This window comes from Xenopus laevis, chromosome 2L (assembly GCF_017654675.1).
Source record: "Xenopus laevis strain J_2021 chromosome 2L, Xenopus_laevis_v10.1, whole genome shotgun sequence".
NCBI lineage: Eukaryota > Metazoa > Chordata > Amphibia > Anura > Pipidae > Xenopus > Xenopus laevis.
The window spans coordinates 61,392,760-61,520,145 of NC_054373.1; the positions used below are offsets into that span (position 1 = coordinate 61,392,760).

Genomic DNA, 127,386 nt, shown 5'->3' on the forward strand with positions numbered 1-127,386 from the left:
TTTTTTTGGGGGTACCCTCCTTCCCCCCTACATTTCCTAACATATGGCACCTAAACTATACAGTGGGCTCATGTGTAGGGCAATATAACAACTCTATTTAATCTTATGAAGCTTTCCCAAGCTTGTGTAGTGTAATGTATTTGTTGCTACATATACGTCCATTGTACTTTAACTTGGCGCCGTATGCAAATCAGGCATCGCTAGCGTAACTTCGCTTTCCTTGACGAATTAACGCTAGCGCAACTTCGCTACTGTTCGCCTCCCTGAGCACAACTTCGGATTGTAGTGAATTAGCGGCTCCCTGACGAGTGCAGCGAAGACTGGGCTAGCGCAACTCCGCAGGTTAGTGAATTTGCCCCTAAATGTGGTAGGAACCAATCATCTTTAAAAATAACCACTATTGGCCTTTATATTGTCTGGAGGGGAAAGAAAACCATGTCCCTTTCATATAATACTGTAACTACCTGCATGTTTAACACTAATCTAGAGGGCGGAGGCACCACTTGTTTGTAACTCAGAATTGAAATCCTCAGTGTCGGTTGTGTGCAGGGAGCAGAATCCTAGCACAGGACAATAAGACAGAACAAATATTCATAGCTCTGCAAATATATGACTTCTTATACAAATACTGATTGGCTAGTATTGTGCTCTGTACAATAAAACAGCTCTTTATACATAAATCCCAAGTTTAGTGCAAGGAAGTCATACTGTTATACCTGTATATACAATATGCTCTGCATACCCTTAAATCTGCTCCCGCCCTTAATGGGTGTCCTTCAATCAGCTCTATTTCCACACCTGTGTACAAACTGCTGGCGTCCCATATGACAATCAGAGCCTTGGGGAGACAGTTGAGCGTCTGCATCCTGCTGCTTTTCTTCCCCTCCTCCTGCCTCAGGCTTCACAACCCTTCCCTCCCATACCCCTCCTCTCCATCCTCCACCTGCATTAAGTGAAAAAACTGTGCTTCCTATGGTCCACTAGTTACTTTCTCTGTGTTGGCAAGTCTAGCAATGTCTTCTGGGTTGTCCCAACTGTCAGAGTCCACCCTGGCTTCTCCCACCATCAAAAAGAAAGGTATAAAGAAGAGGCTGGTTAAACTGTTCTCCAGGAGTGAGGGGAACTTAAAGGAGAAATATCATACAGCCAGTGATGGAGATAATTGCTTCACAGAAGATGTTTCAATGTCTACAGTGGAAGAAGGACATTTGGTCAAAAAAGGCAGGAGCAGCTGGAGTGAGAAAAGGGGGAAGAAGGAACGGTAAGAAGTTGATATAACACAAAAGGGGGAATGCACTAATATTCAATACCAAAAACATTTCCTGAAAGTAATATTTAAGCAGAGTTATACACCTGCAATATTATTTGTTTGTTTGATGTCAGTTGTGTAACAATAGAGGAAGTAGACCCCACAGTTGCGGGGGGACAGGGGGGCAGACCGCGGGGTCTGAAGATTCTTTTGGGACCCAGTATGCACTTGTTACAGTGCTGTTTGATGTACTTACTCCTAAGCACAGTTTTTCAAATGCATTGCAATAATAGATCTCCTATTACACATGCATACGTATAGGTAATGCAATTATTTATCTAAATACAGCCAATGGTATTACCTAAAACCTGACATATAACAAAAACTGAAAACAGCTCAGGTGAAATAGTTACTAATAGCCCACTCAAGAGCGAACATTGTTTTAGTATTCATCACTTCCAGCCATGTTTGATAAGCATCCATGCAAGAAGCTGTTGGCTGTCAGAAGTAGTAACATACTCCTGATACAAATTGTATAGGATAGGATCACAAGATCTTGTTGCAGGTGTGTGTGATCTTTTTGCTATATTCTTGTTTTGCAAGGTTGTCAAACTAGCATCTTGGCCATACCTGGCCTGAGGCAATCCTTGACTAATATGATATTCCAGTCAGCCCCAGATAGCTCTGGCCAAGCAATGTCCAGAAATATACTCTTATTTTAACCCTATACATGAGGCAATAAGCTGTCAACCTGGTCGGACTGAGTAGACAGTCAATGTTGGCCTGTGTTTGCCATAGTATTATTGATATGCCAACACAGGCATAGTAGCAATACAATCATTTATTCTGGGCTTTTCTTAGTGTTCGTTGTGTCATACAACATTTTAAATTTCTGAAACGTCATGTTCAGTTTTGGAACAATACTCTGGTTTATGTGCGTGCATAATTCTAGGTATATATAACAATAAGTGAATTTGTTGTATCATTGTGTACTGTATATGGCTATGAGAGAAATTAAATGTTTGCTTTATTCTCTAGATCTGCTCACATGCTACACTGTGTAAACAGAAAAAGGGTCAGTGAATGTCATTATACACACCTTTATGTATACTGTATTTTTTATGGTAATTATTACTGACATTCCAACTGAACTTACAAATAAGAGGTCAACTTATACTGCAGTGCCTACTAGCTTTTCTTCATATTACTGTGCCAGATTATATTATAATGACCAGAATGTTTGCAGAACCAAAGAACAGACAGGGGGCCTTATAAATCCATTGTAAACAGGGGTGCTTCACCAATGAGGCGAGTTGAGGCTGTCGCCTCAGGCGGCAGCACCCCACTAGGTACCAGGGGCAGCAAAAATGCTGCTCCTGGTACTTTAAGAGTGAATTTCCGGGGGAGGGGGGGCAGCAGCAACTGCTGCTGCCTCAGGCGGCAGAGGGGCCAGGATCGCCCTTGATTGTAAAGACCACATTTGGTATGTGGGCCCCAGCTGGACATGTGCAATAAATGCTAAAAAGATTTACAATATTTTTCTTAAATCTGATGAAAACAGCACCAAAATGCTGAATGCTTATGGAATTGAATACCTTGGAGGGAATGTAAAATAATGGGGCTCACACTTCATGAGTGGCAAATATTTTCTGCACAGTGTGGGAAAGTACAGTTTAAGCACAGGTGAAGTTAGCCACATTCGTTCATTTTTTTAATGTTTTAAATATATCTATATATATCTATATATATCTATATATATATATATATATATATATATATATATATATATAGATAGATAGATATTATATATATATATATATATATATATATATATATATATATATATATATATATATATTTAAAACATTAAAAAAATGAACGAATGTGGCTAACTTCACCTGTGCTTAAACTTTAATATATAAATATATTATTAATATATAATTTATAATTATTATAAATTTAATATAAATATATATTATTTATTTTAATTTTTTTACTGGGGATGCACTGAATCCACTATTTTGGAATGCGATCGAATACCGAATCTTTCATAAAATATTTGGCAAAATCCCAAACACAATCTGAATCCTAATTTGCATAAGCATATTAAAATAAGCAAATTAGCTCTAGATAGTAACAAAGAGAACCATCAACTGTGCTTGCCACGTGCTGTTAATAAAAAATTCAATTCCTTGTTTGTATGACAAAAAGTCATGTGATTTTAAGAATTCAGATTCTGGCTTTGGCCAGAACTAAAACCTGCTGAAAAATGCAGAAGCCTGGTTGAATCTCAGCTAAATCCCAAACATCCTCGATTCAGTGAATTCCTAATTTTTACACAGACATCCATGATTCCTTAAGATGGTCATATATGCGTTTATAAAAGCTGCCTTTTCAATCCTTCTGGACCAAGCTGGCAGCTTTAGTTTATTGGCCAGTGTATGGGTCTACCTGACCGTTATATGTCTGAAAATCAACCAGATATTAATTAAACTTACGGCTGCACACATGCCAACACTGTGCCTGTCAGTGAGACTACACAAAGGAGCAGATGGGAGTGGATCATCCACCTTTAATTTAATTTATTGTGCAATTGTGTTGGCTCTAAGCATTTCAGACGAGTGAACCACCTTTGTTTTAAGAAATGCCATACAGAAGATGTATTGTATGTTCATTTCATGAACAATATTGCATTAACGTTGTTCTTACATAAGTAGTATGCTGAAAATCCTGGGCTGTATTGTCAATGAATCATAATCTTTTAGATGTTTAGAGACCATCAATATCCTTCAGACTGGGAACATGCAATGGATAGCTTGTTGCAGGCCAGCAAATGTTAAAGACACCCAAAAAATAGTACAAGATAGCCTATGGACTTCAGCTAATTTAAACTACAGCTCCCACTAGTTTCATAGCCTTAGATTGTAGGAGGGCAGTCTTGTCAATTATCATTCATTTAGCAAGATTTTCAAGCATTCTGGGCTGTCCTGCTTAACCAGGAAACGCAAGATGTCATGCAGTCTTCTTGCAACCTAACTGTTGTAGCAGAGACAAATTGCATAAGTATTGCTTCAAGTTCATTTAAACAGCATAACTAAGAGGAACAGTCAGTGGAGGGCATTGGAAAGTATAAAGAAAGTGTCATTTCAATTTTTTCAGGAGAGCCGTGTATTTTCTGTGACCACCGTCATAACTGGGACTATTGTGGCTCATCCACAGCTGAAGGGCCAAAAGTGTTGCTGCCACCGGCTAACCTCATTATATATACATATCACACAGGCTATTACCAGGGTGCAGATTATCAAACAAATCTCAGCATGTGTGGATAAAGAAATGTATACAATCTGGCCAGGCTATCTTTATTAAGCAGGAAGCCAATGTCTTTGAGCAATTTAGATGGATCAGGCCCATTTTAAAGTATTTTTCTACTCATCTGCTAAGCTGGAAATCACTAAACAGACTGCAGGGTTGTTATTCTTTACCATGCAATTATTTTGTTTTGTTTTCCTTTGTCTAGCATGGCCACCTTTACATAATGCAGCTATTGATTATGCAGCGATTGTTGCTATTCATACTTAGACACAAAGATAGGTATTGTCATTACTTATGTGTAAATAGAAATTCTATTGGGAGTCCTTTCACTTGTTTGTGCTGAAATTGCAGTGATTGTATTGACCTGTCAAGTGTATTGGTTTGGGTGATGGTAATACATGCTCACTGGGTAGTACTTTTGCCTTGCAATGTTGGTGACATGAGTTCAGTTTTGGCCCAGGGAACAATCTGTAAGTAGTTCTCCCCATGTCCGCATGGGTTTCCACCGGGTACTCTGGTTTCCTCAAATACTCCAAAAACATACAAGCATTGACTCCTGCTCCTTGTATTCCGTGTCGGACTGGCTCACAGGGATACCAGGAAAACTCCCGGTGGGCCCATGTGTCAGTGGGTCCTCATGCTGCTAAACATTTGGCCTATTTCATGGTCATTCCTCTATGAGAACAAAGAGACTAAATAGATGGAATAATAGATTATAATATGTAAAGAAAAGAGACTAGGAGAATAGAGGTTGAGTGAGGAGAGGAAGAAAATAGTACTGAGAGTGGACCCCGAGTCTGAAGTTTTATGGTGGGCCCTTGGTCTAAGGTTTTTTGGTGGGCCCCTGGTGTCCCAGTCCGACACTGCTTGTATTAAATATTGTCTTTGTCTTGCCATTTTTTAAAAGGACAAGGATCATAGCTTGCAGATATGAATCGATCGTATAGTTGATTCCTATGGACAGCCATAGCCAGAACATTTATGATTTACTACTGCATTTTCCACTGTTATAAAAGAAGATATTATATGAATAAAACACTTTGAAGGGAAAACATGGTATAATGAATAACTGCATGTATAGTCCTATAGGTAATATAACTGAAGATGTAGGGCTGCAGGGAACACTGTGCCTTTATTCAGGCTAAAACTTCTAATGGGGTTTGTCCCATAAGAGTCTGCTGGTCTGAAATGTCCCAGACTTAACCATTTGACTTCTTTTCCATTTTTAACATACTGTAATGAATAAACATTTTTTTAATAGTGGTATTCTCACTATGAAATAATGCATAATTATTATATCATCATCATAACAGCTTCAAGGGATAACATCATTAACAGCTTAAAGGGATACTGACACCAGAAATTAAACTCTTTTTTACATCTATTATAATATTGCCTTTGAAAGCTACTTATAACTTTGCCATAAAGTATTTGCACAATGCTTTTACATTACCTGTCTGATGCCCCATGTTCCTGTATGAGTGGGCTGCTATATTTGTGCAGCAGGAGTCTGCTTATCTGACAGTGAAACAGTTGTCAAATGATGCTTCATTTTGTGATTTATGTGGTTTTTATTTTTCACATCCACTTAACATTACTCTTTCTGACATTTATAAGTATCGCTAAGGGACCTGGCCCAATTATCATTATTTAGATGCACTGCAGGACTTTTTAGGTATTGGGCACAATTGATTTGCATCATCTTACTTGGCACATCTGACTAATGGGTTGGATGTTTAAAATATACATTTTTATATTAACCTTAGTATAATGTGCCAAGTGTATATGTGTATTTGTATATATCCTGGAGTACTGAGTCAGAAAACTGTACTGGCAGGTAGTTAGAATAGAAAATTAGCCTGTCTTATCCTGTCAATATTACACTTCAAAAGAACTGTATATTGCCTGTGGGTATAATAAATGCCAGTCTCCTTGGAACATTCTTGAAATGTTGTCATAAAAAAAAGGATTTTCCCAGACTTTTACATGTGCCTATTGAAAGCAGAGCTAGCATGGACAGTATTCATTGTATTGCAATACAATCCATTTCTTAATCCTAATGAATAATGAATTGTTGGTTGACTGTGACATTGGCATACAGTAGATATTCAGCCTTAGTGAATGCTGGCAATACTGTATGTGCACCTATAATGACCTTGCCCGGGTTTTGGGTATAATGTATGTAGAATGAAATAAAAACATTTTTTTACTTTCTTATAGAATTGCCCTGCCTTTGTACACATTGCCCATTTCAGTCCACCACAAGATGCCTCCACTTTCTGACTACCAGTTCTTTTATGTCCCTTTTATGTCTGTTGGTTGCCTGCAGGTTGGCATTTCTCCATGATATTCTCTAGGTATATCTCCAGCTCAGTAAATTGTTATGTCTTGTGTTTGTATCCCCTTTTTAGGAAATCAGTACAGGAGACTATAGGGCAATACAAATAATAATAATTATAAATAATAATAATAATAATAATAATAAATGGCACACTTAGGTTTGTTGCTTCTTTTCTTCCTGCTCCACAGGCTTCTCTGGCCTCCTGAATCACTCAGCATGGCAATGACTGTCTGACACCACAAGGGTACCATATGACTGTTGAGGGGGGTTGCACACACCGCATAAAATGTATATACATGTGTTCTGTTTAAGGAATAATTCACAGTTAAACTTACTTTTAGTATGCTGTAGATAACAGTATTCTAATGGATAAATGCAGGCAGAGAATCAGCCCCTATGCTCAACTCAGTTCTCTTCTGTGCCAACACCCGGAACCACTGCGTTGGCCTGGGTGCAGGCACACAGTTAGAATTTTGGCGCTAAAACATGAGAATATGTATTTCAACACCAAAATCTGCAGTGGTTCAGCCCAGCGTGCCCTTGGCCTTAGACTTGGAATTTCAAATGCTATCTGATTGCTAAGACTTAATTACACAGCAACGTGACAGAAAAGAAAGTCAGAATTAATAAAAGCCTCAAAAGAAAGATTTAAAAAAATTAGAATAACAGCAAAACCCAAAAATCTGTTCTTGGTTGCTGGGGTTAGTGACCCCAGCAAAAACTTAAAAAAATATTCATAGATATAATGGGGGGAATGTAATAAAAGTCATTAAAGAGAAAATAGATTCATATTGCAAAAATTTGCACCTTTGTGCGAACAAATTTTTCTCTGGATAAATGTAATATAACTTTCGCAAACCCAGAAACTGTTTAACGATCGCTTCCGACAGTGGAAGAAAGATTGAGAATTTTATGGTTTGAACCAATGCGTAGTGTATGTAATACAACTTCTTACTGAGAAAGTTTGGTCCCTAAGATTACACCACCTTCAAGTATGCCTTAAGAAATGCAACAACAGGCTAATGAAGAATATTACTTATTACATTGTCCCCAGATATATTTGGAAAGATAAAACAAAGATGATGTTCACACACTTACTTTATTATGCGATGGTGCAAGATCACAATTATGTATATTACTATAGAAAGGACCTAACCTACCTAACTCACCTAACCTTTATGAAAATGAGCAATTATGTTGTTATATACAAGCCACTTTTAATTCTGCTTTACATTATATTGAGTTATACAGTTCTCTCTTTTACTGCTAGCTTATATATATTTGTGGCTCCATACCTATTTATTAAGCTGGTGTGTGTCTACTGTATATGTAAACCATAATACCCAGGGTAAGGAAATCCAAATCTATGCATTTATTTCTAGCTACCTCTTGTACATACCTTGCTAAAAGTGTTATCTTCTATCTTTCCTTAATCTTTAATATATGCATTTATTTCTAGCTATCTCTTGTACATACTTGCTAAAAGCATTATCTTCTATCTTTCCGTAATCTTTAATCTTTCTCTTTTAATGATTTAAAAAAATGAGTCTGTTATCTTTTACTATATAATTCTCATGCTTTATTGCTCCTAAAATGCTTGACCTGTCATTTATGTTAAACCCTGTGCTATTTAACCTTCCAATTCTCATATTTGTCTAATCCCTATGTACAAATGAACCATCATTCTCTTAGTTATCTCACAGAATCTTTTTTGCCATCGGCACATTCTAAGATCAGCCTTTGAGTGTAATAATAAATGACAAGGCAACTCCCTGTTTGTTTAAAGGGACACCACTGACTGAAAAAACAATTGAGTAGAACATAAAGGTATATTTAAGCAGTCCATGGCGTGGTAGAAGACAATCCAGGTAAACAAACTTGAAGAAGCTTGGTTTCAGCTTCAGGCTATGCTCACAAGGACAATTGTAGCTGCATGGCTCCTCAGAAACCAGACAGTTAGCATCCCAGATCATGTAAAATCAATTTATAAGGGCTGCACTGATTGCATATAATGTCAATGCAATCCGGTTCCATTCTGTGTAGGACAGTTGACTTTGTAAGACATTCCATTGATTTTTCTAGTGTAGTGCTATCCAACTTCTGTGGTACGCAGGGCCAATAATAGAAGTCAGTGTTGACCATTCCCTGTTTTTAAACAACATCGACTTTAAACCACACCCATGTTACCACAAGATCATGTCCACATTAATAGTGGTAGCACACCAAAAAACCAAATGGTTGGTGCTCACTGCAGGGATATCACTCATATGTGAACAAAGTTGTCATATTAAGACCTACCCTAAAATCCAGATGCCTCCTCTTCCCCTTGGATAAACGAGCACCCCAACACATGATTAAACACCTTAGGGCCCCCTAACAATAATTTATTTTCAAATACTAACAAACCCCCAGAACAAATACCAGGCTTATGTTCCACAGGCAGAGCAGGACACACAAAGGCAGAGTATGGTATCAACACCAAAGAAATGGACGGCACTCCGATCAAAGGAATACAGGTTTATTGCATACTCCTGCAGGGATCCTACGCCCTACGCGTATCGGGAATCACTCCCTTAATCATAGGCATACATCCTGAACCATACAGACAGGTTATATACAAAATGTAGATAGCGACCCCTACTGGGCTCAACATTATAATACATTTAAAATTCACAATAAGAACTTGGCTGTATAAAAAGGGGGGGTGGAAGAGAGAGGAGAGTGGAGGGGGGGCGGTCCCCGCCCCGGGCCTATTGGCCCGTTGGTCCTTATATAGATAAGATAAATCATGTCTGGTGTTCAATCCATTAGGTATCCTAGTCTCCAATTTTAGGATCCAGAATGCTTCTCTCAAATTTAGTGAACGCACCAGATCTCCCCACATAAGAGGTAACCTCACTTGTTCAATGACTTTGACTAACAGATCCTGGATTCCTCTTTTGGAGCATAGTGCAAAATGTTTACCTACGGGAGTCCCTTCATCCTTATTCTCGATCGATCTTATGTGTTCCCGTATCCTATCTTTTAAACAACGGGTAGTCCGACCCACATATTGTTTGTTACAACTTTTGCATTCCAGCAGATACACCACACCCTTGGTATTGCAGTTATAAAAAACGTTATTCTGGTATAACCTTCCTGTAACGCTGGATCTGAAACTTGGCCCAGTGGAGATGACTTTGCAAGTTTTGCATATGGTCGCTCCACATCTATAGCTCCCCTTGGTGGACAGCCAGTTATCCCTATAGCTCTCCCTTCCCGTTACAACTAGACTTGGTGCCAGCATCTTCCCTAAAGTGGGAGCTCTCCTTGAAACACATTTTACATCAGTTACTGACAGGACGTCTGCTAGCCTTGCGTCATTATATAGCACTGGAAGATGTTTTCTTATAACATTACAAATTCTTCCAAACTCTTCACTATACTCCGTAATGAAAAAGATTTCCTCCCTCTCCTTAGCACACACAGACAGAGCAGGGCACACACAAGCAGAGCATGGCACCCACAGGCAGAGTATGGCACCCACAGGCAGAGCAGGGCACACACAGGCAGAGCAGGGCACACACAGACAGAGCAGGGCACACACACAGACAGAGTAGGGCACACACAGGGAGCATATGGAAGGCAGAACAGAGCAAGAGACAGGGAAACCTATCAGGGCCACTCTAAGATGTACTACATACAGTGCCACAGTGCTGTATGTAGTACAGCACTGTGGCACTGTATGTAGTACATACATACAGTGCTACAGTGCTGGTGCCCCATTAGCCTTTTGTATAAAGTGTGAACAGGTTAACAAAGTGGGCATTTTCAGTGTGTGTAAACAACAGAGGTGAAACAAGTGTGAACAATGCAGGGGGATCACAGGTGTGAACAATACAGGGGATAAATCTGAATTTGAGGTTTAAACAATGCAGGGGCCTGTAGTGATACCATTTAAAGATAACACATGGTAAGCAAACACAGCAGGTAGGTGGGAGGCCAAACAAGGGAGGTTGCAGGCCGCCAGTTGGGCAGCCCTGTCTAGTGATATTGAAATCTTATATGAGGGGCGATATTGGCACAAAGAACTAGATCTTTCCTAATAGAAAAAAAATCTCAGTGTAAAGAGGCCAATGTGCAATCCCATATATGGGTCACGGCTTCTATGCCCAATTCACAAAGGAGAACTGAAATCATTGGGAGGGTGGGGGGTCCAGCTGGCCACATATATACTATATTATTTGATGACCTGGTTACTCATGGAATAATGTAACCTTCATTCTTTGTAGCCTTACTAGCGGGTACAAGGTTTCTGTGGCATCAATATTACAGCTCTCCAAATGTGTTCCTGGTACTTGGCTGGTTCTCTGTATCTCAGATCCTTTTTTTTTTTTTTGCTGATACCACAATTCACATTTCTAAATTAAAAACTACACTGAACTAGCAGGAACAGGATATGTGCTAGGCAGCTAATCATACTGAAAAAAACACTGGTATAGGTCATGTACGGTAGTAAATAAGCTTTTATGCAGGCTGTCATTTATGTACAGAGAGTACATTATTCATTATAATATATATGTTTCAGTGACATGTGACACAAATGACATAATTCAGTACTGATTATAGGGGTCATTCTTGACCCCCCCCCAGGAGGCACAAGAGTGATGCAGGTTGCCTTTCCTGCCTCTCCTTACCTTACTTGTCTGGATGAGAAGCAAGGTAGGGGGTGGGTAGGGGCAGGCCAGGGTCCAACGAGGGGAAGTCTGTGTTCATCCCCCCACGTACCACCCATGGATCCTGCGCTGACTAACACAGTCAGCACTTTTGCAATTTATATATATGTTTTTTTCTATTTTAAAGGTTCATGAGACATTTGCATTTTTAGACTGTAATTAACACACTCCAAAATGACTTAAATAAAGAGAAAATTCACTGATTACAGCACCCCCTAAGGTGGGGGTTTGACACCAGATGCCATTTAGGACCACTTCCCAGATGGAATGTAAGGCTTCTGATGTCCATACTTATAGATGTTATTTTCTACAATTCCTTCTGCCTAATTCACCCTTGACAAAGACAACTTTAGGGGGTAGAAAGCATTGGACTTCTGTATTTGGGTAATGCCTGAATTTTCTCTTTAATGCAATAATTTTGGATTGTGCAAATTCAGCTTTTTTCAGATTTTGCTGGTATTAGCAGTCTTAAAATGCAAACCACTAAAAACAATATATATCCATATATAATATATAATATAAGTCCCCCTGACCCAGTAGCTGCCTGTACCTGATTGCAGTACCTTGCAGATAGGTGAGGTTTTGTGCTGCTTATACAACTATGCATTACAGACTCTAATGGGCACATTCCTCCTCTTTAACAGCTTACTGTACTGGTTATACAGTGCTGTAAATTGTACATTTCTAGTTTCTTCTTGTGTTGTATTCTGCAAACATGTCTGCACTGAGATTCAAAATAGGCTTTGGCATTTCAAGTTCACTGAGGCCTAAACAGACCCCATATGCCAATAAATAGTGACTTTCTATGGCTTCTTACAGCAGACCCTATCTACCAATTGCCAGACTGGGCCTGGCCACAATGGAAAAAGGATAAAGTTTGGTTAACAAGAAACTATTAGCAGTTCCTCTCTCCAGTGCAATATTACTAAAAAAACTTAAAAAAATAAAAATTCTAAGCACTTTTTGCCATTTACATTAATTATTTTTGAAAAATAGCTAATGGTCAGTACCTAGAGATGATATCATTGATCATGCTACAGAACAAAAAAAGAGAACTGTTCTGACATTGCTCTGTCATGATGGAACGGTAAGTTTCAGCATAGAAAGGGTTCCGCTTAATAATTTTTCCCAATTCAATAAGCCTTCTAGAATCCACATTCTGAGGAAACCTCACAGTAGGGGGTAATTCACAAATGACATAAGGACAGACTGTCTGGCTAGGGGACTAAAAACACAATTATCATATCTATGCTACAGTGGAGTGATCTGTCTCAAGGTCTCTTAAGGTAATATTGTTTTATGCTCATAATTTAAATAACCTCTAATACAGATAAAAAATAATTGCACCCATTCATTAACTTATAGCTAGGACTTCTCAAGGAGTCCAAACATTCTCTGTAGAAAGAGAATTCCATTTCTTACCTAATACTCATAGTTTCATAATTTTGCTATACACCCACAAATAGTTTAGTTTAGTCCAGAACAGCCTGTTGTTAATTGATGACCCGCCCTTCAATCATGACATGCTCTGTTTAGGAAAGAAATCAGAAACCTCAGATGACTTATCTTATCCCATTTTCTTTTTTTTTTTTTTTCTGACATGTTCTCCCGACTAAAGAACTGATCAGCAGGTGGCGATGTTGTTACAAAATTCATTATATAAACAAATTCATGTAAATTGCAAAAATGCTTAGAACAACAATTGTACATTCGTTTTAAAGATTTACTTGTTGGATCCAGGTGGACTCTTTGATCCTTTTAAATGGCAGTAGCTTTTATTCTTCCATAGTAACATGTGAGTCTAGTAGATATTTTATTGTACATATTAGATATTTGCATTCCAGTTTCTGGTCATTGCTTTTGATAGTTTGCTAATGGCATTGCTTGATGTGTATCTACATAAAGCCTAGATACAAGTAACACACAGATGCATGTTAAAACCCTCTCAGGGTTTAGGGCCCAATGGAAGTCCATTATTTACAGTTTAGTCTTTAAAATCGTATGCATTAATTGCCCAGCATATTTTCCCATACAGTACATTTTATTTTGCCATAGAATTCTAGTGGGGAAAAATTGCTAAAACATTTAGACCATAAAGATAACTGATGATAACTGGCTGCTCCCTGCTGCCTAAGGCAAGCTTCTCACCTTGTCGAATGGCAGGATTGGCCCTGTATTTATAATGACAGTTTGCCAGTCTGAACTTTACTTTCTAATTTCTATTGTGACGGTTTTTCTAACATTGATAGGGATGGTTCACCTTTAAGTTAAGTAATAGAATGGCTAATTCTAAGCAATTTTTCAATTGGCTTTCATTATTTATTTTCTATAGTTTTTGAATTATTTGCCTTCTTCTTCTGCTCTGTAAGGTTACAAATTGATTGTTATTGCTACTTTTTATTAATCATATTTCTATTCAAGCCTCTCCTATTCATATTCCCATCTCTTATTCAAATCAGTGTGTGGTTGCTATGGTTATTTGGACCCTAGCAAACACATCGCTGAAATAGCAAACTGGATAGTTGCTGAATAAAAAACGAAATAACTCAAAAACCATAAATAATACATTTGAGCGTCAAATCAAAAGAATTTGTACGATTCGAGTTTTCACTCCCAAAATGACTTTTTTGAGTTATTTTATTGATAAATAAGATAAAATCATGGATGGGAGTTTGGACGAGCGTGGTTTAATAAAAAGATTAGATACATTCTACATACATTATTTTAATAAATAACCCCCTAAATTTCAAATGGGAAAAAGGGCTTTATGGGAATATATACCCATTATATATACAGGAAAAGCAAAGAGTGAACTCAGCTTCAGACTAAAGAAATATGAAGCTGTATCAAGACAAGTTCATTATATGGAGGCCTGATTTACATAGTGATAATCCTGTGGCATTTTTTATTAATTTTTTTTTTACATTTCTTGCATTGCAGTTCTTCTTCTGAAGAAAGAAGCCTATAGAACCCTTTATTTAATGAGTATGCACCGCCCACTGAGACAAATTAAAGAAAGAATGATAGAGAGAATCGAGGCAGGGAAAAAAGCAGGAGGAAATGATGGATTTAAAAACTAAAAAAACAGAGGATGAGATAAGACATTAAAAGTGTGTGAGAAAATAGATATTAGACAGCTAAAATACAGAGAAAGAGGATAAGAAGGAGGGTTAAATAACGGAATGATGATGAGAAAAGGAAAGAAGCTGAACAAAGAAAAGAGAAGAAAAAAATATACAAATGACTAGTGTCACAAGTGTCACAATTGTCAGCTTCCTGGTTGGCCTTAGCCTTACTAATGAAATCTGCCATATATAGCGCATACTAGAACATTAAAAATAATTGTTGTGTATTATTTGGTTACTAAAACACCTTTTCATTGTAGATGTTATGTTCCCCATGTTAGGATGTCAATTTGACCGCTCCCACACATATTATAAACACTTATTATTATAATTAACACATATTTATAAAGCACCAGCATATTTCTCAGCATCGTAAAGTAGAAGGGTGTATCCATCACAAATACAGCACACACATAAGGACCGATAGATAAGGCAGAGTGTTAGTTAATCCTTCCTGTGAATCAAAAACTATATTGCTAAACCATTTCTAAATCAGCCAGGGATTCACTAAGACACAAACAAGAAATATCTGGGCAGGACTAAATATCTGGGCAGAACTATCTAAATATATCTAAATATCTGGCACTATCTCAGGTTATAAGAAATCCTAATGGAGTTTTTTTTCAAGTATTTAAATTTCAGTATTAACATGTTGTATTTCTTCTTCTGCAGCATAAACCTACATGGCAAATGGCTCCATTTTTTTGCACTTTGCACCCGGCATTTCACTTTGTAAATAAGTCCTGGGGTTTTTGAAAGGGTGCATCTTGGATGCAGTTGTTACCGATATTGCAAATTACAAGAGAAAAATATGTAATTGTAACCCCAAATATGTTTCTGTTTCCGCTCAATAACTATTATTCAGAGCAGTTATATAAAATAATATGCACAGTCACAGTTATGTGTTTGATTCATAGATAGGTAATATACAGTGAGAATTTATATACAAAACAAAAGGATTATAGAAAGGTGTAATTTGCCAAGTTGTTGTTTTTTTGTGTGCCAGGGAAATATTTACTTTCATCTATTAGGGTGAAAGGATTGGTTTAGGACTAGATTAGAAAAGATTGTACTGGAGGGCTGCAGAATGGATTTCTATTATATATTAGCCAGTTCTGGACTGGGATTCAAAATGGGCCCTGGAATTTCAAGTACACAGAGGTCCAAACAGTCCACTAGATAGTGACTGTCTATATGGCATCTTACAACAGAGCCTCTGGTATTTGCCAGAACTCAATGATTGCAAGGCTGGGCCTGATATTAAAGGAAAACTATACCCCCCAAACAATGTAGGTCTCTATAAAAAGATATTGCATAAAACAGCTCATAAGTAAAATCCTGCTTCATGTAAATAAACCATTTTCATAATAATATACTTTTCTAGTAGTATGTGCCATTGGGTAATCATAAATAGAAAATTGCCATTTTAAAAAATAAGGGCCGCCCCCTGGGATCGTAGGATTCACTGTACTCACAAACATACCAACAAACCATACATGTTAGGTCACATGAGCCAATTAACAGACAGAGTTGTGTCTTTTGCTTCCACACTTCTTCCTGTTACAGTTAGAGTTGTAGTATTTCTGGTCAGGTGATCTCAGAGGCAGCACACAGACCATCACAAAATGGTGGCTCAAGGCAAGAGATGTAAAAGGGCAATATTTACTTAAATATATATTCCAGTTTGGGAAGATTCTTTAATATGCCACTTAATATGATATAAACTATCTGTTGCTTAAGTGTTCATTTTGGGAGTATAGTTTTCCTTTAACATATATTTAGGCATCTGAATGAATGAATTGATCTGTGATATGCCAAGTAGTGCACTGTTTAGCTCAAGGCAAAGAAAACTGGTGGGACAACAAACTTGTAGCAGTACTGCCCTAACCTGCGTACAGTGAAGTACACAAAAACTGATACTGGGAAAGCAGAGAAAAGTAGGAAGTACAGATACTATTGCAAAACAATGTAGTTATACAAGGAACACTGATTCTATTAAATGAATTAATGTGCCATAATACATTTTTATCATAATACATAGCAATCTGAAAATGACTGTTGGACAGAGCTTTCCAGAAGTACAAGATCACTGATAAGGGGAGTAAATACTGGAGTGATTTAATGTAATGCATTTTTTTCCATGAAATTGTGTTAATTGTACGCCTCCCTAGCCAATAACAATGGGTATTCTTCAGTTCTGGACCCTGGACATATAATATATGTCACTGCAAAAATCTTTTCATGTTGTTCTTCTCTTTACTCAGTGGTATCTGCAACTACTTGCTTACATTTATGTCAAGTTTTATTCTAAAAGTGCACAAAGGATTGAAAAGGTGGTAGCGTTTACATTTACTTAGAATGCAAAGGTTATATTTTACTTTAGTTGGAAATTGAATATTAATATTTTGGCAGTTATAATGAACTTGATTACAAAACTGTGGGCCAAACCACAGCCAATGATCCACACAAACCCCCACCCAACACCAAGATTTTGTGATCCATATATTGCTCTTCTTCATCTCTAGGCCCCTCTCTGTCACATGGTCCATGACTGCAAGATCACCTGTTCTTAGAATGAGTGGACAGTTTGTGTTTGGGTTTCTAAATAAACACAGTTGAAAAAGCATATAAAATTGCTATATATATATTATAATATGTATACAGTACTAATGGAAGTGAGGCGGAGGTCACATGGAAAAAACACAATGTAAAAGCTATATTGTCAAAATAACCTGATGTCTCTTTTGTACAGGAGTGATGCAGAAAACGAGAGGCAAGGATGGGGCCATAGTCTTCCACGCCTCAGATACCACAGAGCTGAAGATTCCATGTCGAGAAGTTCCAAAAGAGCATCAAAGGTCAGAGGAAGGAGTTTAGTTGCATAGTTTATATATTTCACAATTTTGCATTCTTGATGGAGTGTTGAAAGAGTGGCTGTTTCCTAATGCTTTGCGCTAAAGCACAGGGTTTCCCTGTTTGTTTTTTTTAGTGTATTACTGCATCAGTGCAACTACTAGTTTAACTAGGGTTTAGCTAACTTGCCTCAGTTTATATATAAGTGTCACTTTGCACTGTGTGCTTGTGAATGGCTCATTTATCAGCACTGGGCAAATTTGCAGTAACCCATTACAAACAGTCAAATGATGCATTTCATTGTTCTACTTGCAGTTGGCTGAAAAAAAATACTAATCACATATAGGTTGCTACGGGTTACTGCCCAGGTGCAAATTTGTCTGGTGTGGGTAAACGAGAACAGTTACATGTATGGCTTTTACAGACGAGCGTTTTTACCTGCGTTCCCCTGCGTTCCGTTTTTCTGCGTTCAGCCGCAGGGGAGCGCAGGGATAGACGCATTACATTTTTTCCAATGGGGCTGTGCTCACACAGGCGAGTGTAGGCGCCGAACGCAGGTTGAGACGCAACATGCTGCATTTTTCCTGCGTTCGGCGCCTACACGTGCCTGTGTGAGTACAGCCCCATTGGAAAAAATGTAATGCGTCTATCCCTGCGCTCCCCTGCGGCTGAACGCAGAAAAACGGAACGCAGGGGAGCACAGGTAAAAACGCTCGTCTGTAAGAGCCCTAACAGTCGTACATGGCTTCGGGATGCATGCTTAGTGCAGCTACAGTATTTAGTATGGTTTAAAAGTCATTATAAAGGGCATCAGGGCTGTTTATATTTAACATGTCCCAATAAACTGTCATTCCTTACCACTGAGTCACTGCAGGTTTCTGCCTTTCACAATACCTATTTCCAGAACCTATTGTTCTGCCTCATATGGGAGGTATGAATTAAAACCTAATACACAGCTTTAGCTACAACTCAATTAGCAAACAACAGGCTTGACTGAATTAAAGGTGGCAGAGTTAAGTTAAGTTAAAACCTTAAGTTAAGCACATCTAATTTTTCCAGGGAAAGTTTCTGTTACTAAATATAAATCAGTTATTATACAATATCATTATCTCAAGCTGTTATGTATTTTGTCTAACAGTAGTATAACCCCTAGAGGAGCAGCAAGCTAGTCCCCATCCAGTAGGGCCCGCCAGAGTCATTAGATGGCCATACATGGGCAGATTTAAGCTGCCGATGTGGGCCCTCAAGACTTAGGGGTCTATTTATCGTGCTGTGTAAAAAGTGGAGTGAAACATTACCGGTGATATTGCTCATTGCAACCAATCAGATCTTTGCTTTTGTTTTCTGACAAAATCTAATTGCTGATTGGATGATCTGGGCAACATCACCATGTAATGCTTCACTCCACTTTATATACAGCATGATAAATAGACCCCTAAATCTTGAAGGTCCACATTAGCAGCTTAAATCTGTTCATGTATGGCCATCTTAACTCTCACAAAGCAGCATTTTAGGCATTCTTTATGGCTTTATGGATATAAAGTCAAAGATTTTAGACTACAAAGTCAAAGATTTTTTAACATTAAATTTAAGTCTGCTTGTGAATGGGCCCTCTGACAGGCCTGCCCAACCAATATCTGCCCTCAGAACAGGCAAATATATATGGCCTGCATTCCCTTCACTGTGATCCAATCATTTGTCTCATATACCCTAAGGTGGGCATATCTGGGAAATATACGCTTGTTTAGCAATCTCGGATCTTGCAGTGCATGGCCAACTTTAGCACAAAAGCAAAAAATTTAGGTAAACTTTTTTCAAAAAATGTGTTGACTAAACACTACATGTTGTTTACAGTTACCCATAGAAAGCTTTTTTTGAAAACAATACAGAAGAAACAAGGATAACAACATGATGTCATCAGAACACGAATCATCTACTGTTAAAAAATGTTAAATTTCAAGAGATAAATTATTGCATGATTCTATCTTTTTTGTACATCCCAGTTTGCTGCAATATTTCCTGGAACATATTTCTAGGGGATATAACCAGTATCCTACAAAAGGAGACAGCCTACCTAGAGAGTTAATACGGAACTGAAGAGGCATAGCAGGGCAATGTTTATTCATTGTCTATGAGTAGGGTGCACTCTACTGTGATTTTTGGGAACTGCATGAGAAATAACCTTTCTGAAGTATACTGTAGGTTATTTGTTAAAGTCTGCATGGTGCTGAACCAGAGAAAAATAAAGGGTCAAAAGAAAATGTATACAGACTAATAATACCTTTAAAGAAACCATTGGTATGGTTTCTGGATAAATTATGCCATTTTACATTAATGTGCCCAGTGTTTGCACCTTGATGACTTTAGTAAATTACCACAACCTTTTTACAACTGTCATTCTGAGTAATCCAATACTGTAGTCCCTATTTTCTCCATTACCTTACTTTTTAACTATTATACTATTACATTCTGCAGCTAATGTACTAACAAAAGTGTTAAATCACCAGTGCAGTTGCCCATAGCAACTAGCAGCAATTACAGAAGTACAGTCTAGTACAAGTTTAAAATAAAGGCAATTACTTGGTTGCTTTGGTTAACTGCAATTTAACACTGATCTGCATTAGTATATTACTTGAGTTTCCCTTTAACTTTCATAAATGTTTAAAATTTAAATTCTTTATTTCTTCTAGTCCTTTCCTCACCTCTTCCCTATCTAGCTCTTTCCCTCTCTTTTTTCTTTCCTTTTCCTGTAATTTCTCTCACTTTTCTATCCTCTAGACCCGATCACTTAGTTCCTCCGAGATGAATTTGCCAGCCCCAGGCTTTCTGCAGCGGTTTGGGAGTCTGACCTGGCGCAAGAAGAAGCCCAGTGTCTTAGATGGCAGTGGTTTGGCTTCCCCTGAGTCCACCCTAGTGGACACTCATTGGTCCTTGGGTCAGCTGAACAGACCTGTGGATAGCGTGAGTGACCTGAAGGATGAGCGTCCAAAATCCTGCTATGTGGAAGCTTTGTTTACTGAGTCAGCATTGGAAAGCTCAGATTTTTGTCCCAAGGACAATCAGAATATCCAAAAAAACCTAGAAATATCAGCAACCTTTGATTGCCTGGCTGATAGTACTGTAAGTTATTGCTCCAGTGAAGAGGATGCTGGAGATAAAATTACTCAGCTGCAGTCCTTTATGTCTTCTAATGAAAAGGAGGAGAATGAGCAGGTAGTTCTCCCCTTTTGGGCACAGAGCATACTCAAAGAGTACATGCCAGAATACCATAAGCCGCAGCCATCACCAGTTTTGAAAAAACAAGAAGAAGGTGAAGAAGATAAATGTCTTCATGGTGAATTGACTTACAACACATCACAAGTTACAATGACTGAAGAGCAGATCAATTCAGCCCCTCATTCTCCCTCTCAGAGTGAAAAATCCCTAGAACCATATCAGTACTCTCAAACACATCCGAAGTGCCCAAGTTCCGAAAATGAAGAGCAAGATACACCTCAGCTAAACCCACCGTATCCAGCTGTCCAAGAAGAAGCACTGGCGCAGAATGTGACTGAATCCCAGGCAACTCCAGGTCCACACAAAGTCCGTTATGAAATCATCATAACCATGAAAAAAGAAGGACAGATGGATGAAACAGATGTGCCTGAGTTGGGAGGGGCCATGTCAATAGGGGAGGAACTTGTAGGACCAGATCTAAACCTGTCACCTTCATTGGAATGTCAGGCATGTGGCCATCATAGGGCGGGTACTACAGCACTGACAGCTCATGCTCACACAGAGCAGCCAAAGAACTATACAAACCTGGAGGATGAGAAGATCTCTGAGCTGAGGGGAGGAGAAACCTGCGTGAGGGCACATCTGGACAGGTAAGAAAAGGACATTAATGGGAAGGAGGACTAAATCACCTGTAGTAATCTAGGAATAATAAATCTATCTGGGGAACATATATTTACAGGTGAGAGGAAATTAAAAATAAATGGATTTATGGAATAGAGAATGTAAGGCATAGACAATCTGTTTACAGAGCGCTGTGTAGGTTATTTTTGCTTGACTTCAAACAACATTTCTTTACCAGTCCAGCTGTAGTATGATTCAATTAGATACATATTCATGTTGATTAATAGAATAGAGTATACCTGTGTAGAATTAGAAAGATACAGGAGAAAAACGTTCTCTTTTTCCTTTCCACTCCATATAATTTTGAATATAGATGAGTGCTAGTGTTTGTCAGTGCTTGGGGACGATTGATGGATGTTATATGCTATACCTGACCACTTCAAAAAGAAATATATTCCTAGAAATAATGCAAACGCCCTTTCGTGCTTTTATATATAAGAGTAGTTTATCCTGCTTACATTGTTTCCAGAGCTTGGCTGTTGCTCAAGGTTTGGACTCTGTATTCTGCAGGTGTGTTGCAAACCACTGACAGAGATACAAAGTCCAGTGGTTGGGGAAGTCGCAGTGTTATAGGATAAAAGAAAATGGGAAGGGCTTGGATTTCCCCTCGCTCACTATACAACTAGGTGCTTATATAACAATGTTGGAAATGCTGAACAGGCAGATAGCTTATTATCTGTTAAATACCCTGTTGAGAAAATTAAATACACTGCACAAAGACTATAACGGATGAAAGAGAAGACAAACACTACCAAATGGTGTATTTTTGATAAATATGTTAAACTAAAATATTGTTTTGGTATTCTGTATTACTGACATCAGTTGAAGCTAAAGTATGTGAGTGGATGAGCAGTGGAGGGTTAGGTGGGATCTCTCTGCTGGAGTTTGGGCACAACCAATATGAGAGTCATAGTAACGAGAATATGAAACTGCCTGTAGATATATAAATGCTCAGTCCCAAGGACTCCAGAAGTATGTATTTATCTTTGTTACTTGTTAACAGTTTTATGAGCGACAGTCCGTGAACTTTTTTACTGTTGTGTTCTGCTGTTGTCTGATAGGTGCTGTAGTGATTAATGTTACATTCACAACTACATATTTCCATAATTTCATGCTGTATGTAAATACACAGGGACGGCAATAATATTTGTTTCCCCCCAGCCCACCCAATATATCAGGGAAGGAATAGCACTCTGTGACTCTCTGAAAAACTGGCAGAGCTGCCACTGTAGATGTTGTTGGGGAAGTAAATCTGAGGTGCAGCTGAACTACCTCTGTGTTTCATCTTTTAAGTTTCAAGTGCAATGTGCACTAGGGTAGTCTCTGGTATGATCACTCTCAGCTATCTGTTGCTGCACAGTCTGGACGTCATTATGTAGTATGTTATGAATACATTTACATTTGTTGTTAGCTTGGCAGCTAGAAAAAAATCTTTATGCGCAATGTCTTACCTTGCTAAAAAGGAAAAGATTATTACAGTGAACTTTTTCTATTAATGCAGAACTGCACTTTGGGTTCCACCTTTAGAAAAATTTGACAGACTGGTTCATGATGATGAATATAAGTCATAAAAGTGATTCTTCTAAAATGACTGCGAAGCATAATGAGAAACTGACTCACACATTACCTAGGTCACTTACCAATACACTCCCACCGTTCAACAAATCACAGCTTGCCTGAACATTGCTACATTATATTTAGTTATCAACTATCCCTAGGCATAGTTCCTAATTTTGCTTACCTGAACCACATCATTTTCCCCCTTAAACTTTTATGGATTTTTAATGTCTACCAATATCCTAGAACTGTGCTGTCCAACTTCTGCTGGAATCTTTCTATCCTACATGGTGGAGGGCCGATAATGGAAGCCAGTGTTAAACCACACATGCTTTAAACCATACCCATGTTACTACACGGGCAGGCAGACTATGGCACATACAGGTAGCACAGGGCAGGCAGAGTATGACACAAACAGGAAGCATTGGGCAGGCAGAGTATGTCAAACACAGGGAGCATAGGGCAGGCAGAGTATGGCACAGACAGGGAGCATAGGGCAGGCAGACTATGGCACATACAGGTAGCATAGGGCAGACAGAGTATGACACACACAGGAAGCATAGGGCAGGCAGAGTATGACACACACAAGCAGTACAGGACAGGCAGAGTATGGCACACACGGTGCGTAGGGAAGGCAAAGTATAGCACACACAAGCAGCACAGGACAGGCAGAGTTTGGCACACACAAGAAGCATAGGGCAGCCAAAGTATTGCACACACAGACCATAGGGCAGGTAGAATAGAGCAGGAGACAGGGAAACTCTAAGATGAACACTTCATATTGTGCTACAAACAGTGACACAGTGCTGATGCCCATCCAATAGTTTGCCTGAGATGTCAACAGGTAAACAATGTGGGTACTTTTCAGTCCTAGAACAATTTCAGTGCTTCTCTGGCCAAAAATGATTTTTGGGGCAAAACATCTGGAATATACCAAAATATGTGACGTGGGCTACTAGTGACCCTAGTAGTTATTATTACTGAGTATAAAAAGTTGTACGGGCTGTTCTACATGTCTGACGAAGGGGTACGCCCCGAAACGTTACATCACTGACGCAAATAAAGATGTAGGGGTTAACCCCGCTACAGTAGCCATCGTGTGTTTGGTATCAATTCCTTCTTTTTTATAAACCATGCACCTTTTCACAGACTTGCACTATTGAGGTACACAACATAAAAACACTTTCATTTTTTGCTGTGACAAACCCAAACAGGTTCCTGTTTATTGACTTGCCCTGACCTGTGCATTCTGATAAGCAGCCACTCCCTCCCAGATTTGTCAACTGCACAAACTTTATACACGATATCTTATCCTATTCCCAACCACAAAAAACAGATCTACTTGTGTACTTACCAGCAGTTACTGATAGTTTGTTCTGGCAAAGTATAACGGGGTTTATGCTAAATTGATTCTCTGTCAAAAGAACATACACGGATTAGTGGTAGTTCTTTAGTATTTCCCAGCAGTTTGGGATGCACAGCAGTTCGATCTATTTTATGATGTATCTAAACTAACCAGCCAGGAATGTTTTTATGACAGTTAGAAAAATACAAACTGATATCAGAGTCAATTTATCACAATGCGTTTGACTGCTGAATCGTTAGATAGACGTAGAATTCTATTTTCTACCTGTTTTTCTGATGACTCAGCTCTTAACGTTTGTAATGAAAAATAACTACTTTTCCTGCGACCAATGGTTGCAGGAAAGATCATAATTTTTATGTGGATGGCCACCTTTACTCTTCAATGAAAATGACATATGGGTTGAAAGGAGTTGGACAATTATTTTCCACACTAAAATTAATGATTCAATAGCGGAAAATATATTGTTAAATACTAAAGAGTTGGCATTGGTTTACCAAGTAGTATCTATAATTACTGCTAGGTAGAATTGACAGACATGTGATAAATCAACAATAAAGTCTCTTAAAAATATTATACATGTAAAGGATCCGTTACCCGGAAATCCAAAAGCTCCAAATTACAGAAAGGCCTTCTCCTTTAGACTTTTTATACAAATAATTAAAATTTTTAAGAATTATTTCCTTTTTCTCTGTAGTAATAAAACAGTACCTTGTATATGATCCAAACTAAGATATATTAATCCTTATTGGAAGCAAAACCTGACTACTGGGTGTATTTAATGTTTACATGATTATTAAGTAGACTTAAGGTATGAAGATCCAAATTATCCATTATCCGAGAAGCCCTAGGTCCTGAGCATTCTAGATAACAGGTCCCATATCTATACTGCACAGTTGTAATTTAAAAAGAAAATATTTTGTCCTTGATTAATTTTGTTTTCTCTTTTCTGCAGGGATATCAGTTTGGCAGGGGATGAACAGCAGGACCTTCTGGTCTGTGAGCAGACACCTGAACATTATAGATCCCAGTCTCCCAATATGGAAAAGAAGTGCAGTCTCGATAACGAACATAGCCACAGCCCAGGGAGGGCTCAGCCTTCCAGAATGGTATTAAGTAATAATGAGGTATCAAGAGTACCAACCAATAGGGATAGAAACTCCTATGTGGGACATGTTATGGATATGAGGAAAGTGTTTGAAAGTAATGGCTCAAAAGAAGATTTTATCCATAATTTGAAAAGTGTGAAACCAAATTCATACAGTTCTGTAAGAGAAAAATATACTGTAACTCAAAATGAGCTTGGTGATCTTCACAAACCAATTTACTCTCAAGTTTTCAAGCCCCCTAAACCATCTTTGGACAGAAAAGGTTGTAATGAGTTATTCCCTCATTTGGCCAGGAAAGATTCTGTCAATGCAGCACAGGCTTGGGAAAGCAGTAAGGAAATGAACAGTAGATCAGTTCTGGAAAAGGATATGATCCATTTACGTGACAGGGATGTAAAGGTTAAAGAGACCAAACATAAACATACAATATTACCTCTCAAAGATCTCCATGTTCATCCCAGGACACCTACACCTCCACCAGATAAGTCAAGGACTATGTCAGTGTTTCTCACATCGCCAAAAGGTTGGAGAAAGGAGAGCCTCAGATCTCTGTCACCTAGACTACTTCATGAGCAGACAGATGGAAATATGGATTGTGCTAAACCTGTATTAAACAAGAGCCCAGATAAATTTACATTCACATATAATAAAGATGGCTACCAAAACTATGGTACAGATTCATTTTCAGCAAAACCAGTAGAAAAAGCAAGTATAAAAGTGTATAAAGGTACAGCAAAAGAAATAAATAATAATGTCCTAATCACTAACCCACTTATAACTAGTAAAGAGCAATCTGAGAATTCTTATAAGATGACTATTCTTCAGGATGAAAGCGATTTAAATAATATTGGGGAAAGTTCAACTGATCGGAACTTGACCCTGGAGTCAAATACATTAACAGCTATTTACAAACTTTCAGAAAGACAGCTGAGAGACACAGGTACTAGAGAAGAAGTTATGCTACAATTAGCAGAACAAGAAAGGCCGATGCAGGACCCTGCAATTATATCCTGGGAGCAGACAGAGTCTCCTGATGACCAAAGTGTATTCACAAAGAGCAATACAATTATCAGAGGAGAATCAGATGACTACTATGAACAAAGTAATTTCTTTGGCACAGTTGAAAGTCATATAACAGAAAATTATAAAGTAATGGATAACCCTGTGACATCAGATAATATGATTAATATGAACTATTTAACATCAGAGCAACCTATATTTTTAGATTATACTATTCCATTTGTAACTACAAATGTATACAAGGGTGCAACACAAGATGCAAGCCAGCATTGCCATATTGCTGAATCAAACACAGAATCAGTTACACGCAGAAATTATATTAATCCACCCGGAGAAATAATAACTGGGACAGCAGTCTCTGGAAACACTTTTGGAAAAACACAAACAAGATCATTTATATGGGATTTTCCAGAATATAGTGGTCAATGGCCTACATCCATGGTACTTGAGAATATTCACACTGATTATATGAATGATAACTCTTATAATGGGTGGCACAAAGCTAAAGCTCAGATGGTTTATACATCTACAGAAGATGAGTCAGAGCAAAAGGAACAAGACAAGCCAATATCAGAAGTCTTGACCAAAGCTGGAAATATAATCATTTCTCATCCAGAAGTAAAAGGTTACAGAACTGTAAATAAGACTGAACAGAGCAGTGAATCTGGAGAAAACAGAAATCAGGCTAATGATGGGATAGCTGCTGATAAAATCGGTTTGGATCTTGGGTCTACAAATCAGCAAAAAGCAGACAATGAAAGTACAAAGCAGGAGCATACAAAACAAAGTTATGATTCAGGAATCCATGAAGGAGACTTACAGGTAGTTGTGCAGCACTCTGTAGGTCTAAGTGAGGACAAAGCCAGGATTTCAAATGCTAGCCAAAATGTAGACAAGACTTTTTCTGTAGTCACAAATGACAAACCCGTTTGTACAATTTTGCCAGTTGGAAATGACATAGAAAACGTGCCATGTTTAACTCAAAATGCACTAGTGCCATCAAAAGAAACATCTCAAAAACAATCTACAATACAACAAAAAGAGCTTACCCACATACATCAGGATGGTATAATAGACATCAATCCAGTAAATAAAGAAATTTACAATCACATGAAGGATGAAGAAAAAACACACCAAGCTAGGGAAATGTTATTTCATATCTTGTCAAAGGAGATATCAGTGGAGCATGTATATGATTTCAGGGAGAAAGATTTGGAAAAATGTATGGCAAATGATAATATAGATATCATTGATCTTGCGCCTTCAATGGAGGATCAAGCAGATAATATGAGTGACCTGTTAGATGTACACCAGGCAGGTGATATGTTAGTCTACTTAGACACAAAGGAGGCATTGGTGGAACAGGATAATGACCAGGCAGATTTTTTACAGAAACCCGAAGAACTAGTAGGCCAGACTTACGATGCAATAGATATTGTGACATGTGTAACTCAAGATTCACTAGTGTTTGCACCATCCATTGAAGAATGTCTACAGCAAGCTACAAGTCAACCAAGTAAAAAGTTTATCCACATGCATACAATTGTTGAAAAAGATATTATGTCTGAAAAAGAAGATCAAGCAGACAGCAACATCAACATGAACGATGAAGATAAAACACACCGAGTTTCGGAATTGTTATTTCACATTCCTTCAAAGGAGATATCAGTGGAACATGCATATTATCAAGGGGAGAGAAATTTGGAAAAAATAGAGGTGGCAAATGACAATATAGATATTGTTTATATTACTCCTTCAGTGGAGAATGAAACAGAAAATATGAGTGGCTCATTAGCTGTAGGTGAGGCAGGTGATGTGTTAGGTTACACATACACAAAGGAGGCATCAGTGGAACAGGATAATCACCAGGCAATTACAGATAGGTTACAGAAATTCGAACAACTAGTAGATCAGACTGACAATGCAACAGATATTTTAACCTTAGAAAAGGAAACAGATGAAAATATCAGTAAAGGGGAAGGTGATGATAAGACAGACCAGATGTTTGATTACATATGTTCAGCTGGTGTATCAGAAGAACATGCCTTCATTCAGTCTAAAGATTATTTGATACGGAAGCCTAAGGATGTGATAGACCCACCTGTAATTGTGATAGATGAGAGTTTGGAGGAGAACCAAGTAGAAAATATGCGTGGCTCATTAGCCGTAGACGTGGCTGGAGATGTGTTAGTTTACATATCCACAAAAGAAGCATCAGTGGAGCAGTATAATCACAAGGCAATTACAGATAGGTTACAGAAACTGGAACAGCTAGTAGACCAGACTGACAATGCAACAGATATTCTGACTTTGACGAAGGAAACAGATGAAAATATCAGATGGGAAGTTGATGATAACAAAGACCAGATGTTTGATTACATATGTTCAGTGAATGTATCAGAAGAACATGGCTTCATTCAGTCTAAAGAATATTTGATACAGAAGCCTATGGATGTGATAGACCCAAATGTAAATGTGATAGATGAGTGCTTGGAGGAGAACCCAGAAGAAAATGATAGTGGCTTAGAAGATGAAGACACAGTAGACATTCAAAGTTACAGACTGATGACGGGCAAATCAGTAGAAAATACGAATGAAAAACCAAGCAGTGAAAAACCTGTAGTTCAGGAAAACCATTATGCCAGTCTCACAGATTCATCTTCAAAGGACATCCAAGCTGAGCATATAATCAACCTTACTGCTGAAGATATAAAAGGTCATTCAAACAATTCTCAAAATGTTATCTTTTTTGCATCCTTCAATGAAGCATCTGTAGAACACAACAAATATAAACCAGTTGCCATAAACCAAGGAGAAAATGTACTAAATCAATCTAATGGTATAATCAGTATTCTGCCTACTGATGAGCTGCATAAACAAGTCGAATTTATAACTATGGACCCCAAAGTGGAACGCCATAGTGAAAACTCTTTATTAGCAAATAAAAATGATATTCAAGCGATTGTTGATAAATACAGAAGTGACTATGTTACTGACGACAGAAACTTGCTAATACAGGAAGCACAAAAAGTTGAAAATAGAAACCCTACTTCATCCACTGGTTTTCATTCTCATTCTGGACAGATCTCTTCAGAGATAAGTTCAAAAGTGTGTCAGGAAAGTGTGCAGGATGCAGACACACAAGCCTCAGGTCACTCAATTATAGAGGACAAAGGGTGTCCTGATGTCCTTGAACCTTCAATGCAAAAAGTGCTGACAAACCTATCAGAGCAATCAGTCCAACTTGTACAAGGCTCTCATGTTTCCAATACGGTTAATGTAAGGAATGACATTACAACAGAGTATACAGGGGATCGGTACAATTTGCAGATTGAAGAAGAATCTTCTAAAGATATGGAGATGTGGATTAACACACTTCGACACCTAGAGTCTCATTCTGGGCAGATCTCTACAGAGATAAATTCAAAAGTGTGTCAGGAAAGCATGCCGGATGCAGACACACAAACCACAGGTCAGTCAAATATAGAGGACAAAGGGTCTCCTGATGTCCTTGAACCTTCAGTGCAAAAAGTGCTGACAAACCTATCAGAGCAATCAGTCCAACTTGAACAAGGCTCTCAAACTTACAATACGGTTCATGTTAGCAATGACATTACAACAGAGTATACAGGGGATCGGTACAATTTGCAGATTCAAGAAGAATCTTCTAAAGATATGGAGATGTGGATTAACACACTTCGATACCTAGAGTCTCATTCTGGGAAGATCTCTTCAGAGATAAATTCAAAAGTGTGTCAGGAAAGCGTGCCGGATGCAGACACACAAACCACAGGTCAGTCAAATACAGAGGACAAAGGGTCTCCTGATGTCCTTGAACCTTCAGTGCAAAAATTGCTTACAAACCTATCAGAGCAATCAGTCCAACTTGAACAAGGCTCTCAAACTTACAATACGGTTCATGTTAGCAATGACATTACAACAGAGTATACAGGGGATCGGTACAATTTGCAGATTGAAGAAGAATCTTCTAAAGATATGGAGATGTGGATTAACACACTTCGACACCTAGAGTCTCATTCTGGGCAGATCTCTTCAGAGATAAGTTCAAAAGTGTGTCAGGAAAGTGTGCAGGATGCAGACACACAAACCACAGATCAGTCAAATATAGAGGACAAAGGGTCTCCTGATGTTCTTGAACCTTCAGTGCAAAAAGTGCTGACAAACCTATCAGAGCAATCAGTCCAACTTGAACAAGGCTCTCAAATTTACAATACGGTTCATGTTAGCAATGACATTACATCAGAGTATACAGGGGATCGGTACAATTTGCAGATTGAAGAAGAATCTTCTAAAGATATGGAGATGTGGATTAACACACTTCGACACCTAGAGTCTCATTCTGGGCAGATCTCTTCAGAGATAACTTCAAAAGTGTGTCAGGAAAGTGTGCAGGATGCAGACACACAAACCACAGGTCAGTCAAATACAGAGGACAAAGGGTCTACTGATGTCCTTGAACCTTCAGTGCAAAAATTGCTTACAAACCTATCAGAGCAATCAGTTCAATTTGTACAAGGCTCTCAAGCTTACAATATGGTTCATGTTAGGAATGACATTACAAAAGAGTATACAGGAGATCAGTACAATTTGCAGAGTGAAGAAGAATCTTCTAAAGATATGGCGATGTGGATTAATACACTTCGACACCTGGAGATTCCTGAATTTATGAAATATCAGAGAGTCCCAAGACAGCCACGGCATTCTGCATTATCTATGTATGCCACTCTTCCCCCTATCAAAGAGGATGTGTGTTCCCCAAATAGCGATCACATTGATAGTGATAGTCTCCCACAAGAGAAAAATGATGATCTGGAGATAAGTCAAGACACAAAACCAATACTGAATTTGGAGCATAATGAAAAAAAGTACTCCTGGGAGAAGGACTTTGAGAAGCCAATACAGATCTCCCCACTTGAAATGATGAGGAAACATTCTGGAGAAGAAGTTGAAAGGACGACATCCCATAAATCTTCGCTTACACAAAACCTCAGTCAAAGGCAAGAATCAATCATTGGATCCCTGTTGTTGTCTGAAAGACAAGAGAGAAAAAATGAGCAGAATGAGGGAAAGTCATTCTCTAGGCTGAAAAGTAGTTTACTTTTAAGCAGTTATATCAAACCCAAAAAAGAGCCTTTAAGTGTAAATGGAGAAGAGGAAGAAATTTTGTCAGATTCGGTGCATACCGAAGCTGGAAGCACACAGCCGAATGTGGTTGTTCCTAGAATACCAGAAAGTCCAAAACATCCAGTCACTGGAACTGATACCCCTCCAAAGCATACTGTGGATTCTGTTCCCCCTCTGGTCTCTAAAGAACTCCCATGCAAGTCAAACCTAAGGATTGTCTCTCAATTTAAAGCTTCCACTGACATCTGGGTAAAATTCATTCTTGCACTTTCTTTCTGATTTATGTTGTTTCTTTCTATCAGGAATAAACATCTGTTGGTATAACCGTAGTTTGTAAGATTTGCACTCTTAATATTGGTGGATTTTTACTAGTATGTATTGTTAACTGGAGGTAAAGTATAATAATCTCTGAACAAATAATTTGCCATGAGTGCTAATCTAGTCTAATTCTCCTTAATTAACTCTGTTCTAGCTGTAGTGATTGAGCTGATGCCAACTCAGACCTAAAGTCTTCTGACCTTAGTGCAACACCCTACCCAGTTTCTGATTTAATTTCTAAGACATTATTTTTCTTGTTGAAAAAAACCCATTTTAGTTGAAGAAACATCCTGTCCTGTTTGGTGTAAATACATTAAATAAATATACATACGACTGTTCACTATTAACTTACTTAGCCTCTTTGCGGTCCTACCACTAGTACAAAATAGCCACTATAGTGTAATTATCCATACTAACCAATAAAATGTAACATGTAGTAGCCAAAACCAAACAAATCACTGATTGTTGACTGCACTGGTGTGAATAAGTACCTTGGTTAGTATTTAGTATGGTATTTACACAGCATAGTGTAGTATACCCCTTTATAAAGTACCAGTGTGCATTTGTACTAAACTGCAAAATGGTACTTTACTAATTTATTCTTTATTCTGTTTGTTATGCACTGTATTTTGTATTTACTACTGTGGCCTGTGTGCTCCTTGTTACTTTGCAAGTATTTCTCAAAGCCTGTGTTTCTTTTATATAGAATTTATTAGTATAGAAATTATATTTAGATGGGTTCAAAATTATGTGCAACCAATTAAGGCTTAAATATCATGGGCTGTAGAATTTCAATGATATTTATAAATACATCTTATAAAGAATAAGAATTCACATAGCATTTTAGCCATGGAACTGACCTGACATAATATATAGGTATATTTGGAATAGATATTTGGCTGCACATGCCAAAGTATTGATCTTCAATTAATTATAACAGTTGTCGCAATCTAGTAGTAGTAGTAATAGTATCAATTATGTATTAAAAGTTGGTACAGCTAACAGTCTTTATTTCTCTGTCCACTCTTTTAGCACCATACCAAAAAAGAACATGGCAAAGTGAACCCCAGACCAGGGAAGGTAATGTGATATATATTTCCCGTTTGTGGCTCATCATCTGGATTGCCATGACCTTTAATAAGTTTTAAGTGAGGGTATGGGAGATATACAGTAGATGGCTGGCTGGAACAGATGGGCCACTGCCCTTCCAACCAGCAATTTAATGAGAAACGGAGCTGAACTGTGTTGGTCATTTGGAGCTGAGAGTTTGTCTTTGATGCTCAGTCCCTCACAGGGTCCATGGTAAAACAAACTACATAATCTCAGTTTTGAGACCTCAACCACTGGCCGTACAAAACAGCTTGCTTACCTGCCTTATGTTTTCATGCTACAGGTTCTACTGTTTTCAGATCTGGGGTTCAATGGGAAGTGCTATGAAATTAATGGAAATGTGAGTGACACAAGTGAATGGGAACTTCAGGAAACCATATCGATACGGGTTATCCGAGGGGGGTAAGTGTGATGTTAAAGGAACAGTTACACAAAAATTTTTTTAAATAACTGTTCTCTGCACTGTTAACTGGTCTGTTTGCTTCAGAAATGCTACTATAGATTATATAGATAAGCTGCTATTAGGGTTGCCACCTTTTCTGGAAAAAAAATACCGGCCTTCTTATATATTTATATTTTTTCCCTATTAATAACATTGGGATCAACCATCATTGTTACTGGCCAGGCCAGGTGGCAACCCTAGCTGCTATGTAGCCATGAGGGAGGGGGGTAGCTCGTGTCAGCACTGCAAACAACAATGGGGTTAGATTCCTTTGTAAGAAGTAAGCTCATTTATTATACATAAGTTATCTGTTATCTGTGATTTAGACAGTTTCTGTGTGGCAACCCTCATTGGCAATAACGATTTTTTTTTCTTAAAGGGATACTGTCATGGAAATTTTTTTTTCCAAAATGCATCCGTTAATAGTGCTGCTCCAGCAGAATTCTGCACTGAAATCTGTTTCTCAAAAGAGCAAACCTATTTTTTATATTTAATTTTGAAATCCGGCATGGGGCTAGACATATTGTCAGTTTCCCAGCTGCCCCCAGTCATGTGAATTGCGCACTGATAAACTTCAATCACTCTTTACTGCCGTACTGCAAGTTGGAGTGATATTACCCCCCCCCAGCAGCCTAACAACAGAACAATGGGAAGGTAACCAGATAGCAGCTCCCTAACACAAGATAGCAGCTGCCTGGTAGATCAAAGAACAGCACTCAATAATAAAATCCAGGTCCCACTGTGACACATTCAGTTATATTGAGTAGGAGAAAAAACAGCCTGCCAGAAAGCAGTTCCACCTTAAAGTGCTGCCTCTTTCTGAAAACACATGACCAGGCAAAAAGACCTGAGATGGCTGTGTGATTTAAAAATATAAACTACATCATAAAAATTATGACAGAATCCCTTTAAGATGATCATACACCAGTTGACCTTAAAGATATCTAACCAATAACCACGCATGCAAAACAGATAGATGTTATATGATATGGCCATATTGGAAGGGAAGGGCCAAAAATCACCCTGAATGGGCAGTTATGACTCAAAAACCCATTCTGCAACATTTTTGACTGCTCAATTGCCAGTGGCGGGGAGGCAAGATTATGACTGGCAGTCAAAATCACGGGAGACCACTGCTGTATTAATATACAGTGCTGCTCCAGTCACCAAACCTTCACCCTTCCCTGATTGGTGCATATGCAGGTCAGTCTTTCTGTAGGTGCCAATTGTGAAAGACCCCATCCTTCAGCTCTGCCAACTAATTTAGCCATAAGCATCCACTGGTGGCTAGGGTGACTAGGCACATCAGAAAGCTGATCAGAACTTGGGGCGTATTCTCAGTCTGCAGAGAAATGCAGGCCGAGCTGCAGTAGCCTAAAAACAGCAGACAGTGCAGATCAACATACTGTCATAAGTGCACACCACTGCAATGATAAACCATATAATGCCACATATCAATTTACTAATGAGTACTTTACAGAGAAAGGAACAAGGTAGAAGAGATTTATTTATTTCCTGCACCAACAAGTCCATACAACAATTGTACATTTTTTTGGCTATCCAATGTCATCTATTGCATAAACATGAGGAAAGTGGTATTGTCATACCATTATGTTTACTGCTGATTGCTAAACACTGAGAAATATTTCACTACTGTGCAAGTTATGAATCATAGCAATAAATGTCCACATCTAGATGGATCCTGTATGAAGAGCCACGGTTCCATGGCAGGCGTGTTATGCTTTTAGAAGGTGATGCAGAACTGAAGTGTCCATGGCTGGAACACACTGACTCAAACAGAGAGCCACAAACAACATCAGCATTTTGGGTTGGATCCCTGCGCCATGTTGTTAGAGTGAGTTAAAAAAAAAATAAAAGCACATTAAATATTCGAGCTTTATTTGTGCATGTTAACACATTCCCTATTTCCCACAATTTTCAGGATTTTCGGGTCCCCAAAATCAGTCTGTTCTTGCAGCCAAATGGAGAAGGAGAAAAAGTACAAATTGAAGGAGCTGCACCTGATATGAGCGAATATGGTGGGACAATCAAAACAGAGTCCATCATTGTGCACTGTGGCATGTAAGAAAAAAAATATCTGGGGGACTGCACTGACAAATTATTGAATTAAAAGTATAAATGAAAAACAGATAGTAAAATGAGTGAAAGGAATTGATTTGATGCTACTACAAATATGTTTAAATAAAGACTAATACGTAAAAGCAATGGCTATTGCGTTATGAGACATGTTATTACATACCACTACTTTCTATTCTTACCAGGTGGCTTGTATTTAGTAAGCCATTATATCAAGGTGACCCCTACATTCTGGAACCTGGTGGTTATCCCAACAGGAGATCTTGGGGGGCAGAGGATCCTCAAGTATGCTCCCTTGAAGCTGCAAGAATTGTAAGTTTGCTTGTCCCACCAACCACTCCATGTAAAGAGGCTTATGCATTCACATATATGTACAGTATACTGTATGTCAACATTTAACTAATATAGAAGCAATTATAAAGAGGCAACAATCACTGGAACAACTGCAAAAAAACATGGTTTTAGGCCACAAGCAGAATTTACTTATTTAGTTTACAAGAAGTTTTACTTTTGGGGGAGTTATGTGGTTTCTGGAGTCCTAAGTGAATGACTATTGCTAAACACTCAGTAGGAGAGGCCCAAGGCAGTGATTTCCCAATTCACATCAGACTTCTTTCCACTGAAGTGACCATACATACTGTACACCAATATGGAATGATGATTTCTACTTTCTATGGACATCTGAAGATGCTGCTTCTGAACAGATAATCTACTCTGCTGATAATGCTTCTCAGTGTAAAAATGAGCCATCAGCAATTTAACAAGTGAAAGGGGTCCGAACTCCCCTGTCTTCTTTTGCACACAGGACAGATTTTAGTGCTGAAACATAAATTTTCACAGGTCAGCACCATGGCTGTCAGTACATTTATAGACATGGGTGGAAGAGAGTAAATGTGTTTCTATTAAATGTAGGGACCTTTCAAATATGACTTTGTGAATATTATAAAGTGTGTTGTGTTGAAGAGGGCCAACAGGCAAAAGGTTAATCATTCACATATATAATTTATTTATTTTTTTACATATATTCACATACATTTATCTTTCTTTTTGCAGGGAGGCCCCATTGTGGAAAAACCTAATGAACCCAAAGTGAGTAGATGCTGTGTAGGAACTGTAATGCAGTTGGTAGCGTTTGGTATATGAGACTGTAGAGGCACCAACCTAATATGCACACGAAGACAATGTTCACTGATTACAGTTTACAAATGAAACATATATTTCACTAGCATTCCTGAGCCCACCCCTTTGCCTTTAAGAAAATACAGGTTTTTTAACCCTTATAGTTAAACGGCAAACCCATTAGGGCTCCACTGAAGCCCATAACATTCTTGGACTCCCAGCAACTGTAAGTTCTGACAGCTCTAGGCTATGGGCAAACAGGCTGAAGGCTCTGGCTATTGTCAACCTGTGTATTCTTGCAGGCTGAGAGAAGCAGATCTGCTCAGTGCCCCTGCTCCATTGATTTGAATCTGATCATCCTGTGTGCCCATAGCCTTATTTTTACACCCATGGGTACCTCCATTCTGTACCATGAGCTTCAGGGCAAGTATGCAACAGCATATAATATGTAGTGTGTACTGAGAGAATAACTATACTATAAGTACCATGGTACATATAATGCAATATTGTGAAGTGGTACAGGGAGTGATGTACAATGAATAGCATAGTTCATTTTTACTGTGTTGTGCAAAAGAACAATGGGAAGGTAACCAGATAGCAGCTCCCTAATACAAGACAACAGCTCCCTTATAGATCTAAGAACAGAACTCAATAGTAAAAGCCAAGTCCCAATGAGACACATTCAGTTGATTTGGAGAAACAACAGCCTTCCAGAAAGCAGTTCCATCCTAAAGTGCTGGCTCATTCTGAAAGCACATGACCAGGCTAAATGACCTGAGATGGCTGCCTACACACCAATGTTATAAAAAAAATACACTTGCTGGTTCAGAAATGAAATTTTACATGGTAGAGTAAATTATTTGCAGTGTAAACAGTGTTATTTAGAAATAAAAACTACACCATAAAAATCATCACAGAATCCCTTTAACTTAGTGGCCTGCCATTTTCTTTTTTTTCCCTACAGCTGCTCCTGTTCCAGATGCCTGAATTTGAAGGTACTTGTTTGGAGGTGACTAGAGACATGAATTCTATCCAGGGGGAGCACAACCTTCAGGGTGAAAAATTATACTCTGTCGGATCTTTGAAGGTCGTGGGGGGCTGGTGAGTATAAGGTGTATTATGTTTGTTAGTATTACTGTCTGCATTTTTGCCATATAATATGCTTTCAATATCTTTATGTTTGTAGTTGGGTAGGGTATGAGAAGGAAGGATTTCGAGGTCACCAGTACCTGCTGGAAGAAGGTGACTTTAACGATTTCTCGGACTGGGGTGGCTGCACAGAGGAGCTGGGTTCTGTCAGACTTATCCGAACGGTGAGATTGTTTGAACTTTACTGGTTTTTGTAAGTTAATGCTGTATGCAAGAATAAATAAAACATTTTAATATTGAAATATGAATATTAATATTATCTTCTCCATTAGGATTTCTCACAACCTGAGATAGTGCTCTATGAGTTACCCGGATGTTTAGAGGGTCCCTGCTTGCGTCTTAGTGAATCCCTGGCTGATTTAGAAGAGGCTCAGTATGGAACAAGGACAGGATCCATCCATGTTCTGAGTGGAGTGTGAGTGTTCTTGAAAATAACAGTGGTGCTTTTTTGTACCTTTTTTTTCTGCACTCTGGCATAAAGTGCACAGTGCAATGTTGGCACCATGTAATGTTGTTCCATCCATTCCTGTGAGAATATAAAATGTTCATTTTGATATGCTTTAGCAGCTTCACAATGGGTGGAGTAATAAGAAAGGCTATGGCCACAGGAAGGGAAAGTGGAGGCGCAGACAGCGCAGAGAGAACAGTGAAGAATAAAGCTGAGTTCTACCCTGCAGTCTGGCATCTCTGTGTGTTTTCCTCCAGTTCTGCAACACCCTGCACCGGGTTATCTCACATCAATGCTCCGTAACTTGTGTGTCTGAATTATATAGAAGTTAGGGGACGGGAGGGAGTAGGAGGGGGGAGCCTAGGTTCTTTTGCTGCTCCCGTACCTCATGGGTGTGACTGCAGGTTTGTGTGCAGAGACCTTCAACGATCTGTCTAGGCTGAAACACAGGGTACAAAGTGCAAAAAAACATAGCAAAAAACATGCCTTCCAAGTTGTAAATGATCTCTATAGTAAATGACCCATTACGTATGTAAAGCTTGTGGTTCTGCAGCTGTTAGGAACTACCAGCATTCCACAATAGGATCCACATAATGAGTTTGACTTCCTTGGTTAAGATATCAACACAGAAAGTAAGTTATATTACAATTTGTCAAAATATTTGATTTAGAGCTTTTAGACATAATTAGGCTCAGACAATGCTATTTAGGGAAAGTGCCTCATTTAATGCTCATAACAATCGTTTATAATTAGGGATGAGCGGATCCGCTGAACTTCAATGGGAAAAAAAATGTCGCCCATAGACTTTAATACAATTTAATTTTGGCAAATTTTCGAGACAGCAACTTTTCGGAGAAGCAAAATGGGTCAAATTCACCCATGCTTATTTATAATGAAATGCTATTCAAAATTTTAAATGTCTGAAGGCCTTCGCTTAATCCCCAAAACTTTACAAGACTATATTTATGTATATATAGTGAATGTTGCTCCCACTTCAAATACCAAAAATGTAACTAAGAATTGTGTTTTAATACAAACAAATTGCTTTGTTGAGTTTTTAGTTACCCTTCAAAATTGTCTGTTAGGTTGATGCAGTTGAGTGTATATCTTGACCTGCCCATATGTACCGTATTCACATGGGGGTAATAAGTGGTCTTAAAGGGACACTACACTATACATGCCTTTTTGACATGAGATGAATGAATATGGCTTGAGCCAAATATACTTTTTGCCTATTTTTTTTGTTATTTCTGGCACTGAATTAGTATATGATTCCAGTTTCACTGTAGCACTTCCTGTCACTTCCAGCCCCACAGAACTTTAGTTGAGCTGATAAAACTTATTACCAGTGAGAAGCCCTCCATAATGAAGCTGCTTCTTAGATAAGAGAGAGGTTTGTTTGTTTGTTTGTTTAAAGATAGATACACATATTTAGGTGTATACTAGCCTTAGTTTGCTACTTGTCTAGTAACCCATGAAAATCAATAAGCAGTTAGCATTTACAGCTGTTTGAAAAAAAGCTTATGGTTGGTTTCTATGGGTTTCTACCCTTACATTAAATGGAGACTAATGTGCTAGTGTGTAAGTAGCCCTACAATGTTATCACTAACCTCTCTTCTTACACAGGTGGGTAGCATACGAGAATGTGGATTTCTCAGGGGAGCAGTATATTTTAGAGAAAGGGGTATATCACAACTATCAGGACTGGGGAGCTGAGAACGGCAAGATCTCTTCTGTCCAACCTGTGATTCAGGTGAGAACAGTGTGTTAGATAGATTGAATGTGTTTCATCCACAAGAACTACATGTTCTTTACTCATATAAATATAAAATGTACAGTAATAACAGTAACGGGAGTGTCAAGCTAATGCACAGCACGTGAATGACATATACAGGAATGATTATATTATTACAGTTTTGAAAGGAATATAACTGGTTAAATATCTATAAAATTATATTGTTAACAGTTAATCACACAGAAACTGATTTTAACCAATATAAGAAGTTAACTTCACTAGATTTAGCTCATTTGAATCATTGCAAAGAAGCCATGTGCTGCATGATAATCACAGTCACTTTATTATGATGCAGTGTGGGGAAACCCTCAACTGGCCATTTTATTAAAAAGATTTTTTTTTTCTACAGTACGACTAGGTCATATTCAAACGTACTCCCAAATTTCCCCAGAGACATTCTAGGATTATGTCTAATCTTATAATTAGACATAGCAAGAAACAGAGATATTTCAGGGCCCCGTAGCAAATTATTTTTCAGGCCCCCAAAATGTCTAGAGGTTGACCAGTTTTAACAATATTTATTGAAATTGTGTATAAATTAGGGCCTCATGCGGCCCCTATACCTCCTGGGCCCCCTTTGTAGTTACGCACCTGGCATAAAAGGTCTTTAGGGTAGGGACACACTGGGCGATTTGGGGAGTTTTAGTCGCCTGGCGACTAATCGCCGCGACTTTTCTCCCCGAATGCCTCCCCTCGCTCTGCGCCTGGCTAAAATGAAAAATCGCCTGCGCTAATCACACGCGGCGATTCGTTTTCCGAAATCGCCCGAAGTTGCCTCACGAGGAAACTTCGGGCGACTTCGGAAAACGAATCGTGTGATTAGCGCAGGCGATTTTTCATTTTAGCCAGGCGCAGAGCGAGGGGAGGCATTCGGGGAGAAAAGTCGCGGCGATTAGTCGCCAGGCGACTAAAACTCCCCAAATCGCCCAGTGTGTCCCTACCCTAACTCAACAAACATTATGTAGCTTATTGCCAATAACAGTTTTTCTAACACCCTGGCATGCAAATCCTAACAAAAGCTAAGGCATATGATCCACAGATAAAGACTTTCAATCAGAGCAGGGCCAACCCAGCCAGGCGACCTAGTCAACCTGGCCGGGCACGGCGCCGGCTGAGTACGTAGTTGGGTGCACATGCGACAAACCGTGCTCTGGTGCGCATGCGCAAAACTGCGCTCAAGCGCGCATGCGCGAAACTGCATGCGCACATGCGCAGAAGCGCAATTACAAAAAATATCTGCGGCAGTCAGGGAGAGACTGGACCGGACAATGGGGTAGGCGTCAGAGCAGGCACGTGCCTGGCGCCCTAGGCATGTGCCTACTCTGCCTACCCCTAGTTCCGGCCCTGGTTTCAAAAATAGGCTGGCACAGACTGGTCCACAATCAATAACTGCTGCTTAATAATGTATTAAAATTCTAACACCCTTTAACATTGTGCAAATCTAGCCTCATGCGTTTTGTGCCTACAAGGGTCATAGACTCACAGATAAGAGTATCTAAAATGAACTCTGCCTTCCGCATTAGAGAAACCATTGTCTGAATAACAAAAATAAATGTTAAAGGGGGTGTTCACCTTTCAAACATTTTTTCAGTTCAGTTGTTTTCCGATTGTTCGCCAGAAAAAAAGACTTTTCCATTTACTTTCCATCTTTTATTTCTTACAGTTTTTCCAAAATCTAAGTGTAAAGTTGAATGGTCTCTGGTGTTTCAGTCTGGCAGCTCAGTAATTCAGGTGCAGATTCTGAACTGTTACAATTTGCAACATTTAGTTGATACATTTCTCAGCAACATCTGTTGAATATTAGCAACTATTGTATCAATTCTAACAGCTGTCCTTAAAGGGGAACTCCACAAAAACATAACGAGCTTTTTGAAAAGTAAACATAATTTCAAACAACTTTGCAATATCATTTAAAAAATATGCAGACTTTTCATGATTTTTAATGGTTTCTGACAGTTCCCTAAGCCTAGCCCCCTGCTCTCCTGCTGATTTCTCTGACTACTTTTCTGAGCTGACTGACTACTGTTACTTTGTATCAACAGCCAGCTATTTCCTTGTGTAAAATATGCGATGCATCAAAGAACTCCATTGCTCAACTGGATTGATGTAATAGATGTTTAATGACATTTTAAACTTCAACATAAGAAAATTGGACACAAATAGAAAATTGAAAGTAATTGAAAAAGTTTTTTCTTTCTGGTGAACTATCTGAAACCAAATGAACTGAAAAATGTGTTGAAAGGTAAAAAAAACCCTTGCAAGTGGGAAAATGATATCAACTGCACTCCTGCAATGTAACACCTATGTTTGTAAATTAGTCCTTCAGTGTCACTTTTGGCATGCAATAGGCATCACATTTCCCAGTCTCTACTGAATAGGGTGCACCTGCCAGAGCATATGTACAAAGAACATATGGTTGACCACTCATTGGTTAGTATGAGTTGCTGCACTGGGGCCAAATTGCCCAGAGTTAATAAATGAGACACATATCTATGCAGTTTCCCTCATGGTTGAAGAATGTTTTGGCCTTGCAAAATTATGTTGTGTAGGTTCTTGGAGAAATATGTGTATTCTATATACAGTAGAAGAAAACATGCATACCACATACATATCAGCCTGCAGTTAATGTGTTTTAATGTGCATTTTGCCTGGGTTACAATTACAAATTTTATCTTTCAGGTTGGGGGAAACAGCCTCCATTTTTTGGCCAAGGTGAGCTAACACTTATATGTATTTAATACACACTGTAAATTTGGGTATTTTGGGTATATCTAATCTAAGAGAAGATCAGGGAATGTGAATTAAATATATATGTCAAATATTAGCTGCCGTTTCCCTTTGAAATTAATTGAATAGTATGAATATTGCCTTGTAGGGCATTTTTATAATATTCCCATTGACTTCAGTTGTGCCAGGTGGGTTATACTATTAAGAATGGGGAGTACAATGCTATGCATCCCATTGCCCTGAACTAAAAATAATATAATTGCTTTGCTATCAATATGGATTTGATTATGGTTAGGTATTATCAATTACAAGGCATTACCTCATTATTAAAGATAAGAAAAGCAAAAAAACATTTATTTAAAGTACAATCTGACATTTTTGAAACATTCTGGATAATAGGTTTCTAGATTTAAATATTACATACCTATACTTTAATTACTTACGAACTTTCTATAATAATGCTTCCTAAATGGCTGACACCAGAAAATAACCTTTTTTATATCCATCATAACATTATATTTGAAAGTTATTTATAATTTTGCCATAAAAGTATTTCCCTGATGCCTTTATATTACCTTTCTTAACCCCATGTTCCTCTATGAGGGGGCTGCCATATTTGTGCTGCAGGAGTCCGTTAGCATTAGAAACTCTGACAGGTTAAGAGGGGACAGTCAGGTTGGCAAAACAGTCAGGTTTATGAACTTTAAGTAATGATTTCTTACAAAAGCAGTAGTATCAGCAAAAAACAATCAACGTGACCTACTGTATATGTGTCTTTTAATGTGGATTAATATTTTGAAGAGAAAATTTTTAGTGTCAGTATCACTTTAAGAATTTAAAACAATTAGTGTAGAGATGTTTTCTTGTACTATTTTATGTTCTTTTCTCTCAGATCCACATGTTCTCAGAGCCAAACTTCTATGGTGACTGTTTAACTTGCATAGGAGGCCACATGGAGCTCCCAGAATTATTTTCACTTCAGTCTTGCAGGGTGGAGTGTGGAAGGTGTGTTTTGCTATAGCGTCTATTCATTCAAATTTATTTTGTTTACAGATATTTATATGTATATTGAAAGACTGAAGGCACTGTATACTGCAATTCATATTCCATAATCTGCGCAGGTGACATTGTATATTAAATGATGCATAAATAGACTGATCCAGTTGCACGCTGATGTGTTTTAACATTACGCAGTTTACAGATATAAACACACTGGGTAATTGTGTTTGTTAATGTGACAGGCGACACATTTTTCTGATTATGGAACATTATTGTCCCCCGCTTGTAGTATGGAATTACATTTGGTATCCTGGAATTAATTGTTCATTCCAGAAATAGTAGGCAGTGGAGAAGGCACTTTGTTCAACAGCAGATTCCATCTCTATGTGTTCCATTGGAATGTGTATGAGCAAAGGGAAAAAAGGGAACAGAATATAGATGAAAACTTTGCCTCCTTTCCAACAGCTGGAGTCTGTATGAGGGTGAGAACCAAAGTGGAGAACAGTATATTCTGTCAGAAGGAGAATACCCAACACGAACTGCCATGGGGTGTCTGACACCCTGCCCTCTACGATCTCTAAAAATGGTGCCTCTGGTATGTTTCTGATCCAATTTGTGTTTGCTCTATTGATTCGTATTTATTTGTGGAATTGACAGTACCAGTTTCCAAAGCATAAGTAGGTGGCACCAAGTTTGTACCTTACATTGTAATTGCAAAGACTGTGTAACAGCGATCATATTTTAAGGTGAGGCAGGAGCAAAGAACAAAATTTGTACCCATTTCTGCACTAAAATCATATAATTGTAGATTATTTATCTGTTATTTACTATACTATACTATTAGAGTTGTAAATATTTAAAATATTATGTAGATGTATTATGTAGCAGTATCTTCACCAACAAGTGAGAGCTGTGTCAAACTTGGTGTTTTGAACAATTGTCACACATGTAACAAAATTTTTATATTTTCAACACCTAATGCAATTACATTGAACATGGTCATGCCAATCTAAGAATCCAGGAAATGCAAATGACTGATTCAATTGATAATAAGTCTGAGTGTGATCACCTTAAGCCCTGCTGCTTAATTTTACCTGGAATCTCTCTGATACTGCTACTTATAATCACCCAAATGCTGTCCCGCCCGTACACCTTTGCTTTATGCTGAATTCGATTGATCAGTACTAATTACTATGGAATCCGTAGAGACAGCACTGTAATTATTTGCTTTTTCTTTAAACTAAGATCAGTAGATCACTAAAGTCATCAGTTCAGCCCTTAATAATTACCGTGCTTTGTGCTAATTACACTTAAATGCTGCTAAACACTGGCAATATTCCATTTCACTGATCCTCAGTTTTGCTTTGTTTTCCCAGTACTTTTCTATTCCTTCTCTATCACTCCATGGCTTAGAGAGATTTGAGGGGAAGGAGTTGGATTTTACTGAAGAAGTTCGGAGCCTCCAGGGAGAGGGGTACAACAACCACGTGATGTCAGTGAGCGTAAAGAGTGGCATGTGAGTTAAAGCACCTCTGTGGCTTGGGCATAATCTTCCATTTAGTGTCCTGTAAACAGACACCAAAGTAAGATGACCTCTTTTACTGTGGGCAACATCCCTATTCTGACTGACAGCTTTAGAAAATGTGGCCTTGTTTTGATTATTCTGACTTGCCACATTGCCTTCCACTTGCTTACGAAAAAATGTATGCGGATTTAGAGGAATGGGGTTATAGATACGGGGAGGCCTACTACTAAAAGGACTGCACATTTTGATGCTGGTAACCTGACAACTGATTTTCTAAAATACTTTATAAAATGTTAGGGGACAACATAGAATTCTAGAAGGAGCTTAACATCTTCCGATTGCCACATTACTTTGTCTATTAAAGCAGGTACAGGCCAGGGAAACAGCAATAGCCACGGGCTAAAGACCATGTGAGGTTCAATATATACTGTGGGGAATAGCTCAAAGCAGCCGGTAGGGCTCAGGTAAAACAGTTCTTACAGAGGAGACAGGAGGCTTAGGTTTGCAACAAAAGTGAAACAGGCTCCTGCCTGGGGTTTTATTGTTCAAACCGGACAACTTAAACAGGCACAATTTCCGTGCTAAACAGTCAAATAATAATGTAAACCTCACCGGTTTGCAGTGTTACAGTCCATAGGAAAGTTCCTTGCGGTGGTAACAAACATTTGCCATTTGGAGTTGCAGTCAAACACACAGTTTGTTTCACAAAACACTTCACAGCGTGTGTTCAGAGGTTCTCTCTGACTCCCAGTACAACACACACCCACTCCCCGCCAGGCTCCCTTAAACAGCCCCACCTGCGGACTAATTGGGCAGCATACTGAACTATATCCTTGCTCCAGGGTCCTAACCTGTCTTACCCTGGAGATTTAAAGGAGCCAATACCTCAGGCTGGGTGCTATATACCTCCCATCATATACAGGCAGCCTATTGGGACATAGCTCTTTGTCACATACCTCCCCCCTCTGTTCGAACCCGGGGTTTCGGACACCATTAGCCACCATACAGTGGACCCTTGACAAGGCATCTGCATTACCTTGCAGTTTGCCTGCTCGGTGTTCCACTGTAAAATTGAAATTCTGCAAGGAAAGGAACCAACGTGTGACCCTTGCATTTCTTTCTTTTGCCTGTGACATCCAGGTTAAGGGAGAGTGGTCCGTAATGAGCACAAACTGGCGGCCCAGAAGGTAGTACCGCAAAGCTTCCAGTGCCCATTTAATTGCTAAGCACTCCCGCTCAACAATACTATAATTTTTTTCTGCAGGGGTCAACTTCCTGCTCAAGTAGACCACTGGATGCTCTTCTTCCCCAACTAACTGTGACAATACCGCACCTAATCCAACACCAGAGGCATCAGTTTGCACAACAAATTTCTCTTTGAAGTCTGGTGCGACCAACACTGGATCTTGGCATAAAACCACTTTCAAATCATGGAATGCCTCCTCTGCCTCTGGACCCCACTTAATCATTGTGGACCCTTTCCCTTTGGTCAGGTCGGTCAAAGGAGCAGCCCTGCTTGCAAAATTTGGAATGAACCTACGATAATAGCCCACCATACCAAGAAAAGTACGAACCTGCTTTTTAGTGAGTGGCTGGGGCCAGTCTTTAATTGCCTCCACCTTGTTCACTTGAGGCTTGATAACACCTCTCCCTATAGTGTACCCCAGATAACGGGCTTCTTCCAAACCTAGGGCACATTTCTTGGGATTTGCCGTCAGGCCTGCTTCTCTAATGGAATTTAGGACGGCCTGTACTCTGGGGAGGTGACTTTGCCAATCCCTGCTAAAAATGACCACGTCATCCAAATAAGCAGAGGCAAAATGTTGATGAGGTCTAAGAATTTGGTCCATCATTCTTTGAAACGTGGCTGGGGCCCCCTGGAGGCCAAATGGCATACGAACATACTGGAAGAGCCCTTGTGGGGTAGAAAAGGCTGTTTTCTCCCTAGCTGTTTCTGACATTGGTACCTGCCAATACCCTCTAGTTAGGTCAAGAGTTGTTATGTACCTAGCAGGACCTAGTCGTTCAATCAACTCGTCAACCCTTGGCATAGGGTAAGCATCAAACTTTGAGACTTCATTTACCTTCCTGAAGTCATTGCAAAATCGTATAGACCCATCTGGTTTAGGAACAAGCACAATGGGACTATTCCACTCACTTACAGACTTCTCAATTACCCCCAAATCCAGCATCCTCTGCACTTCCTCGTCGACTGCCTGTCTACGGGCCTCTGGGATCCGATAGGGCTTAAGGCGGACCCGAACCTGAGGATCAGTAATGACATCATGTTTTATCAAATTTGTACAACCTGGTATGTCAGAAAACACCTCAGTGTTTCTTTGCAGAAACTCCCTGACTTCTTGCTTTTGTGGCTCTGACAAGGTTTCAGCTATTTTCACCTTTTGTATACCGTCCTGGGTAGGAGGAAGGGGTTGAATTATAGCCGTGAGGACTTCTCTGTCCTTCCAGGGTTTTATTAAGTTTACGTGGTAAAGCTGTTCTTTCTTCCTTTTATTTGGTTGGTAAACTTTATAGTTCACCTCACCTATTTTCTCGATTATTTCATACGGGCCCTGCCACTTAGCCAGGAACTTGCTCTCAACTGTTGGGACAAGAACCAATACTCGGTCCCCAGGGTTGAAAGTTCGAACCTTAGCTGAATGGTTGTAAACCCGACTCTGGGCCTTCTGTGCTTGCTGCATGTGTTCCCTGACTATGGGCATGACTGCAGCAATTCTATCCTGCATGAGGGTAACATGTTCCACCACACTCTTATGGGGTGTTACCTCTTGCTCCCAGGTCTCTTTTGCTACATCCAAGAGACCCCTGGGATGACGACCATACAATAGCTCAAAGGGCGAAAAACCTGTGGATGACTGGGGCACCTCTCTAATGGCGAACATAAGGTATGGCAGGAGACAGTCCCAATCCCTCCCATCCTTATCTACCACCTTCTTTAACATGTTTTTCAGGGTTTTGTTAAAGCGCTCTACCAACCCATCAGTCTGGGGGTGATAAACAGAAGTTCTTAACTGTTTAATTTTCAAGAGCTTACATAGTTCCTTCATAACCCGAGACATAAAGGGTGTACCCTGGTCTGTGAGGACTTCTTTAGGAATGCCAGTGCGGGTAAACATATAGAACAGCTCTTTAGCAATATTTTTGGAGGCTGTGTTTCTTAAAGGGACTGCCTCAGGATACCGCGTAGCATAATCCATAATTACGAGAATATACTGATGGCCCCGAGCTGACTTAACCAGTGGCCCTACCAAGTCCATTGCAATTCTTTCAAATGGGACCTCAATGATAGGCAATGGCACTAGAGGGCTACGGAAGTGAGGTACCGGGGCAGACAGTTGGCATTCTGGGCAAGAGTCACAATACCCCTTCACCTCCGCAAATATACCGGGCCAATAAAACCTTTGTAAAATTCGCTGTTGGGTTTTCTCCTGACGTAGGTGACCACCCAGGGGGTGAGTGTGGGCCAGGTCCAAGACCATTCGCCTATAGGGCTGGGGCACTAACAACTGCTCTACCACCCCCCCTTGGACTTTGTCAACCCGATACAGTAAATCTTGACTGACAGAAAAATGAGGGAATACACTCTCAGCCCCAGGTTCCTGAGGTTCACCATTAATTACCTTAACATTTTCCCAGGCCCTATTCAGGGTAGGGTCCCTCATTTGGGCTGTTCCAAAGTTAACCCGAGAGACCTCCAAGTCTGGCATATCGGATGCTTCGGAGGGCTCCAAGGGCAACTCTGTTTCACCTGCTAGTACCTCTAGGGGAAAATTATCTGCTTCAAGCATGGTCTCCCCTTCAGTTACTACCTCTGAGTTAGGTTTACAAACCCCTGGTGCATCCTTAGGAATCCCTTTCTCAGACCCCTGTGGAGAACCTTCCTTTCCCCAGAGCTTCCAAAAGAGGGGAAAGTCTCGTCCCAAAATTACACTATGCATCAAAACAGAGGAAACACCCACTTCATGACATGCAGTACCAGTAACAGTTTCAAATGTCACTATAGCAGTGGGATAACTTTTACAGTCTCCATGAATACAGAGCACCCCAAGATTACGTTCATTAACTTGGTCTGGGCTTACCAAACTGGCGTGCACCATTGTGACTAAGCTCCCGGAATCCAACAGAGCTTGAACAGACTTTCCACCCACCTTTACCACCGCCATATGCAAGTCAGTGTCTGCGGTGCACGCAGGGTGAGCAAACAACGACACCTGCTGAGCCGAGTGACAATCCATGGGCTCTGCAGGTAGTGGGCACCTGGCAGCAACATGACCCCACTCATTACATCGCCAGCATTGCACTTGGCCTCGACCCTTGGTTGGAGGGGACAGCTGAGTTTTGTCAGCTCCTTTAGACCATTCTATAGCCTTTTGGTCAGCCCCAGTATCCTGAGGCAACGAATCACTGGCTTTTCCTGGGGACCTTGCAGATGGATGTTTTGTGGCTGGCTTGCGGTGTTGTGGAAACGATCCTAAGTTGTCCTCAGCGGCAATATAACGTTCCACCATTTCCACCAGGTGATCGGCTGTCTGGGGATCTGCATGACTCACCCATCTCCTCAAGGATGGCGGAAGAGCTCTCAGAAAGCGATCCATAGTGACCCTTTCCACGACTTGAGGAGCTGACAGAGATTCTGGCTGCAGCCACTTTTTCACAAGATGAATTAAGTCATACATCTGGGCACGGGGAGACCTCTCTTGCTGGTATGACCACTTGTGCACCCGTTGAGCTCGCACGGCTGAGGTGACACCCAAGCGGTGGAGTATCTCCGTTTTTAACTTGTCATAGTCTTTGGCATCGGCTATGGTCAAATCAAAGTATGCCTTTTGCGAATCCCCAGTCAGAAAAGGCGCTACCAGACCTGCCCACTGGGACTTGGGCCAAGACTCCCTCTCGGCAGTCCTTTCAAAAGTATGCAGATATGCCTCAACATCATCATGTGGCGTCATCTTTTGCAGAAAACGACTGGCCTTAATGGAGCTATCTGTGTTAGGGGCCCCATTCGACACATTGGACCCCAGTGCAATCATCTGCTGTACCACATCCGTCAAGAGTTGTCGATCAGCCTCAACCGCCTTTGCTAATGCTGTCAGTTGAGCTGCAAGCAAACAATTAGTCTCTTGCTGGGTGGCCATACTCTGCCTCTGGATGGTATTGGTCTCTTGCTGGGCAGCATTTGCCTCCTGCTGACTAGCATTGACTTTGGCCAGCTGCAACACAAGTTCCTCCATGTTGTTGAACTACAACTCCCACAGTCTGCAGCAGATAGCACTGCCCTTTTAACAATGGTTGTCCTATTATGCTCACTGTCTCTCTGTTGCCCGCATCCGAAACACCATTTGTGGGGAATAGCTCAAAGCAGCCGGTAGGGCTCAGGTAAAACAGTTCTTACAGAGGAGACAGGAGGCTTAGGTTTGCAACAAAAGTGAAACAGGCTCCTGCCTGGGGTTTTATTGTTCAAACCGGACAACTTAAACAGGCACAATTTCCGTGCTAAACAGTCAAATAATAATGTAAACCTCACCGGTTTGCAGTGTTACAGTCCATAGGAAAGTTCCTTGCGGTGGTAACAAACATTTGCCATTTGGAGTTGCAGTCAAACACACAGTTTGTTTCACAAAACACTTCACAGCGTGTGTTCAGAGGTTCTCTCTGACTCCCAGTACAACACACACCCACTCCCCGCCAGGCTCCCTTAAACAGCCCCACCTGCGGACTAATTGGGCAGCATACTGAACTATATCCTTGCTCCAGGGTCCTAACCTGTCTTACCCTGGAGATTTAAAGGAGCCAATACCTCAGGCTGGGTGCTATATACCTCCCATCATATACAGGCAGCCTATTGGGACATAGCTCTTTGTCACAATACATACAATATGTAGAAAATATACATTTGTAAACACTGCATTTAAAAAAAATCTAGGCCTTTGAAGAAATATAAGAACAGGTAAATACAATTGTCTTAGAAAATAATGCTGTTGGAGGAACTGTGGAGCACAAGGCACTTTGCTCCATATATTTTGGGACTGTTCACTTATCCAGTCCTTGTGGACTGCAGTTCATACCCTACTAAATCACCTTCTGGGACATTCTGTACCTATGGAAATCTCAACTTTCCTTTTAGGCAAACCTTTTCATAAAATCCACAAAAAAACCCAAGCCCTAATCAATCAGGTGCTGACAGCCAACCGTATAGCCATTGCATCACACTGGAAATCTTCAACCATACCATCATTGTTAGATATACAAAGGAGACTCAACAGCAATAGACATTTTAAATCTAGAATTTCCGTTTTACATAACCAAATGGATCGCTACCTCAAAATATGATCTATTTGGGAATTAAGAGTATTCGCAATCCCATAAGACCCAATCCTTATATATAAGGAAGCATCTTTAAGGACTCCATTTAAGATGAATACACATGGCAAATCTTTAACTGGAACTGCTAAACATCGAATACTTTCTATCTACATCGAACATCTAACATCGAATGTTATTCTATCATGATGTGATATTTACATTGTATATTGTACCTTAAGATATCCAAATACCTAATTTTTCCTTTTATTTCGTTTTCCTATCTATGATTTGTTATGCCAATATAATGTTTTTTTTGTTTTTCCTTAATAAAAATATGTTACAAAAAAAGAAAAGAAAAGAATACTGTTGAAGACGCGTAAATCTGTGAACATGAAAAAATTGCTAACCTTTTCTCTCAAAGCATTCAAGAATTTACAATGCTTTCCTGTTATCTTCTCTTATTCACGTCCACAAATGCTTTGTTATTCTCTCACCCAATATTTGTGTTTTCTCTTCTTCCCCTTCTCTTTACAGATGGGTAGTTTATGAGCACAGTGATTTTAGGGGTAGACAGTGGTTATTGGAACGTAAGCAGATTCCTAACTGGCTGCTTTACAGTGGACTCCAGCGAATTGGATCACTCTGCCCCATCCGACAGGTGAGATCAAGATGTTTCTGCTATGTCAACTTATGTACAGTAAGATTTACAGGAACAAAGTAAGTAAATCCAGATAAACTTGGCAGTTATATTTGTTATATTGTTTGTTAACAAACAGAGCAAAGAACATCAGGGGGGTATATTTATTATAGTGTAAAAAGAGAGCTCACCACAGATCACCAGAGGGAAATGTAAGAAATAACATTGTTTTTGCTACCTTGTATTACTTTTCTTTCTACTCATGTCCTCTCCTATTGTCACTCACAAAAGCTGCTGCCTAGTTGCTTCGATAAAATGGACCCTAGCAATAAGATAGCTGCTGAAATTCCGCACTGGAGAGCTGCTAAACAAAAGGCTCTAAATAATTCCAAAACCTATAATTGAAAACTAATCGAATAATGAAAACTAATTGCAAATAGACTATGAATGTCTACATCATACTAAAAGTGAATTTAAAGGTGAACACCTGCCTTTAAAACATTGACTTTTTAGATTTGGCAAAATGTGGGGTAAAATTTCCAGATGTAAATTATAAATTATGTTCTGCTTTCTTACACAGTTAAATAATGAAGCCCTCTTCTTATTTTAGAAAATGTACAGAATTTTTAACTGACATGTGCAGTGCCCCTGACAAAGAATTTCTATAAGATATGAAAAAGAATTCTCATATACGTTTTTGAGTACCGTTCTTCTCTTTAACTTTACATTTACACGAGTGCCACCAATAGCAGCCAATGCTTTTATTATTCTACATACAGCAGACTGATCAAAATCTAACTGTGGATTAGTTGTTATGGGTGATGGTACTGTAGCAATTCTGTCCAGTGTTAGGAAATAATCCCCAGTATGTCACTGCGATTAGAACACCAGGTACTTTATCATCAGTATTATCTTTCCCCTGACCACAGTGGGAATTTATTGCTCCATTTAGACCTTGACCTCCCATGTCATTGCATCATTATACCATTCATCTAGAGTGGTTTATTATTCGTACCAGCCAACGGGTAGGCATAATGAAAAAAAATGATTTTAAATTTAATTTAATTAAATTTAAAAATAATAATATTAGCACCGCACTCAGCAAATGAGTTGAGCTGACTAACAAGGGGAAGTTAGTTGGACCTACATTGCTGCAGGCTGGTCTGAATTAAAACAGCTTTCATAGTATCTGTGTCGAATGAATAATATTCTTCTTCTTTTTTACCCATGAGCAACATTCAGTATTTTTAAAATAAGCACCTGCTTTGAGGCCACTGGGAGCAACATACAAGGGGTGGAGAGCAACATTGCTCACGAGCCACTGGTTGGGGAACACTGTTCTAGAACATACAGCAAGCTCATACCCTTAATTTCTGCCCCCAGAGGACTGTGTATTTCCGACTTCGGAACCGTAATCTGGGACTTTTTCTCTGTGTTGCTGAACTGACAGAGGATATGAAGGCAGCCCGTGTGCTTGTGACTGAGCCACAAGATGGAAGGTGTTTACTGTGGTACTACGAGGAGGGTCGTCTTAAAAACCAGGTCAGTTAACTCACTTTTATAAATGTATTTACAGTAACAGTAACCCCACTGTGCACTTGATGCCTTCCTTCCATTGGCTCCTATGTATATAGTTATGTATAGTTACATAGTAACTGAAGTTATAATATATGGGCACACATCCAAAAAGTTACAACTCTGTAAGAAAACTTTTCTTCTACTTATTTTGAAGTTCTCCTCTAAAGCACATCGTCCTCTGAATTATACTCTTGTGGTTTCTTCCATGTTTGTAGTGGCTTTTTAAATTCGTATTCATAAAGTATTTATTATATTATTAACTTCTTCCGCGCTGCTTTAACATACCATCTCTTTTTTTTCATACCTCTCGTTTCTATTGGACAGATGGCTCCTCACATGAATTTGCAAGTGATTGGCCAGTCATCCTCTGGAACCAAAGTGGTGTTATGGTCCGAGAGCCGCAAGCCAATTCAGACCTGGAACCTAGAAGATTCTGGCTGCATAACAAGCTGTCTTTTTAAAGGAATGTGCCTTGATGTAAAAGGTGGGCAAACACCCCTTTAGATAGTATTTACCTGACACATTTAATTTCTTTTCCAATCCAGTTTTTTTTTTTAATTTCTACCATTTTTTCTTCACACAGGTGAATATATTGATCTGTGTCCTATTTATATTGTTTACTTACACAACAATTCATTATTGTTGTCTGCCTCAGTTTTGTTTCTACAGGCCACAAAAATTAGCAGCACAGCACAATGTTACAGAGAGAATATATATATGTATATATATTTCAAAAAAAGACCAGCAACACTAATGAGATATTTTGTGAAATAAATTCAAAATGTATTCAAAACTTGCATGATCAGCCAACGTGTATGTTTCACACCTTTCTCAAGCAAGAATGGAAACGTTATGTTGGCTGTTCAAGCAAGTTTTGAATACATTTTGAATTGTTCACAAAATATCTCAGTGTTGCTGGTCTTTTTTTGAAATATATATACATATATACTGTATATTCTCTCTGTAACATTGTGCTGTGCTGCAAATTTTTGTGGCCTGTATAAACAAAACTGAGGCAGACAACAATAATGAATTTTGAAATATGTATATAATTACCGTGCACCCGAGGAGTGGTGTGCTGCCCTTATGTGTATATATATATATATATATATATATATATATATATATATATATATATATATATATATAACAAACAAGGGAAAGTTGTGCTCACCACTATTTTTTAAAACCATTAGGCGGGGGTGCAATGAGGCTGTGACAACAAAATACATATAGTCGAATACAAGAGTCCTCTGCACTCAACCCATTATCAATATATTTAAGACAGCGACATTTTGTGCATACTGCTACTAAAAAATGCCTTACCCTTTAAACAAAACAGGGATTGTTTGTCCATATATTGCAATATATTTAAGCTGGCCAACTACGTCAAAGTCATCCCATATCTGGCCAGATATATATATATATATATATATATATATATATATATATATATATATATATATATATATATATATATATATAAAAAAAAACATTGGTGGATCAGCACTCTCATATATAAATAATACAATTTTTATTCTTGGTGAAACACATCTTAATCAGTGTATAAAAAATATTCTTAATATTTTCCTATAAGGCATATATACCTTAAAGGATAAGTAAACCTTTAAAATAAGTGAATGTAAAATGGATTAACATGGATTAACACAATTAGAAACCTTTGTCACATCTTTCCTAAACAGAAGAACATCAGAGCAGCATCTTTCTTCCTTCTGACAACTTCCTTGACTACTTGGTGGTCAGACTGGTTAGAAACTTACCAGCAGGTGCCGCTGTTGTAACAAAATGCATTCATATTAACAGTAAGGGGGTTATTTATCAAGGTCCAAATTTATCTCAATATCGGCTGCTACAAACTCCGATCTAACCCGCTCAGGTTTTTAACGCTTATTTATTATTACATTTTCCCAAAAATTTGCTTTGCGGGAAAAACTCAGATTTTTTTCGTGAATTTTCTCCCGAAATCTCATTTTTCATAGTTTTCATCCGAAAGCTTCGAAAACATTGTGAAATTGCCTGAAATTCCCGACACAACCAAAAATCAATGGGTCTGTTCCCATTGACTTTTATGCAACTGTCAGGGAGCCGGGATGCTCCCACCAGGGAGGTTGTCAGGATCAAGGAGGAAGCCCACAAGGGAATCAAGGTTGCGGTGTCCAAAAGGGGTTAACCAGAAGATTTATCAGAGTCCAGGCAAGAGTTCAAGGGCAGGCAGAATAATAAGCAAAGTCCAAAGTCCAGGCAAGAGGTCAGGCAACAAACGGGAACAAGAATTAGTCTCAAAATTGCAGACAGGAAACCCAGGAAACACACAGTAATGAATCCTATACTTGGGCGCCATTCTAGCGTCTTGGTAGGGTTTTTATGTTTGAATTTGGCGCCATAGTGACGTCATCGGCGTCCTTGCGCCGACGTCGACGAGCTGACGTCATCGTGCCAGCGCCGCTACCCACGTGGCGGCCATGGGCGCCGCCATTTTGGGAGCGACGCCGGCAGGGGAGGACACGCCGCCCGGAGCTCCTGGAACTGCTCCGGGTGGCGATCGTGACAGCAACCTCGACAGGTTTGAGATGCCGTGTTTTTATATTCGGGCTTTTTAGCCCTCGGGGTTTAATAAATTCCCAATTTCGGGTACTCGGAGCTTAGTAAATAACCCCCTACATGTATCCCTTAATATCTTGGAATAAAAACAAAATAAATAATGAATGTATATTGCAACATTTCTTACAATAGCACCTTCATCCATTTTACATTCACTTTTTTAAAGATTTCCTTATCCTTAAGCCATGTCTGTTATAGAAGTTGCATTGTTTGCTACTATTTGTCTGTTTTATACATGTGACTTTTTTTGGGTTACAAAATCAAAAGCAAAATGAGACTGATAATCTATTTTGTGATTGCACATACAGTATATCACCTATTTACTGTACAGTGTATAGTGTACTGCACATTAGTCTGTTCTAAGTTCAACTAGGCCTATCCTATATAAATGAATAACCATTCTTTTAACCCTTGATGTCCCAGGAGGCCAATGCTATGACTCAGACCATGTGATAATATGGGAGACTACAGAAGACAGACTGACCCAGCAATGGGACCTGGAGGTGTTCTAACACTGGAGCCAGCTTTACCGTGTACTCAAGGCAAAGTGGAATATGGAAATGTTAGCAAGACTATTTACAACGCAATACCCAAAGATTAACATCAATAAATGGCTGCTGGACCAGAAACATCTAACATAACACATCATTTTCCCCCTGTCCTCTCTATGCTGCTTTAGAAGACAGGAGACCCAGAACATCTGGTTTTGTAGTATTAAAGAATATTTGTATTTATCCTACAAACCCACCAGAAAATCACAACCTATATAAACTAACTTTAACCCCATTTAGTTTCGGTAAAGCAAATAACTCTCTTTGTTTACCTTTAGAAGAACTCTATACCCTCTTTACAAATGAGGGGTTTGTTCTTGGGGAATACCATCACTTAATGGATCAGAGATACCTTCTGGAAAACTAGGAATTGCAGGTACTGCAAGTTACAAAGTAGTCAATGTAATCTTTCAGCTGCAAACATGTTAACATTAATCAAGAGGACATTTTTTATATGCTAGCACCACCCAATGGAAAACAGCAGCAGACAAAATGGCCCATGTCCCTCTAGCGTAACAACATATCTTAAAAAGATATACACTTCTCCTTTACTCCATATGCAAGAAATGTGAAGAAGCTGTGCAATACAGGGAGCAGAATCCTGTATATAGTGTTTGCTAGCACAATAATCTTTTACACAAAGATACACTTTTATTTATATTTACTGTAAATGTATATTTTTATACAGATATTCATACCTTCTCCTTTTCAAGTTCACAAGCTCTGGGTGGTTTTGTACATACTGTATTGGGGACATTAAAAATGACATTATTTAATTTGCTGTCTTGAATCTTATTGGTAACGATCGATGAATTCCAGTGTTTGATTAGCAAGTTACAGTCAGTTATCAATAGCTGCAACTTTTTTTTGGAGAAAAAAAACTTGAATTTTTCAAGATTTAGTATACTTCAATGCTGCTAAAAGCCCGAATCTGAAAACCTGGCATGTATAAGTCAATGGCAGATGTCCCTATTGTAATAAACTCCACCGCTTACCCTGGTGGTCCAGTGGTGTTTCCTCTGGAATGCGGGGGCGCCCGCCATGCCTTCAGCGGGGACGCCCGCCGCATGCGTCCTGTCTGTTGCAATGCCACTTTCTCTATGGTGCGTGCGGCCGCACGCTCCCATGCTTACGCACCGGCGTGATGACGTCATCGCGCAACGGTGCGAAATTCAATGTATTTTATGGGGCCTGGTACTCAAAATCCGTTGTTAGGTTCTTTTTTTAAAGTTCCTAGGTGCCTGATTCTCATTGTTATTACTGGTTTTGACCCTTGCCTGTCTTTTGACTATTCTCATCCTCTCCAATCCTGACCTTTGCCTGCCTGATTTCTAGGGATGCACCGAATACACTATTTTGGATTCGGCCAAACCCCCGAATCCTTTACGAAAGATTCGGCTGAATAATGAACCGAATCCTAATTTGCATATGCAAATTAGGGGTGAGAAAGGGAAAACATTTTTTACTTCCTTGTTTTGTGACAAAAAGTCACACAATTTCCCTACCCGCCCCTAATTGGCATATGCAAATTAGCATTCGGATTGGGTTTGGTGAACAACCCCTTTAATGTTGCACACCAGAAGTGGTGCCATCTCAATAAAAATACAGGGAAAAAAGCGAGGGCTGCAACTTTTACCAAAAAAAGGTCAGTCTCACTTGTGAGACTTCCCTGCAGACTGGAGTAGAGGCTTTTTTTATAGATGGTGATAGTTGCTTTAAAAAAATGTGCAGTGCATTGTCCTGGTTATGACTTTTTTCCATAGAATTAAAAGAAAATTTTGTACAAGATTATTTATTTTTTGCAAACCTAGTTTTAACTGCACTGCAAGGCAGTCTGAAATGACAAGGTAAGAAACCACATCAGTAACATTTACACAAACTGCAACTGCGTTTACCGCCTTCAGTATAGATCCAATTGTGGTAACCGTGCAGGAAGGATATGGAAGAGCATTACAAAGCCACTGTCCCACAAACTCTCCAGCACTCTGCAGCATCTCTCTCTTACACCTCTGCATGACAAGGGTTAATGTTTCTGTAAGGCTCTCATTTTTATACCGTTTCTTTTAAAGTTTATTGAAATTTGACACTAGAAGTTTAATTCTTGGTAAATAACTTTTCCTGCAGGCAGTTTCTTGTCCCTGCTGAATTGCTCTATGATGCCAGGTTACAGAAATACAGTTGATCCCTACTAGTCTATTTTGATTACGGTAGTTTCGCACTGAACAAGATCAGAGATTCAGCAGAAGTCCAGAAATTCAGGACTGGGATTAACCATAATTCTTATTACCTGTCTGAACCAAATTCAAACCCAAATCTTTTAACATCATGTGACTTTTAAGCACTGGACATATACATTATTTGTTTTTGATTTTAGTAGAATGTTAATAGGCAAATATAGAGTTCAATATTCAGCTGTATCTTTTGTGGATAACTATGTATTCATTTATCCCTGATTTTGATAACACATAGTTTGCTATTCCTTAAAATTATGGAGATACAGCTAGATTTGAGAAATTTGGAAGCAAAATTAAGATTTTTATAACTAGCGTGCCGAATGACATGCAGAATTCACAACTGCCACAGTTTTTACAGAATTCAGCTCACTTTAAAACCCCACTTGTTGCCTGACTTATATTTGCTGATGTAAAGCCACAAAAATAATCCACTGAGTATTTATTAGATTTACAGCCTACAAACATACTGAAAAAATTTTTTTTTCTGAATTCAGCAGTATAAAATTCCTTTTTTGCCCTTCTATTCACATGTAGGAAATTGTGTTTCAAAGTGATAATTTTATTTTACTATAATTGTGTCCAGATTTTCCTTACTTCCCCTATTCACATATTAACCAAACGTTGCTCTCATTACATCAATTTGCAAATAACAAAGAAAACTGGTGAAAAACAATAGATATTTATTTAGCCAGTGTTTGGGTTGTAAAGGAAAAAGATATTGTAGCCATCAATTGAATAGAAGGTGTTACTCAGAGGAGTGCACAATCAGGTTTGGCCCAGCAGTGGAGAAGCAAGCATTCACAAATACAATCTGAGGGTTCATTTTAGGACAGCTTGGTCAGGGATGAAGAACAATAGGAATAATAGTTGGGTCTCCAATAAAGGATGCTTCTCGTTAACAACGGTATTAGTTGGTCAGCATATAAAAGAAGAAAGATAGGACTGTGCAGATGAACAGTGATACTGGAGAAGTGAAGGAATTAGGACCCATGTTATATGGTTCTGGATCTTGTTTCTTCCCTGTCATAGTGTTGTTTAGCTGGAAAAGGAACACCTATGGTCAATAAACTGCAATTTTAAAGGAACAGTTCAGTGTCAAAATAAAAACTGGGTAAATAGATAGTATGTGCAAAATAAAAAATGTTTCTAACATAGTTAGTTATCGTATATATTGTATAGTTGTCCAAATCCCGCTATTCTACACTGAACATGTATGTCATTGATTTTTGTAAAATATCATATGTAACTGTGACATTTGTGTAACTTTTTGTGTGATTTGGTGGCTATTTAAACTTGAGATTCATACCAGTAACAAAGTAGTATACTTCAGTAAAGAGAACTGCCACAGGAATTTGTCAATAGAGAAGGCCCTCAACACACTGTCATACAGTGTATGACATTTAGGGCCGAGCGATTCCAACCGGGTGCCCTAAGCAACCCGGTCGGCTAGCCACGTTGTCACACTCATGTGCATGCTCGCACTATGGTTTTCAGGGCAGGTGTGGCAGGTAAGACCCTGCAAATCACAGGTCTGGATGCAGATCTGGCCCAGCAAGGCCCACAAGAGCTGGGGGCCCATCAGGTTTTTTCCCGGTGTCCCGCCTCCCTAGTCCGACCCTGGTTATAACCACATTTTATAAAATATCCTTGAGTCAGCTCTCTTTCCAAGTACAAATCAGGCTAATATTCTTTAATTTAATCAGTAACCTTCTGTGTGGTTCTGTTCAAATGCTTAAGCAAAATCGAAGTAGATAACATCCACTGCCATCCCAGAGTCAAGGTTCCTGCTCATCTCCTAACAGAAGGCAATTAGATTAGTCTGACAAGATCTATTATGCTTAAAACTATGCTGGTACAAACTCATAGAGGCTCATTTATCAAAGTCCGAATTTATCTCAATATTTTCTGAAAACAACTCCGACCAAATCTGCACAGGTTTTTTCTCTGTATTTATCAATATACTTTCCCTAAAATTTTGTTAATGGTAAAAAAAAAAAAATAATGAAAAAAACGAATCATATGAATTTTCCACCCAAAAAACAATGATTTTATTCTGATTATTGCCAGAATACCACAAAATTTTCAGATTATTGCATGAAACCCAGAACAGTAGTGATGTGCGGGTCAGAATTTCCAACTACTAGTTTTATCACAGGCAGTATTATTTAAAAAGACTGGTTAATTTCTATTAGTGGATCATTAATCTAGGAGTATCAATGTGCTGCTGTATAACAGTAGTACAATCTATACTTCTTCATGCAACTCTTTGGAATGCTAATTTACAAATATTTATTATAAAACTATTACCAGCTCGGATTACATTATTTACTTACTTTCCTCTCATACTGTATTGTTAAGATTGAGGAAGATGTGTCACTTAAGTGTTCAGGAACAAATCACAAATATGCAACAATCAAGTCACTACTTTTCCACAAGCTATCAGACTCCTGAACTCACTGCCTGTCCTCCCACTACATTCCAGAAACACCTGAACTGTGAACTTAACTTTGTGAATTGTTAACTTATTTGCACAATTCTAAAGGTTTACACATGTATTTATCCAATTTCTGCCCATATATTGCACATTTCATGTTTACATATTTATTGTGTATTTTTCAGTGCCTTTTTGTGATCTGTACTAGCTGGAGCCACGTCGTCTCGTCTCACTGTATATTTGTATACTGCTGAGATGACAATAAAGTTTACTTTGACTTTGACTATATTAAATAGTTAAAACACATTTACTGAAATATGAATTTACTTCTCATCTGACTTCATCAAAGCTCACCTCAATTTGCCAGGTGTATTTTCACAACACATCTCATATTTACTAAAAATCATAATTACATTTTTTCAAGAGATATGCAGGGAATATGCTTCTGGTATAAATTCTCTGTGACAATTCCCCTTACAATTGTAGTGGGGGAAAGCTCTCTATAAAGTTCTCCCTCCTTGTCACAGGAGGGAGAACTCTACAGGGCAAAACTCAGCTGTCTTTCTACACTTAAAAGACAAGGGACACTCCTTTGAAGACAGCAAGGTCCAAATCTTGGATAAAGAAGACCGCTGGTTTGAACGAGGCGTTAAAGAAGCGATTCATGTCAAGGTGGAGAAACCATCCCTGAACAGAGGCGGGGGCCTTCGACACCACCTGTCTGCTACATACAATGCTGTTCTAACATCTGTACCCCGGCGGATTCAGAACACTTCACACATCCATTCATGCAACTCTCACAAGTAACACCTGTATCTAGGAGTTGCATGACACATTGGATAATCCTATCACAGTAACTACACAGAATCAACACCTCTGTGAGTTTCTTCAGATGTCACCTCTTTGAAGAGTTACAATGTGCCATTGTAAATGGATTAGTGGAAGAGTTTATATGCCGAGAACTTCCCGCACCAGTCAGTTGAACTGAAGAAGCTGCTGGGATGAGTAGTGAAACGTCTTCATTGATTACTCAGCAAGTCCAGTTGTTTTTAGATTGACCTATACTAGATATACCATGACCTGGATGAATGAAAATCTTCATAGTCATATTCACCAAAGAGAATTAAATTTCGCTATCAACACTACTGAATATAGCAGACATTAAATCTTTTATTTTAAAATCATCATTTCTAATGAGGTGACAACAAGGAATACAGATGCACATGTCTAACATTGTTTATTAATTAAGGTGCAGATAAACCTGAGAGTTTTCAGTCTAGTCATTTATGACATTTATTTTGCTTGGTTTTGTAACAGCTGGTCAGTGCTACATGTATGTGCGTGTGGATGTCTTCAGCTGCTAGCACTTGGTCTTGCTTCCCGTGACTCTGACTAATGTTTACCTTCCTGTTTTGGTTTCTGAGAAACTATCCCTACCCTTTCTTTACCCATTCCTCTTAAAGCTCACCTCCCTATTACTGGCCCATCATGCTTCCCCCCGCCTCCCCACGGCACTCACCTTCAGCGCCAGATGGGGGGTCCGCGTCGCTAGTGCAGAGAGCGCAATTGCGCTCTCTGCAGTAAAAGAGCCGAATTTCCGGGTTGAAAACCGGAAATTCGGCTCTTAGTTACCAGGAGCGGCATTTTTGCCGCCCCTGGCAACCAGGGGGGCACTGCCACCTGAGCCGAGTGCCTCAACTTGCCTCATTGGCGGAGTGCCCCTGCCATCATGTGCCCCTCTTCTCTGTTTGCTCTCTCTCCTCCCCACCTCTCTCTCTATTTCTCTCTCTCCTTCTGATGGAGTAGTAGCAGGGTTTGGTTTTTGGCTCTGGAATTGTTAATACAGATCCAGTTTCCCTAGTTTCACCTGTAAGGCAGGTTAGACTGTCTTACTCTGAGATATATAGGGTTGTGAATAAGGCAACAGTCAGAAAGGTAATTTTTGGAAACACTTAAATGATTAAAATGCATTTATTATTTTAGTGCCTTTAAAAGATATTTTTCCCATGTTAACTAATAGATCTGTATATAGTATATATATATATATATATATATATATATATATATATATATATATATATATATATATATTGGTTACTTCAGTGATTACTCAGGTATTCTTAAGGAAAACTATACCCCTCAAACAATGTAAGTCTCTATAAAAAAAATATCAAACCCTGCTTCATGTTAATAAACCATTTTCAAAATAATATATGCCATTGGGTAATCCTAAATAGAAAATTGCCATTTTAAAAAATAAAGGCAGCCCCCTGGTATCATGATTCATAGTGCACACAAACATACCAAACAAACTATACTTGTTAGGTCACATGAGCCAATTAACAGACAAAGTTCTGTCTTTTACTTCCACACTTCTTTCTGTTACAGTTAGAGTTGCAGTGTTCTGGTCAGGTGATCTCTGAGGCAGCACACAGACCATCACAAAATGGTGTTTCAAGGCAAGAGATCTAAAAGGGAAATATTTACTTTTATTCCAGTTTGTTAAGATTCTTTAATATGCCACCTAATTTGATATAAACTATCTGTTGCTCACGTATTCATTTTGGGGGTATAGTTTTCCTTCAACTGAATAAGAACAGTTTGTGTTGCTTCTTACGGAACCCCTGTGTTTAATGTAACTTCTTTATCAGTACCATGGCATTTATCAGTTTCCCTTTGCTGTGTTTTAACTGCTCAAGTGCTGTAGATACCTTTAGATAGTCAGATCTCTTGGACTATAACTGCAGTTGAATTTGGCCTTCTGAACATAGGTCACCAATGAAGAATGTTGCTGTGCCAACAATTGTATGGGGTGGGTCAATTCTTTTAGTTCCACATGCTTCTTAACCAACCCCTTTTAACAAATTATTTTGTACATAGCAAGGAAAAGTACAATAATGGGTGCACAAAAAACAATTGTGGAGCATAAAGGCAGACAAGCTTATGTCATTTGTTTTCTGTAATACAGGGGTATCTCACCAATTGCATAGTAATTTGGCTCTTTGAGGTGCCTTCTGCTGGCATGTTCATTTCATGTGCATTATTAATGTATATATTTTGGAATTCAAAGAGAAACATTTAGTATTTATTTGCTAATTTATACTTTGGGTATTTATAATTTTTGAATGATGATTTCAGATATCAATTATCTTCTTAGCTAATGGTTAATACTTGTACATATGTTTGTGGCCTTTTTATACTGATAATTTAAGAGTTTCAAAATAATCTGTGTATAGATTTTCTTTCTGTGTGAATTGGGTACGACATTTTTTTTAAACTTTACCCCTTAACCAGATTCCTTTAAAGGTCATGCTTTTAACATGGCAAGAAAGAAAAAACAAAACCACGGCAACTCCCATATATATCAATGCATAAAAACATATATAATTACACATATATTAATTCATAGGAGTAATGGCTATCTATTTGTAAGCAGGGCCCTCTGTAATGCCTGGATTGATTTTTGGTATAAATTAGTTGGATTTTGTATATACTTTTGTATGTTAAATATATACACCCTTCTATTGTACAGTGCTGTGGAATATGGTGGCACTTTATAAATACACTGTATGCATTACTAATGAATTTTTTCTCTTTAAACATGATTTCAAGCATCTGGAAATAGATATATCTGTAACTATAGCTAATAATGGAAAATATTTTAACAGGGGAAGAGCATCTTCCTATGGGATTAAATTTCCACAAGTAGCCTGTTTCCGGTAAATGCCAGCTTTATTTTAGTTATACATTTTGTTTCTTAGTAAAAATTGGTAGAGCAAAATATTTGCATCTGTGTAGTAGTGTTATGTCTCTCATTGTAACATCATCTTTGCTTCAATACTAAATACTGGAGGCAAAAACTTTAAATCTAGACAAGAAAATAGGGGTGCAGCTGCTGACAAATAAATCCTTATTCTTTGCCTTTGATCTGTATGGTGTAATTTTCTTTGTAGGCAGAACCAACCCCAGAAAGCAATGTCCATAGGTCCTGCTGTAGATATAAAAACCTGAATATGGTATGTAGAGATTCAATCACATAGATGTTTCTGTGATACTTATCTCTAGTATATGTAGTCTAGCTGGGATCAGAGAAATTCGAATTTCGATGTAGATAAATGTTTAAGTGAGGAATCAGTTTGACCACTTGTGCATCTATGAACAAAAGATTATTTAGTCAGACTATTCTTCCGTTTCCTCAGAAATGATTGGACTGGAAAATGTGTTCTGCTGAGGTTTGGCTTCCACTCGTAGGAGGGCATACCCATCTCTTTTTTTTCTACATCTGTTGAGAATTACATATCTCTGATCAACAAAACATGTGGATAAGCAAATGGTGCAATAACCGACCACATGGTCCATTCACTATGTGGTTGAAAAAACAAAAATCTAATTTGGGTGGCCATTTGTAAGACCTGTCATAAATTCCAGATCTGGTGTGGCCCCACATATATGGTGCAATTATTTTACACAGACTAATGTGTCTCTTCTTCTGCAGTGAAATGATTGTTTTGCTAAAACTTTGAATTCCTGTTTTATATACATTTATGCAATATTTTGTGCATAGGAACTGTGAAAATAAACTGCACTGTAATTTGAGTAGGGAAGTTTGAAATAGGACAAGTTTGGTGTTGATTGTTATATGCAAAAAATGTCTTAGTCTGGATTATTGGAAGAGTAGGAAGTGTAGAGGGGCTATGGTTCCTCATCTAGTGGTCATACTGTCAAATGAGCAGATCTTTTTCCCCCGATATGCCCACCAAAAGGTGGTTGATATTGGACTAATTTGGAAATTATGCCCTATGGCCGAACGTTTGTATTACAGTGGGCATACCACTAGACGGGATGAGTACTACATCAACTAGCTAATGTGGTCCTCAGATTTGAAGATCAAACCTGCCTGATCAAGATCTGACCGATATTTGGCCAGATATTGAACTGAGGGCCCCATACACTCACATATAAACTGCCAAATTGGCCTAAAGGACCCAAAGTCGCAGCTTACATCTGCCTGTGTATAGCCACCTTAAGAATGGTTTCTCTAGCACAGTGCAGCAGGTTAAACAAGGAATCTTAATTTATGCATTTAAATCTTGCACCTTGGGTATGATTATAGCCTATTTTATGTGTACTCAATTTAGATTGTAGATATTTAGAAGTTTGTATACTGCTACAGCTACCTACATTGTTGGGGTTAAGAACTCCAATTCAATTAACACCTGTAGGAACAATGTTGTCTATGGAACTCAGAATGTGATATCATAAGAAAATGTGGATGTCTACATTCTTCCACTTTAGTTGCTGAACAATATCTCCCATATGAAGATATAGTTGGTGAAACAGTCCAAGGTAGACGCAGAACTTTGCTGCAAAAATTTTTTATTCACACAACATGTTTTGAGCAAAATTGCCCTTTGTCAAGTGTACAACATACTAATTAACACACCATCTTTATAGGAAATAGGTGGGAGGGAAAAAGAAAATGGGCGTACAGGTTACCATTCTACTTAGAGTATTAACCCATTATTCGCCCCACGGGTCTAGTGCAACTATAAATATACATTTTTGCATCAAAAACGTGCCATTATACAATGATTATTAAAAAACAATTAATAACCATAAAACAATTGTTAATAACAATAAAATTTACTGCAAATCCTCCAAAGTGTACATAGTGCTTGTGTCTTCTTATAAATTATTATCCTTTAGTCACCAAAAAAGTGCTGGGTAAGACAACCACTGTTGTAGGCTTCAAGACAACCTGGTTAATAAAAACATATATACAATAAAAAGTCTAGTACTGAAATATATTCTGCCTACTGGAGTATTCGCTTGACACATTTGTTACATGCTTTAACCGCATAAACTGTTTCAATTCGGATCACCTATTTGCAACAGTCTCATACACAGCCCTCTCTGTAACCCCTTAGCCTTTAGCAGTAAGCTTATTTTCTTACCTATTGTAAGGGTAGGGCAGGATTCACTTGTATCTGTGGATTTAAAGCAGAATATATATAATTATCTTATTATAGGAAGCATTTCACGCTCCATTGGTCATTTAATCCTGCTGGCTGCATGCTATCCAATTTTTTAATCCACACAGCTTCCCTTTGGAGGAGTGCTTTTTTTCTATCACCTCCTTGTGTTTGTTGTTTCACCACTTCCACAACTAACCACCTCATCTGGGCTACATTATGATGGCATTCAGCAAAATGTCGGGACACTGCTGTATCTGTACTGGTGTTTGGGGTAAAGTTTCTTATGTTTCCTTTGTGTTCTTTTATTCTTTCCTTCACGCTTCTTGAGGTTTGTCCTACATAGACCTTCCCACAAGGACATTTCAGTAAGTAAACCACTGAACTTGTATTACATGTAGCGTAATGCTTCATGTTAACTTTGTATCCTTTAATGGGGTGACTAATGTATTTCCCCTTAATAACCGAAGAGCAGCATATGCAGTTTAGGCATGGGAAGGTTCCAATTTGGGGGTACTATGAAAGATTGTTTGCATCCTGCATTTGGTTTCTAGTTCGGCTTTACAGAGTTTATCTTTGATCGACTTTCCTTTCCTGTAGCAAAACATTGGTGTTTGTTTGCAAATGCTAGAAAGTGCCTTGTCAGTACAAAGAATTGGCCAGTATTTTTTAATAATAGACTCAATCTCCCTACTTTGTTCGCCAAATTGGCTGACAAAGGGAATCCTCTCCTGCCGGCCGCTCTTATCCTTCTCTTTCAATAGCTCTTCCCTAGGTATTTCCCTGACCTCCTCAATCAGTTTATCCAATCCTTGTGGGGCATATCCTTTTTCCAAAAACCTATGTTTCAGGGTTCGGGCAGCTTTCTCATACCCTTCTTCTTTGGATGCTAACCTTCTAGCTCTCAGAAACTGGCCCTTTGGGATCCCTCTGATGCATTTAGGATTATGAAAGCTGCCTGTATGTAACAAATTGTTTCGATCCGTTGGCTTGCGAAACAAATTTGTTACAATTACTCCCTCTTCAACGGTCATTTCTAAATCTAGAAAGTGTAACTTCTTTTTGGCAATCTCAGTAGTGAATCTTATAGTGGGGTGGCTCCTGTTCGCTTTCTCGACCATTTCCTGGAATATCTTAACATCTCCCCGCCATATCACCAGGATATCGTCGACAAATCTCTGGTATAACAAGATATGTTGACTATACTCATTTGCTAGGAACATCTTTTTCTCCAGCATGTTGACAAATAAATTTGCGAATGATGGAGCGACCACTGCCCCCATCGACGTCCCCTGACATTGCCAAAAGTATTGTTCACCAAATTTAAAATAGTTTTTAGTTAACACCATTGTTAGGCAGTCTATTAAAAAATAGAGCAGACGTAGGGGGATATCTGTCTCAAACAGCGCATTTTCTATGCAATCAATTCCCTCTTGCTGTGGGATCGCTGTGAATAGACTTTCGATATCAATGCTACAGAGGAAGCAGTCATCACTTAAACCAGAAATATCCTTCAATTTACGTAACAGGTCTGTGGTGTCTCTCAAACATGTAGGAATTTGCTGCACAAGAGGATATCTTGGTGATATGGCGGGGAGATGTTAAGATATTCCAGGAAATGGTCGAGAAAGCGAACAGGAGCCACCCCACTATAAGATTCACTATAAGATATCACGCTCCTGCATAGACTATGGCCATATGATACACATGTCCTTTAGATCTAGCGGCCTTCTGATGTAAGGCTTTTATACACTCCTCATAGTGATGCACATTTGACCCTATGACGTCAGGAGCCGAAACGTTGCAATAAATTTTTGTATTTCTTTGCACTTCATAAGTCCTGTGTGTGCGGTTTTTTTGCTTTTTTTTTTTTTTTTTTTTTGCTTGTTCCATGGACATATATATATACATATACATATATATATATATATATATAAATATATATATATATATATATATATATATATATATACCCCCCCTCAGAGAGGAATAGTGAAAGTGTATAATTATTTATAGATATAGTTGGCCTCTTTTTTTCTGTATTACCAAAACATTCAACTTGAAAAACTGTAATGCAGTTTTAGGATTCAGTCAGATCTTTTTTTACATTTTAGGCTGTATATAGAAAACTCTATGGCAGTGTGTTAAAATGCAGACTGCACCTTTGTTGTAACTTATTTTATCAGTCTGCAAAGTCCCTAAATTGTATTAATAAGTCGTTAAAAAGCCAGTATTCATAGAGGCAAATTTATTATATCTACTCTAAAAATAATAATTTGCAAATTCAAAATGTTAAATGTCTCCCAGCCATAGTGGTTATTATATTACGTGGCTGTGGAGCAGGTGGTGTGTAGAGGGCAAATACTCGAGATAGGGGGCAATGCAGCATGACTAAATGATGAGATGTTTTAATCTGCTTTCCTCAGGGGCAATTAGTTAAGTTCATATGGTGTGAATAAATGCATTAAAGCTGATAGTAAATAATATTATAAAACAGTGATATTTTCATACAATCATCATTGAGCAGTTATTACAAAGGAAGGGCAAATAACTGTCGTGGAAAGCACTGCACTTTGTCTTCCCACTTTAAGACACTTGCTGGGGCCCAGATGTGTATGAAGTCGAAAATGCACATCATTATTAGGTGTCTGACTAGTGAAGTTTTGTGCTTTCGGCACTTTGCAAGTTGGGGGGGGGGCAAAGAAGTAATGGATATAAATACTTTGCACTCCCTGTGGGTCAACTGATTGACTTAGTATTAAAAAGTGTGTTATGTAAATGAATATATAGAACAATAGATATAAATGTGCATAATCATCAGAGTGCTGTCGTGTTCGTTTCCGAATGTTACTTAGAGAACTCTTCTAACTAGATATGCTGTGGCAGTCCTTTCACCAGTGCAGTTTTTCCATTCACTATTCTAAAACAGTTCTCAAGCCATATTGGAATTCACCTACAGCCTCTAAACACTTTGTCTTTTTTTTAAGAAATAACTGCCTTGGCTTCTTTTTTGGTGGGGGTGATAGTAGCTAATGAGTCTGTTTCTGCTACTGGGTACTGATCTGCCACTTTTTATAGTGTTGGACCCCTGCTATTTGAATCTTAATTTGTTTATATTAAAAAAGGATTGGGATGTTCCTGAACCCCCTGATTCTCAAATTTCTAATTTAACATTGTTCACACTTGTTAATGTTAATTATAAAGCTCTTCAACTTTCCTCCTCTATCTGCCTTCTTTTTGACTCCTTCTTCATCCTTTTTTGTTGGTTTCTCTTTCCAGTCCCTCTCCATCACTATCATTTAAAGCTATACAGTGCTTTCAGCTTTAAAGCATTGACATTTTACTGTGTAGAAGAATCAGCAAGGCACTTACCCAAGTTGTCTGTCCCCCCCCCCACATCAAGCCAATGACATAGTCCGTTCATCCCCTACAGGGTGATAGACAGAGGGGAAATATGTGAATTTTCCTTTTGTGTTACTGTGTGACACCTGAATGCGCCCCAAAACACAAGTCCTTTAGAATCATTTGTTAATATTTTTATAAATATTTAATTAATATTGATCTCAACCCAGAAATATGTAACATGAATCACCCAAATCTGCCAGACAGGTGTATTGAAATTAGTATTCTATTTTTGTAATATGATTGCTGAGTGTAATGATCTACCATTGTGTTTAAGTGCACAGACATCCCTAAATATAATCATTATATATGTCATTGGCTTTTAAAGTAAGAATGAACTATATAAATATACAATTTTGGAGGAAAGCTCAGTGACCTTTAACTATTGCTATAGATGGTAGAGGAACCTGGTTTACTGAGATTATATCTATATTATACAGAAATAGATATCTGTTTACTAGTGTAATGATACTCAACATTATGCTCACTAAAAGTCTAAAGGGTGATGTAGTAACATGGGCAAAGTATGACCCTTTCCAGTAACCCTTAGCAACCAGTGAGGTTTGCCTTCATTATTCTAACTGCAGCAAACCAGTAAAAGCAAATTGCTGATTGATTGCTATGGGTTACAGGATATGGACAATTTTTTCCCATATCACTAAATAACAATCAAAGTATTATTAGTGTCTCGAAAAGTGTATAAATATATATCATTTTGTATGTGCCACTACCTATTAATGTACAGTGCAATACTCCATTTTTTATGCTTATAGTTATTTTTATTTTTTTTAAAAAACATTGTTTTCCACGTGTTAGATGAAACAGAAATATACATGTTTATTAGTGGCTATTGCTATTCATTCAAATGTACAACTATGATAAATGGCAAGAAAATGGAAAAAAGAGAAATAGTTCTATGCTTATTAAAACTTTATTTCTAATATACAGCAATTTTGAAATTCCAAGAAATAACACATTTTGGGGTAGGACATTCAAAAAAATACATGGAATTATATAGTTAATTAGGGTTGAAAAAAGACAGAAGTCCATGTTCAATCTCTCCAAATGAACCCAGTGGACATATATACACATACCTATACGGATCTAGCTATATACTCCCATATATTACTATAAAAACCTATATCTATAACAAATTGTAGATCCTAAGAGCATAGTAGACTTGCATATTATTATTTGTTCAATAACCATCCAATCCACTCTTACAGAATTCGTCACCGACATCACAACTTCAACCATCATTCCACAACCTCACTAACCCTCACTGTGAGGGTAGTAGGACCTGTTGTGCCTTACTACAGGATTTAAAGTTATATGAAGTTGTATGCTGCTTTTGTTCAGTGGCAGACTGTTTACTAGTTGTTTCTAGGAACTCAGTATTGTTATACAAAGAATAAGATGTTATAGAGCTTAGTGTAATGTATTCATTATCATACAACAGAGCATGCAGTTTTTGAGATTTAGGAGACTACTATACAGGATAAAAACAGTGAATAAAGTGCAATGCAAGAGCTTCCCTCTTTGGAAAGCTATTGAAAGTCTGTACAAAGATCCAGTTCCTCACTTAGCAGTATGTGCTTTACATTCTCATCAAATTTTGTCAATGAGATTTTTTACTGCATCAGCGTAGTTGCTGTTAAGCTGGCCATAAACACAAAGATCTCATCGTACAAATCGAGGATTCGTGCGATTTTCGAACCGTGTGTGGAGAGTCCCGACATTTTTTGTCCATCGGTCGTTTGTCTATCGGACAGGTTAGAAAATTTCTGTCGGCTGCGGGTAATATCTCTGCGTGTATTGCCAATCGTACGATTTTCAGTGGGAGATTGTCACTAGCTTTGTGTGTCGTACGTTTGCTGTTAGGGGCAGAACATTGGCTGATCTGTTCTTTAACTACTTTATTTGGTCGGAATGGTAAGACTTTGATCTGAATGGTTAGTGGCAGGTCGGGAGATGGGATAGTCCTATCGTACATTGATTCGTACGATCGGATCTTTGCGTCTGTGGCCAGCTTTAGGGCTATGGCATTTGGGGCATTTTGACCACTTCAGGTGGAAATCAGTGTCATAACGCCCCGTATTTGCCTGTCCCTGCTGCCCATTGAGATCTATTGAAAACACTGTGCCCATGGCACATGTGCTGTTGAACTCAATTTAGAAAGTGACATATAGGAGCATTTTAACACTTTGTTTAATGCCAAATTACAGCAGAAGTCCAAGCACCCTCTGTGTCATAGAACTTACTTCTGAACAATTAACTAGATGAGCATTTTTTTTTCACTCTATCTCTGGTTTTCAAATCCTTGGGCATCTAATTGTGCCCAACTTTGTTATACATGATATTTATGATGTGCTTTTAATTAACATAGTAGTTAAACCTGTGCAGTATGACTTGCTTCAGCATCACAAGTACATAACCTGATGCTCTATCCATCTGCAACATTTACAATATGCTGAGGGCCAGCAACTTACAGTGTGCACTAGAGGTTCACGGGATGAACAAGTCTTACTTGTGTTGGGAAGTGACTTTTTTTGGTGAATTCACAGTGCAATAATGCAGTCTAGTAAGTCAGTTACAGAGGTTATATATGTCTGGTCAGTGGTCCTTCACTTATTGGTCAGGAGGAAAAATGGATCACTGCACTGTAAAGACTATCTTCCTCAATAAATACAGCAAAAATACCATAACATAGCATGTATTTAACTGCTAGTCAACAGTGATATAATTCTGATTGAAAGCTCAATCGTAGGCAATAGTGTTTAAGTCTTGAATATATGTATTTATATAGTGAATAATGTACTCCCCTATTGTAATAATAAGGATATGGAACTCATCAAGGAGTTCCATAACTATATTCAGGTGATGGGATTCCGAGGTGACTTTGTAATATCCTCATATTGTTCAAAAGGGGGTACGTTATTTATTATAAGACACAAGTTTCAGTGAGCTTTGTGATGGAAATTACATCACTAAACCTCGATTATAACTAATGACATCACCAAGGATATAATTTATAGCATATTCATGGATCTTGTGTATTTTATATATATATATATATATATATATATATATATATATATATATATATATATATATATCTCAGGTCCCAGGACTGAGTACATATAGATTTTCACTATATAATTATATAGTTACTTAATCCCAGTATATAATACAGTGTAATGATAACAAGTCCTTGGGTACTCATTTTGAAAATGCAGAAAAGCATCATCATTGTCAGGTCATAGGAGGACAGTGTGAGGTTAGTTTGGGGTTTACACTGGGACAGATCTGCCTTTTATAGTATCTATAAAAGTATCCTACTGTCCTTAACCCTTTCCCTGTAAGCACTGGCCTGCCTAGCATTATGCTCGAGAAGATCAGACATCCTGTCCCATGACTCCAGACTTTAGGAGGATTACAATGCAGTAATGAATTTGCAAGAGCTCAGCTTTCTTTTTTTGTTTGCTGTTATCTGGGACTTCGGGATATAGCTATAGTCTCTAGTTTCTTGATGATAGGCAAAAATGCCATATTCTTAAACATAATGCTTGCGAAAAATAACTTTTTGTATTTTATATTAAAATGTTGAAAGGAAGGGGCTTTGTCTCCCACAGCACCCATTATGTTGTCAGGATAACACCCTGTATTCACAGGAGCATATTGTATTTTGGCAGTGCCATTGTTCAAAGGCGAAATTCATTTTATTCAGCAATATGCTTCTATTAATTTTTGTCATACCGCACAAGGAGGGACAATTCAAAGGTCTCCGTGTTATTCTCTTTGAATCCAACAACAATACTTTCTTGCAGCACACCACTTACTTATTTATGCAGGGTGCATTCAATGCCAGACTGCTTGCAAGTCAAACATACCTTCCAAGATGTGTAAAAGTGCACATGAAGAAGGGGTTGTTCCTGAAAGCTTGTGCTTTGAATTTCTGCAATAAAATGTGATTAAGGAAAATTGCCAAAACAAAGCTGGTGTGCTTCATCCCTTTACACATCTTGGATGTTCTTTGAATCATCACAATTTCCTGAGATATTGTTGGAAATGTTATCTGTCCATCTGCATTTAACCTTTTTAAATAGTTTTACTTAAACCCTTTCTTTTTGTTTTTTGATGAAAAATGGGGTGCATGAGGAGTAGACAGAGAATCCTATGTACGAATACTTTACATAAACAACTTTCCAAACCAAATGTGCATAGGAGCTGGAAGAGAAAATAGAAAGTGGAGGAATTAACTGAAAAAAACATAAGTGAATGTGCAAGACAGCAGCAGGTACATGCAGGGGGTACAGGTGTGCTTGCTCTTTTCATTTCAGGAGTTTAGGTGAAAACGACTACAAAAAGTTGTGACGTGTACTGCACAGCAAGCCCCAAATGTTATATTTTTACAGGCATCCAGAAATATATGTGAATTATCAGAAGACATGTGAGAGAATGTAATTTTCCTTAAAAGAGAGGAAGGAATTGTATTTACTCATTATACACATATGTCTGTGGGTCCCTTCTTCCAGCTAGAGGAAGGAGCTTTAATACAAACCAATTCCCTTTTTAAATTTTTTTACGGTTCTTTTCCTGACCTCCCTGCTTATTGTACTGGCTGTTGGCAGTATTACGTGATGGATGGGAGGCATTGCTTTATTGTCAATGGATAATCCCTTTTCTATATGTTGCACACAGTCAGTGTGATTGAAGATAGGGTACTCTACCCAGCAGAATCTAACAGTACAAGGTAGTGCAAATTAATAAAAACATTCATAGCAAAGCAGATTATTAAGGACAAGAAAGACAATTATTTTTCTTAAAGCATGTCAGAGACATTTTAACGCAAATGTGTATAGAATTTTGGCTTTTCCCAAATGACAAAAGTTGATCTCTTTCTCAAATATAGATCTTTTGCCTAATGGCACCAAAAAGTTAACAATATTCATTATAGGTAATCTACACAAATGCATAAACTTTGAATCTGAACAATTAGTGAAGCGTATTCCTGCTTTAGTACAGAACTATCTCCATATTGTGCAGTATGCAAATTCATTATTATTGGTGTAACTGCTAAAATGCTTAAAAGAGAAATATATCAGGAGTCTTAGCACAAATGATCTTTTGTACCCATAATTCTTTTATACAAAAAGTATTTCTCTGTTGGTCTTCATATATAACACGTTGTCTAATTCTGGGCAGTGTCATTCTGTGGCTACTAAAGCAAATAAAGTTCTGTCTTGCATAAAAAAGGGCATTAACTCAAGGGATGAAAACATAATTATGCCTCTTTATAGGTCCCTGGTAAGGCCTCATCTGGAGTATGCAGTTCAGTTTTGGACTCCAGTCCTTAAGAGGGATATAAATGAGCTGGAGAGAGTGCAGAGACGTGCAACTAAATTGGTTAGAGGTGTGGAAGACTTAAATTATGAGGGTAGACTGTCAAGGTTGGGGTTGTTTTCTCTGGAAAAAAGGCGCTTGCGAGGGGACATGATTACACTTTACAAGTACATTAGAGGACATTATAGACAAATGAAAGGGGACCTTTTTACCCATAAAGTGGATCACCGTACCAGAGGCCACCCCTTTAGACTAGAAGAAAAGAACTTTCATTTGAAGCAACGTAGAGGGTTCTTCACAGTCAGGACAGTGAGGTTGTGGAATGCACTGCCGGGTGATGTTGTGATGGCTGATTCAGTTAATGTCTTTAAGAATGGCTTGGATGATTTTTTGGACAGACAAATTATTAAAGGCTATTGTGATACTAAACTCTATAGTTAATATAGGTATGGGTATATAGAATTTTAATTAAAAGAAGGGAGGGTGTGTGTATGGATGCTGGGTTTTCATTTGGAGGGGTTGAACTTGATGGACTTTGTCTTTTTTCAACCCAATTTAACTATGTAACTATGTAACTATATAGTTTTATGATTTTGATAGCATTTGATATAATCTAACTCCTTGCCTGGTAGTCAAAAAGACAAAATGCCCTTTACCTTTACTCAGCAGGAAAGCCAGGCTATTATCTTATTGTTTTTAATATCAATAATTAATTGTCTCTCTTAATTTATTTCAAAAGTTTTTCACTTCTAATAATCCTCTACAACACTTATAATAATATAATATTTTGTATTAAAAGACATGCAGCAAAAGCAAAAAAGAAAATAACGGTTGATTTTCTATGGTCCTCAGAGGTAATTATCTCAGTTTAATCAAGTGGACAAAGCATGAAATGTAAATGCAAATTGTCCCTTTAACAAATCACATTGAAAATCGGATGGAAAAATTGTTGCAGCAATAAGCTAGTGGATGTGGGAAACCAGGGTACATATCTGTTTCTGTCTGGACACGTCTTTAGTTACAATCCCCCATAAACTTTGAGGGGCAGATTTACATAGGGTCGAATATCGAGGGTTAATTAACCCTCGATATTCGACTGTCGAAGTTAAATATCGAATATTGAAGTCGATATCGAAGTCGAACAATTAAATCCTTCAAATCGAACGATTCGAAGGATTTTAATCCATCGATCTAATGATTTTTCTTTGACTAAAAAAAGCTAAGAAATCCTATGGGGACCTTCCCCATAGGCTAACATTGCACCTCGGTAGGTTATAGGTGGCGAAGTAGGGGGTCGAATTATTTTTTAAAGAGACAGTACTTCGACTATCGAATGGTCGAATAGTCGAACGATTTTTAGTTTGAATCATTCGATTCAAAGGGGCAAATTCACTAAGCGCCGAAGCGCCGAACGCTAGCGTTAATTCGCTAGCGTTTGGCATTTTCGTTACTGCGCAAATTCACTAAGGAACGCTGGCGTAGTTTCGCTACTGTTAATACGCACCCTTACGCCTGGCGAATTTTCGCTAGCAACGTAACTACGCAAATTCACTAACGCGCGCAGTGTACTGAACGCTACCTTTTACGCTAGACTTCCTTCGCCACCTCAGACCAGGCAAAGCGCAATAGAGTAGAAAGGGATTGCTTCAAAAAAAGTCAAATTTTTTTCTAAGTCCCAAAAAACGCTGGCGTGTTTTCTACATTATGGGTGATAGGCTGAAAAAGATCGAAAAAATTTTTGGGGCTTCCCCCCTACATTTCCTGACTCATGGCAACTTACCTAGACAGTGGGCACATGTGTAGGGCAAAATACATTTTTTATTTGATGTTTTGAAGGTTTTCTAGCCATTTGTAGTGCTGCTACGTATTCCTCCATTGAAATTTGAACTTGGCGCCGTATGCAAATTAGCCTTCGCTAGCGTAACTTCGCTTCACTTAGCGAATCAACGCTAGCGCAACTTCGCAACCTTACGCTACCCCTGTGCGCATTTTTTTTTTTAGTGAATTTGCGGAGCGCTGGCGAAACTACGCCTGGCGGAGCGCGGCGAAGTTGCGCCTGGCGCAACTACGAATGTTAGTGAATTTGGCCCAAAGTTGTGGTCGAAGTAGCTAAAAAAAACATTCGAAATTCAAAGTTTTTTTTATTCTATTCCTTCACTCGAGCTAAGTAAATGTGCCCCTAGACTGGTAACTGCGTATAAATATTAAAATCACAACTGTCACATTACCTATATTATGAATTGCTGCTACAGCATGTAAAGACAGAGATATTCATGGTTGAAGCCTTTGTTGTTAGTCTGAAATTTTGGTCCCCCCAGCTTATAGCATAGTTAAAGGAAAACTAAACCCCCAAACAATGTAGGTCTCTATAAAAAGATATTGCATAAAACAGCTGATATGTAAAACCCTGCTTAATGTAAATAAACATTTTTCCTCATAATATACTTTTCTAGTAGTATGTGCCATTGGGTAATCATAAATAGAATATTGCCATTTTAAAAAATAAGGGCCGTCCCCGGCATCATACGATTCACTGTGCACACAAACATACCAACAAATCATACTTATTAGGTCACATGAGCCAATTAACAGACAGAGTTCTGCCTTTTGCTTCCACACTTCTTCCTGTTACAGTTAGAGCTGTAGTATTTCTGGTCAGGTGATCTCTGAGGCATCACAGACACCATCAGGAAATGGTGGTTCAAGGCAAGAGATGTAAAAGGGCAAGATTTAATTAAATATATAGACCAGTTTGATAAGATTCTTTAATATGCCACTTAATATGATGTAAACTATCTGTTGCTTAAGTGTTAATTTTTGGGGTATAGGGTCCTTTAAAGAAAAGCATATATATGTAAATTAGGGATGCATCAAATCCACTTTTTTGGATTCGACCGAACCCCCAAATCCTTTGTGAAAAATTCGTCCGAATACCGAATCAGAACCCTAATTTGCATATGCAAATCAGCGAGGAAAAAAAGAGAGGCGTGAAAAGTCACATGATTTTAAGGATTTGGATTCGGTTTGGCCAGGCACAAGGATTTGGCCGAATCCTGTTGAAAATGGCTGAATCCTGGCCAAATACCAAACCGAATCCTGGATTCAGTGCATCCCTAATGTAAATAGCCTCCATGCTGTAATTCCAGAACTTTCACACTCATTTTTTTCAGCATGCCCCCAACTATTGCTTTGGGCTGTTTTTAGGGTATAGCTCCAAGTTTTGTAAATCTTTGTGTTTTAGGGGCCATTCACCAAAGACAACTGGACTTGCTGAGTAATCAATGAAGATGTTTCACTACTCATCCGAGCAGCTTCTTCAGTTCAACTGACTGGTGTGGGAAGTTCTCGGCATATAAACTCTTCCACTAATCCATTTACAATGGCACATTGTAACTCTTCAAAGAGGTGACACCTGAAGAAACTCACAGAGGTGTTGATTCTGTGTAGTTGCTGTGATAGGATTATCCAATGTGTCATGCAACTCCTAGATACAGGTGTTACTTGTGAGAGTTGCATGAATGGATGTGTGAAGTGTTCTGAATCCGCCGGGGTACAGATGTTAGAACAGCATTGTATGTAGCAGACAGGTGGTGTCGAAGGCCCCCGCCTCTGTTCAGGTCTTCTTTATAAAAGATTTGGACCTTGCTGTCTTCAAAGGCGTGTCCCTTGTCTTTTGAAGAAATGACATATGTAGAAAATTAGCATGAAGGGGATAATGAGTAGATAATAAAAAGTGACTGCTCTATTTTTATAATGGTAGTTCGCCAGCCTGAATCTGAAGAACTTTCTCTTGGTGAAAATGTTTGTGTGCTCTTAGTAAATTGGAGAATATTTACTGAAATGTCACCTGTAGATGAGATGTGACTTTACTCCAATGCAAAGAGAATTCTCCAAAACTGGTTGTATTCACCTTTTAGTAAATTGGCAATGTTAAAGCAATACTGGCACCAAAAACTATTTTTTTTTTTTACATTTATCATAAAATTGTCTGTGCATGCTATTTACAATTTTGCCATGAAAATATTTGCTGGATGCTTTTACATTGTCTATCTGATCCCCCATGTACCTTCTGTGAGGGTATCAGGTTGAGAAGGGACAGTCTGGTTGGCAAACAGTCAGGTTTATTAACAATAACTTACAAAAGCGGGCCTATCAATATAAAACGATCAACATGGCCTAAGGTGACTTTTAGGGGTTATTAACTAAACCTTGATTTTTTTTCTGGTCAAGGTTTTTTTTTAGAGATTTATTATACCCCGAAGCTGCTAAAAGTCCAAATCTGAAATCTGCCTTCCCAAATCTGTCGAGGTCATGTACAAGTCAATGGCAGATGTCTCTTTTACAATTTGAAGATATTGTGATCTGCACTGGGTTTTTCCAATAATTCAAAAAAAAACAACAACAAGGTTTTCAGAGTGATTTAGCTGTCAAATCAAAATAAATTCATATGATTCAAGTTTTTTCTTGATTTTATCAAGTATTTACATGACCCAACTTTTTCGAGTTATTTTATTGATAAATAAGATAAAATCGTGGATGGGAGTTTGGTAGAGCTTGGTTTAATAAAAAGATGAGAGTTTTAGTAAATAACTCCCTCGTATTTTGAAGAGTTTGAATGTTTTTTAGTGTCAGTATCACTTTAAGGGGAATCTTCAATTTTTTACTTTCACATGGCCCAAAAAAAAGGCGAATAAAAAAATATGGTTTAGAAAATGTTATTAGAGAATTTGAGAAAAAATACACAGCTTAAGTTGCTGCAACATTCCATTAAAAGCTTTTATACCGAATCCCAGGGCAGCAATACGGCAGTCCATGCCACATAAACTATACATTAAACACACATGTTGCAAATGTTTCATGGTTAGGGTCATTATGATATATTGTGTGACATAAAGATAGCAGAAGCAGTCATGGGATTAAGCAACAGGCAAAGTTTCCTTCATTAACTTTAGCTGCCTTTTAGACATTTTGTTAATATTCAGGTATATACAGGTATGGGACCTGTTATTTAGAATGCTCGGGACCTGGGGTTTTCCAAACAAGGAATTTTTTTGTAATTTGGAACTCCATACCTTAAGTCTACTAAAAAAATAATTTAAACGTTAAATAAACCTGATTGCTTTGCTGCCAATATGAATCAATTATATCTTAGTTAGGATCATGTACAAGGCACTGTTTCATTACTACACTGTAATTATTATTTAAACTGTGAATTATTTCATTAAAATGGAGTATATGAATCCCAACAATGGAGTGCTGCTCCAGGTCTGAAACACCTGATTGGTGACAGGTGCCGACAGGTATCAGGCCCAATTCAGCTCACAAAACAAAGCAGCAACATTTCGGGCCTCTACTGGGCCCTTTATCAAGCCTCTAAAATGGAGTATATGGGAGATGGCCTTTCTGTAATTTGGAGCTTTCTGGATAATGGTTTTCTGGATAATGGATCCCATACCTGTACCAATTAGCCATTTAAGCTAGGACAAAAAATGGGGGATCACTAATATATATAAAAACATTAACTCACTCAAAAGCACCAGTTCAAGAATCTTGAAAAATGTAGTGTTATATCTAGAGCAGAGTGTCCAAATATGAGCTGTGATTGCCTATTTGGTAGTCCCTATGTGGAGTGGCAGCCTACATAAGGCTCTATTTGGTAGTACAACTGTTAGGGGTCCAAATTTGCCTCCAAGCCAGGAATTAAAAAATAAACACCTTGAGGCCTCTGGGAGGGGTATCACTGATCTAGAGCTTGTGCTCCAATGCACCAAGCAAGCCAAATTACATTTATTAAACTATAAAGTGACCAATTGCTCATAGTAATTTGAAAAACTTTATTTTATCTTTAAAACCATTTCAAGTGCACTTACAGAGACTTGTAGTAACATCCAACAACTGGAACTGAGGTTACGGTGAAGTTATCCACTGGGCATAATAAACTAAGGGGTGCACCTACTTGTTTCCTTTAATATACCTGAGTTGAATTTGTTCATTGAGTGTACTGGAGCCCTGAAATCATTGTTGCCCCTCTGGGTTTATCTGGGTAACTATGTAAAACCATACTATTGATGACACCAGTTTTTGGTATTATAGAACGCCCTTCATATTACGAAGACATGAACACTACATTTCAAGTTAGGAGAGCATAAACAGTGGCCAATTTTGTAAGTTAAATTACCAAATGTACATTGGAATTAACCACCTATTGTCAGGGTACAAGCCGCAGTTTTGGTTTAAACTATAATAGCTGTGACTGTGTATAGTTTAAACAATTTTTATATATAAAAAGTAGCTTTTTGTCAAAAGAGCCAGTTCAGGAATCTTGAAAAATGTTGTGTTATATCTAGAGCAGAGTGTTCAAATAAGGGCACCTACTTAAAGTAGGTGATAACATATGAATTAACTCACATTATTGACGTTTTTGTTAGGGTTTTAGCTTGATAAATCAGATGATAATGACATTTTAGGTGAAAGTACCACACAAATTGTTATCTGACTGGAGGTAATGCCTCATGATAATAACTAATGCTGTACTTCATTGATGAATTGAAAGATCAGATATTTTCTCCCATTTTAAGTGATAATGCATGCAATTTGTCATATTGACGTTTTAGTGAATAGACCCCTTAGACAGTTGAGTCTCTCTTCCCATAATTACTAATGTATGCAAAGAAATAACTAGATTGGACTGCATGCTGTATATATTTAAAAAAAAACACACCAAAGTCTCACAATGCAAACACTCACCGAACTTGAAGATCCTAAGTCTGTGGCCACTGCAAAGAGAAAGATGGCACTGCAGATTAGATAGCGATGCATGATGTTGTGTCTTTAACAATTCAGAGAAGCAATATAGAGAAGCTTTCCCTTGTGCAGAGGTTTTCAGGTCACACACTTGTGGATCTTCACACTTCCACTATTTGTCATAGATCTGACAACTTCTTGCAGCTGCACAAACTCAGCCCCCTCCCCTGAATTAAACTATCACCTTTCCTGTGTGTGTGTATCTCAAACAAAACCACACTGAACAGTGAAAGTATTTTTGTCATGAGGAGAGGAGAAAACCCCATCAGTTTACAGATGTATCTATGTTTTAATATCTAAAATGAGACAAGGCATTTTCTTACTTTCTTACACAGCAGGAGACAGGGAAACCTGTTAGCACCACTCTAAAATGTACTGTATAGTTCATACTGTGCTACATACAGGGAAACAATGCTGGTGACCCTCCAGTCATTTGTATGAGATGTGAACAGGTGAACAATGTGGGCACTTTCAGTCTGGGTCTGAGATGTGAATAGCACAGGGGTGTGAACAATAGAGGTGTCATAGGTATGAACAATGCAGCGGGATTAAAGGTGTGAACAATGCAGGAGGTACCTGTCTGAATTTGAGGTCTAAACAATGTGCATTGTTCACTAGCATTTATGTCCCATGTGGCCCCCTTCAAATCGCTGACTAAGTAACAGAGTTGCAAAGGAAGACGTGTTGTGGCTATCATGTTTGACATCCATTCACTCCAGCCCTTATAGATAACTTTTGTGCATAATGAACTATATTGAAAACATATTTTATTTTGAACAGCTTATGTTTTTACATAGTTTTATTTTTACACTACCATCGAATAATTCAGTAATACTAAATTTAGTCAACATATGAACTCAAACAACACATTCCTATGCTCATTAAACACAGTAGTTTACCTCTTTGTCACTCCAGCCTTACCACATTGAGCCACAAAATGGCCACAAATAATGTCAATCCCTTAAAAAATGCATATTTAGCATGTTATCCAGTAGTTCAGAAGAAAAACTTGTAAACTAAAAACTTTGTTTAGTTGAAAAACAAGAGTGACTAAATGTAATACCTTGTAATGGTTAAGTATAAAAAAAATTGACAGAAGTATTACATTTGGCATAAAGCTTTAAGACTCTTGAATCCAACTGCTCAGACTGTGCAGCCTACAGATGCTTTAACTAAAGGCAGCAGGTCTGGACTGAGAATGATAATAGGCCCTGGCATTTCAGGTACGCAGAGGCCCAAACAGACACCCACCAGCCCAATGAATAGTGCCTGTCTATGGCATCTTACAGTGCCCCCGCTGGCATTTGCCAGAACCTACAGATTACCAGTCCAGGCCTGAAAGGCACCAGCAAGTTCCAACTGTTTTAGACTCATAACAGTGGTCCCCAACCTTTTTTGGCCTGGCGGCCTAGTGCAGGAGTGTCCGCGGCCCAGTTCTGAGCCGTGGCCCGGCTGTTGGGGACCCCTGCAGTAGAACACAGATAAACAATTTCAGATCACTGAAGTATTCACATTTAATAAATAATAGCTTAGAATACACATGACATTTCCAACGTTACATTTTTTAATAGGGATCTAAGCTGAATTGATGTAAACTTATTTAGGGTTCTTCTCTAAGCACTTTTGAGAGGTTAGCAGTTTTAGCTTGCTAATACTAAGCTTTGGCTCAACAGCTCTTTGAGAGTGAGCAACCATAAGGTTAATTGACTATGTCGGCTGGGAATATCTGGGTACAGTTGCTGACATTTCAGCTGTGGAGCCGAAAGGCTGATATTAGCATTCTAATACTACACTTAAAATAGAAAATTAATATAAATATAAAAAATGTACAAAAGACCACTAATAACACCAATGTTTTTTCAGTTTAGATTCTATTTAAAAGAACTGGGAAAAGTGACATCACGTCAGATATTACCAATTGGATTTGGATATCTATACCTTTCCCTCTACAAAGCCCATTGGTTTAATTAAGTCATGTAATCCAGCACATTTCCTTTGTAGCAAATAGTTTTTTGCATTATTATTACGTTTCTGGATGTTCAGCAAGTACAATTAGGCAGTGGCGGAACTACCGGGGTGCAGGGGGTGCGAGCGGGCCAGGGCCTGCACCCCCTAAGGGCCCCCCGGCAGCTAGCGTGCCACTGAAATGCGGGCCGCCCCCCTCTAGATACGTTACTGCCATTAGGGGTCTATTTATTAAAGGTTGAGTTTTGTTTTCTCTAATGTTAAGTTTTTTCACACAAAATATAAACATTTTTAGTCAGGAAAAAAACCTCGAAAAAAATCAAGATTTATTATGTCCCAAAGCAGCACAAAATTAGATTCCGAAAATACTCCAGCTAAAACCTGTAGAATTCATGTAAAAGTCAATGGCAAAAGTTCCTTTAAGCATTTGAAGATTTTTTTGCCTTCACAATTTTCGGTGTTTTGGGATGTTTGACGCTGGTTTTGCTTTGAAACCCAATAAATTTTAGTTTTTTAAAGGCGTTATTTACCTTCGAGTTAACTTTTAGTATAATGCAGAAAGTGATATTCTAAGATAATTAGCAATTTAAATTTTTTTTAGGGATGTATCGAATTCACCATTTTGGATTCGGCTGAACCCCTGAATCCTTCGTGAAAGATTCAGCCGAATACCAAACCAAATCCGAATTTGCATATGCAAAGTAGGGGTGGGAAAGGGAAAACATCTTTTACTTCCTTGTTTTGTGACAAAAAGTGACTCAATTTCCCTCTCCGCATTCGGATTCGGTTCGGCCTGGCAGAACTGAATCCTGGATTCAGTGCATCCCTAAATTTTTTTCAATTTGCAATGGTTTTCATTTCTTATTATTTGTGTTTTTTGAGTTATTTGACTTTTAATTCAGCAGCAGCGGTTTGCAATTTCAGCAATCTGGTTGCTAAGGTCCAAATCACCCTAGCAACCATGCATTGATTTGAATAGCAGACCGGAATATGAATAGGAGAGGGTCTGAATAAAAAGATGAGTAATAAAAAGCAACAATAACTATAATGTAGCCATACAGAGCATTTTGTTTTTAGATGGAGTCAGTGACCCCCATTTGAAAGCTGGAGTATCAGATGAAGAAGTCAAAAATTCAAAAACTATAAAAAATAAATAATGAAGATCAATTGAAAAGTTGCTTAAATTTGGTCATTCAATAAAATAATAAAAGTTAACTTAAAGATGAACCACCCCTTTAAGCCTATAAGTAGAAATATTTGAGGTATTCATAAAACTCTTTTTTTCCGATCCAATTTTTTCGAGTTTAATTATTAGTAAATTAGCCAAATTCATGGATGGGAGTTACTGTAGGTTGAGTTTGTTTCTGGTAAAATATGAAAAAAAATGAGTTTTAGTAAATAACCCCCTTAGTGTACAGATTGTGTCAATCATGATCAAAAATGGATTCAACTGCAATCAATATGAGAGCAAGAATAAAAATAATGTAAATGTACTGTAGAGAAATCATTTTGTATCATTCTGCTTCAGGTTCTTGGTCCAGTTTACACTGTGGCTATTCCTGTTATATGCTTAGTGTGCATAACATAAGTGAGCATAACATGGCAGTATGTATAGTGTTTAGGTCTAAATTTTTTCATAGGGCCATTTATACCTCAGTCTTGTTTAAATCTTTATTTTGTTTTGATACCTTTGAAAAATGAGGACCACTCTCTTCTGTATGGGGAGTATTCTGAGAAATGAAATCTCTGGTTATTGTTCCTTCTTACTGCACAAATGAGGATGTGGTGCAAACTGAGAGTTAAGCATGAGCAGAGAAAAGTTTCCTTTCTTTATGTGGACATATTTATTATTAAGAATATGTAGCAAGCTCACTCACAAGATCATCATGTAACACAAACATTTAATACAATAAAACCTTGTTTTTATGCTTGGCACTAATGCTCCCTTTAATTCCTTCTTGGCTATGTTTACAAAGAAATTCTTTTGTGTACACATTTTAAACTTGTGTGCACATTTTTGAAAACTATAAGAAGAAGTACAAAATGTTGTGTTTTCAAATAAAACTAATTGTGTTCACCACATTTTGTATTTATCAGCTCTGCAGTACTAGACACTTGATTCACTGTGGACTTGGTGCCTACTTTCCTATTATCATACAGTGACTGAGATTTTTGGTCCACAGCATGTCCATACTGGCACGGCCTGGCATTTCAGTTACGCAACTGACGCAAACCACACCTAGCAGCCCACTAAATAGTGACCATCTATTATGGCATCTGACAGTAGCCCGGGCCTTATCTAGGGTTGCCACCTGGCCGGTATTTTACCGTCCTGGCCGGTAAAAATGTTGCATACTTGCAATGTCAAGTATAGGGAAAAACCATAAAAACATAGGAAGGCTGGTATTTTTTTCTAGAAAAGGTGGCAACCCTAGCCTTGTAGAAAGTACAGAGATATTGCCTCCTATATTATACAGGTATGGGATCTGTTATCCAGAAAACGTGGAAATATAGGAAGGCTATCTCCCATTGACTCCCTTTTAATCAAATAATTAACTTTTTTTTTTTAAATTATTTCCTTTTTTCTGTAATAATAAAACCAGTATCTTGTACTTCATCCTTACCAAGACACAATTAATCTGGCAAACCAATTGGGTCTCATAAATGTTTACATTTTGGTGATCCAAATAACGGAAATTATGGAAGGATCCCTCAGAAAGCCCAAAGTCCCGAGCATTCTGTACAACAGTTCCCATACCTCTACATTATATCCAAATTGATTGATGACTTAAATGCCACCATCTCTTAACAACAAACCTAATAAAACGGTTTTACTAAAGGTCCCCATAGACGCAAAGATTTTTCTTTGGTGAACGACTCATTTTAGTGCAATCCAACTGATCTGTCAAATTATCGTGAGGTTAGTGGAATCGAACAATCGTGCATCTAACGATTTTCAAATGACACCTGTCAGAAAATTCATTGGCCAGATTAAAACATTTTCATCGGTAACAGTGAAATCTATCTATGTTTTCAGGGCCAAGCAGGCAGCTACCCTCAGTTTTCCTGGCTTCAACTAGACAACATCACTTGAAATGGTCTTTTTAGTTGATGGACAAATTGTACATTTAAATGATCGTTTCAAGATAAGCTTGGTCTAATGATAACGAAAAGATCTTTTAAATATTTTTACATCTATGGGCAGCTTAACAGCTTTATCATATTGTGCTAATGAGCTAGTGCTTTACTTGATTGAAAGCAGCAAGGATATGCAAATTCTCACGCTGCTGTTGCCTAACTATAACCCACCGAACCACCTGCAATTCTTCCTATTAGTACTGCATCACATCAATCACTGCCCCCTTTCAGAAATGACAGCAACTTCCAAATGCCATAAGTAAAAACATACCATAATTTTATATTAATTTAAATGAGTGCCATGCAGTAATCTGATGCTTTTATCTCAATGCATGTGAAGGGAAACATTGAAATTAGAAGAAGGATGGTTTTATTCAGGGCCACCATCTGGGGGAGAAGGGGTACTCTTGTGCTGGGCCTGGTGAAATCCGTATCTGAAGGGGTGCCTGGCCGTGTTGCAAAATTTTATGCAAATAAGTAGGTTACTTATAAAGTTATGTTAAAACGTATGCACTTTATGTAACTTCCATAAAAACTGTATAGAAACGTGACTTACATAGAAGCTTGTGTAAGTTATGTAAACATCAGTAACAATGAAGAGAAGCTTAACATGGGCAGCAGGGGCAAATTTCACCGACCCCCAATTAATTAAAAGCAGTATAGTAACAGTAGTAAAGTACAAGAACTCTAAAACAAATTAAATTGATATAAAGGTATTCTGTCTTGCTTTTTATGATGTATTATTTATCTCCTGTAGAATGCCCCATGCTGTCTGAATGATGAATGGGTAAATATGTGATCATTCTAAATTCACACATAAATGCGTTTTCGTACGCTGGGGCTACTTTCGACCCCATTTTAGTGCCAGTGCGCTGTATATAGTACTGCGTCTCAAATTTAAAATAATTCTTGTACAAAAAACAGGATATTTCTCAACAGCCTGTGGCTAAACATAAACATTGGGCAGAGGCTAAACATAGCCCTGCATCATTCAGGTGTATGCTGATAGAACAGGTCCCCAAGAGAGCGAGAGGGGGAGACTATGATAATATCCTGTTAAAAAGAGAGGCTTTCTGGATACATGAGCTGGACTGTGCAGCACCGAAGGGCCTTAATGGGCAACAGGCACTCACTTGTTTTTTGACTTGAAATGATTTTTCCCCTCTAAACAGGCATAGTAATATAGTAGTGATTATGTATCTATTGCTATTCTTTAGTGTATGAGAAAAGGAACATATAATGTAACATTGCAAAGAGATACTTTCTGCAATATTGTAAATATGTATTTTTTTCCCTTAGATGGTGATAATATGTATCTGCCGTTTCAAGTAACTATGTAAGTGATTTTTTTCTCTTTTTTTCTTTTTAATGGACTTACACAACAATGGATTTAACACATGGACAGATAACAAATTTTATTGGTAAGAGTGTGAAACCTAGTGGTGACACTGTATATATGTTCACTTAACCTATTTCAATGTAAAATGTAAGCACCAATTGAAACATGATTAGGATGATGACGTCATTCTGGCGCCTCTTTTTGAAACAGGAAATGTGTATTTAAACTACCCTTGTATCACTAGCACTTTATCCTTGATAAAGGCCCCACAGTGGGTCGAAACGTTGGATGCACGAGTGATGTACGAATAAAAACCTTTTTTCACATGAATTTGGAGGGCGGGTTCATCTATAAGAATTATTTATATATATATATATATATATATATATATATATATATATATATATATATATATATATATATATATATATATATATATATATATATATATATATATATATATATATATATATCTCAATAACTTTGCTGCCACAGGATAAGGAAATCAGAAGCCTAGGGAAGAAAATCATGAGACTGCAGCATTTACATTCAGATTTGTTTCTAGAAATTAATGCGTGACCATTAAATCATGTGATTGGAGTTCCTTACACGCGATTTTTACATACAGAGAATGCTATAAATGGAAAGAGAGAACAAGAACTGGAACAGTGTAAGGAACTAAATAAAAAAATCTGTGAAATGGAGGTGAGTGTGCATGGTGTGACATATTTTTTTGTATTGTAATGCTGTTTAACAAGTGAAATCCAGATATGTTTTCTCTCTCTGCAGCATTTCCTTGGTGATTATGAGCTGGTCTGGGGAAAATAATGCAGATGTCCCACCTGAATCCACTGCCAGAACGCAGAGCCCGGGTAAATGTAGTTTGTAATATTTCCACTGCAAACAATTTCCTTGGAAGCAGAGGGTAAAAGCATACTATCAGAAAAATTGTTTGGACATCCTCAGACATTTCTTTACCAAATGGACTAGGGCCAATTCTGCATACTTTCTTCAGTCTAAACAATGTATATTAAGATGCCAGTGTAGAAGTGTACAGTCATCTTAAAGTAGAAAGAACTTAATCTTAACTAACGATGAAGACTAGAAATGTTGTACATTATGTTTTGGACTTTTGTAGCGTTTTTTTTTCTACCTAGGGCCCATAGATCGGATCATAACGGGTTTTTTTACCCCTGCCTGATCGAGATCTGGCCGACCCTCACCAGATATCAATCGTGGAAGTCTATTGGAGAGCCCCACATGCAGCCTCACTTGAAAAAGGGCCCTTGTTGGCCGAAACATGTCGTGTGGATGCACAATAAATACTGAATAGCAGGTATTACTTTCTGTCACGTGAGATACCGTGAATAAACTCCAGCAAAACACAATTGCAGGATGAAAACAAAAACAAACTTCTTTATTTTATAAAAGCTCAGGCAACTCCCTTCAACCGAAATCTCCCACTCGAAAATCCAAGCAACCCTCAGTCACCAACTGCTCCTTGTTAGCACCTCTGATTGGCCAGTAAATAAAGTTGGCCCCTACTGGCTGTTGGGCTTCACAGACCCTGACAGAAGATATTGCAACATGGTCTGGCTACTGACACAGGGTCCACGTCACATCACTCCCCCTTCCCAGAATTGGTGTTACCAGGTTTACCCATTGTTGGGTAAAACCTTGGAACAACAGCATTGGGTTCATCTCAATCCTCCTGTCGAGACAAGCCATCAGCATTGCCATGTAGCTTGCCACTGCGGTTTCCAGGCGCTCCTGTAAGATGCGCCTCTCATGCTCACTGGCCGTCAGCACCTTTTGCAGCTGGTTGAGTTGGTCATGGGAGCTGGCAGAGGTGCAGTTACTCTCCGACAGGGCCCCGGTCAGACTCTGCACCTTCTCTTTCAGGGACGTCTCACTCTCCTGAGCCTTGGCCAGGGTGCCAGTCAGCCGATCCACACACAGCTGCAGGGTGCTCACCTTTCCCTCACTGTCCGACAGCTGTCTCTGCAGTCCTTCCATGCGCTGCTGCATCTCTGCTTCCCGGTCAGCAAGAACCAGTTTGTGTCGCTGAAGTTCTCCCTCTAGCCCCCGGCGGGACAGCTCCAGTTTGGTATTTCGGCTTTCAGAGGCGTCCAGTACCTCTTTCAGACGCCGCCGCTCATTCTCGTATTTTGCTTCATTGGTTTTGATCTTGTTCAGCTTGTCCTGTTCTGATGTGTTGCTGGATGACATTCCTGAAGTTGTCGGGGAAATGCATTGCACATCTCCTGGGGTGAGACTGCAGCAGATGTCTCCAACATCATTGCCCACTAATACTGGAGCAGGGAGATGATCAAGAATCCCAACTGTATGCTGTATAGGTCCATTACCCACATCCAAACTGACCTGAGCCACTGGAATCTCCTTCTTAGTACCTCCAGGTAGAATAATACAAACAGAACGTCCTGGGAGGACATCAGAGGCAGAGAGCATATGGGGTTCTACTAGGGAAATGTAGGCTCCAGAATCAAGAAATCCTTCAGCCGGTTTACCATTGAGCATTACTGGGATGATATGTTTGGTGCGAGAAATTTGGTCATTCCAGTGGACGCCCAAAATGACATACTCCAATGGCTTGGGTACAAGTGGCCCATGGGTGTGTTGTTGTACTGCTTGAATAGCCTGTTGTTGAGCAGCGGTCACTTTCTGTCTGAGAGCAGTTACTGGACGAGCAACTGCATTATTGGAGGTTCTGGGTGGTTTTGGACACTGTGCAATAAGATGAGTAGTAGAACCACAGCGAAAACAGCTCTTGTTAAATGTATGATGTGGTTGTGGTGCTGGCCAGACAGGGCAAGGAGTTGAAGAACTTGTCCGTAGTTTTGCATTATTGGAGGTTCTGGGTGGTTTTGGACACTGTGCAATAAGATGAGTAGTAGAACCACAGCGAAAACAGCTCTTGTTAAATGTATGATGTGGTTGTGGTGCTGGCCAGACAGGGCAAGGAGTTGAAGAACTTGTCCGTAGTTTTGTTCCCGAATGGATCCCAACAGATGGGAGAGCTGTGGAAGAAATATTACTTCGTCCACGGCGGATTTGGGCCTGCCCTTCCAAGCACTTGTCAGCCAGCCGAGCTGCTTCCTCCAAAGTTTTCGGAGAACGATCCCATATCCATCCCCGAATTTCCGGTAAGCACTTTTCCATGAACTGCTCTAGTAGACACAATTGGCGAAGATCCTGTATTGTCTGAACCTGGCTTGTGTTAACCCATTGGTCGAAGGCTCTCCGCAATTGGTTCCCAAAATCCCAGTATGTATCAGAGGCTATTTTATTTAGAGCGCGAAATGACTGTCGATATGTTTCTGGAGAGATGGCATAATGATTCAACAATACACGTTTCACTTCCTCATAATCAGTGCGCTGGAGATATGGGATCTCTCTATAGATATCACTCGCTTTCCCTCCCAATTTACCAGCAAGTATCTTCGTCCATTCTGCCTTAGGTACAGCGTAATCCTCGCACATAATCTCAAAGATGTGTAGGTACTTATCGATTCCTTCCTGGTAGTTATCAAAAGAGGGAAAGGCAGCATGGGTGAGCTTGACCACAGGTTTGAAATGCTCAGTATTGGGATGCTGCAGTTGTACTGTGTTCACAGCAGAAATGGGAACTCTCTTCATCTGTTCTTCCTGAATAGTCAATTGAAGCAGCTTAAGACGTTCTGAACCAGTGAGATCAGACCCCAGAGCTGTAAGCCTTGACTGATACCTCACCATCGTGGGGTCATTCTCCACCTGACCCACTGCTGCCCCATTGACAGCTCATCCTCTGGTTCAGTAATGGTAGCGACTAGTCCACTTACATGTGTCATCTGGGTTGAGGAAGGACCTGCCTGCTCCTCTGTCTGCTCCATCAATAAACTTGCCACATCTGTCAGTCCCGGCTGAGTGACCTTAGTGTGTTGGGCAATAAGAGATGCCATCTGCGCTTTAGTTAGTCCATTACTTTCGATTCCATGATTCTTACACAGACCTTTGAGAATAGGAAGACGAAGCTCAGCCAATTCATACTCCATTATATGTGGTTCTGGCAAAAGTCTCTGCATAAAATTATCCCACCGCTGCCACCACTTTCTGTCACGTGAGATACCGTGAATAAACTCCAGCAAAACACAATTGCAGGATGAAAACAAAAACAAACTTCTTTATTTTATAAAAGCTCAGGCAACTCCCTTCAACCGAAATCTCCCACTGGAAAATCCAAGCAACCCTCAGTCACCAACTGCTCCTTGTTAGCACCTCTGATTGGCCAGTAAATAAAGTTGGCCCCTACTGGCTGTTGGGCTTCACAGACCCTGACAGAAGATACTGCAACATGGTCTGGCTACTGACACAGGGTCCACGTCACACAGGTATTGTGCGTTTTGCTGCTTCTTGATTTACCTATTCTACATATTGGATTTATCACGGGTGACATCTTGTCTACCATTGCCCATACATTGGCAACAAGCAGTTTTGTGGTTGCCTATATGCGATTTTTATGCATATTTCCAAGTGTTTCAAAGTGTTATTTTCACAGTACATTCAACTGCACAACATTGTACACAGCTATATGACTGACCATAGGAATGGAAATGAGACCTAAATATATTATCATTGTGGTTTATGCTGGGCCATGCAGCTGAACCTCTAAAATACTCTGCATGGCCCCCTAAAAACACTATGGTGCTGATTTATCAAAGGTTGAATGTAGAGTTTTGTTTTTTTTACCTCGAATGAACTCTAAATTTGAATAGTATCTTACTTAAGAAAAAACTCGAAAGTTTAGAATATTACCAACCCAAAAACTCGAATCGAATTCAAATCAAATTAGAATAAACTCGAATTGAATTTTTTGTCCCAAAAAAACTTGACTGTCAGTAAGGCTATCAACATCTTTAAATAGGTCACTGGACTTCTGCCATTGACTTCTACATAACCTCAGCAGGTTTTAGGTGGCGAATAGTCAAATTTGAGTTGTTCCCAGGGTCAAGGTATGATAAATCTCAAATTCGATTTATTACCTTGAATTTGTGAGTCTTGACCAAAAACCCAACTTGAAAATTGGAATTTACAATTCGAACCTTAATAAATCTGCCCCTATATGTATGTGTATAGAATATTTATTTTTTTTTTAAAAAAAAGCTCTCTGCAAAAAGAGGCACATTATTTTCAGTTTCAGCTCTTGAATGGGCCATGAAAAGTTGGCAGTGGGAAAAAATAATGGCTGAAGCCTTAAGGAACTGCTTCTTGAGCTTTATAGATGGACATTGCAAAAGTAAAATGCTTGAGATTTTGTAAACTTTATAACTGATCATGGCATATCTGTAGGAATTGTGGATAATAGGTTTGCTGTATTATTCGCTATTAGAGATATGGTACAGGTATAGATCTATTGTTTGGGACCCAACTTTTTCCGGATAAAGGAGCTTTACTAAATTTGACTCATTCTGCTGAAAATTATTGAAACATATTATATGAAACAGGATTATTTTGCCACCAATATGGATATATGCAGCTTAAGCAGGTTGGGTGAAGACAGACCAGGAAAACGCAGTGCTTTGCTGCAAAATATCCTTTGTTCGACACTACGTTTCAAGCAAAATTGCCCTTTATCAAGTGTCAAGTGACACTTGATAAAGGGCAATTTTGCTCGAAACATGTACTGTTGAATAAAGTATCGCTTTGCTTTAGTCTTTAGTCTTTTATTAAATAAAAGGGTAAAATAAGCATTTTATAACATAGTTGTTTAATCTCCCCCATTCCAACCAAACTTTGATCTAGTCCTGGAAAACTTAAAAGATTTGAATGTGCTTGGAGGTGAGGGAGAATCCCATATTGAGTATCAGAAGAGAGGGGCCCGATTCAGAGCACCTCAGTCCTTCCCGCTTACTTTGTATAAGAATGTGAGGTATAAGGGAATTTTATATTCCATGAGCCTGCATGGGAGGGTTGATGGCAAATAAATGGTTAAATGTTACAGCAGCTGTGTGCTGAGTTTAAACTGTTTGTGAGGTAAAATTTTCCCGCCTAAGGAAGTTGCTGGGCTGATGGCTTGGCAAGGTTAGGATGTAAGGCCTGCATTGGCTAAGGGAATGAGGGTATAAAAAGGGAGCGCTGATTGTGATTTTGGTCATTCAGCGGGTGAGCAGAGGAGTGCTTCATTACCCTCCTGAGAGACGTCGCCGCTGAAATGTCTTCACCGAGCAGAGCGGAGGATATCGTCCCTTGGCTGCAGAAGGCGGATCATGAGGAGCTGCGCAAGATACTGGCGCACTGTCAGAGAGAGCTTCAGGAGCCGCATGACGACGCGCTGTCAGAGGAAGTCCAAGTCGGCTCGAGTGGCTCGGAAGGCGAAGAAGGTGGTGGCAAAGAAAACAACCCCTCAGAAGCCGAAGCGGAAGTTGGTGAGGAGGATCCCGTGCCATACTGATGTAGCTCCGCTGTGGCCTTCTTCTTCTCCTCCGCAAGATGCGACAGATACAGAAGTCAGTGAAGGCGCTGTTGCAAGTGGCCGGCAGGAGCAAAGAGCTGTACACTTACCAGCCAATCAGGCTGCTGTTTCCCCTCCTTCCCGATCTGTTCCCTCACAGGTCCGGCAGGAACAACCCGGAACTAGCGATATGCAATCTGACAGGACGTCTGATATCTTAAAGGAACTGGGTAAGTTATTACAACAAGTGACTCATGAACATACTACTCCTGGTGCGGCGTTAACGCTTACAAGCACAGGGGTTAATGAATATTCTTATAGAGATTCTTTTTCTTGTGAAACTACTCCTTTGGGCTTGCATTTATCTGCTGCCGTTAGGGAAAAAATTATAAAGGGAGATTATATAGATATTCTTTCTCTTTTACCAGCAGCTAAGAATTTCCTTAGAACTGAGCGTAAGGGGGATTCTGAGGAGGAAAGGCGAAGACCTGTGGCCAGAACTTTTTCAAACTGGCTTCAGGCATTTTGCATTTATGCAAATATTTTATGTCAGAATAATCCAGAGTTTGGTCCAGGATTGTTTAAGCATCTGGATATAATCCTTGAAGTTTATAAGGGTTACGGGGGTATAGCATGGTATATCTATGAGGATCGTTTCAGGCAGAAAAAATCCATCCACAGGTCGCTGACTTGGGGCACCAAGGACATTGATTTGTGGATGGGGATGCTTACAACCAAAGCGCCAGTTGTTAGTCCTGCTAATCTTACTAAGCCAACAACTGTAAAAAACACTTGTTGGATTTATAATGAAAGTTTTTGCAAATGGCAAAATAATTGTAGATTTAAACATGAGTGCTCCATTTGCAATGCTGCGCATCCTGCCTTTCGTTGTGCAAAATAAATCCAATAAGGACCATCCAGCAAAAAGTGACAACCCCGGTGAGGCTGCAAAACATGCTGCCTTATCTAAGCATTTACCCCGACCAGCAGAAGGCAGCTCTAATTAAAGCCGGTTTTTCTGAGGGTTTTACAATCCCAGTTGATGAGATAAAATGGTATCCAGTTGTAGAGGATAATCTTAAATCAGTATATCATCATCCGGAGATAGTCAGGGATAAGCTGAGAAAAGAGCTGTTGTTAAATCGGATAGCTGGTCCTTTTTCTGAAATTCCACTTCCAAATATGAGGATTTCACCTTTGGGAGTAGTCCCTAAAAAGGAAGTAGGCGCCTTTCGCCTTATACATCATCTATCCTTTCCACAGGGCCTGTCTGTGAATGATGCAATTTCATCTGATATTTGTTCTGTTGAATATGCATCTTTTGACAAGGCGGTCGATTTAGTCAGGCTTTATGGGAGGGGAGCTATGTTAGCTAAGAGCGACGTCGAGTCGGCTTTTCGACTTCTCCCTATTCATGAAAATTCACATCATCTTTTAGGTTTTCATTTCGATGGTTTTTATTATTATGATAAATGTCTCCCAATGGGATGCGCTATATCTTGCAGATATTTTGAAATTTTTGCTACATTCGTAGAATGGACAGTAAAATTTGAAACCAGCTCTCAGCATATCCTTCATTATCTCGATGATTTTCTTTTTGTAGGCCCAGCTGGCACAAAAAGTTGTGCAATGTTATTGAGTACATTTTTAGCCTTATAAAAACAATTTGGTATTCCTATATCATAAGAAAAGACTATTTTTCCGACTACAAATCTGCAGTTTTTAGGAATAGAAATAGATACTTTGCAGATGGAGTTTCGACTCCCAGCTGAAAAGCTTCGAAAGCTCAGAAATTTAATTGCTACAGCTTTAGTGGCTAAAAAATTAAAGTTGAAACATATTCAATCGCTCATTGGGCATTTAGTTTTTGCTACAAGAGTGATCCCAATGGGTAGGATATTCAATAGACGTTTGATAAGTTTAACTTGTGGAACTTCTAACCCAAATTGGCACATTCGGATTCCTACGGAAATAAAAGCAGATTTGGTTGTGTGGCGCGATTTCTTAGAGTTATATAATGGTAGAACATGCCTTCAAGACAGTTTTGTAGACAATTCTGTCATAGACTTATATACAGATGCAGCAGCAAGTGCTGGTTTTGGAGCTTACCTTCAAGGCAGCTGGTGTGTTAATAGCTGGCCGGCAAATTGGCAAGAGATGGGTTTGACTAGCAACCTAGTCTTATTGGAAATATTCCCAGTGCTGGTGGCCTTAGACATTTGGGGTCCCAGGTTAGCTAATAAAAGGATTAGGCTCCATTCAGACAACATGGGAGTGGTATAAGTGATAAATAATTTATCAGCAAAATCACCCCCAGTGGTTATGGCTTTAAGACAAATAGTACTAAGTACCTTAGAACAAAATATTTGGTTGAGGTCTAAGCATGTACCAGGTTATCAAAATTGTTTAGCTGATGCTCTCTCTCGTTTTCAGTTTGCCAAATTCAGAGAACTTGCAAGAGAGGCAGTACAAGAGCCAGATCACTGCCCTCCATACCTGTGGGATCTTGTAACGCAATGTTAAAAAATGTATTGCAGAAATTGGTTTCTGAAAAAACCTGGTTAGCTTATAGCAGCGCTTGGATGGAATTGCAGGATTTTGTAAATCTACAAGACTCTGGAACATCGGATATAGACTGTTTATTACTGTTTATTTTAGAACATGTGGAAGCAAAACATACCTTATCATACATTAACCTTTTAAGTGCCAGCAGAATTTCACATTTTGGTTACGCGAAATGCCAGCCGTTTTTGAAACATTTTGTGCTCTCTCACTTTAGGGGCATTTTCTGAGGGGAAACCTATAGTTTACCTAGGAAAACTATACATTGTTTTTTTCGGTAGAAACTGAGCTTTCTAAATCTGCCTGAGTTTTCATGTATTTCCACCTGTGCAAAAAAATTTATAGTGCTAAATACCAAAAAAAAAAGAAAAATTACCATTTTTCATCATATATCAATTTATACCAGAAAAATATTTCATTTTACGGAGGGGAAACCTATAGTTTACCTAGGAAAACTATACATTGTTTTTTTCGGTAGAAACTGAGCTTTCTAAATCTGCCTGAGTTTTCATGTATTTCCACCTGTGCAAAAAAATTTATAGTGCTAAATACCAAAAAAAAAAGAAAAATTACCATTTTTCATCATATATCAATTTATACCAGAAAAATATTTCATTTTACGGAGGAAAATCCAACTGATTTGGAAAGCCTTATGTCTCTCGAACGTGCCAATACCAGATATGTATAGTTTTAGGGAGATTTAGGACTTCTGTACCTCAAAAACTCCCGGCAGTATATTAACGAATTTTGAAAGCACTAAGGCAGAAAACGGCATGCTTTAGATTCCAAGGCAAAAAATCCTGAAACCGTAGGTTTACCCCAGAAAACCATACATTTTTGAAAAGTACACATTCTGCCGATTACAAAATGGGTAACTATGTCTCTCTACTCCCAACTACCAAACATAAAAGCTTGTCTGAACATAGCGGTTTTTCATAAAAAAATTCCAAATTCTGAAAAATCATTTCAAAGGTTTTATTTTGCTGCTCCGCATATCCCAAACTATATTAGGTACCAAGAAAAAGCACCTGAAATATGATTGCCAGGGGTCCACTGAACAGTTTGATACCCATTATGCATAGGTTTACCAAAGTATCTGGCATTTAGAGACACCAATATGAAGTTAGCACATCCAAATTGTTCAGGACTTTACTTCAGCTACTGAGAAATCAACACATTGATTGCATTTTTTGTGGGGTAAAAACACAGAAATATATGTTTACCCCCCAAAACCATATATTTTTGGAAAGTACACATTCTACTGAAGCTAAAATGGGTAGTCGCAAGGCTTTCCCAAAATTGTCGGTTTTGGTGAAATATCTGAAAATTGCCTCAAACCTTCAGCTTCCCAGCACCATATCGCCCATGTATCATTACGTACTAAGAAAAAGCACCCTAAATATGATTGCCAGGGTTCCTCTGAACATTTTGGTAGTCATTGTTCATAAGTTTACCAAAGTATCTGGCATTTAGAGGCCCCAAAATGAAGTTAGCGCATACAAACGGTCCCGTGGGTAACTTCAGCTAATGAAAGATCAACACACAGGAGAAAGCTCTCTGTTTAGTGCTGAATTAAGCATTGAAATTCCTGTTTGAGACAGGATTTTTTGTTATCACTTGGTGTGTGAATGTGTTGTCCACTTGGTGGGTGAAATTTGGGAAGTTTTAAGTTGATTTTCTTTACTAAAAATCGATTTTTCTTTTGACCCTGAAGGTGAGTGATTCTTAGCCCAGTTCCCTTCACTTGCTCTGGGCTACAAACTCACTGTTAGATCCCCTACCCCTCCCCCGCACCTGGGTGTCAGTTTAATTTGCATTTTTCTCTTGTTTCAGCACAAATTGTTTAATTTTTGTACAGATTGAGTGGATATTTTGATTTTGCACTCAGTTCTGTGAGGAGAGAAAGCTAAAGGGAGAAGGATTTAATATAAGTATAAATATAAAATCTTTTCCAGCAGCAGCAGTGCAGCTCCCAGGCACCTGCTCACATTAACCCTCTCCCTGCCACAGCTTCTCAACTTAAAACTTACTTTTTTGTTAATCAATAGTATAAAGCTTTCTTTTTGTGTGGTGTTGTGTAAAATAATGGGAGGGAATAAAAAGGAAAGTTATAAAAAAACATCTCTTGGTTCTAAAGCAAAAGGACCTGAAAAACCCAGCTGTAGCTCTGCAAGGAAACACCAGGCAGAGCCCATGTCAAAAAGCCCCATTGCCTCTACTTCTGCTGCTGCTGCCAATGTGACCCCTGCTAAAACATTTGCACACGTGGTAGCTACTGGCAGCAACCCTAGCCAAGTCACTGCTGGGGTAGAGAAGCTTACAAGGAAGCATGGGGTCAGATGCCTAATGTCAAGCACTCATGGCATAGAGGCTTATATAAAGGCTGCAGCTGAAGTGGTGGGCCACTCTGCAGTAGTGGCAGCAAGTAAAATGTATGGGAAAGCCATAATCTTTGCCCGTACTCTAACTGCAGTGCATACTCTGGTACAGAGGGGTATCACAGTGGGAGGGAGTTATGTCCCTGTAGAACCCCTAGAAGGATTGGGCACAAGGGTGGTTTTATCTAATGTGCCCCCCTTCCTGCAAGACCACTTATTGTACCCCCACCTGCAAGCCCTTGGGGAGTTAAAATCAAATATGTCTAGAATTCCCCTGGGATGTAAGGAGAGCAGACTGAGGCACGTCCTTTCCTTTAAAAGGCAGGTGCAACTACTTTTACCTCGGGGGCAAGACACTATTGAGGGGTCTTTCGGGGTTCCATTTGAAGGGGTGCTGTATAAAATTTTTTACAGCACAGAGGAAGTGAGGTGCTTCCTTTGCAAGAACCTGGGGCACACTCGCCAGAGTTGCCCCAAAGGGCAAATTAAGACCACAGCCCCTGTTCCTGCTCCCAGTGCCTCAAATAAAACATCTTATCCTGCTGGGACTATTTCAGCAGGGTCCTCAAAGGGGATATCTCCTTCACTAAAGGAGGTGGCTGTTACACAACCCACCTCTACAACATCCAAACCTCCTCCTTCTTCACTGAAGACATCTAAGGCTGCAGCATGTCTTACAATTGCGGCAAAAGAGAAGGGGGGAAAACATGTCAAAGCTTCCCCCAGGGTCACAGTTGTTCCTACCACAAAAAAGTGTACCCCTGTTATGGGCACCCCTGAAGGTGTGGGGGTACCCATGATTGCAACACCTGGTGGGGTTGGGGCAGATAGTGGCCTTTCCTCTTCAGATGCCAAGAAAAAGAGGAAATTTAAATCAAACTGGCTGGTACCTGAGGAATGGGCATCAGTGGTTAATGATGGAGCACCCCCATCCAAGGGTAAAAAGGGCAGCAAAACTTCTGCTCCTCATGTGGTGACATTGTCTGGCCCAACTGTTGGTCACGATCAACCTGTGTCAGACCATGCACTCTTGCCTCCAGACCAGGTGGGGAATAATGAGGTTAATGGTCTGCATGGCCTTGAACATGGCAGTGTTGGTTTCCCCACAGAGTCAGGGGTGCAGTATCTGCCTCAAAATCATTTGGAAGATCTTCCCTTGGAGTGTAAAGAGATACCTAATGAGACTCCTGCAGAGTGGGCAGTCAGTGTTCCTGAGGTGCTGATATTTGGCAAATGCAACCAGCCTCAGTTTTTAGTGCCTCAGGGTATTTCACTCCAGGAGGGGGAGAATATTGGGCTAACCCCCATACAGGACCCTGCAGATAAAACTGCTGGGAAGGATGGTGAGGGTGGAGTTGTAAATACGGTGGAGGGTAGCCAGACAACCTCTACTGTTCATGCTAAAATCTCTCCTCCCTTGTCTTCAACTGACCCAAATGTTATTGCCATCCAGAAAGCACAGGAGGTAGTAGAGAGGGCAGAGGCTAACCATCGAGCCTCCAAAGCTCTACCGGTTGCTGGGGAGCTAATTAGTTCTGTTGCTCCTGTGTCAAACACTTCCAAATGTGTTTCAAGTGAAGTTGAGGGAACACCTGAGCCATTGCAGGGTCTCCAGAAAAGTGATTCTGATACTTTTCCTGTAACAACTTGTGGAGAGATTCTCAAAGCTCTAGTGGAGAGGGGAGATTATCAATCCCTTAGCCAGGAAGAGCTCATGGATGAGGGGAACATCGAAGAGGAGGTTGACATAGGAGTGGCAAATCCTTCTACCCCAATCATCCCTGCTGAGGAACTCAAAAAGTTTCTTGAGAGCACCCTTGGTGTTAAATTAGAGAAGAAGATGCACATGGCTCTGGAGAAGTGGCATGATTTGTCTTTAGTTATCAATTCTGTGAGACAATACATTAAGGTCATAAAAGAGGCCAAGAACTATGGAACAGCGGAATATCTCCGTATAATGAAGTTTCACAAAAAATGTTTGTCTCATCAGACCTTGATGAAGGTTAAAGCACTTCCTAAGACTCAGTAATGGCCTTGAGTATAAGCACACTTAATACTAATGGCTGTCGGAATCCTTTCCGAATGTTTCAGGTACTCTCCTTTCTTCGTCAAGGAGGGTACTCTGTGAGTTTCCTCCAAGAGACCCACACCACTCCAGAGCTTGAAGCAAGCTGGAATCTGGAGTGGAAGGGAAGGGTCTTTTTTAATCACCTCACTTGGACATCATGCGGGTTGGTGACCCTTTTCTCAGATTCCTTCCAGCCAGAGGTCCTGAATGCTACCTCTGTCATCCCTGGCCGTCTATTGCATCTTCGGGTCCGGGAGTCAGGTAGAACATATAATCTAATGAATGTGTATGCTCCTACTACCGGACCAGAGAGGGCACGGTTCTTTGAAAGTTTGTCAGCCTACATGGAGACAATTGACTCTGATGAAGCCTTGATTATAGGGGGTGATTTTAATTACACCCTTGATGCTCGAGATCGCAATGTACCCAAGAAAAGAGACTCGTCTGAGTCCGTTTTGCGAGAACTAATTGCTCATTTCTCCTTGGTTGATGTCTGGAGAGAACAGAACCCAGAGACGGTTGCTTTTACCTATGTCAGGGTGAGAGATGGTCATGTTTCTCAATCCCGGATTGATAGGATATATATATCGAGCCATCTCATGTCACGAGCCCAGTCGAGCACCATTAGATTGGCACCATTCTCAGACCACAATTGTGTATCCCTGAGAATGTCAATCGCACCATCTCTGCCAAAAGCTGCTTACTGGCACTTTAACAACAGTTTATTAGAAGATGAGGGTTTTGCAAAGTCAGTCCGGGATACATGGAGAGGCTGGAGGGCCTTTCAGGATGAATTTGCCACATTGAACCAGTGGTGGGATGTAGGCAAGGTTCACCTAAAGCTCTTGTGTCAAGAGTATACCAAAAGTGTGAGCGGGCAGCGCAATGCAGAGATTGAGGCACTGAATGGGGAGGTGCTTGATCTTGAGCAAAGGCTATCAGGCTCTGAAGACCAAGCCCTTCAGTGTGAATATCTAGAAAGGAAAGAAGCGCTGCGTAACATGGAACAACGACAGGCTCGTGGTGCCTTTGTGCGAAGCCGGATGCAGTTACTTTGTGATATGGATCGTGGTTCCCGATTCTTCTATGCTCTGGAGAAGAAGAAGGGGAACCGAAAACAAATCACATGCCTTTTTGCGGAGGATGGAACCCCCCTTGAGGATCCGGAGGCTATCCGGGACAGAGCCCGGTCCTTCTATCAAAACCTTTTTTCTCCAGATCCCATCTCTCCAGATGCCTGTGAGGAGCTATGGGATGGGCTTCCAGTGGTCAGTGAGAGGAGAAAAGAGAGGTTGGAAACACCAATCACTCTAGAGGAACTCTCTCAAGCACTCCGTTTAATGCCCCACAATAAATCTCCTGGGCTTGACGGACTGACCATAGAGTTCTTCCAGTTCTTTTGGGATACTCTGGGCCCTGATTTCCATAGGGTCCTAACTGAGGCCTTCAAGAAAGGTGAGTTGCCACTTTCGTGTCGTCGAGCAGTGTTATCACTACTTCCTAAGAAGGGGGATCTCCGTCTTATTAAGAACTGGAGACCAGTCTCACTGCTTAGCACAGACTATAAGATCGTGGCCAAAGCTATCTCACTTAGGCTCAAATCTGTGCTGGCAGAGGTGATTCATCCTGACCAGTCCTATACAGTCCCCGGTCGGACAATTTTTGATAATGTCTTTTTAATCCGAGACTTACTACATTTTGCGAGAAGGACTGGTCTATCTCTTGCTTTTCTCTCTCTGGATCAAGAGAAGGCATTTGACAGGGTGGATCACCAATATCTTATAGGCACTCTGCAAGCCTATAGCTTTGGCCCACAGTTTGTGGGCTACCTGAAAACAATGTATGCCTCTGCAGAGTGTTTAGTTAAAATCAACTGGTCTCTGACTGCACCTCTGGCCTTTGGACGAGGAGTTCGGCAAGGATGCCCCTTGTCGGGACAACTGTACTCGCTGGCCATTGAGCCCTTCCTGTGTCTCTTAAGGAAAAGGCTCACGGGACTGGTGCTCAAAGAACCTGACATGAGGGTGGTTCTCTCAGCCTACGCTGATGATGTAATTCTTGTGGCCCAGGACCTAGTTGATCTTGAGCGGGCACAAGAGTGTCAAGAAGTCTACGCTGCTGCCTCATCTGCCCGGATCAACTGGTCCAAGAGCTCAGGCCTTCTGGAGGGTTCTCTAAAGGTGGATTTCCTGCCTCCTGCTTTTCGTGACATCTCGTGGGAGAGTAAAATCATTAAATATTTAGGCGTCTACCTATCAGCTGAGGAGTATCCTGTCTCACAGAATTTCATTGAACTTGAGGAATGTGTTCTAACGCGCCTTGGAAAGTGGAAGGGTTTTGCTAAAGTACTTTCTATGAGGGGGAGAGCTTTGGTGATTAATCAGCTGGTGGCCTCTCAGATCTGGTACCGGCTGATATGTCTTAGCCCAACCCAAGAATTCATTGCTAAGATCCAGAGAAGGTTACTGGACTTTCTCTGGATAGGAAAGCATTGGGTTTCTGCAGGTGTCTCAAGCCTCCCGTTGAAAGAGGGAGGGCAGGGAGTCGTGTGTATACGTTCTCAAGTGCACACCTTCCGTCTCCAGCAAATACAGAGATACTTGTATGCAGATCCTTCTCCACAGTGGTGTACTCTAGCATCGAGTTTTTATCGCCAGGTACGAAATATGGGATATGACCGGCAATTGTTTATAATTGAACCTGAGGGTTTCCTAAGAAACCTTTCAACCCTGCCGGCTTACTACCAAGACACGCTAAAAACCTGGAGCATGGTATCCGTGTTAAGGCAAGGAGCCATTGAAGGGGAAGACATTCTAAATGAGCCCCTACTTTACAATCCATCTTTTAAGACTAGGATGTTAGAATCCATCAGCATCCGACGTCGCCTTTACCAGGCTCGGTTAACCAGAGTTGGAGATCTCCTGGATTTTGAGAAATCAGATTGGGTGGACTCTCAAGCAGTTATGCAACGCATGGGATTCCTCACCACTAGGGTTCCACACCGTCTTCTCAAGGAAATCAAGGACACAATCTCTCCTGATTCTCACACCTTCATTGATGGGGTTTTACATTCTGGAGAGCCACGTCCACCTTGGAACTCCTCACCTCCAGACATAATAATAGCACCTAAAACCCGTCAATCCCCCCAAGCACCTCCTTCCCCCAACTTGAGCCAGTTGGAGAATTTTCCATTGACACGCTTTCATGATATAACAAGAAAGCTGTTGTACTCTCTAATGCTTCACACTGTACACTTCCTTGCCCTCATCTCCCGATATGATACCATCTGGAGACGTGTGCTTAATGAGGGTGAAAGACCTCAGTGGCAAGCTCTTTATTCCAGTTTGGTGCCTAGACCAACTGGAGACTTGAGTTGGAAAGTGCTGCATGGTGCATTGAGCACAGGAGAGTATTTAGCTCGTTTTACAGACTCCCCAGCTGCTTGTCCATTCTGTGGCAAAGGAGAGTCTGTGTTTCATGCTTATTTTACGTGTGCCAGACTGCAACCTCTATTGGCTCTTTTGAGGAAGCTTTACCTGCAGTTCTGGTTACACTTTTCCCCTCATGTTTATATTTTTGGACGCCCAGTATCCCGGGACAATAAAGAGAAAGACCTTCTCTCCAACTTGCTCCTGGCTTTAGCTAAATTAGTCATCCATAAATCTAGAAAGCAATGTTTGGAAGGTGGGAATCCTCTGCCAGCAGAGGTCTTGTTCCGAGTGCTGGTGCGTTCCCGCATCCGAGCAGAGTACACCCAAGCAGTGTTTACTGGTCGGTTGAAAGAATTTGCTGACCAGTGGGCAATAGATGGGGTACTTTGCTCAGTATCCCCAGACCTGGTTTCTGTTCAGACAATTCTCACACTCCATATTTAAGTGCACTTTAATTTAAGTGACAGTTGTATTTTAATCAGTTAATCATCTCCTTTGAGATGTGATTAACTTTGGTGAGCAATCACTCACCTGCAATTTGAATAATATATCAGCAAATGAAAGATCAACACATTGACTGCATTTTTGTGGGGTAAAAACACAGAAATATATGTTTACCCCCCAAAACCCATATATTTTTGGAAAGTACACATTCTACCGAATCTAAAATGGGTACCCATGCCTTTCTGCTCCAAACTACTGAGTCGCAAGGCTTTCCCACAATTGTCGGTTTTGGTGAAATATCTGAAAATTGCCTCAAAGCTTCAACTTCTCAGCACCATATCACCCATGTATCGTTACGCACCAAGAAAAAGCACCCTAAATATGATTGCCAGGGTTCCTCCAAACAGTTTGGTGGCCATTGTTCATAGGTTTACCAAAGTATCTGGCATTTAGAGGCCCCAAAATGAAGTTAGTGCATACAAATAGTCCTGTGGGTAACTTCAGCTAATGAAAAATCAACACATTGACTGCATTTTTGTGGGGTAAAAACACAGAAATATATGTTTACCCCCCAAACCCATATATTTTTGGAAAGTACACATTCTACTGAATCTAAAATGGGTACCCATGCCTTTCTGCTCCAAACTACTGAGTCGCAAGGCTTTCCCAAAGTTGTCGGTTTTGGTGAAATATCTGAAAATTGCCTCAAAGCTTCAACTTCCCAGCACCATATCACCCATGTGTCATTATGTACTAAGAAAAAGCACCCTAAATATGATTGCCAGGGTTCCTCCAAACAGTTTGGTGGCCATTGTTCATAGGTTTACCAAAGTATCTGGCATTTAGAGGCCCCAAAATGAAGTTAGCGCATACAAATAGTCTTGTGGGTAACTTCATCTAATGAAAAATCAACACATTGACTGCATTTTTGTGGGGTAAAAACACAGAAATATATGTTTACCCCCCAAAACCATATATTTTTGGAAAGTACACATTCTACTGAATCTAAAATGGGTACCCATGCCTTTCTGCTCCAAACTACTGAGTCGCAAGGCTTTCCCAAAGTTGTCGGTTTTGGTGAAATATCTGAAAATTGCCTCAAAGCTTCAACTTCCCAGCACCATATCACCCATGTGTCATTACGTACTAAGAAAAAGCACCCTAAATATGATTGCCAGGGTTCCTCTGAACATTTTGGTGGCCATTGTTCATAAGTTTACCAAAGTATCTGGCATTTAGAGGCCCCAAAATGAAGTTAGCGCATACAAACAGTCCCGTGGGTAACTTCAGCTAATGAAAAATCAACACATTGACTGCATTTTTGTGGGGTAAAAACACAGAAATATATGTTTACCCCCCAAAACCCATATATTTTTGGAAAGTACACATTCTACCGAATCTAAAATGGGTACCCATGCCTTTCTGCTCCAAACTACTGAGTCGCAAGGCTTTCCCACATTTGTCGGTTTTGGTGAAATATCTGAAAATTGCCTCAAAGCTTCAACTTCTCAGCACCATATCACCCATGTATCGTTATGCACCAAGAAAAAGCACCCTAAATATGATTGCCAGGGTTCCTCCAAACAGTTTGGTGGCCATTGTTCATAGGTTTACCAAAGTAACTGGCATTTAGGGGCCCCAAAATGAAGTTAGTTCATACAAATAGTCCTGTGGGTAACTTCAGCTAATGAAAGAGCAACACATTGACTGCATTTTTGTGGGGTAAAAACACAGAAATATATGTTTACCCCCCAAACCCATACATTTTTGGAAAGTACACATTCTACAGAATCTAAAATGGGTACCCATGCCTTATTGCTCCAAACTACTGAGTCGCAAGGCTTTCCCAAAGTTGTCGGTTTTGGTGAAATATCTGAAAATTGCCTCAAAGCTTCAACTTCCCAGCACCATATCACCCATGTGTCATTACGTACTAAGAAAAAGCACCCTAAATATTATTGCCAGGGTTCCTCTGAACATTTTGGTGGCCATTGTTCATAAGTTTACCAAAGTATCTGGCATTTAGAGGCCCCAAAATGAAGTTAGCGCATACAAATAGTCTTGTGGGTAACTTCATCTAATGAAAAATCAACACATTGACTGCATTTTTGTGGGGTAAAAACACAGAAATATATGTTTACCCCCCAAACCCATATATTTTTGGAAAGTACACATTCTACTGAATCTAAAATGGGTACCCATGCCTTTCTGCTCCAAACTACTGAGTCGCAAGGCTTTCCCAAAGTTGTCGGTTTTGGTGAAATATCTGAAAATTGCCTCAAAGCTTCAACTTCCCAGCACCATATCACCCATGTGTCATTACGTACTAAGAAAAAGCACCCTAAATATGATTGCCAGGGTTCCTCTGAACATTTTGGTGGCCATTGTTCATAAGTTTACCAAAGTATCTGGCATTTAGAGGCCCCAAAATGAAGTTAGCGCATACAAACAGTCCCGTGGGTAACTTCAGCTAATGAAAAATCAACACATTGACTGCATTTTTGTGGGGTAAAAACACAGAAATATATGTTTACCCCCCAAAACCCATATATTTTTGGAAAGTACACATTCTACCGAATCTAAAATGGGTACCCATGCCTTTCTGCTCCAAACTACTGAGTCGCAAGGCTTTCCCACATTTGTCGGTTTTGGTGAAATATCTGAAAATTGCCTCAAAGCTTCAACTTCCCAGCACCATATCACCCATGTGTCATTACGTACTAAGAAAAAGCACCCTAAATATGATTGCCAGGGTTCCTCTGAACATTTTGGTGGCCATTGTTCATAAGTTTACCAAAGTATCTGGCATTTAGAGGCCCCAAAATGAAGTTAGCGCATACAAACAGTCCCGTGGGTAACTTCAGCTAATGAAAAATCAACACATTGACTGCATTTTTGTGGGGTAAAAACACAGAAATATATGTTTACCCCCAAAACCCATATATTTTTGGAAAGTACACATTCTACCGAATCTAAAATGGGTACCCATGCCTTTCTGCTCCAAACTACTGAGTCGCAAGGCTTTCCCACAATTGTCGGTTTTGGTGAAATATCTGAAAATTGCCTCAAAGCTTCAACTTCCCAGCACCATATCACCCATGTGTCATTATGTACTAAGAAAAAGCACCCTAAATATGATTGCCAGGGTTCCTCTGAACATTTTGGTGGCCATTGTTCATAAGTTTACCAAAGTATCTGGCATTTAGAGGCCCCAAAATGAAGTTAGCGCATACAAACAGTCCCGTGGGTAACTTCAGCTAATGAAAAATCAACACATTGACTGCATTTTTGTGGGGTAAAAACACAGAAATATATGTTTACCCCCCAACCCCATATATTTTACATATTCTACAGAATCTAAAATGGGTACCCATGCCTTTCTGCTCCAAACTACTGAGTCGCAAGGCTTTGCCAAATTTGGCGGTTTGGGTGAAATATCTGGAAATTGCCTCAAAGCTTCAACTTTCCAGCATCGTATTGTCCATGTATCATTACCAGCATAAAGCATCCTAAAAATAAACATAGGGGTCTACTAAACAGTTTGATGCCCAATGTGCATAGATATACCAAACTATGTGGCGCACAGAGACCCCCAAATGACAACATGTATAGACATTTTCACCGCTGACGCACTGGCTGCTGCAATATAACCACCCGGTGTGTGTATTATGCGACATTAGACCACCTAACAGTACAGAGACCCCAGAAAACCATATATTTTCAGAAAGTACACATTCGGACGAATCCAATATGGGTAAATAAGTGTTTCTACTGCAAACTGCCAAACTGCAAAGCAATGCTGAACATAACGGTTTTTATCAAATTTCTGAAAATTGTCACAAAGCTTGAATTTTACCCCATTATATGCCCCACATTTCGTAACTTATCAGCATAAAACATCCTAAATATGAACGCCAGGGGTCTACTGAACACTTTGATGCCCAATATGCATAGATATACCAAATTATGTGGCGCACAGAGACCCCCAAATGACAATAGTGTATATACATTTTCACGGCTGACGCGCGCTGGCTGCTGCAATATAAGCACCTGGTGTGTGTAATATGCGACATTAGACCCCCCTAACAGTACAGAGACCCCAGAAAACCATATATTTTCAGAAAGTACACATTCTGACGGATCCAATATGGGTAAATATGTGTTCCTACTGCAAACTGCCAAACTGCAAAGCAATGCTGAACGTAACGGTTTTTATCAAATTTCTGAAAATCGTCACAAAGCTTGAATTTTACCCCATTATATGCCCCACATTTCGTAACTTATCAGCATAAAACATCCTAAATATGAACGCCAGGGGTCTACTGAACACTTTGATGCCCAATATGCATAGATATACCAAACTATGTGGCGCACAGAGACCCCCAAATGACAATAGTGTATATAAATTTTCACAGCTGACGCGCTGGCTGCTGCAATATAAGCACCTGGTGTGTGTATTATGCGACATTAGACCCCCCTAACAGTACAGAGACCCCAGAAAACCCTATATTTTCAGAAAGTACACATTCTGACGAATATGAGTAAATAAGTGTTTCTACTGCAAACTGCCAAACTGCAAAGCAATACTGAACATAACGGTTTTTATCAAATTTCTGAAAATAGTCACAAAGCTTGAATTCTACCCCATTATATGCCACACATTTCGTAACTTATCAGCATAAAACATCCTAAATTTGAACGCCAGGGGTCTACTGAACACTTTGATGCCCAGTATGCATAGATATATCAAACTATGTGGCGCACAGAGACCCCCAAATGACAATAGTGTATATACATTTTCACGGCTGACGCGCTGGCTGCTGCAATATAAGCACCTGGTGTGTGTATTATGCAACATTAGACCCCCCTAACAGTACAGAGACCCCAGAAAACCATATATTTTCAGAAAGTACACATTCTGACGAATCCAATATGGGTAAATAAGTGTTTATACTGCAAACTGCCAAACTGTAAAGCAATGCTGAACATAACGGTTTTTATCAAATTTCTGAAAATCGTCACAAAGCTTGAATTTTACCCCATTATATGCCACAGATTTTGTAACGTATCAGCATAAAACATCCTAAATATGAATGCCAGGGGTCTACTGAACACTTTGATGCCCAATATGCATAGATATACCAAACTATGTGGCGCACAGAGACCCCCAAATGACAATAGTGTATATACATTTTCAAGGATGACGCGCTGGCTGCTGCAATATGAGCACCTGGTGTGTGTATTATGCGACATTAGACCCCCCTAACAGTACAGAGACCCCAGAAAACCATATATTTTCAGAAAGTACACATTCTGACGAATCCAATATGGGTAAATAAGTGTTTCTACTGCAAACTGCCAAACTGCAAATCAATGCTGAACGTAACGGTTTTTATCAAATTTCTGAAAATCGTCACAAAGCTTGAATTTTACCCCATTATATGCCCCACATTTCGTAACTTATCAGCATAAAACATCCTAAATATGAACGCCAGGGGTCTACTGAACACTTTGATGCCCAATACGCATAGATATACCAAACTATGTGGCACACAGAGACCACCAAATGACAATAGTGTATATACATTTTCACGGCTGACGCGCTGGCTGCTGCAATATAAGCACCTGGTGTGTGTATTATGCAACATTAGACCCCCCTAACAGTACAGAGACCCCAGAAAACCATATATTTTCAGAAAGTACACATTCTGACGAATCCAATATGGGTAAATATGTGTTTCTACTGCAAACTGCCAAACTGCAAAGCAATGCTGAACATAACGGTTTTTATCAAATTTCTGAAAATTGGCAGAAAGCTTGACTTTTACCCCATTATATGCCCCACATTTCGTAACGTATCAGCATAAAACATCCTAAATATGAACAACTGGTGTCTACTGAACACTTTGATGCCCAATATGCATAGATATACCAAACTATGTGGTGCACAGAGACCCCCAAATGGATATATAGTATATAAAATTTACAAGGCAAAACAAAATAAGGCAGTAAAGAGTGAAATGCAAAAAAATCCAATAAAACCACAAAAATCAATGTTTTTTTTTCCAGACTACTGTTATCGGCCGTCAGAATCACAGTTTGAATATTTTAGCTGGGCCAAACAGGTTCTACGGCTAGAAACAAGTGAACACAACATATGCAGAGCTGGAAATGCAATAAAATGGCTAAAAATTCAATAAAATGGCTAAAAATGCACCAAAATACCCAAAATTGCAATATAATCACCGAAATAACATACAAAAGGTATTGCACAGTACGGTTAGCGAATATGCTATTCGTAATGGCAATAAAACATTTTTTTCAGCCAAAAAAAGAGACGATGCGATAAGAAAAAAAAAAAAAAGCCACAATGCCATGTATGTGCGTGTGTACAAATGGTAAATTACATGTTATGTGTGCGTGTGTGCGTGTGCACATGTGTGTAAGTGCAGTGAGTGTAAGTGACCCCCCCCAATCCCCAAAAATGTATGTGTAAGTGTGTGTAAGTGTGAATCTAAGTGTGTATTACTGTAATAAGTGTGTGTTGGTGTGTTTGTGTGTGTAATTGTTGCACTAACCTGAAAAAATCGCTGAAGACTGTTGCAGGCGATCAGGAAGAGCCCCTGGAAGACATCTGCCTCGTGGTTCCTGTCTGTGTGCTGTGGGGGCGGAGATCGACGATCCGGTGCAGGCTGCAGCAGCAGGACACGTAAGTAACACGTGCCTGCTGCTGTTTTTGGGCCCCTGGGCGATCGCGCCCCAGGGGCCACTCGATCCCCTGCTCTGCTCATTGCCTAGGGGCAGGGGATCGAGCAGGAACGGAGCGAGCGGCTCTAACAGCCGCTCCTCCGCTTCTGAACCCGGAAGTGCTGCAGAACGTAGAATCTACGTTCTGTGGCATTTCAAGTACCTTTGCCACAGAACGTAGATTCTACGATCTGTGGCATTTAAAGGGTTAAGAAGCAACTAGCAGGAATATCCTTTTTCATCAAAATACTGGGTGCCATAGATATAACAAAAGCACCAGTGATAAAGCAGATTTATAGAGGCATAGCGAGAGTAAATGTTAGCAGGGAAGATAGGAGACCAATCACCATGAACATAGTACGCAAAATGTTGGTGGTGCTAGAGGTAATTTGCTCATCGTTATATGAAGTAAAACTTTTTCAAGGGTTATTCTTAGTGATGTATTTCGCTGCTTTAAGAACTAGTGAGGCAGTTTCAGAATCAAAATCGAAACCAGGGGGTCTTTTTCTTAAAGATGTGTTTATTCGAAAATCTAAAACAGATATCTTGGGGAAAGGAGCCATAGTTTGGATTGGTGTCTTTAAACATTTGAATCTCTGTCCAGTGATGGCTGTTAATGAATTTCTTGCGATAAGACCTAAAATTGATGGCCCATTTTTCATGCATGCAGATGGTTCGTATCTGTCAAAATTCCAGCTATGTCAAATATTTTAAAGGTGCATTAAGCATCTCAGACTCCCAGTTGACAAATACAAAAGTCACTCATTTCGGATTGGAGTGGCAACACAGGCTGCTTTAATGGGCATGGACGAGAAATTCATTAAGAGTATTGGTCGGTGGGATTCAAGGAGATTCAAATCGTACATTCGTCCCAACTTAGTAGATGTTATATAGTTTTTCTACTTTTCTTTTGTAGGTTCTGAGCCATGTACAGTTTGGATCATCGGCCATTCTTATGTATTCTGGGCACAGAGAAGAGCAGTGATTATACCATATGGTCGTAACTTGGGTTTCCCTCAGAACATTACAATTCGCTGGTTTGGTATCAGAGGTGCCATGTGGGCTGATTTACCTGCCATGATTTCTAGAATGTATGTAAATTGGGGACGACCTGATATCATTGTCATCCATTTGGGTGGCAATGATATAGGTCGAATGAGAACCATTGAGTTGATCAGAAACATCAGACGAGAGGTGGCACAAGTTCATTTCACGTTTATAGATACAATTATAACCTGGTCTGAAGTTGTTTCAAGAAGAGTATGGTTATATGATGTACAGCACAGACCTCTTGAGCGTTGCAGGCGTAAGCTGAATTTTGCGGTAGCAAAATTTTTGAGATCTCTCAATATGAGTACTTACCGTCACCAGGAGCTGGAGTTGGGTGTTGAAGGCCTTTTCAGAGCAGATGACGTGCATCTGTCTGATATAGGAAATGATATTTTCAATACTGGTCTACAGACAATAATTGAGAAAGCTTTATTTAAATGGAGGTGTGCCAAGGCTACTTTCATGATGTGAAGTTGCTTGGCGTGGTGGAAAGTAACTTTTAAAAAATGTAAACAGGCTTATGGCTTGGTGTTATTAAGGCTGAGCATTGAGAATTGTTAAACAAAATTGTTAAATTAAAAATTGGCAGCCTAAGAGTACATTCTTGTACAGGCTGGCTAGGTTTATTACCAGTTATTATATATATACCTGTTATCAAAAGAAATGCTTTTCTGAAAAATATTGAGAGTTACAAATAAATACAGCTGCAGCCTTTTCTCCAACAAAAGCTCTTGGTGTCTGGTCTCTTTATTATTATTTAGTCCATCATACATTCCCATGTGAGGCATAAGGGAATTTTATATTCCATGAGCTTGCATGGGAGGGTTGATGGCAAATAAATGGTTAAATGTTACAGCAGCTGTGTGCTGAGTTTAAACTGTTTGTGAGGTAAAATTTTCCCGCCTAAGGAAGTTGCTGGGCTGATGGCTTGGCAAGGTTAGGATGTAAGGCCTGCATTGGCTAAGGGAAGGTCATGTGGTTACGCTATGAGGGTATAAAAAGGGAGCGCTGATTGTGATTTTGGTCATTCAGCGGGTGAGCAGAGGAGTCCTTCATTACCCCACCCTCCCACCCTAAAATATTTAAAAAAAATATATATATATATATTATTGTCGCAGCAGTGGAAAGTAACTTTTAAAAAATGTAAGCAGGCTTATGGCTTGGTGTTATTAAGGCTGAGCATTGAGAATTGTTAAACAAAATTGTTAAATTAAAAATTGGCAGCCTAAGAGTACAGGCTTGTACAGGCTGGCTAGGTTTATTACCAGTTATTATATATATACAGTACCTGTTATCAAAAGAAATGCTTTTCTGAAAAATATTGAGAGTTACAAATAAATACAGCTGCGGCCTTTTCTCCAACAAAAGCTCTTGGTGTCTGGTCTCTTTATTATTATTTAGTCCATCATACCATTCCCATGGAATTATTATGTTCCAAGGGCCCTTTCGATCCTACCAGGAAAAAATCCACACAGGTAAGCTTAATGTGGACAGAGGTATGTTAGGATAGAAGGGGAAGAAGAGAACAGATATGTATATTACAGCTATGCATGAGAGATATCATGGATGGCTATTTTCCCTCTGAACTTCAGAGCCGGTTTCCTGATGGAGTCACATTTCAGGTAAGAGAAGAGCTGGAGGATACACATTCTATCCACATACATCAAAATATGAACTCTTGGAAAATCTTTGCCTTGCAGGTCACAGACAAACACAAAGAAGTTTTCCAGGAGCAGAGGAGGTGGAATGATTTACCTGGCTCTGGACCAGACTGTTGGGAGCTCAGGAAGTAACATACAAACTAGCAAAAAGCCAGGTGAGAGTGTTCTCTGTAAAGATAAGGTAAGCCCATATGGGCTTATTGAATATTCTCATTGTACATTTTGCCCATGAACACGGTCACGGCTCTCCACTGACCAGTTCTTGAATAGACTGGCTAAATCTGCGGTTCGTGAGGGAAGAATTGTGCATATACGAGGTGCTGTCGAAGAAGCTCTACAAGTGTGTACATTGCCATGGGAACAGGTGTAGTTGTGAGGAAATTCCTCAGACACTAAGCTCTTGTTGTTTTTCTAAGGGGTCAGAAGAAAATGAGATGCCAAAAGAGATCTTAGTGGAATCCCCCCAACTATCGAAAGAGCAGAGGTAAAGTATTGTGATGTATTCCACTGATTTAAATGGGGGTCCAGTCATCATATACTGTAATTGCTTAGCTGTTTCTGTTTTTTAATCCTTTTTTTTTTTTTTTATCTAGTTTTTTACTTTGTCATTAAAAAAAAGATGCCCCTTCCATTCTGAATGTTAACAGCAGGATTAACTTTTGATGAAGTATTTTAATACAAAGTTAGTTGGGCAGATAATAGCTGCTCACTCAGCCCCTCTAGACTGTGGGCTCTGTCCTTTCTATAATGGCACATCTGTAAACAAAGCAAAAGATATAAAGGACTGTTGCTTTTGCCGAGACTTGAGACAGTGCTGCGGTCTCTCTCTCCCAACATAGGATTGCAGCAATAAAGTAGAATTAAAGAATACATATTTGTCCCGGTTTAATTTAGCACACAGAATATAGCAGTGTCAACTTTAAGGATCAGGTCTGAATCTGGTGATAAAACCTATAAAGTGAGAATGTTGTCTTCTGAAACCCTTGCCAACCTGCGGCATTACTTGCCCTTGTGCAGGTATGTTTTTTTATTTTTTTAAATACTTTACTATTTATTTTGTCAGCAGGGCACCTGATCTGGCCTCCTACAACATTATTAGGCCTTTCCCTTATTGTGTGTATGAAGATGATACGTGTACCTTGGAAGAGATTGGCCTTGTCCCCAATGCTTTTCAAGTTATCAGAGCAAGAAGTGGGGGAGGAACAAACAAGCAGTCACAAAAATAAGACACCTCAGTCTGAAAAAAGTTACATTTTGCATCTAAAGAACACAAAAAATTAAAAAGCTGTAATCTTTTATCTCTTCCCAGTTCAACTTGAACTTTACAGCATGCAGCCATTATGTCATATAATTCTACAATAAAGTAATACACTGTTGTTTTTTTTTATCAGTGTGGAGATAAAATTATGTTCTACTGTGAGTAACACTTGATACTTGGGAGGTGATTTTTTATCCTGACAATTTTTATTAGTTTTCAACAATACAATCATTATATGGTATATAATGGTTCAAAACATTGCATACTCATTACATTAGCCAAAATAATATACACACAATTAAACAAACAAACAGAAAAAAAATAAAAATAATAAAGGGTAAGGGTAGTGTAACCTGTATTATATCTGCATGACTCTCAGGGTAATTACATTCATACAATACATATAAGCTATAAATAAACTAGATATTGACCTTAGACATCCAAAGTTTTTGAGCTTCCAAAACTGTTTTTTTCCCCCTTAAATTCCTCGGTACTGCTTCTTCACATCCTAAATTGTTGGTCACCTCTCTTTGTGCTTGGGTAATACTAGGGACTTCTTGTTTTTTCCAAGGGAGGTGATTTCTAACACTATAAACACAGCAAACTTACTAAAGAGCCTTATGAGGCTCATAATGTATGTGTATGTACACTTACATTTCCCGCTACTTACAGGAATGATGTCTTTACACACAGAAGATAAAAGCAAAATTATTGTATAGTATCCTATACCTTTGTCAGGCTTTTAAACAGATAGCGATGGTGCCTGTGGGGTCGTTTAGTCCAATAATCATACAGCCCTACTGGATTGAGGATTATTGCTGACAGCAGCTAGCCAAAAACAAAATGGCAGGGTGCCACAGCTTGCAACTCTTCACTTGAATGGCTCCTCGTAAGATATCCTTCCATTCTGCCTATGGGCAGATGGGTTGGAGTACCATATCAGTCAGCCCACATATGGGCTTATGGCAAATGAAACTGCTTGTTTGCTTCAATATAAAGTACCGTATATACTCGAGTATAAGCCGACCCGAGTATAAGCCGAGGTACCTAATTTTACCTACGAAAACTGGGAAAACTTATTGACTCTAGTATAAGCCTAGACACAACTACAGCCCTGTCTCCCAGCGCACATTCTGCCAAAGCGACCCCCCCAGCGATCAACCGGACTTCTTTGCAAAGTTGATGGTGACAGAGAATTGCCAAACGGATTACTGTGTGCATTGTCCCACTGTCCCATTACCATGTGCAGAGGGTGCTGTTTGATATTGTCATCACTGTTAATCTTTCGTATAACCAACAGAGGGCGCTGTGTGATATTGCAGTCACTGTTAATCTTTCATATAACCAACAGAGGGCACTGTGTGATATTGCAGTCACTGTTATTCTTCCATATAACCAACAGATGGCGCTGTGTGATATTGCAGTCACTGTTATTCTTCCATATAACCAACAGATGGCTCTGTGTGATATTGCAGTCACTGTTATTCTTTCATATAACCAACAGAGGGTGATGTGTGATATTGCAGTCACTGTTATTCTTTCATATAACCAACAGAGGGCGCACTGTTATTCTTTCATATAACCAACAGAGGGTGCTGTGTGATATTGCAGTCACTGTTATTTTTTAATATAACCAACAGAGGGCGCACTGTTATTCTTTCATACAACCAACAGAGGGCACACTGTTATTCTTTTATACAACCAACAGATGGCGTTGTGTGATATTGCAGTCACTGTTAATCTTTCATATAACCAACAGAGGGCGCTGTGTGATATTGCAGTCACTGTTATTCTTTCATATAACCAACAGAGGGCGCTTTGTGATATTGCAGTCACTGTTATTCTTTCATATAACCAACAGAGGGCGCACTGTTATTCTTTCATATAACCAACAGAGGGCATTGTGGGATATTGCTCTCCCCAAGTGTACTGTTGGTATAGGAATGATTAAAAGTGACTGCAATCTTAGCTACTCAGGTCGGGTACCGCTGACCCGAGTATAAGCCGAGGTAGACTTTTTCAGCACATTTTGGATGCTGAAAAACTCGGCTTATACTCGGGTATATACGGTAATGGGTTGATTTCAGGCATTTGAGGATGGAAAATATACCTGATGTAACATTAGCTTATGGGGTACAAAATGGGGACACACTTACCCCACAAAACTGGTCATCGTTGAAGATCTGAGGTGGAATTGCAGTGGGGTTCCCACACTTCTCCCTCATTTCTGTTCTGATATTGTTATCCACAGAAATATCCACTCTCTCATATTTAATGCATTTACTATCCAGGATAAGCATAATCTCATTTTGTTTAGACTTTATCTAAAAATTAGGTTGGACAGAAAAAGCAAACATAAAGGCAAAACAGATACATTAGTAACTGCAAAATTACGGCTGTAAAACTGAAAATTACAAAAAAAAAACGGTCACACAGATGAGTTTGTGATTATTTAAGGAAGTTCTGGAGAAGGAAGTTGTCACTTTACAAAGGCAGACAGCCTGAAAGGTATTGTGTGTTTTATGCACCCCCCCCCACACACACACTTGCTTTAGGAGTAGTCTTTTCATAATTTTATTTATAATGTTTAAAATTATAGTTATTTATAATTTAATTCACAGGCACTAGGGCTGACCTGCTTGCTAAAGTATATTCTGGAATCTGGTAGGCTGTCAGGAGGATCTGTGATCATAAAGTGTGTGTATGATTTAAAAAAGTTTGGTACCTGTTAAAACTGATTGTTGCACCAAATATTACAATTATATGCAAAACTATTTTGCTCATTCTTCAAAAGTGCCATACTGCATAACCCAGTACTACAGTGTTGCTTGTTTGGCTATTTCCTTTTTACAGACTACACGAAGTGCAAATGCAGCACTAGAGTTTTTTGTTTGAGAAAAGAATTATACACAGACATTGTGGGATGGATAAAAAGTATATGCCAACACTCTTTTTTTTATTTTCTTTCAAACAGAGAGGGTACAGAAAAGTGTAAAGTACTAAAACTACTATTTAGGCATCTCCCACAATAAAAAAAAAATATATTTAGAAGCAGTTTAAAATGAGTGCTGAGGCCATGCAGAACTGAATGAGAGAGGTGTGTATGTATAATGATTTCACAAGCGCTGGCAAGCAGCAGGAAAACACCCACGCACTGAGACTGTGCGTACGAATGGAGCATTGTGGAAGGTAAAAAAAGCAGACATGCATACACAATATAAGAGGAAGTATGTATATGTTTGTTTTATATAATGGATGCACATTTTCTGGAGAACTAGTTTATGTTATGAGTTGCGAGTTGCTAATGCTGGAGTGTGCATTTTATAGTGATCAGTGGTTTCCTCCATCAGTATTTTCATTATCACACTGTGTGTGATATTATCCTTAGAATGTGGACGTTAAAGGGCATGTAAAGGCAAAAAAATAAAATCTAATTTTTACTTTGTTTAATGAAAAAGAAACCTATGTCCAATATACTGTAATTTAAAAAGGTGTACCGTTTTTATAAGAAACCTGACTATATGCATGAATTGTCAGACGGTCCCTAACTGCTCTGCAGGGAAACAATCATACTTATGAACAGCAGGGTGAGCTTTGTTAGTTTCCCTGTAGAGCAGTCGGCGACTGTGTAGAGATTTGTATTGGATTTTATTTTTGCCTTTACATCCCCTTTACTGTTTCCAGCTCCAGCTGCATGGACAAAGATCATGGAGCCAGATTTTAACAGATAAACTGGGATTCTATTTGGAGGATTATTTTGCTGCAACCATATTAAACAATACAAAAACTATAAAATCCACATTAAATCACAACACAGGACCCAGTGCAGTCTGTATATTCTGATTATTAATCAGTCGTGCTGTTTCGGCTTCTGACAGATATTATTTGTCTTGTGCTGTTTTGATCATTTATGACGATCCCTAAGCAGCCCAGACCACACCAAGCATGTGCACAGTCTTGGTCTTGCAAAGATGTTTAACAAAGTTACAAGATGGTGACCCCCTGTGGCCAACTTTGAAAGCATAAATTATTTGTTTGTTTGTTTAGGCTTGTGGCGCAGTAAGTTTGTGTTGATGTTTAGTATACAAAATACAGCATCTCTAGCCTTATTCTATTTTAGACTTTACTTCCCCTTTAACACAGATACCAGCACTTGATATAATATTAACCCTTTCTGCTGAGGAGATTTAAATGAGCCTTGTGACATGGCTTGCCCAAGCAGTTATAGGAAATAATACCTCCCAAAATGAAATATATCCATAAGTGAAATACACAGTGTAACTTCTGTGTTTGTTAATGTAACTGTCTATATTTATATCTTATTACATGTAGTTTAATAATATGTATGTTTATTATAAACTGAACCCTCTAATTATACAAAAAAAACACTTGATGAGAGTACCAAAATCTAGGCATCTTGTTTTTATGCATTATGGAGTTCCAACGGAAACTCCTGTTTTATTACCCCTGCAGGCTTATAAGGTTAGGTCAATTAAACTGCATTCATTGTAATGGTAAAAAATGTTTACTTACTGTCAGCAAGTGATGGATGATGCCCTTTAAAGAATTATTATTATTTTAAAAATATAATTCTAAATATATGTAATTAATAATGTGCTACTATGAAAATACTTTGGTAAAAATACAAAACAGGAGTAAGCACAACAATTACACATTGCACCAAAGACAAGCCTTAAAAAAGGATAACGATGGGTTAAATATATAATGATGGACTAGTGGGCCTTTGGTTGGATAGTTCTGTATTATAATAATAATAATTATTCTCAGTAGTCATCCCTGTAATACCAGACATAAAGGCTTAATTGTCCTACATTTTATCTATGCAAGCAATACAATAGGACACCTAAGCCTAAATTATTTGGGAAATATACACTGTGCTTTGTACAATTTGCCATTATTTACCTATATTCTCAATGTGTGCTTATAAAAGTTGGCATTGTGCACCAAACAACTAATAATGTGCCACATTTATTTTATTTAAATGCCCCTCAGGTATTGCTTCATGGCCACAGGGAACAGTAAATAACTAAGCACCATTAGACATTTGCAAAGCTCATATTTCCCTGAGTGGAACTATTTTCCCCACTAAAGGTACCGATTCTGGCTTTTGTGAATTAGGGCGGAGAAGGAAGCCCTGATAGCCGATATAGAAGCAACCAGTCAAACCCCCGGATGTTTAATGCAACGTTCAAACAAAACTAGTAGCGAATCTTCTTCTGCCAATGGCAAGTAACATGAAATCTCACCTCTCGGGATCCGGTTACCGATGTGAAATACACTTTTACCACCATCCTAAGCTCTAGCCGTGATCTTACTCTGCAGCGGTACTTCTGGCCTCTCCCACCATGTGATAGGCAGGGGACCAATCAGAAAAGCATACTTTTCACTTTATCTACAGTCGCCTATTCCGAAGCGTTTTTCTGTAGTATATCTTATTTATGCCTAACGGCTACTTATGTTACGTATATTTCCCGTCTGTATCTATACTCACTCTATGTCTTTAGCGCTTTAAAGGGCAACTAAAGTCTAAAATAGAATAATGTCAGAAATGCTGTATTATGTATACTAAATATAAACATGAACTTACTGCACCAGCAGCCTAATAAGACAAATGATTTTTGCTTTCAAAGTTGGCGCAGGGGGCTGTCATCTTGTAACTTTGTTAGACATTTCTGCAATATCAAGACTCGCACATGCTCAGTGTGGTCTGGGCTTCAGTTGGGAGGTTAAGCTTAGGGATCGTCATAAATTATCAAAACAGCACAAGTCAAATAATATCTGCCATAGAAGCCAATACAGCAAGACTGATTAATAATCATAATATAGAGACTGCACTGCGTCTCTGGATACAAATCTCTACAGGGAATCCAACAATGCTGCTCGAGTTCTGGGAAGTAAGGTGGGGGGGGCTCCCCCTGCCATTTGAAAGTATGATCGTTTACCTGCACAGCAGTTGGGGACCATCTGACAATTCCTATCCACAGCAGTAAAAGAAGGGGGAATTGCACTGCATACAGTCATGTTTATGATAAAAACTGTAGACATCTTTTAATTAAAATATATTGGAGATAGATTTCTTTTTCATTAAAGAAAGTAAAAATGGGATTTTATATTTTCGCCTTTACATGCCCTTTAAACAATATCTTGGGCGCCATCTGCTGTTACTAGAGCTTATACCACTAGAAAACTGTTCCGTTCTTAACTAATAAGCTTTTGCATAGGTTTAGCAATGGTTGAGACTACAGGTTGCCAGAGTAAATAGGACATTGGTGCCTGGCAACCAGATAGATGCCTTAATTCCAAACTAGAGCTTGCTTAACAAAAATGACATAATTCAATATCTACTCAATGTTTTAGTACCAGGCATAGGGTTGCCACCATTTCTGGAAAAAAAATACCGGCCTTCCTATATATTTATCTTTTTTTTCCTATTATTAAAAACACTGGGATCAACCATTACCTACCGGCCAGATGGCAACCCTAACTGGGCATCATGTGCCATTCGGCTGTAGGGTTGCCACCCTTTCTGGAAAAAAATACTGGCCTTCCTATATATTTATGTTTGTAACGCTAACTTGGCTAAGCAGACCAAAAAGGGGTTAATGTCCAGCTAGTGCTTAGAGCAGGGGTCCTCTTCCGAACCATTTTGTAACCATGAGCCACATTCAAGTGTATAATAATGTTGGAGAGCAACAGAAGCATGAAAAAAGTTCATGTGGCTTCCAAATAATTGCTGTGATTGGGCATTGGTAGCTTCTATGTTGACTTGCAGCCAATAGGAGGCTCTGTTTGGCAATACACATGGTTTTTAGCCAAGAATTCAAAAATAAGCAACTGCTTGGAGGCCACTGAGAGCAACATCTAAGGGGGTTGGACAGCAACATGTTGCTCACGAGCCACTCGTTGGGGATCACTGGCTTAGAGCATGGGTTACATGTGACTCAAACACTTCAGGCTAGGGGCTAGGGTCTTCGCTAAATGGAAGATTTCAGGAATGGTGTAGAGCAACTACAACTCTCAGGCTACTGTGCAGTAAAAGTAGGAATAAATGGGCACCAGGAGGTTCTTGCAGTATAACAGAATAACTTTCATTTGTCTGAGACAAATGATCCACAGGTTTACTTATCAGTACAGAGGCATTGGCAGCATATATAGGCACAACCGCTCACACAGAGATACAGAGGTAGATGCAGAATATACAGGCACACCTGTTCACACAGAGCTTCCAAGGTAGATGCCGGTAAATTTCCTCCAAAGACAGCACAGTGGAACTCCCTGAGGAGATATCGTCCACCTGGATAGAGGCACCCTCATGATCTCAGCACCTTGACCTGGATACTCACACAGGGGATCAGGGAACTCACTAGTAGTGATGTCGGGTCGGGATTTTCCTGACACACACCCAACCCTAACCCGCCCTCCCTTAGCCCACGCCCGCCCACATCCGTGCTTCTGGGTTGCTTTTATTTTATAGACCCACGCGCCTCACGAGGAAACTTGGGGCGACTTCAGAAAACGAATGGCGCCGAGTGCCATCCTGCGGGTGATTTACATTTTAGTTGGCGGGAAGGCAGGGGAGGCAGTTTGAGGAAATTAGTCACCCTGAAGAAGGGGAGATTTGTCTAATCTCCTTGAATCTACCTGTGTGCCCTGACCCTCAAACAGGACAATTTGTTTAGAGTTCTTTACCTGCGTTATCTCTACTGTGACTGCTGCAATTCCATCTCACAGCTGAAAAATAGAAGCAGTATTTTTATTCAAATGAAACCTAAAATCCAATATTTAAATGCATCCTGCAAGGGTTAAAGATTTGAAGAAACGTGAGACTTTGCATTTCACACCAAAATACGCAGAGTGTGTTTGCACCAGAACTGACACAAAGGTTCCTGACTCAAACAGAAGAAGGAGGCAACTGCCCACGGTAGGGGCTGAAACGGAGATGTATATTTCAGTGGGCTGATTTCAGCCCATGTGGCCCTAACCTTGAAAACCCACACATATACACAGCAGTCAATATTTCATACATAACTTTGGGGTGTAGGTGTTTCCTACACACATTGTTCTCTCTCTTTCATGCACATGGAGTGTCCGAGTGAGCTGGTTGACCTAAGGCTGAGGGTTGAGTCATAAATGAGGGTCCACCATGGTATCTGGTTATTCTTTGGCCTAAACCTAACCAGGCATGTGCCTCTTTCTACATTCACCTAGGTTTGGTCCTTATCTAAGTCGGCACACCAAAGCTCCACCATGCAGGGGGGGGTCTGTGTGAGCGGAGGCTGTGTGCACATGGGGGGACTTGCCTTGGGCATACTTCCCTTTAGGCCTGGCATTGGTCAGGAGGGCCACATAGTCTGTTTAGCTCCCATCCGCACTTGTTAGATGAGGTTGAAAGGCTCATTTTAATCATCTGATTGCTAATTTGAACAGGACAGTAGTGGAAGGTGTGACTCCTGTCACTGATTGAAGAGGAGCAGAGATAAGACATTCTTTTGACATTCTTAAGGTGGCCATACACGGATAGATCCGCTCGTTTGGCGATGTCGCCAAACGAGCGGATCTCCCTCCGATATGCCCACCTTGAGGTGGGCAATATCGGGCTGATCCGATCGTGGGCCCTAGGGCCCAACGATCGGATCCTAGCGTTCGCCAAACGGGCGGTCGGATCGCGGGACCGCATCAACGAACAGATGCGGCCGCGATCCGACGGGATTTTTAACCCCATCCGATCGAGATCTGGCCGACTTTCGGCCAGATCTCGATCGGGGAAGCCCGTCGGGGGCCCCCATACACGGGCCAATAAGCTGCCGACTTGGTCTGTCGGCAGCTTTTATCGGCCCGTGTATGGCCACCTTAAGGCATAGAGGCAGGGCAGGAAATTACTTTCACTTTCCATTCAGCACTTCCTAGATATATCTGCTCTCCCCACATTCCCCCCCGTTCTCTTCACCATTTAATTGTGTAGCCAGGGCATGGAGATGGACATCAGGTCCCTGGTGCACAAACGAGATTTTAAGATGAAGGCTTGCCTTAATAACAGTGTCCACAAAGTGGCTCCTGCCTGCTTGCTATAATTATGAATTTGCAGACTGAAGGAAACAAGATTCAAATAATCTATACAGTGTAATTATGTTGGCTTTGAAGAAGCCAACATACTGATCTACTAGTTCAGCTCATTATGTTGGCTTTGAAAAAGCCAACATCTTGATCTACTAGTTCAGCTCGTTCTTATTCTTATTATTATGTTGGCTTTGAAGAAGCCAACATACTGTTCTACTAGTTCAGCTCGTTCTTCTTATTATTATTATTAGCGCCCCCCGGTTTTCTAAACGCTACTCCTCCTACAGTTTTAGGGGTACAAGCGCCAAACTTTCCACACCTATTCGCCTTATAGCTTTAGTAAGCGATCCCACCCACTGCGCCCGTGCGGCGGACCACCGAAGACGCCTTTTTTCGTATTGACTTTGACAGGGAAAATTTTCAAATCGCTGCCGCTCGTACAGTTTTGAAGCTACACTCCCCAAACTCGGACCGCATATTGTTGGTGCCACCCCGAATAAAAA

The 127,386-nt window shown here is 39.3% G+C and overlaps 3 protein-coding genes and 1 pseudogene across 3 annotated transcripts; 2 read left to right on the forward strand and 2 right to left on the reverse strand.

Annotated features, from left to right (window-relative positions):
* Positions 1-826: 826 nt before the first annotated feature.
* On the forward strand, positions 827-57,903 carry crybg2.L (crystallin beta-gamma domain containing 2 L homeolog). Its single transcript, XM_018246441.2, has 22 exons — positions 827-1,261; positions 17,495-17,600; positions 20,374-21,461; positions 25,368-31,935; positions 33,037-33,084; positions 33,398-33,516; positions 35,252-35,411; positions 35,499-35,638; positions 35,839-35,965; positions 36,707-36,742; positions 37,737-37,873; positions 37,959-38,085; positions 38,194-38,336; positions 39,996-40,122; positions 42,844-42,876; positions 43,784-43,896; positions 44,356-44,485; positions 45,267-45,406; positions 52,274-52,397; positions 53,760-53,918; positions 54,279-54,438; positions 57,000-57,903. The coding sequence occupies exons 1-22, from the start codon at positions 1,014-1,016 to the stop codon at positions 57,086-57,088; spliced, it is 10,122 nt and encodes a 3,373-aa protein (XP_018101930.1). The 5' UTR covers positions 827-1,013; the 3' UTR covers positions 57,089-57,903.
* Positions 57,904-85,025: 27,122 nt separating this feature from the next.
* LOC108707478 lies at positions 85,026-117,880 on the forward strand (annotated as a pseudogene).
* Positions 91,107-94,136, reverse strand: LOC121399941. The gene is made up of 2 exons (XM_041581939.1): positions 92,751-94,136; positions 91,107-92,603 (listed from the first exon to the last, which is right to left on the reverse strand). Exons 1-2 carry the CDS (start codon positions 93,509-93,511, stop codon positions 91,355-91,357), a joined length of 2,010 nt encoding a protein of 669 aa, XP_041437873.1. The 5' UTR covers positions 93,512-94,136; the 3' UTR covers positions 91,107-91,354.
* A 1,932-nt stretch (positions 117,881-119,812) lies between the features above and the next one.
* On the reverse strand, positions 119,813-123,347 carry sh3bgrl3.L (SH3 domain binding glutamate-rich protein like 3 L homeolog). Its single transcript, XM_018245702.2, has 2 exons — positions 123,073-123,347; positions 119,813-120,129 (listed from the first exon to the last, which is right to left on the reverse strand). The coding sequence occupies exons 1-2, from the start codon at positions 123,115-123,117 to the stop codon at positions 119,932-119,934; spliced, it is 243 nt and encodes an 80-aa protein (XP_018101191.1). The 5' UTR covers positions 123,118-123,347; the 3' UTR covers positions 119,813-119,931.
* Positions 123,348-127,386: the final 4,039 nt, after the last annotated feature.

Coding starts and splice junctions, on each gene's coding strand:
- crybg2.L (XM_018246441.2), top strand. CDS start 1,014: ATGTCTTCTGGGTTGTCCCAACTGTCAGAGTCCACCCTGGCTTCTCCC. Junction 35,412..35,498: donor CCCTGCGCCATGTTGTTAGA/GTGAGTTAAAAA, acceptor CACAATTTTCAG/GATTTTCGGGTCCCCAAAAT. Junction 37,874..37,958: donor TTGAAGGTCGTGGGGGGCTG/GTGAGTATAAGG, acceptor TTATGTTTGTAG/TTGGGTAGGGTATGAGAAGG.
- sh3bgrl3.L (XM_018245702.2), bottom strand. CDS start 123,117: ATGGTGGTAAAAGTGTATTTCACATCGGTAACCGGATCCCGAGAG. Junction 120,130..123,072: donor CGGTAACCGGATCCCGAGAG/GTGAGATTTCAT, acceptor CCTAATTTTTAG/ATAAAGTCTAAACAAAATGA.
- LOC121399941 (XM_041581939.1), bottom strand. CDS start 93,511: ATGGTGAGGTATCAGTCAAGGCTTACAGCTCTGGGGTCTGATCTCACT. Junction 92,604..92,750: donor GGAACAAAACTACGGACAAG/TTCTTCAACTCC, acceptor ACTACGGACAAG/TTCTTCAACTCCTTGCCCTG.